The sequence below is a fragment of the Tachysurus vachellii genome, chromosome 14 (genome assembly GCF_030014155.1).
Source record: "Tachysurus vachellii isolate PV-2020 chromosome 14, HZAU_Pvac_v1, whole genome shotgun sequence".
NCBI lineage: Eukaryota > Metazoa > Chordata > Actinopteri > Siluriformes > Bagridae > Tachysurus > Tachysurus vachellii.
The window spans coordinates 6,282,660-6,426,838 of NC_083473.1; the positions used below are offsets into that span (position 1 = coordinate 6,282,660).

General features: G+C 37.9%; 7 protein-coding genes across 10 annotated transcripts in view; 6 read left to right on the forward strand and 1 right to left on the reverse strand.

The window, feature by feature from the left end:
• The window catches only part of sfxn1 (sideroflexin 1), a 13,114-nt gene extending 7,904 nt beyond the window's left edge, over positions 1-5,210 (forward strand). For both annotated transcript variants that reach the window (XM_060887081.1, XM_060887082.1), the window contains exons 6-11: positions 1,452-1,537; positions 1,630-1,757; positions 2,048-2,097; positions 2,283-2,332; positions 2,426-2,473; positions 3,715-5,210. In XM_060887081.1, coding sequence (XP_060743064.1) covers positions 1,452-1,537; positions 1,630-1,757; positions 2,048-2,097; positions 2,283-2,332; positions 2,426-2,473; positions 3,715-3,811 — 459 coding nt within the window. In that variant the 3' untranslated portion in view covers positions 3,812-5,210. The remainder of the gene's footprint in view (positions 1-1,451; positions 1,538-1,629; positions 1,758-2,047; positions 2,098-2,282; positions 2,333-2,425; positions 2,474-3,714) is intronic.
• Positions 5,211-9,776: 4,566 nt separating this feature from the next.
• Positions 9,777-16,062, forward strand: LOC132856843 (septin-8-A-like). The gene is made up of 10 exons (XM_060886681.1): positions 9,777-9,909; positions 12,092-12,206; positions 12,543-12,738; positions 13,278-13,464; positions 14,032-14,193; positions 14,283-14,379; positions 14,843-15,011; positions 15,167-15,299; positions 15,427-15,593; positions 15,834-16,062. The coding sequence occupies exons 1-10, from the start codon at positions 9,880-9,882 to the stop codon at positions 15,835-15,837; spliced, it is 1,260 nt and encodes a 419-aa protein (XP_060742664.1). The 5' UTR covers positions 9,777-9,879; the 3' UTR covers positions 15,838-16,062.
• Positions 16,063-18,605: 2,543 nt separating this feature from the next.
• Positions 18,606-23,476, forward strand: ccng1 (cyclin G1). The gene is made up of 6 exons (XM_060886451.1): positions 18,606-18,791; positions 20,146-20,409; positions 20,805-21,058; positions 21,168-21,243; positions 21,573-21,683; positions 22,504-23,476. The coding sequence occupies exons 2-6, from the start codon at positions 20,146-20,148 to the stop codon at positions 22,693-22,695; spliced, it is 897 nt and encodes a 298-aa protein (XP_060742434.1). The 5' UTR covers positions 18,606-18,791; the 3' UTR covers positions 22,696-23,476.
• nudcd2 (NudC domain containing 2) lies at positions 22,711-27,216 on the reverse strand. Its single transcript, XM_060886453.1, has 4 exons — positions 26,845-27,216; positions 25,296-25,344; positions 25,060-25,211; positions 22,711-23,954 (listed from the first exon to the last, which is right to left on the reverse strand). The coding sequence occupies exons 1-4, from the start codon at positions 27,031-27,033 to the stop codon at positions 23,871-23,873; spliced, it is 474 nt and encodes a 157-aa protein (XP_060742436.1). The 5' UTR covers positions 27,034-27,216; the 3' UTR covers positions 22,711-23,870.
• Positions 27,217-28,574: 1,358 nt separating this feature from the next.
• Positions 28,575-53,468, forward strand: gabra6a (gamma-aminobutyric acid type A receptor subunit alpha6a). The gene is made up of 10 exons (XM_060886628.1): positions 28,575-28,686; positions 29,551-29,663; positions 30,440-30,507; positions 33,795-34,015; positions 34,096-34,178; positions 34,270-34,413; positions 36,011-36,163; positions 39,474-39,721; positions 45,249-45,490; positions 52,683-53,468. The coding sequence occupies exons 1-10, from the start codon at positions 28,652-28,654 to the stop codon at positions 52,693-52,695; spliced, it is 1,320 nt and encodes a 439-aa protein (XP_060742611.1). The 5' UTR covers positions 28,575-28,651; the 3' UTR covers positions 52,696-53,468.
• Positions 53,469-55,644: 2,176 nt separating this feature from the next.
• On the forward strand, positions 55,645-112,723 carry gabrb2a (gamma-aminobutyric acid type A receptor subunit beta2a). Of its 3 annotated transcripts, XR_009649543.1 has the most exons (11): positions 55,766-55,854; positions 56,062-56,150; positions 56,768-56,835; positions 75,447-75,667; positions 92,484-92,566; positions 100,905-101,042; positions 101,299-101,451; positions 107,586-107,830; positions 108,382-108,522; positions 110,886-112,173; positions 112,333-112,723. XR_009649543.1 is itself a non-coding variant. In XM_060887408.1 (10 exons), the coding sequence occupies exons 1-10, from the start codon at positions 55,781-55,783 to the stop codon at positions 111,216-111,218; spliced, it is 1,545 nt and encodes a 514-aa protein (XP_060743391.1). In that variant the 5' UTR covers positions 55,645-55,780; the 3' UTR covers positions 111,219-112,723. The 3 variants fall into 3 exon arrangements, 2 of the variants coding, with proteins under 2 accessions (XP_060743391.1, XP_060743392.1); XM_060887408.1 differs by having other exon boundaries at positions 55,645-55,854; positions 110,886-112,723; XM_060887409.1 differs by lacking the exon at positions 108,382-108,522 and having other exon boundaries at positions 55,645-55,854; positions 110,886-112,723.
• A 12,115-nt stretch (positions 112,724-124,838) lies between these two features.
• atp10b (ATPase phospholipid transporting 10B) overlaps positions 124,839-144,179 on the forward strand; it is a 37,395-nt gene continuing 18,054 nt past the window's right edge. The window contains exons 1-3 of the mRNA XM_060887465.1: positions 124,839-125,383; positions 139,117-139,321; positions 140,749-140,834. Coding sequence (XP_060743448.1) covers positions 124,974-125,383; positions 139,117-139,321; positions 140,749-140,834 — 701 coding nt within the window. The 5' untranslated portion in view covers positions 124,839-124,973. The remainder of the gene's footprint in view (positions 125,384-139,116; positions 139,322-140,748; positions 140,835-144,179) is intronic.

Sequence of the window (144,179 nt, forward strand, 5' to 3'; positions counted from 1 at the left end):
AGCCATTTCACCTCAGGCAGAAATGCATATACAGACTTTAATTTAAAGCCTCAGGAAACAATTCCATTCTTTAATTATTTTTTCTACTGATTGATTACTTTATTGATGTTAATGTAGAAGGACAAATTTCTCTTTGTTTGATGTGAAGTAGGTGGAGCTTAGAGAAAGCCTGCATAAGCTTCATTGATTCCAGATTTCATACAAAACTGTTTATTAACACTTTTTTTGGGCTTAGCAATCAAATGAGGAAAAACTAAACTAGTAAATGAGCACTAACACAGTAAACACAAAGCTAAAGTAACAAATAAACAGTTACAGTCGAGAAAAGCTGAACTTCTTACTCATTTATGTGAATCATAATGTAAAGATTTGGATAGCAGTGAGCAAAAACTAAACTAAAAAACAGTAGGCTAATATAGTGAGCAAAAACTAAACTTATGAACAGAATGCTAACATGGCAAGCAAAAACTAAACTACTATACTAACATAAGGAATTCTAACATAGCAAGCAAAAGCTAAACATGCTAACATAGTGAGCAAAAGTTAAACTAATGAACAGAACAATAACATGGCAAGCAAAAGCTAAACTAATGAACATAATGCTAACACAGTGAGCAGAAGCTAAACCACTAAACTAACAAGCAGAATGCTAACCTAATGAGGAAAATGTACATTTATGAACAGAATGCTAACATACCAAGCAAAAGCTATACTGAGAACAGAATGCTAACATAGCAAGCAAACGCTAAACTAACAAAGAGTATGCTAACAAAGCAAGCAACAGCTAAACAGTAGAACAGCTTCTACTCATTATGTTTGCATACTTTTTGTTGTTTGCATACTAGTTTGCAAACATAATGAGTAGAAGCTAAAAAATGAACAGAATGCTAACATAGCAAGCAAAAATGCTAACCATAACGAGCAGAATGCTAACCTAAGGAGGAAAATGTAAATTTATAAACAGAATGCTAACATAGCAAGCAAAAGCTAAACTACTAAACTAACAAACAGGATGCTATCATAGCAAGCAAAAGCTAAACATGTGAACAGAACACTAACATAGCAAGCAAAAGCTAAACTAACGAACAGTATGCAAACATAGTGAGCAAAAGCTAAACTCCAAAATGAACACTAACTTTCAAGCTAAACTAAAAAACAGATGCTAACACTGTGTGTGAAATCTAAATATAAAGCCCAGCCTCATTACGCTAACCTGATAGCAATTGATGGCAAAGTTAGCATGCATAGAGTACTGTAATAATGTTTTTAGGGTCAGTGAGCACGATTCCTCTCTCTTGTGCTGTTGTGTTTAATTCTGCGATCGAATGAAAGCCATGGAAAGATCCAGATGTCAATCGAGGTCATTTTAGGTCTTTTTTTGTGCACAATGAACACAACACTCCAATGTTGATATCAAACGGATTTTTTTATTTGATTTATTTTTTCCTCAGCACGTCTCACCACTCCTAGGACGCTTCGTGCCGTTTGCCGCCGTAGCCGCTGCTAACTGTATCAACATTCCACTGATGAGGCAAAGGTAAACATGTCATCACTGATGTGTGACTTTCAAAGCAGCAAACTAAGCTGGATGAATGCGAGTCATGAGTTTGTGCTGTATTTCACTCTCAGAGAGCTGAAGCATGGCATTCCAGTGTTGGATGAGAATGGGAATCGGTTAGGGGAGTCTTCGAAAGCGGCGCAGCAAGCGATCTCACAAGTGGTGATCTCCAGAATCCTCATGGCTTCTCCTGGCATGGGTTCGTTCTTGGTTTATATCTTTACAGATTCCTTTTCAGTTCTAGTAGACCAAGATTAATAACAAATGCTAAATAACATATGAATAATTAAATAATTGTGGGTTGACACATCCTGGAGTGTGAGGTGCATTCATTTGTTACACATTATAATGGTTGGAGAAAGTGATTAAAAAAAAAAAAACAATAGTAGCACAATATAATTTTAGATGTCTTTCAGTTGAAAAAAAATTGTCCTTCATTTTTTTTTTGTCTTTATTTATTTTTATTCATTTATTTTCTTTTTTTAATAGCAATTCCGCCGTTTTTAATGAACTCCCTTGAAAAGAAAGCGTTCCTGAAGGTATGTCTTCGCCTGCTTTCTATTTATTAGCTCCCTGCTGTTCATGACTACAGCATAGTTTCACACGTTCGTTCTGAGCATGCTCAGTCTTCACGTCCCAGCTCATACATTACCCCATACAACAGACTCTATAGAAGCTCCGCCCCTCACGGCAGGGTTGATTTTGTGTTCCTGGTCTTTTTCAGAGGTTCCCGTGGATGAGTGCACCCATTCAGGTCGGCCTGGTGGGATTCTGGTGAGTTGCCCCGGATGAAACGCTGGTGTATTAAACAGCTATTTTACAGCCATCTGTGACCTTTGACCTCTGTAAATGTTTCTTTCTACTCAGCTTGGTCTTCGCTACTCCGCTGTGCTGTGCGCTGTTCCCACAGAAGAGGTGAGAAAATCAGGGCTGCTTTTATTTCTCAACTAAATGTCCAATTTAACAATTAAGTTTCACAATAAAACCCCGAGAAAGATTTGAATTTTTATCAGAAAATCTATAAAATCTTTTCACAGTCTGTCATCCAGCTCAATGAGGCCATAATCTTTGCTGGAATATTTTAATTTATTTATATATATATATATATATATATATATATATATATATATATATATATATATATATTAAAAAAAATAGTTTTCATGTATTTACAAATAAAAAAATATGTACCTTACTATTACTATTATTATAATATTATTATATCTATTAAATATGTGGATATAAAATAAATAAATAAATGAAGGAAAGTAAAATATCGAAGATAAAATCATGATGGTTTTCATTACACGGAAATATAAATGATTTCATCTGTTAGATAACTATAATATACTATACAGTATCTACTCAGGGTTTATATAGTTCAAAATTAAAATGATATTAAATTGCATACATTAAATTTATTGAGCACATTACTCATATAAACTAAATAAAAATGCCAAATAAAACAAGGACTCAGGTTAAATACATTAACTGGATCTGAATATAGTACATTGATGTGTGTGAATATGAACACAGAATGTTGTATATATCGTTAAAGTGCAAAAATGTGCATGTTGTGCAAGTTGGGCAATTATGGAAAAGTCCGGCTGAGATAGTGGGTGTTGTGCAAAGTCCAGAAGAAGTGCAGGCTCTAGGTGTACTGAAAAAGTACTGAAGGACTAAATACTGTAGTTTAATACTGAATTTCAACTTCCATATAAAACTAATCAGTGGGATTAACTAGCATTGTGTGTGTGCGTGTGTATGCATGCACGTGTGTGCATACCTCTGTGTTTGTGTTTGTGTCTGTGTCTTTCTCTCTGTGTGTATGTGTCTCTCCCTCTCTTTCTGTGTGTGTGTGTGTCACTGTGTCTGTGTGTGTCTCTCTGTGTCTATGTGTGTGTGTGTGTGCGCATGCCTCTGTGTGTTTGTGTCTCTCCCTCTCTTTCTCTGTCTGTGTGTGTGTCTCTGTGTCTGTGTGTTTGTGTGTGTCTCTGTATGTGTGTGTGCATGCATGTGTTTGTGTCTCTGTGTATCTTGGTGTGTGTGCGTGTGTGTTTGCTCTGGTCTATGCATCTGTGTATGTCTGTCTGTCTGTCTCTCCCTCTCTCTCTCTCGCTCTCTCTCTCTCTCCCTCTGTGTGTGTGTGTGTGTAGCTCCATGGCTGTGAGCCGCCTGGAGCCTGAGCTTCAGGAGAAGATCCGCTCCAGTCACCCAGGAGTGGAGAGAGTTTACTTCAACAAAGGATTATGAGAAGAAAAATACCTCATCTCCCTCTCATCAAACATGGCCATTAAAACCCCGCTCGTCTCATCGTGTTTTTACAACGTGCCAAAGTTCCGCTCCTCTGTCCCTCCTGTCTGTCCTCGAGGATGTCCCCGACTCAGCTGTTTTGTAAGATGTGGTTCATAGTGACTGGTTTTTAATCAGGGGAATATTTTGGATGGTGCAGTTATGTGCTAGTGTTAGAAAAGAAAGACTATATGTCTGAAATGGTGCTCTTTCTGATTGGCTATGTTCTTTATTTAATTTATTATTTCTGAATTACAGTGCAGTCTATCAGTACATACAATTCATTTCAGTTTTTTTTCACATTACATTTTTACATTACATCAGATTGGATTTGAAATTAAACAAAACATCAGAATTATGCTAGCTTTAAATCCAGCTGCTTGGCATCATAGCTTTTTTCTACACCATTTCTGGGACCAAAACTAATTTCGATCATTGACGTATCTGGAAATCAAACATCACGATACTTTCGATAGGGTCGATGACTGCGCTGTAATTCTGTTTACTGCCAAACCAAAACCAAACCATCTCCATGTGCCATCTGTAATAAGGAACAAATGTGCAGGTGTATTTTCTGTTAGTGTTTTTATTGAGTGATTAGTAATTTCGATGTTCATGTCTGAATGAAAGCTGCTTTTGACTTTTAATTGCCAAAAAAAGGGGGAAAAGAATTAAAAGTTAACTTTAAAGGTACACTGAGTACGAGTTTCACAGTATTAATAAAAAGAAGTACTAATAACATTAGTAATAATATGTACAACTTTGTAGTCAGTTAATTATAATATAATATTATTTAAATTCGGTCAGAAGGTGTAGAATAAAAGTAAAAGCTAAAATTATATTGATAAAAAAATTTAATTAATGGAATATGATGCAAACAAGTGAAATGTGAAAGATATGTTTATTTTCTCTCTCAACTTCACATTCGAAATCTTTTTCTCTCTTTTATTTTGTTTCTTTTTAGAACCCCAGGGTTTTATCGGAAAGGCTCATGTTTGCCTTGAATAATAATAATAATAATAATAATAATAATAATAATAATAACTCCATCCAGGGTGTATGCTGTCTTGATGCCCGATGATGCCTGAGAGGTAGTTCGGATAGTGAGTGAGAGAGTGAGAATAATAATAATAATAATAATAATAATAATAATAATAATAATAATAATAATAATAATAATAATTGATTTACAAGCCATATTATGAGACTCCTGCTTTGTGTACCTTTAATGAACAATCACGTGACCTCTTTTAACAGTGCAATTGATTTAAAACGCTGCCAAATGAGTACTTCAGAAGAACTGAGCTGTACATTCATGGACAAAAAAAAAAGAGATCAATAAAGTGTTACAGACTGTAAAGTTCTCTGTATTTGAATCAGCCATGATTTACTAACATTGCTCATGCAGGGACTCATGGTTCAGGTCATGGTTTAATGAGTCCCTGTGAAGTGTGTCAAAGTCCATCGAAACAGCAGAGCAGGTGATAATCACAGCGAGCTCACTGTTCACTACAACCTCGTGTGTGTGTTGTTTAGGTCAAAGGTACACGCTGTTTTAAGTCGTCCAGGTTACCGGTCTGTTGTTCATTAATAACTCATCATTAACAATAATAAAGTAATAATCTTCATGTAGCTGAGGAAGCACTCAAGTATAGCTGTAGTTATACTGACTTTAAAGGTGCAGTTTGTTTTTTTAAAGTGTTTCTAGAATTCCATAAAAACAGTAGCACTACTAACTGTGATTTGTAATAATCCAGTGCAATACATTTATTTGGTTTGTTTAGCTCAGAAATCCGTTTCTGTATTTTCTGGCCCTGAAATGAGTTCCGCCTCCAGCTGGAACATGGCTGCTCAGCCCTACCCCCTTTCCTTTTAGGTTTGTTAGTTGCAAACTGCTCCTTTAATGTGAGGGGTTTAGCAGGTTCATTTCAATGACAATGTCAGTATTTCATCTACGTTTTTTTTTTTTTTGTTTTTACTAATCAACCTAGAGTCAGTCTAATTTTCTAAAACCTCACCACTCACACACATTAGTCCCAATGATTAAAAACTTTCTTGATCACAACCTGAATTTCAGCATGGGTTTGAGCTAAAATTCTTCAAAGCATAAAAGAAAAGCTCAGGACAATTTCAAAAACACAACCTAAGATCCGTTTAAGCAGAAATTTGTCACACAAGACATAACACTACAAAGCTTTACACAGTACTGGTGTTTATTTCCTTCTGTAAACTCGCACACGTTTTTTTTCTGTAACTTGAATCGTGATTTAAGAGAAATAAATCACAGGATAAAACCAGCTCTAAGTGAAAAAGCACAATAAACCAACAGAAATTTGAATTATTACTATATTATTGATATTTAATGGGATGTTGTAAGCTGTAGATTATCTAAAGCAAATAAATCATGTTTCAAAATATGGCCTTGTCTTTTGTCAATTTTTTTTAAGTTTTTAAATTCTTATTTTAAAATGTGAAAAAATTATGTGACAAATATTTCTCCTTTTTTTATTTTAAGATTTTCAGGTCTATTTGCAGACATTCATTCATTCATCTTCTACCGCTTATCCGAACTACTTCGGGTCACGAGGAGCCTGTGCCTATCTCAGGCGTCATCGGGCATCAAGGCAGGATACACCCTGGACGGAGTGCCAACCCATCGCAGGGCACACACACACTCATTCTTTCACTCACGCAATCACACACTAGGGTCAATTTTCCAGAGATGCCAATCAACCTACCATGCATGTCTTTGGACCGGGGGAGGAAACCGGAGTACCCGGAGGAAACCCCCGAGGCACGGGGAGAACATGCAAACTCCACACACACAAGGTGGAGGTAGGAATCGAACCCCGACCATGGAGGTGTGAGGGGAACGTGCTAACCACTAAGCCACCGTGCCCCCTATTTGCAGAAATCAATTAAATAAATATTAATTCCAAAATTGAAATAGACATTTTCTGTCTAAACAAGTGCACTTAGTGTGTAGTAAAAGCTGGTTGCCAGATATACTCACTTTAAAGATGCGATTTTTTGTTAACATGTTTCTTGAACTAGTTCAAAATTGACTTGGTTCAAACTTCCAGCCAGGACACAGCTGCTCAACTCCTTCCCTATCCTTTAAAAAACAAGGATCTCTTTAGTAAATTCTCACCACTGGATGATCATTTTGGGTTGTTCCCATTCATATATTCATATATTTATATGTGTTATATGTTTTCATAGGCTCAAATAACATACAAAATTATTACCGCTGGCTCCGGCTATTATTAGAGTCACCTTTAATTTAGTTTGTCTGTGAGACAAATGTCTCTGACAAAATATTGAGATTGTACCACAATATGTCATGCTATAAATGATCAAATGTTTCAACCGATTTCCATGATCAAGATAGTTTGTAAATCATTGTGTGTTAGCTGTAAAGGTGTAAAAGCTACTAGCAAACTCAGGTATAAAAAAGTTTTGTTTTCCAAAATTGCTTCATAACTGTTTACTTAACGTGAACAATTTTGTTTCGTATATTAATCTGGTTTCATGTCATATGTATCTTGTTTTAAACACACCACTTTCTATCTGAAAGGTGAAGACAGAATATCTGCTACATTCTTAGAATCTAAATAATGCATGTCACTACAGTCCATATGCTGTATTCTAGGGGTACAACATGGCCACTTTTTAGGGAATAGGGAGTAGGACACTTTTCAGACACAGGTTGGATATTAGCCTACTTTAGACACTTAATGCTAAGTGAGTGCATTTCTTCTTCTTCTTCTTCTTCTTCTTCTTCTTCTTCTTCTTCTTATTATTATTATTATTATTATTAGTGGGTTAGTGGTTAGCTCATTTGCCTCACACCACCATGGACCACCACCACCATGAGTTTGCATCTTCACCCCATGATTTGGGGGTTTCCTCCAGGTGCTCCGGGTTCCTCCCTCAGTCCAAAGATGTATTGTAGGCTGATTGGCATGTCTATGTCTGTGTATGTGTGATTGTGCCATGTGATTGATTGGCACCCAGTCCAGGGTGTCCCCTACCTTGTAACCCTGGGACACTAAGCTCCCTGCATCCCTGTGTGCTACAGAAAATGGATGGATAGAACAGGGGCATTGCTAGGGTTCCGAAGGGATGAGGGTTTTAGCCCCCTGAGACTATGACTCACCCTCAGTTGCGTTATTATTACATCACCAACTCTTCCAATGAATAATGAATGAATGACGATTGTCTAATGGTCGCATACTAACAACAGTGCCACCTGCTGACCGGAATAGGTACTGTTCTGTTTAACAGCTCAACATTTATGTATGAAAGCTGACTGTAGCAGAATGAACGTGTAAAACAAGCACTAACGGACTGTTTGTACTGTTAAGTCTTGTACATTATTTGTGGTGTAAAATGTTTTCAGTCCTCACCTAGGACTTTTTACAGGACATGAGGGATTTAAGCCCATGAAGCCCCACCCTCACAATGCCACTTGGATGGAATATGATGATGATGATGATGATTAGTAGTGGTAGTAGTAGTAGTAGTAATGCTTAATATTGTTCTCAATGTATTAATTCTTAAAAAGACTTCATTCATTCATTCATTTTCTACCGCTTATCCGAACTACCTCTGGTCACGGGGAGCCTGTGCCTATCTCAGGCGTCATTGGGCATCAAGGCAGGATACACCCTGGACTGAGTGCCAACCCATCGCAGGGCACACACACACACTCTCATTCACTCACGCAATCACACACTAGGGACAATTTTCCAGAGATGCCAATCAACCTACCATGCATGTCTTTGGACCGGGGGAGGAAACCGGAGTACCCGGAGGAAACTCCCGAGGCATGGGGAGAACATGCAAACTCCACACACACAAGGTGGAGGCTGGAATCGAACCCCGACCCTGGAGGTGTGAGGCGAACGTGCTAACCACTAAGCCACCGTGCCCCCTAAAAAGACTTCATCTTAGTAAATAATTTTGTTCTTTAAACTGGTGTCTGGGAAAGAGAGTTATTATATTGTGAGGTGAGCCATCTACTGGTAATGAGGTACTAAACTCTTTAAACCAACTCACCAAACTTCATTCAGAGGTTTTACAAGTCTCTGGAATTGTACTGGAGTGAAAAACACCGTACCTCCAAAAATATATTCTTTCAGTTGCTGTTATGATGATGATGAAGGTACTTAATTCATTTCGGCCCTCATTAAACCGTTTACTGAGGCCTCCTGCCATGCAGATGGGGGGCGGGGTCATCATGGAATAGACCACGCCCACATTGAAATAACGTCGGAATTCATCACACAAACTTTGCCAAGAAGATAAATAAATGCCTCTGTATGTGAAGTGTGATCATTTTCCTACAGAATCATGCTCTAAATTCTATTCCGCTTATACCACAGCAGTTTGTCCCAAAATAACAATTTTCTATTTATTAACTATCAATTTGTACTTTAACTATTAAATAAAACTTTGACAGTTACTTAGACAACTTCGTATTATGTCATTCGCTCACCAGCTTCTCTGGTATCTCACTGGAGACGCCTTCCATAAATGTAACAAATAAACGTCTCCCTACAGAAAAATTTCTCAGTATCAATAAATGATCAGATCTTCGTTAAAGAAAATCACATGAGGAAAACCAATGCTGAGTCATCAAGAACCCTATTCATGCTAAAATGTAAGTTTTGTCTGAGTCCATGATTCTGACCAATCAGATTAGAGAATTCACCAGACAGCACTGTGTTTCAAAAAAAAAATTATCAGCATTTTCTAAGTCTGTTGAATAGTTAGTGAAGATAAAACACATGCAAGTAATCATCGATACGGAGTGTGTTCTCTGTGCACATCTCTACAGGCTAAAGCAGTAATTCCGTGCCAGGATGTTAGCATGCTCAGAGGATGGCATCTCAGCTCCACCAGCTGCATTTTAATGTGAAGGGGGAGTTTCTGTCAAGGGGCCCTGCTGAAAGTGTCAGAGAAAACTAAGTATCGGAGACCGAACAGATGAATCTGTAGACCTTCAGCTTCTCTTATAGATCAGAATGGCTGCTGTGGATGCAGAAACGTACCCTGTAAGTGTTGGTTTATTTACTCTGTATCGTCATGATCATTTGATCTGCAGATATATCCATGTGGCAAAACCTGAGAACATTTGTAAATACACAGAGACAAACAGTTTGGATGATTACTGTCTTTCTTCATATCACGTCGTTTGAATTTTCTTAGTTTAAAAATTTTTTTCCTTAGATGTTCAAAATAGTTTTTATCACTCGAGGATGTTTAGCTTTGTACAGTATTCACCAGACATTATAATACTCTCTTTGATCGTGTATGTATATAGAATACAGGGTTGCCAGATCCTGCAGTGTTTGTCAGCTACCATCACAACATTTTGAAAAAAGAGGAACTTGTGTATTTTCGAGAAAAGTGACAGTGTGTGTGTGTGTGTGTGTGTGGGGGGGGGGGGGGGGTGTCTATAAAGAGACCTTTATGTTGCTTGGGTGCGTATGTGTGTGTGCATTTGAGAGTTGTGTATCAGTGCCAGCGTGTGGAACGGACTGCTGTGTGAAACACTTTGCTTGTGTTTGGAGAGAAGCTGGCACTCTGAATGTGTCAGCGGGCTGCTTAGTGTTGGTTCTGGTCTTCTTTCTACAATGAGCCTCAGGTCTCCATTCAACCCTGTTTAAAACCTATCTTTATACTGTACATGATGCATAAAAAAACAATAATCAACTCTTCTTCATCTCTGGGTTTAAAAAAAAAAGAGGAAAGAATGTATCAAGATTTTATAGTTTATTTACAAAGATTGAATTTATTTAAGGGGGGCATGGTGGCTTACTGGTTAGCACGTTCGCCTCACACCTCCAGGGTTGGGGGTTCGATTCCTGCCTCCGCCTTGTATGTGGAGTTTGCATGTTCTCCCCGTGCCTCGGGGGTTTCCTCCGGGTACTCCGGTTTCCTCCCCCGGTCCAAAGACATGCATGGTAGGTTGATTGGCATCTCTGGAAAATTGTCCGTAGTGTGTGAATGAGAGTGTGTGTGTGCCCTGTGATGGGTTGGCACTCCGTCCAGGGTGTATCCTGCCTTGATGCCCGATGACGCCCGAGATAGGCACAGGCTCCCCGTGACCCGAGGTAGTTCAGATAAGCGGTAGAAAATGAGTGAATGTATTTATTTATTTATTTATTTATTATTTCATCTATCTATCTATCTATCTATCTATCTATCTATCTATCTATCTCTATTTCTGTTTGCTTTCTTGTTTATATTTACTTAATTGTTAGGTGCTTTACTCTTTGTTCATTGTCTTTTGTGTTGATGTTTGTTTATTATTGATTAGAATTTTTGTTTGTTTGTTTATATGTATGTAATCAGTTCCTTTGTGTTTTCATGCATAGATATTTGTTTTTGGTTAGTTTATTGTTTATTTGCTGGTTTATATGTACCTGTTTACTCTCCCACTCACTCATTTTCTACCGCTTATCCGAACTACCTCGGGTCACAGGGAGCCTGTGCCTATCTCAGGCGTCATCGGGCATCAAGGCAGGATACACCCTGGACGGAGTGCCAACCCATCACAGGGCACACACACACACTCTCATTCACTCACGCAATCACACACTACGGACAATTTTCCAGAGATGCCAATCAACCTACCATGCATGTCTTTGGACCGGGGGAGGAAACCGGAGTACCCGGAGGAAACCCCTGAGGCACGGGGAGAACATGCAAACTCCACACACACACAAGGCGGAGGCGGGAATCGAACCCCAAACCCTGGAGGTATGAGGCGAACGTGCTAACCGCTAAGCCACCGTGCCCCACTGTACCTGTTTATATGTTTGTTATTTGTTTGTTTGTTTGCTTGTTGTTTTGTATTCGGGTTTGTTTGTTAGTTGTTTGTTTGTACATACATAATGAAATATGCATAACATCAGACATGAAAACCTGAGCATCACTCTGTCACACACACACACACACACACACACTTTACTAGCACTAGCACTTTCTAGTGTTAGCAAAGTGTCACTGATGTTTTTTTTTCAGTTAGTGGTTTTATTAGATATACAATATAATATAATTATAAATGTATAATTTAGTGCATTTTTTATATTTGAAAGACTTTTTAACATTTGAAAGCATGTTGCTTTGATGCTACTATTCTTATGCCATTTTTTTGTGTTTAATCTGATCAGAACGAGCAGATGTTAGAATTTGGTGTAAAGTGTTTGAGTCATTTCTCTCACCACTCAGACTGAGGAAATGAGGACTCTGACACTTGGCGGCCATGTTGGATTTGACAGCCTCCCGGATCAGCTGGTTAGCAAATCAGTGTCTCAAGGCTTCTGCTTCAACATCCTCTGTGTCGGTGAGCAAGAACTCTCATATACTTTATATTTATCCAATATACAGATTCTGTGATCACTCAGAATTCCTTCTTAGAGTCATTTAACTTCGATTCACACATGACATGTTTCATTTTATTCATTATTCGCTATGCTACAGTAGCACACCTCCTTTTTTGTGTTCTTAATTCTCACATTCGACCTTATTACCTCTTTTGACCTCCTTACAACCAAACCCAATTACCAATCTCTCAAAAAATATATAAATAAAAAAACACACAACCAAAATGTGCTAAAATTACAAGATTAATGTCTGGTACAACTTTTGTGTAAAACCGTGAGGCATGCTTTCTTTTCAGGTGAAACCGGGATTGGAAAATCAACACTAATGAACACGTTGTTTAACACAATATTTGAAAATGAGGAGGCCAGTCACTATGAAAGCGGTGTGTATTTACACCCCAGGACATATGAGCTGCAGGAGAGCAACGTGGAGCTCAAGCTGACAATCGTCAACACCGTGGGGTTTGGTGACCAGGTCAATAAAGAAGAGAGGTTTGTGAAATGACGTATTTTAACACTCTGGACAATGAAGTGGGAATAAAGGCTAAGCATGTAGAAGGACATATTGTTTTAGGTTGCTAATCTTTTATACATTTCTACATGCTAATTTTTATTAAACAAAGGATTTAGCTTTCTAAGCAGTAGTCTTGTCTGTCAAGAAAGCAAATCTTTCCACATACATCAGATGTCACCAATCAACCAAGCCTTTTTTTTTTTTTTTTTTTTTTAAATCAGAGCTATGTAAGCTAACGTGGCTAACATAAAATCTTCATTCATATCAAGTTTCATGACACATTTACCTCAGGAAACAATGCTAAATATGGTTTCTTTTCACCCCAAGCTTGTATTTAAAGAAATATTCAGGCTAAACATATAGCATATGACGATCTGAGCATTCAATACCTGTTAGAAAGTAAAAGATAATGGTACATTGTGTTATAAATGTTTATAGCTTGTGAAGCTTTAAGTCTAAGCTCATAATTTTCAATGTTAAAATGATGTTATGTATTATAGATTTTTTTTTTCTGTAGCTATAAACCCATCACAGATTATATAGATTCCCAATTTGAGAATTTCCTCCAAGAGGAGCTGAAGATCAAACGTTCACTCTTTAACTACCACGACACGAGGATCCACGCCTGCCTGTACTTCATCACCCCGACAGGCCACTCGCTCAGATCCCTCGATCTGGTCACCATGAAGATGCTGGACAGTAAGGTAAGATTTATTCAGCTACAGCGCTTCTGCTGATTTGTGAACATAAGGACTGTATCGTATGCATGTATACATTTGTTTATTTGTTCATACTTATTTATTGTTTATATTTACTTTTTTTATGGTTCACTGTTTATTCGTCTGTTTACGTTTATTTCATGTTTGTTTATTATCGATTCATATTTTTGTTTGCTTATTATTTCCTTGGTGTTTTCAGGCATATTTTGTTTTTTTTTTTGCTTTTTTGTTTGCTGTTTTATATTTGTTTTTGTTGTGCTGTTGTTTTGTATTTGGGTTCATTGCTGGTTGTTTGTTTATACAAACATCATGAAATTTTCATAACGTCAGGCATGAAAACCTGGGCATCATTCTGTCCGCCCTACACACTTAACTAGCACTAGCACTTTCTAGTGTTAGCCAATTGACACTGAAAAAAGGTGTTTAATTAATTTATTTTTAATTACAGTTAGTGATATTAGTAGATATAGGGATGGTGAATTTGTATAGTATATCTGTCAGTATATCTGTCAGATCAGGGAATCAGTTTTTAATTACATTTCTGCTTGGTAGGTAAACATCATTCCCATTATCGCTAAAGCAGACACGATCTCCAAATCTGAGCTTCACAAATTCAAGATTAAGATCATGAGCGAGCTTGTGAGCAATGGCGTCCAGATTTATCAGTTCCCCACAGACGACGAAGCTGTAGCGGAAATCAACTCCTCCATGAACGTGAGTGAAACTCCACTTCAGAATGTTTTATAAACGGTTATTGTGTTTGTACCGCTGTTGTGTCGGAGTGTCCGATTTTTTTGTCACAGGCTCATTTGCCATTTGCTGTGGTGGGAAGTGGAGAGGAGGTTAAAGTGGGAAATAAGCAGGTTAGAGCCAGGCAGTACCCATGGGGAGTGGTACAGGGTGAGTACTGATACCATACACTGCTTTACAGTATTTAGCCATGGGATATGCTACGTCCCAGAATGCATTGCTTCACACTTTCAGAATCAATTCTAAATCTTTGGTGGTCATTTTAGTATAACTTTTCTTTCTTTCTTTCTTTCTTTCTTTCTTTCTTTCTTTCTTTCTTTCTTTCTTTCTTTCTTTCTTTCTTTCTTTTTCTATTTTCCATATTTAATTAGCTCTTAGAATTTTTTTTAAGAATTTCTTTATTTGTTGTCTTTTATTCCTAATTCATTTCTTATTCTTTCTTTTCTGTCTACTCTGATTATTCTTTCTTTCTTTCTTTCTTTCTTTCTTTCTTTCTTTCTTTCTTTCTTTCTTTCTTATTTCCTTCTTTCCTTCCTTCCATCTGCAGTACTATAGGTTGTAAAATAAAATGTAAGTAGAGTGTGTGTGTGTGTGTGTGTGTGTTCAAGCGCAGTGGAGAATGAGAGCCACTGTGATTTTGTAAAGCTGAGAGAGATGCTGATCCGGGTGAACATGGAGGACCTGCGGGAGCAGACACACGCACGTCATTATGAGCTCTACCGTCGCTGCAAACTAGAGGAAATGGGCTTCAAAGACCACGACGCTGACATGCAGCCCTTCAGGTACTGCTCACGGGTTGCCATGTCCTCTGCCTTTCATCCTTAGATCAGTGTTTCTCTTCACTTAATCCTCAAACCAAGGCATACTTGAGATGAGATATTAGAGAGAATTTTACTAGATTATTCACTAGACCTCTCAGATCTCTCATATCTCTCAGTCTGCAGGAAACATACGTGGCTAAGAGGAGAGAGTTTGTCGCAGAGCTGCAGCGCATGGAGGAGGACATGCGGCAGATGTTCGTCGTTAAAGTAAAGGAGACAGAGGCTGAGCTGAAGGAGAGAGAGAGAGAGGTCAGAGGTCATGGGTATTAATGAATCTAAACTTTAGCATACATCTTTATAATATTATCAGATTTAAATCTGCAGGATGGTGAATTTCTGTACGGTTCGTTTAGTGTTTTCTCGTGTGTTTGTGAAGCTGCATGAACGTTTCGAGCGTGTCAAGCGTATGCACCAGGAGGAGAAGAAGACTTTGGAGGAGAAGCGCAGAGAGCTAGAGGAGGAGATGAACTCCTTTAACAGGAGGAAGATGGCAGCTGAAACACTGCAGGCTCTCTCACTCCAGACCTCCAAAGACAAGAAAAGGTGAGTTCTTAAGTACACCACTTTGTCTCCCCTTGTGTGTGTGTGTGTGTGTGTGTGTGTTTGTGTGTGTGTGTGTGTGAAAGGCAAAAGGTAAAGAATTCTCAGAATAAAAAAATCACTCAGCCGTCTAACCCATCTAATCTTTAGCCTCTTCCTCTTCTTCCTTTAACTCAGAAGCTGCTGCAGCGTTTAACAGTCTGTATTTTTGCTGTCATTCAGTTTCTCTCTTTTCTTTTATAGCTGAAGGATTATCAGTTTTACATATTTATCAGGACAACATCATCTGATGGAGCTGCACCTTTCCTTCGTCTATAATAAAACACCTGCTCACAGCTCACCTGTAACTCCATCAGGAACTGATTTGATGGTATCACTTACACTGTGCACATAGTAGCTGTGACTACAGAGGGACTTTCTGTGTTGGGTCACTACACAGTCATCCAGTGTTACACACCATAACTCATCTCTCTCTCTCTCTCTCTCTCTCTCTCTCTCTCTCTCTCTCTCTCTCTCTATCTATCTCTCTCTCTCTCTATCTCTTTCTTTCTTTCTTTTTCTATTTTCCATATTTAATTAGCTCTTAGAATTTTACAAAAAAAATCTTTATTTGTTGTCTTTTATTCCTAATTCATTTCTTATTCTTTCTTTTCTGTCTACTCTGATTATTCTTTTTTGAAATCCTGCATTTTGCTCTTCTTTTTCTTTCTTTCTTTCTTTCTTTCTTTCTTTCTTTCTTTCTTTCTTTTATTCCTTCTTTCTTTCTTTCTTTCTTTCTTTCTTTCTTTCTTTCTTTCTTTCTTTCTTTCTTTCTTTCTTTCTTTTATTCCTTCTTTCTTTCTTTCTTTCTTTCTTTCTTTCTTTCTTTCTTTTATTCTTTCTTTCTTTTATTCTTTCTTTCTTTCTTTCTTTTATTCCTTCTTTCTTTCTTTCTTTCTTTCTTTCTTTCTTTCTTTCTTTTATTCCTTCTTTCTTTCTTTCTTTCTTTCTTTCTTTCTTTCTTTCTTTCTTTCTTTCTTTCTTTTATTCCTTCTTTATTTCTTTCTTTCTTTCTTTCTTTCTTTTATTCCTTCTTTCTTTCTTTCTTTCTTTCTTTCTTTCTTTCTTTCTTTCTTTCTTTCTTTTATTCCTTCTTTCTTTCTTTCTTTCTTTCTTTCTTTCTTTCTTTCTTTCTTTCTTTTATTCCTTCTTTCTTTCTTTCTTTCTTTCTTTCTTTCTTTCTTTCTTTCTTTCTTTCTTTCTTTCCTCATTCTTCACATTACTGATGATACTTCTTCTTCTTTATTTAACTGATAAAAATATCTTTATTACTTGTCATTCATTGCTTTATTCCTTGTTCTGTCTCTATTCTCTATATTGACTATTTTTTCTTAATTTTCTTTCTTTCTTTCTTTCTTTCTTTCTTTCTTTCTTTCTTTCTTTGAAACACTCATTTTAAGGTTGGTGACTATATAAAGCTGCATGGAATCAGAGCAGACTTTCTAATACACAGCCTTATTAAACGTGTTGCTTAAATAAATTCATCGGTTGTAATTGTAAATGGTCCGTTATTAATATTGAGTTTGATATTAACTGAGATACTAAATTATCTGTTACGCATCAGAATAAACTACTAGATGTTTCTTTCTGACATGTTAATGGTCTTGTATTGAGTAAAGCGTGTTTTATTATTTTATAAACCAGTGATATTGTACTGATAAATCATGTATTCAATTCTCAAATTAAATGCAGGTTTTATGTATAAATTTAACTGACTGTGCTTCAGAGCTACTATAGGATTTGTTTCTCAGAGCAAAGGGACAGTGTATTTGTAGTGCCATGTGGCCTTAAAGCAGCTGGAGAAGAGAGGCATTCTGGGACAATGAGTTTGGGTCAGATATTCATGGCTTGAGAAAATCATGAGGCTCTAAACGCATTCCGCTAAAATAGAAATATTAACTTTTTTAAAACTTTTACTTCAATTTGGTTGTTTATATATTAAAAAAATACACATCCAATTTCATTAACATTTCTAACGCACAAATATGGCAGATTATTTTAAATTGTTCATGAAAACCTGTTTCGATGCCTAAGATAAGGATTCTTCAGGTTGCATCGTAATTAACGTTTGTATAACATGCTATGGATTTATTATTTTTTTTTGCACTTAATATAAGCTAATAAAGATATAAGAGGAATACATTTTTAAAAGGTGGAATGTTCGCTTAGGGTAAAAAGAAAAAAAGAAAAAAGAAGACGACGAAGAAAACAGCAGAGGTTTCTTCCTAACACACATTTTAGCAAGATTTGAAATAAATGTTCGTGTTTAATGATCAGACTATCAAAGTTGTAACACGAGGTATTGTCAAATCATTTTGGGGTCAAAAATCTCAAGAACCATTTTGGTTTATAGAATCATTTTAGTTTGTAACTGATACCAAAAAATATTTGGTATTTAAAAAAAAAATAAATAAATTCTTTTTAATTTTTAATTTTTGTAATTTTTGTATTTCCCAGTAAACATTTATTCAGCACATAACAGTTTCAATTAATAAATAAAAAAAGACTTTATGGTGTTTACGGTGTTGATTCGACTTTGTGTTCATGTTCAAGTTTAAAGAAAGTTTGTATATTTGTAAGTATTGCTGCTTTTAGAATATTTAGACCTTAAGATTTACCAAAAAAAACACAAATGACCATCTGTTTCATCTTATTTTAGTACTAATCACTACACACATGATGTGTCTCCTCCATACAGTATGTTGTGATTAGTGTTATATTACTTTGGTAGTTTCTAGAACACACCATGGTAACGGCGATCATTTTACACTGATCTGCAATCAGTTCGACTGACACTCAAGCACTAAAAAGGCATCGGTTGTTGTAAGTAGGCGTGGCTTGTGAGTCTACAACGTGACACACCAATAAAAATGCAGTATGAAAGAACGCCCTTTTAACACCAACCAATGAAATGGTTCTAATGTTCACGACGCCCGTTGTCCGTGGACTATAAAAGGTCGACGCGGCTGCATGAGCAGCTGCCTGACACCAAGGGTCAGGGAGTGTGCTGGGCAGAAATTTAAATTACTAGCTTTAAACATACACTTTATAACATTTTCAATTTCCTTTCTTTAGCTCAAGCTTTTATTTAGCTTTTTTTTTTTTAATCTTATTAAATTATTTCTCGCGCTTCTGAAAGCCTGTACTATAAAAGAACCGAAGGTAAGTTCGCCATTTTGTATTTATGTTGACTTGCTAGCTCGAGTTTCTCGCTATCTTTTACGCTTAAAACGTTAACGGTGCATCGGTGCGGTGTTTCATGATTTGTGTCGTACAAAAGATTGTGTAGGTTTTTATTATCGTCTAAATTCTTATTAAACGTCATTTATTATTGACGTAAAGCAAAAAAAGACTTTTGTAAGAAGTGTAAAAGTTTCTAAACAATGTAAAGGTGTATAACTCATGTTTTAATGTGTATTGTGTACATGTGTATAACTCAGTTTAAATGCGCTTTTTATTAGTTTGTAAATACCCTTCCATATGTTAAAGGTCAAGCTGTATCGTATCCTGAGCATGTCCAGACATAACACCCGAAGCGGTGATTTCATTTCTTCCCACCCGTATTCCGACACGTCCCGCCTCCCTTTCTCGAATCGCCTAGACGCATTCAGCGCTTTCGTTATGATTGGCTAGCTCTTCACTCAATCTGCATAATTAGGAACGACCAGCCAATCCTCGTGTAGGATTTAGCCCTTGCCATAATACGGTTGGGAAAAAATCCTTGATTAACAGCAACCAATATGGATGACTGGCCTCCATATTCTGTGTTGTACACACTGTATAATTTAACAAGGATGAATGAATTACTGTAGTTTGATTAAACGTCTCACTGACTTTCAACCCATACGTGATTGATCGCATGTGTATATTAATTCACTTAACTTTTCAGTCTTAAAGGTGCAATAGTCTATAACTAGTAACTATACAAAATATATAGCTATAATAAACAAATGGATTCAGCCAAAGGCTTGGCAAACGTTTTAGTTTTTGTCAGTCATATTTGCCACTTGGTAAGCCAATTGTGATCCTTCACCATGATGGGTGTGAATGAGGGCTTGAGCTCAAGAATTTCTCATTTTTGTCACTCAGCCATCAAATCCTTGCTTGCCCCCATGATTATTACTCTAATTTTCACTAATGTGTCTTTTTTAATGTAATTATAAACTGAGACATTGACTTCTCCAACATTTCAGCTGATTTAAAGCTGCATGATGTGCTGTTCTATTTCATGGTGGTAACAAGCTGTGCTGGTGATTTTCCTGCAACAGCACGAGTGATTCACTCCTTTTACACATTAGCGAAGTTGTAAAATCTGTGGTGCTTTAAATAGACATGATCATAAAGGTACTGACATTTTCAAAGGAACAAATGTATGGTCTGTAACATGGGCTTAAACCTATTGTATGACCTTTAAATGTAGAATTACTTGTACTTTCAAGCTGACTAGTATTTAATAAAAAAAGGTTTATGCGTACATGACCCTGATGGATGATATGAAGGTTTTCTTTGTGTTTAGATGATTGAGACAGTGAGTGGTGCAGAAGGTCTGCCATTTGTACTCCAGCTGAAAGCTCTTCTAGAGCAGGAGGTCCGGTGTCAACCTAAACCGTGTGGCCTCCGTGTCCTGGAGTCGGCCCACGACAACGGTATGAGGATGACCTCGAAGATGAGGGACTTTGAGGTGAAAGATCTTCTTTCTCTGACTTGCTTTTTTGGGTTCAGCGCTGAGACGTTCGCCCTCGCTGTGAGCCTCCTGGATCGCTTTTTGTCTGCGATGAAGGTATGACTCAGGTTGGAGATACAAGATGTTTACACTGTGTAGGGATTTTTTTATTTATTTTTTTTCTTTTCTCTTTCTCTCTCTCGAAACCACCTTCCACAGTACATATTTGGAGGTTATACCTGTACGTGTATTAACGTTTTGTTTGTTCTGTAAAGTTGCTTTGAGACCATGCTAATTGGTAAAAGCGCTATACAAATACATTTGAATTGCCCTTTTATTCTAGGGCAAAGCAAACAGACAGCCAAATGTCTCTGCTTCTCAATTTCAAGTGGGATGAGGAACACGTTTGTTTTGGCTAAACCTTTGTAATGTTTTCAGTTTAGATCATGATCCATGAGTTACCTGACCTTTGTGCTTGTGTAAAACTGGAGTTTAATTTCTCTTGTTCACAGATCCAGCCCAAGCACCTGTCCTGTGTTGGCCTTTGCTGCTTCTACATTGCTGTGAAGACCTCTGAAGAGGAGAAGAACGTCCCTCTGGCTAGCGATCTGATCCGAATCAGCCAGAACCGCTTCACTGTTTCGGACATGATGAGGATGGAGAAGATAATTCTGGAAAAGCTCTACTGGAAGGTTAAAGGTCCAACAGCGCTGCATTTTGTCCGACTGTTTCACAGCTACATACAGGAGAAAGTGGATGCTGACAGGTGAACAAAACGGCCACTTTCTGTATTTACTGTATTAGGCACAGTGTAATTCTGTACTTTTAAATTCCAGATGATTCAGTGTTAATGACTCTGATCTCCCACAACACAGTAAAAAGATTCTTATCGAGAGACTTGAGGCTCAACTGAAGGCCTGCCACTGCTCCTTTGCCTTCACAAAGCTAAGGGTGAGTAAGGGTATACTCTGAAATTTGCAAGAAACCAAACAGTAATTAATGACTAAACGTCATTGCATGTATTGTGTAATGAGTCACTCCATAAAGCCATTTGTACATTTCATACATTTAACTATTTATAACTGGGAATTAATATTCAACACTTGCTTTCCTCCTAAATGGTTCCTTCCCATTACAAGTGGCACCTAAGGAGAATAGTGGCTCAGATTTATCTAGAAATGACACTTTACAAATCAAGTTGCATTGAAGTGACTTTTTTTTTTTTTTCTTTTTTCCCCTCTCTTCCCTGAATAAAAATTTTTTTCCCCCCCTAAAATCAGCCTTCATTGGTGGCGCTGGCTCTGCTAGCTCTTGAGGTTGAGGAGCAGCATGAGTTCGAGGCAGTACAAGCTCTGAGAGATGCAGTGAAGGATCTTCAGCGCCAGCTGTCAGTAAGTAGTGTTTGTGTGTACATGTTGTTATGTACAAGAAAAGCAAAATGCTTCGAAAGAGGAGAAGGAGGTATGGTCACAAAGTCTTGTGTACATGTTGTAGTAAAAAAAAAAGTAATGTCCAACACTGTTTAAACTCAGTGGCCATTGCCTGAAGACCCAGCAGGGTCGACACGTTGCTTTTTAAACAAATTAATAAATATGGGAGTTTAAACAGTGGTGTGGACTTTTTTTATTTTTTTTTTTTTTTAAAAACTTTAGCAGTTTCTCTTGTCCTGCACCTGCCAGAAAGTGGGATGTGCACACAATTACTTATTTAACAGATTGTGTACATGTTGTGCCATTACAACTTCAGCCTCCAGGTTTAGTCATTCAGCTGTATCTAACTCCTTTTGTTGCAGTCTGGATAGTAAATAAATGTAAACCATTAGAAGCTGTAAGTACATGCATTATTAAAATCTTTGCCCTCATGTGCAAAATCTTCATCCATGTTGTGTGTGTGATGTTCACAGCTGTGTTTGGCAGCACAGACAAGTGCATATGGTCAACTTGTGAATGCTTATGTAGACCATATAGGACTACTCGAAGGTGTGAATTACAGGCAAATCACCTTGCTTAATTTATTTTTACATTAGCATTACATTACACACCCCCTGTTTGTCCTATGTCAATACTGTGTGATTGCTTTTAATCTAAGCCCTCAATCATTACACCTCGTAGCTACTGCTCAGCTAAATATTGACCATGACTAAGAGTTTTGTTCACTTGAATACAAAGAGGTATGATCTAAAAGGTTCCCATTTGGTGTTTCTTCCTATAGATTAAAGATGGGGACCTGGTGTGTGTGAGGGAGCTCATCTCCAAGTGCCTGACTGATTATTCTTCCACCAAGTGCTGGAAGCCCAACAGCCAGAGACTGCGCTGGATCATCTCAGGACGAACAGCTCGACAGCTGAAGCACAGTTACTACAAGATCGCTCATTTACCCACAATCCCTGAATCTGCCTTTTAAAATCTGCAGTGTGGCTTTTTTTTTTTTTTTTTTTCCCTTCCCCCTTTTATTGTCCTCTTTAATTTCTGACTAATGTACTGTTTTGATATTGGCTTCTAGACAGAATGTCTGTATCAAGTGTGAAGATCTGTACGGAAACTTTTTTTTTTTAAACTTTATTTTTCTATGAGCTTGCAAATATTTGACTTTGGAAAACTCTAGTCAAGTTTTTTGATGGCCCTCAGCCAGAGAAGGTTGTAACTCCAGTGGTTTGACCGGCTCAAGGGTGTGTATGTGGCCTGCTCATTTAAATCGGTGCCTGATTGCGCTGGTTGTTTAAAGCAGTTGAAAGTATTGAACCGCCTAGGTCCTCAGTCCACTATGTGGAAGAGGAGGGAGAAGGGTTTTGTGATAAAACGAACATCAGAGGAACCAAGAAATCGGCCCAAAGCCCTTAACTCCCACCCTAGGTTGTTACTGTCCTCTAGCACACTCCTGCCCAAGGTGATTATATAGAAGTTCCTTTTCTTTTTAACTGCTGTTTTGTTCAGCAGCGGTTAGTTAACGTGATCCATCACTAAACGCTAATACGACTGACCTTTTGATTTTGTAGGTCAGGGTTTAAAATTAAACTACATGGATGAGGTCTAATGGCTTAAATTGTTAATCAGGACAAAAGTCGTTGTTTTCTCAAGGGTACTAACAGACAATTGAGTTGATTTAAATGTTATTTGATTTGACCAAATTAATGAGTGGTACCCTGAACATGGACCTTTCAATAAAACACTTATTGAAACGCTAACTTTGCTCACTTGTCCTTTTTTTTTTTTTTTTTTTTTCACTCATCTGATTTGCTCACCAATGACAAGTGTCCACACACTGTGGTCCTGTCAATAATAAATACACCATGTTGCCAAATTCTTCACTAGACTGTGAGGGCTTGAAATAATGAGGAGGAAAATGGTACCTTTTACTTGGATCTGTATTATGGGCCCAAAGACTTTGAGAGACTTTACATTTTGGCTTTAAAACAATCCGTGAACATTTTATATTTTAAGTATGCAGCAGAGTTGGGTAGAGAATCGCACATCTCTTAACACTGGCTTTCAGAGATCGTGCACCCCACCTTTAATATCCAATTGAGCACAAAAAAAAACCTGCAGACTTTACAAAGTCTTATTCTCCTGAATTATAAGTTACTTCTGTAAACTGCTGAAATCCGGTCCACCGCCATGGAAGTTTCCAGAGATTTCTGCCCCACTGAAGTCAAACCCTGGATTCTGTAAGAGACCAGAGAGAACACACGGGTCTTTAATCTGATTCCCACAATCCTCCTGAAGAACATCATTCACCTGTCAATGATGACAATGTCAAATTAATTGAAGTTCGACATTACTGTTACTCTCAGATGGGAAAGTCCAGTGTAACTGCAGCGAATATATAATACTCAGAATATTACAGATAAGTCATGCCATTAAACCCCTCTGTCAAATTGTGTAGGTTCTTGTGCCACCAAAACAGCTCTGACCCTTTGAGGCGTAGATTCTACAACAGCAAATCCTGTATGCTGTGAGGAGGAGCCTCCATGGATCGAACTTGTTTGACCTGCACGTCTTACTGATTCTCGGTCGAATTGAGATCTGAGGATGTCGACTAAACACCTTTGTCGTGTTCCTCAGGTCGTTCCTGGACACGTTATCCTGCCTCTTACAATATGAAATACTGTTACCATTAAGAGATTTACTTGGTAACAATGTTTAGGTAGGTGACACGTCAGAGGAACATCCACATGTGTTCCAGGACTCAATGTTTTTCAGCAGAAGGCATCCTTGTGCATATCGTCCCCAGGTAAGTGCACCGGGGCATCCACGTGATGTAAAACAAAACATGTTTCATTAGTTAGTCTGATGCTCACACACCAGTTGTAGGTGATTTCAGTGGTGGACACGGGTCAGCATGGACACACCGACTGTTCTGCAGCTACACAACTAACTGTCCTAACACCTTTCTATCAGATCCAGCATTAACTTTTTCAGCAATCTGTGCTTAAGTAGCTATTCTGTCAGAGCAGACCAGACTGCTAACCTTTGCTCTGCATGTGCGCCATCGATCACTCGCCTCCCATGTGAACCCTTCCAATGGTTCATTTGTGGTAGGTACCAAACCACTGCATACAAGAACACCAGACACCAAACCTGATGTCTTGGAGATGCTCTGACCCAATCCCACCCCTTTAGAGGCACCATAATGTTATGGCAGTTTATACTATCTGAATATATAAAACTCTAACATATAAGGATTACTTTTTACAGAATTCTGGATCTGCCCTCAGACACAGGGCTGTGAAACACTGGGGGTAAATAAGTGAAGGTTTGGGTGAGGTACCTCTCTCTGGAACCTCTCCAGGGTGAGTTTCCTCTGCATCTGGTCTTGCAGCCATGGGTCAGCGGCGTACTGCTCCTCTAACAGCGACGTCCAACAGTTCCCCGCATCGCGGTTTGTCTTCATCAGAATGATCCTGATCAGCTTTTTGTCCTCTTTGAACCATTAAAAAGTCTTGATTAAGTACTTTCTTGGATTAACATATGCACTTAAGACTTTAGCGAAAAAAAAAAATTCACCAAGTGTCCATGTGGCTTCATCACCCACCGTTGACCCGAACAACTTCCCCTGTGGTAGGAAAAAAAGGAGCCAAATTTGACAAATGCATCAACCTAATTTCCGACACACAGCATCTCCAATGATGTCAGCAGTACTTCTGTGTTTCTGTTAATATCAGTTCTTACATGACTAGATCAGTGTCTCCAGTTTGATCCTGTGTAGACAAGATGGTCAAGGTTTATTGATTTAGATGTGTTTTGGGAATTTGCAGGCTAATTCTAGCAGCATACACATTGGCTTTATATGGGTTTGGACATTGGCAGGTTGGTTTGAGCTAGTCAGGTTGGTCCTCGCAGGTATATTTTGATGGTTTTTATACGAGTTTAGACATGTTCAGGTTGGTTCTAGCTGATCAGGTTACTTCTAGCAGCTTATATGATGGTTTTAGAGGGTTTAGACATTTTACAGTTGGCTCTAGATAGTCAGGTAAGTCCTAGCAGGTCTTATTTGGCTGTTTTAGAAGGGCTTGAACATTTACTGTTGGTTCTAGCTGGTCATGTTGCTTCTAACAGCTTAACTGATGGTTTTAGAGGTTTGGACATTCACAGGTTGGTTCTAGCTGGTCATATTGCTTCTAGCAGCTTATCTGATGGTTTTATATGGGGTCTGGACATTTACAGGTTGGCTTTAGCTGGTTATGTTGCTTCTAGCAGCTAATCTGATGGTTTTATAGGGAGATTTGGACATTTACAGGTTGGCTTTAGCTGGTCATATTGGTGTTAGCAGCTCATATGATGGTTTTATATGTGGTCTGGACATTTACAGGTTGGCTTTAGCTGGTCATATTGGTGTTAGCAGCTCATATGATGGTTTTATATGTGGTCTGGACATTTACAGGTTGGCTTTAGCTGGTTATGTTGCTTCTAGCAGCAAATCTGATGGTTTTATATGGGGTTTGGACATTTACATGTTGGCTTTAGCTGGTTATGTTGCTTCTAGCAGCAAATCTGATGGTTTTATATGGGGTTTGGACATTTACATGTTGGCTTTAGCTAGTCATATTGGTGTTAGCAGCTCATATGATGGTTTTATATGTGGTCTGGACATTTACAGGTTGGCTTTAGCTGGTTATGTTGCTTCTAGCAGCAAATCTGATGGTTTTATATGGGGTTTGGACATTTACATGTTGGCTTTAGCTGGTTATGTTGCTTCTAGCAGCAAATCTGATGGTTTTATATGGGGTTTGGACATTTACATGTTGGCTTTAGCTGGTCATATTGGTGTTAGCAGCTCATATGATAGTTTTATATGTGGTCTGGACATTTACATGTTGGCTTTAGCTGGTCAGGAATGAAGGAAAACTGGCATACCAACTGGACCAGGCTTAAACATCATGGCATACCAACTGGACCAGGCTTAAACATCATGTTCAACATGCTAGTAAACCTCTAAGTAACCATCTTAGGCTGGTCTAAGCTGTTTTCTCTAAGCATGAGTTTTAAATCCTCCCTCTTTACAAACTACCCGGAGGTGAAATTTGACAGTTGTTTTTAACAATATTAAACTTACCTTGAAGATTTCCTTTCCTTTCACCACGAGCTCTATATGTTTGGTGCCCAGGCTGCACTTGATGTCTTTGCTAGATGTTCCAGGAGGAACATTAACCTCTATAAACACCTCTTCCATGGTCTGGTACCATGAACCCCAGGGAGTTTGGCACAGAGCCGCTCCGCTCCTCTCCTCAAAGTGCACAGACATGTTCTCTTCCTGAGGAGAGCTGTTTAATCACATACACTAACAGTCAGTGTCCGGTTCTCCTGGCAGTGTTTATAAACACACGTGTGCACAGAGGGAATTAATCCTCACTGGCGTTTTAGAAACACAACCATGGACAAGTGACGACAGTTCTATCATGTTCTCGCTTGTTGTGGCAGTTTCTCTTCTTCTACACAATAAAATCAGCAGCAGCTCCAAGACTCCACACCGCCACCTGGTGTCAGCCTGCGGGATAGGATTCTTTATCTATCTATCTATCTATCTATCTATCTATCTATCTATCTATCTATCTATCTATCTATCTATCTATCTATCTATATTACAAAACATGAAATTGGATAATTATATTTAAATACGTTAATTAATGAATGAATTTAAATTTATGATAAAATCTTCGAAATACACTAACTAACTAACTAACTAACTAACTAACTAACTAACTAACTAACTAACTCTCTTTGTTTCATAAATAGTGAGACCGTATTGTCAATTTATTATTATTATTATTATTATTATTATTATTATTATTATTATTATTATTATTATTATTATCAGGTTTCTTCTTCTTCTTCTTGCTTTTCTTCTTCTTCTTCTTCTTCTTCTTCTTCTTCTTCTTCTTCTTCTTCTTCTTCCACTTCTTCTTCTTCCTCTTCCACTTCTTCTTCTTCTTCTTCTTCTTCTTCTTCTTCTTCTTCTTCTTCTTCTTCCTCTTCCACTTCTTCTTCTTCCTCTTCTTCTTCTTCTTCTTCTTCTTCTTCTTCTTCTTCTTCTTCTTCTTCTTCTTCTTCTTATTATTATTATTATTATTATTATTATTATCAGGTTTCTTCTTCTTCTTCTTCTTCTTCTTATTCTTATTCTTCTTCTTCTTCTTCTTCTTCTTCTTCTTATTATTATTATTATTAGAATATTCTAATATCTCTGATTGAGATCAGATTATGATCAGATTATGTTCAATAATTTCATCTGTGTCAGAAAGTGAAGTCATTATTATTATTATTTAACAAGATAATGAGAAAAACAAACAAACAAACAAATATCCATACTCACTGGTATCAAAATCTTTTTTTTTTTTTATGAAATAGAATTATATTTAAATTAAAAGAAATATATGTATTTATTCGTTTGTGTGTTTCAGTGTTTGTATATTTATACGATGTAAAATGTTCACCTAGACTTAATTAATTATACAAACAAATAAACAAACAGTTAAATTAAGATATTTCAGTAGTGTTAAAAAGTTTATATTACAATAAATGCATACATTTCTGTTTGTAGGTATGCGTGTATGAGTTTGTGTATGTTTGTGGTTGTTTACATTTGCCCAAATTCTTGTATTTTGTCTGATATTCTGATATGTATGTGTTTTAAACGTTTGTTTCAGATTTACATTTAACCTCCTTCTTTTCCAAAACTATACCCAAAGTAGATTCTCCTAAATCCTTTAACTGGATTATCACACACACACACACACACACACACACACACACACACACACACACACACACACACACACACACACACTCCAACACAAGTCTGGATGGATTTTCTCTTGTTACTGAAAGATAAAGCAGTTAGCACATAAAGACTCCTGGATAAAATGGACATTATATTATGCTTATTATGTTTAATCAGGTGAGCAGATTGAACCTGAATTAAGTTTGAAATGTGCATGTTGTAATCTGTTAGCATTCTAACAAACTTCATTTCATTTTTTTCATCATTCTTTAACCGTATATCTAACACTATTTAGTACAGTTGTTAGTCCTTAAGGATGATGTTTTGATGCTATTTTAATGTTATAATATCGACTTATAAAATTAAGCCAAATTCTTTAAAAAATTTGATTGATTTGATTCTTACACTTATGACGTATATTCTACAGTATAGACTTGAGAATCAGAGAGCGGGGCATGTTGTAGAAGACATATTTAACATACATTTCCACCCACCCTGGCATGACAAAACTTAACGCATTTACTGGTTGCCATACCAACCGTGTGTTTTTTCCTTTAACTGTTTTAGCGTAAGTTAAATTTCACACACACATTAAATTTCAGCTCTGTTTTCAGTGTTCATTTAGAATCATCTATCTATCTATCTATCTATCTATCTATCTATCTATCTATCTATCTATCTATCTATCTATCTATCTATCTATCTATCTATCTATCTATCTATCTATCTATCTATCTATCTATCTATCTATCTATCTATCTATCTATCTATCTACTGTATATGGCAACATAATTTATAGATAGCCTACTTCTCTGCTTTCCTGGTAAATAATGAAAAAAGTATATGGTTTGTTCATAAAAGACATAATGTCAAAATAGTGTGAAAGAACAAAATAGTTTTGAACCCTAACTACTTTTCTACATACTAGAGAAAACATAGAAACAAACAGGATGTTAGGTTGTGCCCTGCTCTCCCCTATACAGTAGATATTACATCACGTGTATGGATCTAATGACTGTATAAAAATGTTTTGTTCCTCAGTGTTGGGAATGTAATAGGAAACCAACATGAGAAGATAAGTCCGGAAAACATCACCCGGATTCTGGACCAGCTTCTTGAGGGCTACGACAACCGACTGAGGCCTGGATCAGGAGGCACGTTTCTCCTTTTCTTGTTTTCTCAATCATAACTCATAACTCATAACTCTAACTCATTATTAGTTCCAGCATGTGTGCGCTTCCTTTATTCCTTTATTTCATATTTCTTCTAAATTCTTTATTTAAATAGATTTTTTTTCTAATGTACTTAGAGTTGTTATGTTTACATCCAATAATTGTTTTATTATTATTATTATTATTATTATTATTATTATTATCATCATCATTCTTCTTCTTCTTCTTCTTCTTCTTCTTCTTATTATTATTATTATTAATAATAATAATAAATATTTATGAATTCATTTATTCAGATTTTTCTGATATCAGATTAAATTACAAAAATCTAATCTGATTAATGTTCTGAAGAGAAACTTATTATTATAATTATTTAATGAGATGGAATTTGTTTTATAAAAAAGACAACAACCAACAAACAGAAATATTTGATAATATCTTATTATAACACTTATAATTTGTTTGCTGAATGTATCAGATATTTCTCAAAACTTTTCAAAGCATTTATTTAATCCTTCATCAGTACAAATTCAGAAATTAAATCAGTGCTGATTCAATCAAACATGGATTAGATGTATGTGATCTGTATCCAATTATTTTTTTTATAGATTTGTAAGTGAAATCTTTTCAAGAGACATCAGTAAATTCTGTCTAGTGTTTAAGTATTTACACTGCATTAATCAGGGTTTTTTTTTTATTATATAATGATATATTTTTATTGCTCGTCTTCAACCACTGCTTCTTCGTTGCCTCTGTAGGCTCTGTCACTGAAGTCAAAACAGATATATTCGTCACCAGTTTTGGACCCGTGTCAGATGTCGAAATGGTAAAAATGGCCATAAATGTTTCATGTATCAGTCATTGAATCAGCTTCAGTTGTTCTATGTAGCATCATGGTCCTGGAGCGACGTCGTCTCATTTCACTATGTACTGCGTCAGCTATATATTGTTAAAAATGATATTAAAAACTTCTTGACATGACTTGACTTGACAGTAATCATACACATGCCTCATATTTAAGAAGCAGTTCAGTAGAAAATGAAATTTTACTCACTTCAAGTTAGACGTAGTTAATCATCACATGGGTGTCTAATATTTATTTCATGAAGTTTTGCACCGGAGCTACCATATTAAAAGAAGCGATTAAGGTACCATGTTAGAATCAATCATTAAAGTATAACTGTTTCTTTTCTTTTTGAAAATGCTTGTGTCGCTAATGACTCATTTTAACTAATCATTTAGTATGATTTAAAGAATAGAGGAGCCTTTATTTTTATACCATATACATTACAGCACAGTGAAATTCTTTCTTCCATGTAACCACCACTTTGGAGGTTCAGATGGCATCATTGGTTCTGGGAATGAGAGTATGCAGTGTAGCAGCTCCTGTTCATCATGAACAGGATCCTCTTCGTTCACTGAATAATTTCCTGGGATGGAGGTTATAACTACAGCAGTGTCTGAGAGGTTTTTCCTCTATGTCTGACTCACTCCTCAGAACCATCTGAAAACTCCATATCAACCAAATGAGCAGTTCTTGTATTGAATTGAACTGAATTGAATTGATTTGAAGCGCTAGTTTAGTGGTTAAGCTGGTGGACTCCTGACCGGTAGGTTTAAATCCAGGACCAGTAAGCTACCACTGCTGGGCCCCTGGGCAAGGAACTTAACCCCCAACTGCTCTGTGGTATAAATGAGATAAATGTGAGTTGCTCTGGATAAGGCCTCTACAAAATGACATAAATGTAACTGTGTTGCTTATGTGACTCTAAACTAGATGAGTGAGACCAAATACAGGTGAACAACCTTTAGCAGAACCAAGTTCAGTGACAATTTTATTGCAATTTTATTTAGCTTTATTCATTCATTCACTCATTTTCTACCGCTTATCCGAACTACCTCGGGTCACGGGGAGCCTGTGCCTATCTCAGGCGTCATTGGGCATCAAGGCAGGATACACCCTGGACGGAGTGCCAACCCATCTCAGGGCACACACACACTCTCATTCACTCACGCACTCATACAATAGGGACAATTTTTCCAGAGATGCCAATCAACCTACCATGCATGTCTTTGGACCGGGGGAGGAAACCAGAGTACCCGGAGGAAACCCCCGAAGGCACGGGGAGAACATGCAAACTCCACACACACAAGGCGGAGGCGGGAATCGAACCCCGACCCTGGAGGTGTGAGGCGAATGTGCTAACCACTAAGCCACCGTGCCCCCTATTTAGCTTCAAATGACAAAAAATTGCTTTGTGGTCAACACATTTGCCTCACACCCCCAGGGTTGGCTTATGTGCCTCAGAGGTTTCCTTGAGGTACTTTGGGTTCCTCCCCAGTCCAAAGACATGTCAAGTCAAGGAACTTTCATTGTCATTCCAACCACACATTTCTGACACAGTACATAGTGAAATGACCAGTGTACAGTCTGTATGTGACCATGACTTTTGGTAAACATATGAACACATCGGATAGCAGCAATTGGTGGCAGCATTAAGTTGTGATGTGCAAAAACAGCATATGAGAGAAAACTGTTAATATGAGAGGTACTGTAAACATAGATGTATATTGAATGAATGTGTGGAAAGAAAATGTTACACAGTCTGGTTGTGATGGCCTGAATGCACTGGTACCTTTTCCCAGATGGCAAGAGCGTGATGGGTGTGTGTGAGGGGTGTGTGGATTCATCCACGATGCTGTTGGCTTTGTGAATGCAGAGTATGGTGAAGGCTCCAATGAGCTTCTCAGCTGACCTTACTAGGGTCTTACTGTAGGGTCTTGCGATACGAGACAATTCCCAAAGCAGGCAGAGTTGTAACTGCTCAGGATGCTCTCGATAGTCCGCCTGTAAAAGGTGGTCTGGTTGGGTGGAGCTAGATAGGCTTTCATCAACTTTCATAAGACGTCATGGGACTCTGCTGGGCTTTCTTGGTGATAGAGCTGGAATTGATTGACCAGGTGGGGTAAAGTCAGAGACAGGCTGTTGGCTCTTCACCAGGCTGTTAGCTGTTTTAACTACTCTCTATTCTCCTACTCATCATTCTTTCTGATAAGACCCACCATGGACGTTTCATCAGCGAACTTTAACTTCATAAGCGAATTATTGATGAAGTGGTTTAAGCCTGTGGATTGCTACACAGTTTTGAGTCAGCAGAGTAAACAGCAGTGGGCTGAGCACACAGCCCTGAGGAGTCCCATTGCTCAGTGTGGTGGTGCTGGAGATGCTGTTCCTGGTCTGGTCTGACTGAAGTCTCCTAGGAGGGATGTCCAGGATCCAGTTTCAGAGGAAGGCGTTCAGGAATGATTGTGTTGAAGGCTAAGTTGTAGGCTGATTGGCATCTCTAAATTGTCCGTAGTGTATGAATGGTTGTGTAAGTGTGTAAGTGATTGTGCACTGTGTGAATGGGTGTACCCTGACTCGTGCCCCGAGTCTCCTGGTGGTCTGTGACCCAATAGGATATGCGGTGTAGAGGATGGATGGATGAAAAAAAGATTTCTCAGCATTATACACAGTGTGCAACTGACGGCAGAATTGGCTTAATCTATTCTGAAAATTCTGCGACTAGTAGATTTAGCCTGCTTTCTTAACCATCTAAATTTGCACCAATTTCAAACAACTGAAGAGTCGTCTAGTTTAGCATTATTCTAATAATCTTTAGAATCTCACATTAGTCAATTTTCACCAATATTTTCGGTCAAGAACATCAACTTTCACTACAAAAGGACATTTAACCTACATTACAAATGACCAACAATGAACTCTTTCTTTTTGTCCCTCAGCAAATATAAGCAGATTTCTTGTTTACATGCCAGGAACAGCTTAGAAACTTCAAAACTAGAAGCCACAGACTTTTCCTAATCCAGTTACTATATCCTGCAGTGAAAAGCTCATCATGACAGAAGCTCATTTCACCAGTCAAATTATTGCATGTTTAAGCCATGGGTTTGTGGGTAGATTGTGAGACTGAAATTATTCTTGTGCCTTTGTTGCAAAACTGCAGATGCACACCAAACATGTCTCAGCAGATCTGTTAAATTTGGACTTTCAAATTCTGGTAGACGTTTTTTTTTTTTGCATCTCAGAGACAGAGCATGTGTCCTTTCATTCAGGAGTTCACCATGGACATGTTTTTCCGTCAAATGTGGGTGGATGATAGGCTGGCATTCAAAGGTCCCAGCGAGATCTTACGCCTAAACAACCGCATGTTGGAGAAGATTTGGGTTCCCGACACCTTTTTCCACAACTCGAAGAAATCCCTGGCACACAACATGACAACGCCGAACAAGATGTTTCGTATCATGCAGAACGGCACTGTCTTCTACACCATGAGGTACGTTTATATAGAAATAAAATTTCTTAAAACTCAGGGATGCTGTTTATTTTTCAATGTATACAAATTTTTATTTCCAGACTGACTGTGAGTGCAGAATGTCCCATGATGCTGATGGACTTTCCCATGGATGGCCATATATGCCCTCTCAGCTTCGGAAGCTGTCAGTGTTTTAAACATCATCACAATCATTATCCTCATACGACTTTTTCTTCTAACCCTTTGACATTGGTGTCATTTTGTGCTTCCTCTAGATGCATACACCAGCAATGAGATTGTTTACACATGGAGAAAAGGCCTGAAAAATTCTGTGGTCATCCCTCCAGAGTCCTCCAACTTACTGCAGTATGACCTCATTGGGCACACACTTTCCAGCAAAATTCTGCATACCAATACAGGTCAATATTTCTGATATGGCTTAGGCTTGCATAGGTATTAGAATTTTTTCCACAATTTATTGTAAACTGACTGGAACTGAAATGGACTAATATCAGTATATTTTGTTAAATTATTCACCAAACTGAAAAAAACGCCATAAATCTGTGATTGAAGTTTTTGCCCCTTCACCGTTTTCGTAGAACCATTTGTTATTAGGAGTCACATGATTAGTTGAATTGAGTAGAAATATAGACTGTGACTGGGTAATGAGGGCTTTTGAAAGAGTTTTAGAAAGCAATCAAGAATCCAGAGTTAACTCAGCATGATGCTACCACCATCATGCTTCACTGTGGGGTTGATTACAATGATACAGCAGGTACAGGTAGTGCTGCTCCCTCACAGCTCCAGGGTCTGGGTCTAATCCTGAGCATTTTTTTTTTTTTTTTTTTTTTTTTTTACGATCTCCTCATGTCTCTTACCTGGAGTTACCACATCATTGAATACTCTCACCTACTGTAGCGCCCAGTTTTCTAGGGACAGAATCCATTTCACAGACTTCATTGCTACCCTGCTAAGTATAAAGTGTTTAATGAAAACAAATGAGTGATTCTAGCTTCTGGACTTTTGACAGATTTGCAGTATTTTTGGACTCATTTCCAAATGCAAATGTATTTGCCATAATGATTGTTAGCTGCTTCTCCCCGAGTGTCAGTCTAAGGTGCTTAACTGGTCAAGGCTAATTCTTGCTGTCATCTGTCTTTAAAAAGAACACTGAAGGATAAAGCCTATTTCAGGCTCTGAGGCTATGGAGCTCCTAAGAGGAGAAGATTTATAGGTAGGCAAAAAGCAGCATCCCCCTGCTGAGAAGCCATCAACTTCACTGTGGCACAGAGATAGGGCATGGGCTTGAAAGGCAGTACTGTGGCCTAGTTAACAAATCAGAAAGGACATACAGAGCTCCACTGTCCTTCTTGTCCCCACAGTGCATTGGGTCTTAAATGTCCTCATGAGTTCTGAAAGTGATTTGAGGAGATAGTCTTGAAATCTGTTGCATGGTATAACACTTTTCAATATTGTTTGCTTTTTATTCATGTCCAAGCAATATAACTGGTAAATATGTTGTCTGATAATGTCTCTAAAAATGTTCTTAAATGCAATCTATAATATAATATAATATAATATAATATAATAGCCAAATGTAGATCATAAGCTCTTTAATATTTTATAATTATAATTACTTTACTAGATAATAATAAACAAATTAATTTTACCTTCTTACATCAAACTATTATCGTTTGCATTAGTTTGCTTTTGCACATCCTGCACTATTATACAGTTCATCTTTCAATTTGTATTTTTTTATATTCATTATATTTTTATAGTCATACTCATATGTTTAATAGCTTATAGTTGTTTATTTAATAATATATATTTATGCTTCTTTGCTTCATTACTGCGCACCAGTACACTAAGATACATTCCTTGTACATGTAAGTACTTGATAATAAAGGTGAATCTGACTAGAGAATCAGGTGAATATTCTACCAGGATAAACATTTCAGCCTTTGATTAGACGTTTTCTCCTCAAACACTGTTCACATTTCTTCTCTCTTTCAGGTCAGTATTCTGTCAAGATGGTTCACTTCTTCCTCCAGAGAAAGCTTGGCTATCATCTGATCCAAACATATATCCCCCTCATCATGGTGGTCGTCCTGTCCCAAGTGTCATTCTGGATCAACAAGGAGTCTGTGCCTGCTCGCACTGTGGCTGGTAAGAGAACAATTTAACTGCTTGAATATGATTTAATGAGCTATATATATATATATATATATATATATATATATATATATATATATATATATATATATATATATATACTCACTCTCTCTCACTCATTTTCTACCGCTTATCCGAACTACCTCGGGTCACGAGGAGCCTGTTCTCAGGCGTCATCGGGCATCAAGGCAGGATACACCCTGGACGGAGTGCCAACCCATCGCAGGGCACACACACACACTCTCATTCACTCACGCAATCACACACTACGGACAATTTTCCAGAGATGCCAATCAACCTACCATGCATGTCTTTGGACCGGGGGAGGAAACCGGAGTACCCGGAGGAAACCCCGGAGGCACGGGGAGAACATGCAAACTCCACACACACAAGGTGGAGGCAGGAATCGAACCCCCAACCCTGGAGGTGTGAGGCAAACGTGCTAACCACTAAGCCACTGTGCCCCCTATATATATATAATTTAATCGTAATTTTTTATTAATATTTTATTATAGTTTTTCAAACGTTTTACCAGTGACTCAGGTCTGACTACAGTATCCCAGGTTTGAGAGGAAAGCTAACATTAAGCTACTATTTAAGTTATTTGATGTTATGTAGTTTATGATTGTGTTTATATATAAAATGTACACCAGGTATTGTTTACTTTTTTCTTCACTTCCTCCTCCGGCCCTGCAGAGGGTGCTGTTCACGCATCAGAAGACTTTGAATATTTAGCACACAAACCAATGACAACTATTATTATTATTATTCATTCATTCATTCATCTTCTACCGCTTATCCGAACTACCTCGGGTCACGGGGAGCCTGTGCGTCAGGCGTCATCGGGCATCAAGGCATTATTATTATTATTATTATTATTATTATTGTTGTTGTTGTTGTTGTTGTTGTTGTTGTTGCTGTAATAAGGAGAAGGAGAAGAAGTAGTAAAAGATAATAATAATAATAATAATAATAATAATAATAATAATAATAATAATAATAATAATAATAATAAAATAATGTGAATCTTAATATGAATCAGATATGAATAAGAACAATAATAATCATGATAATAAATTATATTTTAGCCAGTTTTATGTCTTTAAAAAAAAATTCTCTTAAAAAAAAAAAAGAATAAGCAAATTATATATATATATAATTTGAACATATCTCCATGAAAACTAATGACTATCATTCATTCATTCATCTTCAGTCAGTATTTCTCCTGCCTCCTGGTCAGTGGATCCCTGTTACCGTGGATGTACACATCAGTACACATCCCCCCACCCCACACACACACACACACACACACACACACACACACACACACACACACACACACCTAGGGGTATTTTAGAGTCAGCAATACACCTACCAGCAACCCTGGAGCATATTAACTAAAAATACAGAAAGTAGGAGCAAAGACAGAGCTTTAAGTCTGTGATAATTATGTGATGCATCATATTTTAATTTAATGTGTAGCTTTAACTAGTTGGAAGATTACAGTAATAGATCTTTAAATATTTACAAATGTTCCTACATTCTTAGAATAAAATTCTTCCCTAGCGGTTCTTTGGCTCATTAATAATTTTAGCACTTGAAGCGTTCTATGGCCTTTAAAGCTTTTCTTACAATCGGAACAACCCTTTAGAATGAATCAAATCCTTTTATTTGAGTTTTAAATTTGGCTAAGTTTAAGTTTCTTTATGGACATTTTATAAAAATGCTTACAGAGATGTTACTCAGATGAATTTGGCCCTGAGAGTAGCAAGATGCAACAAAAGTGTGAAGGATGACAAAACTGAGCCAAAAAAAGTGATTTCAGTTTCATTTAATCCTAAATCTAATTTATAATCTTACCTGCTATCTGGAGGAGATCCAAAGAAGAGTAGTGCTAATGTGTGTCTCTTTCAGTAAATCATGTTTATATGGCTAAGAAAGCAAAAAAATGTAGTGAAGTACTGTACCTCAGTGACTTTGTTACTGTTCTCAAGCATTATTTCTAAGATTCTATATGATTTTATTAAATTATCATTTAAATTAAATACTTGCTCATTCATGCTCATGAATAATTAAATTAAAAACATTTTGTACTTCTTACATTTTAGTTTTGACCTTTAAAAAAGGTCTTTAAAAAATAAATAAATAAATAAATAAATAAATAAAAGCGAAGGGAAGTCGTGGCCTAATGGTTAGAGAGTCTGACTCGTAACCCGAAGGTTGTGGGTTCGAGTCTCGGGCCGGCCACGACTTAGGTGCCCTTGAACAAGGTACCGAACCCCCCCAACTGCTCCCCGGGTGCCGCAGCATAACTGGCTGCCCACTGCTCCGGGTGTGTGTTCACGGTGTGTGTGTTCACTGCTGTGTGTGTGCACTTTGGATGGGTTAAATGCAGAGAATGAATTCTGAGTATGGGTCACCGTACTTCACTTTAAAATATTCTGGAAATATTTTATCCCAACATTAAATCCAAAAAAATATGATTACAATTAAAACATTAATAAATAAATATATGTGAGCATTTTTAATTTTCTTTCTTTCTTTTCTTTTTTTTTTTTTTTCATTTTTGATGTATTATATCTGTAAGAGGTCTTAGGCTGATGGTATTCTTACTTTTGCTGCAAATGTAAATTTAAATTTGGTAAACAAGCTTGTTGCAAATTAACCTCATTCTTTTAGGTCATTTTTCTGTTTCTAATTAATCTGTTTTAACTATTTATTAATTCCAAATTTTTTTTGCTTTATAGAAGAAAGGAGCCATCAGTTAAAATGATCATTTCTTTTAACGCTTATGTGTTTAATTAGAGATTTCTTTGTGCACTTGTGATAAAAGTTACAGTTGCACTCAGAGGAGATGCTAAGAGTTAAATGATTAAATGTTTTAAATAAACATTACATACATACATATAAAAATATATTTAAAATTATATTCCCTAGTCAGACTTTTTCCATCATTACCATGATTTTATTTTGTAAGCAAATTCCATTTTCTTTCCTTATTATTTTATTTTATTTTAATTTCAATTCCATTTTTTTTTATCTGACTCTTTACATAACACAGACGTAATAAAATGCGATTCACTGCATACTGTGTACAACTGTGTCTGTGACAAATAAAATCTGAAATTATATTGGAAATGAATTCCAGAATTTCCAGTCCACATGACAGATTTAGGGATATTAATGCTAATGAACTTGTTATGGTCAGTACGCTAGCTCGATGTAATGCCTGGAAACCTATCTACATAACATGTTTCCATCCTATGTCTCACTTCCACCTTCTGTAATCTGCTCTGATCTACAGGAGTCACCACCGTCCTCACTATGACCACACTGAGCATCAGCGCACGCTCGTCTCTGCCAAAAGTGGCCTACGCCACAGCCATGGACTGGTTCATTGCCGTCTGCTTCGCCTTCGTGGCCTCGGCCCTGGTCGAGTTTGCTGCCGTCAACTACTTCACCACGCTGGAGGCCAACAGGATGAGACGTCGACTCTCCAGAGCTTCTGTGCTGGAGTACATCGCTGAGGGAAGTGATGATGAAGACGAGTCGGTAAACAATGCAGTAACGCCTTACATACAAATTAGACTTAAAGCTTTTATCTGTATGACAACTCATGAGCAGTAGAGAAAGAGTGAGAACATTGAGCATTAGTAGGAAGAAATTCTTTCTGAAGAAGAAAAAATGTACAGTTTATTTTATTATTGTATAATATAGTAAATAGCACACACACACACACACACACACACACACACACATATATATATATATACCTAACACAAACCAGTAAGAAAAGTTAATAACACTTTAATAACAAAGTCTATCAATCTTTTATGAATCACATCCTTAAACATTCTTATGAAGCACATCTTTTACAGCTATGGTTGCAATTAAACTAGCAAGTTTATGCATTTTTTATTTCCAACATACAACACTGCTTATGCAGTTAAATGGAATAGTTAATGTTACAAACCCCTTTTTTGTTTTTTTAGTTGTCTAGGGAACAAGGGTGCAACATTAAAACATTGAACGTGTACTGGAAAGATAACTGGAAACCATAAAGTCAACCTTGATGTCTTTTATTTTGGTGAACCATTACCAATTACCTCAAAACATATTGTGTACATGAATTTGCAAACTATATACAGCCAATAACAAAACCCAAAAATAACTCACAAAGGAACGACGACAAGAGAAAAGAACAAGACCGTGCCAAATCAAAGAAAGAAACAAAACATAACCAAACTTACTAAACAGGAAACAAAACTTCTAATCTAACTCAACCATCACGATAACCCATCCATTAAACAAAAAGAAAAATCCTCTGTGTCCAAGATGCCCTAAATACACTACACTTACTAGAAACAAAAATACAAAGAGTGGCAAGTGTCACTATCCTAGTGTTCTAGACAGCAATCAATGGCTCAGTGGTGCACATGTATGTCACGTGACTTCCTACCTGGTCTTTGTCTCTTCCCCCGTTTAGTACTGTCATTTGATCAACCAGATAACAAACCACAGGAAACACCAGAGAGACAAGACCAAAACTGAGCCACGAACCACTGACTCATCAAAGAACACCAACTTAACAACAAATTAATGCAAGGATGGTACAGGGCAGAACAAGCACGCGAGTCAACGACCAAACAACCACTAAAACAATTGTGGCATGCCAGAGAGCTCCCGCCTCCTGAACAGGTGCGCCTTTAAATCAACAGTAGGGCGCCCTCATTGGTGGATCCGCGCGTTGTCGTCACGGTGATTGGCAGACACATATTGACCATGCAGGTAGTCGCATCGCCCTGCTAAAACAAAAGTTAAAGACACAGAACAAACAAAGGGAAGAAAACAAAAATGCAAAACTTCGAAAAACTGCAAAGCGAGCAACAACGCCAATGTTTCCTTTTCAATGACAGAATAATTACGACGATGTTTAAACGTTTTTGAAAAGTAACAAACTGTATGATCGACTCCTGCATCATCTTCTTGCAGAAGCACTGCCCCAGCTCCCACCGCGCTTGCGTCCACTTCCAGTTTAAAAGACCGTTCAAAATTTGGGGCAGTCAAGATTGGAGCACTAGATAACATAGCTTTCACTGCATCAAATGCATTCTGGCAATCCTCAGTCCAGACAAACGAATTAACTGGACTAAGCAAACTGGTCAGAGAGGTAACTGCTGTAGAAAAGTTTTTAGAAAAACTACGGTAGTAGCCTGCCATACCCAGAAAACATCTTAACTCCCGCCTAGAAGTAGGCACAGGAAAATCTGCAATAGCAGTCACTTTAGCCTCTACTGCTTTACCTGAGCCTCTCCAACTTCTTTTCCCAGGTAAGTTACACTTGCCTTACCAAAGACACATTTAGACAGATTGAGAGTTAGTGAAGCTTTCTCCAAACGTTCAAACACTGTACGAATGAGTTTCAGATGTTCTGTCCACTCAGTTGAATAGAGTACAAGGTCGTCTAAGTAAGCATTGCAATTTGGAACTCCAGCCAACACTGTTTGTATTAATCTTTGAAATGTGGCAGGTGCATTCCATAATCCAAACGCCATGACGTGATATTGCATAAAACAGTCCGGCGTTACGAAAGCAGAGATGTCAGAAGCGCGAGACGTTAGCGGGACCTGCCAATACCCTTTCAATAAATCCAGGTGCTGGCAAATTTGGCGGAGCCCAAATTATCAATGCAGTCTTCCATTCTGGGTAATGGATAACAGTCAGGTACTGTAACTGCATTAACACGACGGTAGTCAGTGCAGAAACTAAACGAACCGTCTGGCTTGTGCACTAAAAGGCAAGGAGAACTCCAAGGGCTACTACTGTGTTTAGCTAACCCATTCTGCAACAAATATTCAGTCTCTTGCTTCATAATAGATCTTTTAACAGCATTAACCCGATATGAATGTTGCTTAATAGGGGATGCGCCATTAACATTAATATCTTGTTGCAACACGGTAGTTTGCGACGGAACATCTCCGAATAAAGATGGAAAATCAGTAATAACACCCACTATGTCTTGTCTCTGATCTTCAGGTAAATGAGAGAGATGTGCTGACAAACTTTTTAAAATCTCAGAATTGTCCAACTTGGCACACTGCTGAGAAGTATTACGTAGGATTATGTCATCTGCATCAACCTCATCCTCCAGATTTGATTGGACTTCACAAGTCAGAGCCACAGAAGATTCCATGGGCCCTATGGTCACCTCAGTAGATCTGTTCTGTGAATTATCTCTGGTGTGATAAGCCTTGAGCATATTGATATGACAGATGAGCTTTCTGTCAGGAGTTCGGATCACATAATCAGTCTCGCTGTTTTTCTCAACACAACGTATGGTCCTGAGAACCGTACTGATAAGGCAGAACCTTGAATAGGCAGCAACACTAATACTTCATCCCCAGGTTGAAAAGAACGATACACAGATTTGACATCATAGCGTTTCTTCATTTTAGACTGAGCAGTGGCTAACGACTTCTGTGCCAAACTGCATGCATAATGCAATCGTTCACGAAAACGACTAACATAATCCAGCACATGAATCAACTTCCAGCATTTTCTCTTTGAGAACTTTTAACGGTCCTCTCACAGTGTGTCCAAACAACAACTGAGCTGGACTGAATCCCAAGGATTCTTGCACAGTTTCTCGGATTGCGAATAACACGAGAGGAACACCCTCATCCCAATCCTTTCCAGTTTCCAAGCAATATTTTCTCAACATAGATTTTAATGTCTGATGAAATCTTTCAATAGCCCCTTGGCTTTCAGGATGGTAAGCACTGGACACTCGGTGTTCTATCGATAGTGACTTTAAAACTTGTGCAAAAAGTCGTGATAGAAAATTTGTTCCCTGGTCAGTCTGTATGACCTTAGGGAGACCAAATGTGGAAAAGAATTTAAGCAACGTTTTTACGATCACTGGAGCAGTTATTTTTCTTAAAGGCACCGCCTCAGGAAATCTAGTAGCTCTACACATAATAGTGCACAAGAATTGATTACCACACTTTGTTTTAGGTAACGGACCAACACAGTCAACAAGCACCTCTTCAAACGCCTCACCCATTACAGGGATAGGTGAATGAGGAGCGGGTGGAATCAGCTGATTTGGTTTTTCCCATTAGCTGGCAAACATGGCAAGTTTGACAAAATTTAGCAACATCTCTCTTTATCCCTGGCCAAAAAAAATGTCTGAGAATGCGATGATAGGTCTTGGTCACTCCCAGATGACCAGACAATAAATGTTCATGTGCTAAAGATAAAACATTTTGCCGATACTCACTAGGAACGACAATTTGATAGACTGCATTACAGTCTATGTCTGCATCAACCACTGAGCTCCACTTACGCATCAACATGCCACCTTCTAAAAAATAAGCAATGTTTCTCTTTTCAATAGCATCAGGGCTAACAACGTTAGAGCAGCATTTGCTTAAGGTCTGATCTTGTTTCTGTGCAGCAATAATCTTTTCTCGAGTTATAGGCAGCTTTAAGTTACTACTACCAAGCGCCTTTTCCGAGTGTTCTAAATTGGACTTCTGAACCAACTCCGAGTTAGACTTTGTTATATCTCCAACCACATTGTGCACCATGAACGTATCCGTCAAATCAACATCATCCACCATTTTCCGTGACTGTGCGCGTGTGACTACGCACGCGGAAAACACATCTGGGTAAGCTCTCGATAACTCATCAGTGGCTAGACTCATTTTCGGCGTGTCAGTAACTTCCAACATGGGCATGACTTCACCCCCAGCTAGGTCATTCCCCAAGATAAAAGTTATCCCCTTTACCGGCAGTGAAGGACGTATACCAACCTTCACGTAACCTGTAACAAGCGCACACTTCAAGTACACAGAACAAACAAAGGGAAGAAAACAAAAACAAAATACCATTCCCGGAAACAATTAATAATACGGGACGTAACAGTTAACTAGCTACGTTAACTCAGCTTCACTTAAGCTAATTATTATTAGTTTTTAAGTGTATCTATACATAGGAACCCTGTAAGTAATTTAAACCTATCATTGCTTCTGAACTTTATTACAAATGTATAAACTGTGTAGTTATAAAAAGAATAGGAAAAGATTAATGGTGTTATCCTGTAGACTGTAGATCTCAGAACTGAGTGGCAACATGAACACAAATCCTGTAACTCTGACTTGCTCCTGCTCCCTGGATGATTTTAAAAGCTTTACACACACACACACAGACACACACACATGCTAGACTAACACATACCGACAGAGGCAGATGTGAAAGCAATATTTCAATAATTCAATTTATTTATAAAGCTCACAGCTCATATTGCCACAGAACAGCTTCCTAGACATCTGGGCTTGAACCCCTAGTGAGTGATCCAAAGGTTATTGTGGCAGGGCAACAGCATTTTGGCGCTCGCGTGAGAAAGTAGCATAAAGACGAGCCAACACTCGCAAGGAGGTGGCCGCCTTCTGGCCCACACCATTTGCTTGTTTGTGAACTGTGCCACATGGTAGGCCCGGAGCCATGTCATGTCATATGTGCTGCCTAGGAAAACGAACCGGAGAAATTAATTTAGTGGATTATTTATAAGACACTCCACTGTGCATTGTAACAGGCTGAGCACATGTGCGATCCGTATCTGCAGTCCTGAGCTGGATATGCTAATATCACAAGCATGCGCTGTCTCAAGAGAATGTCTCCCGTGTGACCGGCTCACGCCTGCCGTTTTAAAAATAGCCACCGTATTAAAACCACGCTGCATGACTATTCTATAATCTCTCCTACCTGAGATGCTACGACTCCCCGGTTCCATCTCTCTGACGCATACTGGAGGAGGAAACGGGGTGTGTAATATCTGTAATACAGCCTCAAACGTTTCTTTCGATTGTGCCGGTTCCAGATTTCCCATTGCACAGGTCATTGTTTTAAATTTGGTTAAAACATATACAGTATAAGATATAATGGTAGCACTAATTTGGACTAATTTGCTTAAAAAATGCAAACCAGGAAACAAACATGAAAATAAAAATGACCACCAGACATAAGAAACTTATTCACATGCATGTGCTTCTCAACGTTTTTATTCCTCTGCTCCTAGACGATATCTGACACAAGCAACGGAGAGCGACAAAGGAGGAGACTGAACTCGGTTGCAGAAGCCCCAAAAATGCGCTTGCCCATCTTCCTGCAGCAGGGTTCAGCTATTCCACCCAACATCACGTTGGCTGGCCCCAGTGTCATTGATCAGTACGCTCGCGTGCTCTTCCCACTCGCGTTCGCCCTCTTTAACATCATCTACTGGTACATCTACCTCAGCAAGGATACCATGGAGAAATCAAGGTGTGTGTTCAGTAGGATGTATCGTAATGATATACATACTGTATATATGTAGATGACAAATGATAGATGAAACCAATATTTTATCAGATTCACTTTTGTGATCCTGGTTACATTCCTGAAAGCTAAGATACAATCCTGAACTGCATTCATCTACTGTATAAAATGAATGTAAAAGTTCATATAATTTCACTACATCACTGTAGCAGGAATCATCAGCACAGGTTCAAACAAACTGGATTGTTAAAGATTAGAAAAAAAAATAAAAATCACCTTTTTACCTTTCTTTCATCTTTTATAAATCATTTTTAATTGATGTTTGTGCCCACGATAGACTCTGATTCATGTTCTTGGCTGCCAGGAACAAAACCTGATGTAGTCTTCTGTTGTTGTAGATCATCCACTTGAAGGTTTAATGTGTGTGTGAGATCTGAGATGCTTTTCTGCTCACCCTGGTTGTAAAGAGTGATTATTTGAGTTACTATAGACTTCCTCTCAGCTACATGTTTCAGCCTGCAGACCCTCCACTGACAAAAAGGTGTTTTTGTTGTTGTTGTTTTTGTTTTTAGCATCTTTTTGTTTTTGGTGCCATCAACCAAGTCACTGAGATCACACTCTTTCCACATTCTAATGTTTGATATGAACATGAACATGAACCGAAGCTCATGATCTGTGCCTGAATGATATTTTGCACTGTTCTGCTGCCGCAAGAATGATTAGATAACTGCATAGTGTTGCTAATTAATGACATCCTAATTAGTCAAATTAATCACATTAATTAATTAATGAAATATCTTTAGGAGACGATCATACTAGTGTGGCGAACGATAACAGTCCAACAACAGTGTGTTTTTGTATCTTTGTAGAACATATTATCTGTTCATTCTAGGCAGTGCCTGTTTTTGGCTTGTTCTGGTCTTTCTTTTTCTTCATCAATGCTGCATTCTAATTTCCTCAAACTGTAATATAGAGCACAGATATTGAGCTTGACTACAAGTGGGCCAGATGAGAACATTAGTCCTGTGCCATAAAGGTTAGGCAGAATAGCACATATTACTGTATATGATGTGGAAAAACAGGGCTGTGATTAAATTAATAAAATGTCAATATTCTTTTATATTTTTTATAATATTCTTTCAATATTTTCTTCTTCTTCTTCTTCTTCTTCTTCTTCTTCTTCTTATTATTATTATTATTATCATTATTATTATTATTTTGCACACTAAACACACTGTTTTAACAGTCCAGTCGAGGAGAACATATGACGTTGGAGATGGAGAGAAATCAGACCCAAACACAGGGATAGTGACACAAAACCAGGGAATTTATTAAATTCCACAGACTACAGACACACTGGAAACAAAATCCAGGAGACATAAGTGAGGCAACAACAACAACGAGGAGTCAGTAAACATATACATGAGAGAACAAGTATAAATATGGAGAGCAATTAAAAAAATGGCACAAGATACACACACACACTGCCAGAACGCCACCTAATGTTTCAGCAGGGAATTGTCCAAGCAAAAGTTGACTGATTTATTTCACTTATTAACCAAGCTAGGATCATTTCATTTTATTGTATACAGAAATGAATAATTTATAATCAGGATTTTTTTTTTCATCATTAGAGTTTCTTCTTTAATTACAGTGTTGCTCATTAAAGTGTATAAGAACAGGCTTTAATTAATCATAATAATTCACTTCAGCCACCTCAGTAAGCCAGGTTATGAAGATTAGCACAGGCCAAAATAAGCATCAAGATTCCCTGTAAAGATTCTCCTTCATAACAAATGTGTGTCCTTGTTTTTCCCCCAAGTGAATATGGGCCATTTCAGTATGAAACACATGATATAGACAATCTCTGGCCACTTTACTGGGAACTGCATGCACATCAAGGTGAAGCGCTTCGGTTAATGTTTATATCAAACATCAGAATGAGAGATTAAATGTGATTTCAATGAATTGGACTGAGGTATGTTAGTAGGTCCTATTTTCCCAAATGGTCCAGTGTGGCAAGAAAACATTCCCCTCACTATTAATTCAATTCAGATTACATTTACATTTACATTTACAGCATTTAGCAGACGCCCTTATCCAGAGCGACGTACATAAGTGCTTAAATCTCTAACATTGAATACATTAATGCTGACTCACTAAGTTACATACTTAAGATACCATGAGTTTAAAACATTTGTTCAAAGTTACTATGAAAAAGTGTCAAAGGTTTTTTTTTTTTTAAATGCAAAAGATAAGGAAAGAAGTGCTAGTTGAAGTGTTTCCTGAATAAGTAGGTCTTCAACCGCCGCTTGAAAATAGCCAGTGACTCAGCTGTCCGGACCTCTAGGGGAAGTTCGTTCCACCACCTTGGTGCCAGTACAGAGAAGAGTCTTGTAGTATACTTGCCTCTTACCCTGAGAGATGGTGGAACCAGTCGAGCAGTGCTGGTAGATCGGAGGGTGCGGGGTGCAGTGCGAGGAGTGATGAGGGCTTTGAGGTAAGAGGGAGCTGGTCCATTTTTGGCTTTGTAGGCCAGCATCAGTGTTTTGAATCTGATGCGTGCAGCTACCGGAAGCCAGTGGAGGGATCACAGCAGCGGGGTAGTATGCGAGAACTTTGGCAGGTTGAAAACAAGCAGTGCAGCTGCATTTTGGATCATATGCGGAGGACGGATTGCGTTCATAGGTAGACCTGCCAGCAGTGCGTTGCAGTAATCCAGTCTAGAAATGACAAGAGACTGAACAAGCTGAGCAGCCTGTGTGGACAGAAATGGCCGAATCCTTCTAATGTTGTAGAGAAGAAACCGACATGTTCAATGGGATTATACAGTATTTGTGTTGTGCTTTTAAAAGTGGACATTGTTTCAAAGCAGATTTACAGATTAAAATTCAGGATAAAAATAACAAAGCATAAAATGAAATTAATACATATTTGTCCCTATGATGAGCAAGCCTGAGGAAACGGTGACAAGGAAAAACTCCATTAGACGATAGGAGTAAGAACCCTTGAGAAAAAAAAACATTCTCATCTGGGTGACACCGGAGAGTAGGATTATAAATAATGGCCTTTATGCAGCTGTACATAGTCAAGTGGAGTTGTGTAACCAGGAGCTTTTGAGCAACTTATATATAAAGCCTCGAAATATGGAGATCTGAACACAAAACCAACCTGCAACAGTGCTTCAAAGCCAGAGCCAGAGTCTCCAAGAGCTTCGATCTATAGCAGTCCTATATATCTGCAAGTAGTCCACATGGTGCATTAGCAGCATGAATTACATTTACGGCATTTAGTGAGACTTACATTTTATACGACTGAGCAATTAAGGGTTAAGGGTATTGCTCAGGGGCCCAGCAGTGGTAGCTTGGTGGACCTGGGTTACCACATCCCCCAACAAGAGGATGCAAGTCAGGTTGGATTCATGGATTCATGCTTTTAACATCAAATCCTCACCTTGTTTCAGCTGACATGAATATATAGTAAACCAGGAGATGTTTTTCCACAGTCACTTTTCCCAGTTCCAGCCTGGGAAAATATTATAGCCTTGGATTCCTGGCAGGAGTTGATATAGTTTTCTGCTGTTGGAACTTATTTTGGTCAAGGTTTAACGTGTTCTGAGCTGCTTTTTTGCTCACAATGTTTGTACAAATAGTTTGAACCCTTTTTGTGCCCTTTCTACGGTATATAAATAACATATACAGAGATACTGGATGTTTAAAAATTTTGCCAGGTTTACAGAAGGTATCTCTATTGTCTGCACTTTGTAACGGTCAAAGGTAAAGCTGTAACTTCAATCTTTTCACCATGAGAGCATTTCCCAGATGAAGGGATTCCTCATTGCTTGGTAACACGACAATCTGAAATAAAAGCCAAAACAAGAGAGGCTGATGAATTAACTGCTTTTTAAAGCTGCTATAAGTAATAACAGGAACTAACTTATCATGAAAAAGTTGCACAATGTAAAATGTAAAAGAACATTAAAAGTATTCAGGCTGTAACCTTATTGAAAAATAATAAAGCGTGGAGGATTTAAGGTCCACTTCATTACCCCATCTTTGATTCATCTCCGGGGGGCACGGTGGCTTAATGGTTAGCACGTTCGCCTCACACCTCCAGGGTTGGGGGTTCGATTCCTGCCTCCGCCTTGTGTGTGTAGAGTTTGCATGTTCTCCCCGTGCCTCGGGGGTTTCCTCCGGGTACTCCGGTTTCCTCCCCCGGTCCAAAGACATGCATGGTAGGTTGATTGGCATCTCTGGAAAATTGTCCGTAGTGTGTGAGTGAATGAGAGTGTGTGTGTGCCCTGCGATGGGTTGGCACTCCGTCCAGGGTGTATCCTGCCTTGATGCCCAATGACGCCTGAGATAGGCACAGGCTCCCCGTGACCCGAGGTAGTTCGGATAAGCGGTAGAAAATGAGTGAGAGAGAGAGAGTGATTCATCTCCAGTAAGTGCATGGAATGTTTTTTTTTTCTTCAAGTTTTGCAATTGGAGGTAAAAACTAAAACAGGCCACTGTAGAGTCAGTACTCTGACAAGCTTCACCAGTAACTAAGTCAGTGAAACATTGCCTCAGATCAAAGCCTCGGTACGGGAGCTGACGTGACTCCAGCTTCCTTTGATGCCTTCGCCTCCAGTGCTGCTTTATTTCATCTGTGAAACTAATCCATGAGCTCACGTTTTTTTAAAACAATAGAAGCATGTCCCATCATCTAGAACTAGTGTCTGTGTAATTACATGAATAATTAATGACTGCCTCGGGACTGACTCGGCAAATCCAGGAGCGCTTAAGGGACTGACTCTGCGCTTTCAGTGGATGAGGTTAGAACCCTGCTCTTGTTCCGGCAAGGACGTCTAACCGAGAGACTAATCATATCAATGGGTTTCAGCACCTTCCGCAAATAATGCATTTACATTTATTCATTTTGTTAGATGCTTTTATCTGAAATGACTTGAGGTGAACAATATTAAAAAAAAAGTAATAGACAGATCAGATACCGCACAAGAAAAAAGAGAAGTAAAGGAGGTTTTAAGCACAATTTCTGTAATATTTGCTGAAAATCTCCTCACATTCGGATAGCTTTAATGAAATATCAGCTCAGAGGAGACAGTCTGCCTCTGTGGAGCTGCTGAGACTGTGAACTGGATTAAAAACAAAAAAATGTAGACCAACAATATCTAACCAATCAGTGCTAAGCGAAGTTTGGTCTCTCTTGCCAATTATTTTCCATGTCACTTCAGAAAGCTCTGCCGCTTGTAATAGCATGCAGGTATTTTCATCTAGGTGGCTTATTTGAATTCTGAATTCTAAAATAATCACTTCAGATAACCTCTGCCAAAATTGCAGATTAAACCTTGAGAAAAAACCTGCAAAGCAGACGTATTCAGATATCTAAACCATGCTAGACACTACAGTAACCTTTAAACTCAATGCTTATAATACTAGTGAGAACTACAAAGGGTTAATCATCAAAATAATCAAATCAATTTAATTTATTTGTATAGAGCTTTTAACAATTCGCATGGTCACAAAGCAGCATTACATAAGTATAACAACAGAATAGTGTCAGAAAAACGGGGGTGTCTTCAGAGATAAAATCTAGACCCAAGTGCAGGGATAACATTAAAGGTTTATTAGGAAAAATAACAAAGGCTACAAACACAAAACAGGACCTAAACAAATCACCACAGACAGCACCACAACAACACACAAGACACAAGGACTCAGCAAACAACAAGAGCAAGACAACAGGTATATATAGGGAGGACAATCATTGAAACACAAGGGACAGGTGTACAGAGGCGGGACAGGATTAAGGATAGGGCAGGGCTAACACGCATGAACAAAAACAAAACCAAAAGCACATGGCACAAGACAAAACAAAACCTGCCAGAATGTCCCCTAGTGTCCATGCTGGGAACAGTCAAAGCCATTTCAGACAAATGGAAATTTTGACATTTAAAATTGTCACTATTTATCTCTAACTAACTCTAACTATTTATTCTTTTTAACGTATTTTAAACTGTTTTTATCAAAATCACATTTATTTTTTTTAATTGTTCTTTGTTTTTATTATGATTTTATCGTGTGTCTCTTATTTTTACATATATATATTTTTTTCTCTCTTATAAACTGTTTTCTAATTTCTATGTAAAGCACTTTGAATGACCTCTGTGTATGAAATGTGCTATACAAATAAACTTGCCTTGCCTTGCCTTGCCTTGCCTAAGATCTATTCCTATTCAGCAAGCTGGAGGTCACGGTGGTGAGGAAAAACTCCCTGAAATGTTTTGAGGAAGAAACCTTGAGAGGAACTGGACTCGATGTACATTCGATTTTATTGTGTTGAGCATGTAGATTGGATTGTGTAAGCTTAAAAAACAACAAAATATCAATACAATTCAATGCATTGAAATTCCTAGTCACATCAATTCCTGATGCAGTGGTGGCGAGGAAAAACTCCCTGAGACGATATGAGGAAGAAACCTTGAGAGGAAACAGACTCCAAATGGAGTCCGTTCTCATCTGGGTGACACCGGAGTGTAGGATTACTAATAATGTCCTATATACAGCTGTATATTGCTGTATATAAGTGTGGTTTTGTACATTTGTAGCTTTTGTACATGGTAATTTAAATGTAGTAGGTTTCAAACATTTTAAGGTAAATAACTGGACCTCAAGGACTACCATCATAGCTTGAATTAGTGTTAATGGTAGACTTTTCTAGGTAAAAGATACACAATAAAACATAAAAATGAACACTTGAGAGTCAAGTCAAGTAAAGAAGCTTTTTTTTTTAATTATTATTTTAACCCTAGACAGCTGGTACAGTACTTCAAACTGAAACAATCTTCCTTCATTCTTTCTGAGAATGTAAAAGAGCAGCACATATAAACATGGCTGATGTGCTTATAAAAGACCTGCGTTTTTAATCTACGTCTTTGTGTGCAGTTTGGTTTAGGGTTTGTTGAAGCTTAGATAAAATGGCACAGCAGCATTGACTGACATTATTCTGAAAGGCACTGCACAAGCCTTTTCTCTCTCCCAGTACACCATCGGGCATGATTTCACACCGAGAACAAATGATTTTCATCAAACATTAATCACTGACGTCACGATGCGGCCGATGAGTCGCGCTTGCTCTGAGAGACGTAATCTTTGCTCATCTCATGTTTGTGTCTTTGTGTGTTTTATCTCTACAGGGAGATGGACTGAGTTTCTCCACTGTGCAGTGTGCAGAAGTATATCTGCTGCTCTCCTTTTGCTCACTCTCCCTTTGTTCTCGGACTGTTTCAGTCTCTCTTTTCCACTCTTCTCGGCTGTCTCTGACTCCTGAGGTCTGATGAGGTCTGATGGAGCACAGGCCGATGTGACAGCTTGACATCAGTGCGTATTCTGTCACCCATATGGATCTGTGATCACACCCATGCTCCCTGTTCCTCTCTGCTGTATCTTAACCTTGTGCATGGAAAATGTGCCCTGCTTCTGTGGCTGAGTGAGTAAGAAAAACATTGATGATCTAATCCTCAGCCCTAATTGGTGATGCAACATTGAACTAGTGCTTTCAGATCTCTCTCTAGAGAGCCAGACCTCAGAGCACTGGATGAAGAAAAAAAAATGACAGGCATCCATATTCTTCAGCAGCTTCAAAGCTTTTTTGTCCTGTACGGAAAACCCAAAATCTCCAAGACAGAGAGACAGAGAGAGTGAGAGAGAGACAGAGAGATTTGTGATTCTTGCATTATATTACTAATTACACAACACATTTCTCAAAGATTCTCAAAGTTTGATGCTTTACATTAATGTTCAGATGGATTCTTGTAGATTTATTAAAGGTGTAAGTTTGGTAAGTTTTTACACATGCTTCTAGACCCATGTTAATCATGTAATGTTCATAAAATGTTATTAAATAGATTGTAAAAAAAAATGTTGAGTGTAAATATCAACATTGAATGCACATAGCTTGTCTTTTCAGTTCAGACTTCAGCCCAAACAGACCAGTCCACATCTACTTTGCCTACATCTTCCTAAATGGTAACTCACAAGGTCTATGTAGTTTCATTAGAGCGTGTAAGATACAGTAGGTTAGGGTTAAGAAGAAAGGCTTCCTAATCATGTTTGCCTTACAGTAGCAGAGTTACTAAAATGACTAAAATTACACACTGCTACTTTAAAAAAATTCCATACTGCTACTTTAAAAAATTGATCTCACTAATTATTTTCCTGGGAAGTAGCTTTACAATTTATTTTATAGAACATTTTAGACCACTTCCACTGTTTGAACCTTAGGGAGCATTAAATACTGTTCAATTCCAGTGTATGAAGAGTGTATGGAAAGTGAGGTTAAAATTGGACCAAACTGACCCACTGTTTAATGCAATGAAAAAAATACATTATTTATAGTATGTGTGTAAATGTCTGTGAACTGTAGTATTTATGGACATACAATCAATTTGTTTGGGTGGATTGTTTTTGCCTGTCATATTTTAAAAACGAATCTAGTGACACATATACTGTATGTATTGTTGCAAATGAGTCAGTTACAAAATTGATTATAATAAACCAACGGTTGAAATCTTCCTTATTGTGTCTTATTAATAACACCTTTAGCTCATTAGTAATTCAACGGTGTTGGTGCTTATTACAGTCACTTTATGTGTCACTGTCATCATTTCTATTATCGTGAGCTAATTTATTATCATGTTTTACTTTTCCATTTAAGTATCAACCAGTGACCTTTGTCCTGTTTTTTTTCCCATCAGTTATTAAGAACTTATTTAGCCTCTGCTGTTGCTGACGGATTTTTTTTCTATTGTGCATGATTTTAATTGCTGTGCAGCGATCCGTTTGAGCTCTTATAGAGCCTTTACATAAATTCCTCTTTAATTTTATAATCTCTGCAAAAGTAGTGGTCCAGTTCATGTTCATTTTAATGTGCTAACATTTAAAAAAAAAAAATGCCCCTTATTAATCAGACATATTGTGACTTGTCATCTTCTATCACTAATAGCATTGGTTAACCTGTCTTGTTAGCGAAAGCAATACATCAGAGGTTGGTTGTGCTGCATCATTGTCACTAGATTTTATGACAGTCAAAGTGCCCAGTAGGTACCCTTACAGTTGCCCAAAAGGGTGTCCTTATAGTGGAGAAAATGTGCTAATGTGACCTACTGGTTGTCCTTCAAATGGAATAAAATGTAATGAAATGCCCTCTAGCTGGTCTTCCAATGGAGAGTACATGAAGCAGTGCCATATATGATTTCTCTCTCTATGTGTGAATAAACATGATATCATAATACATAAAACTGACCTGTCCAGTGGAGAAAACAATAGTGAGGACCTGCATTTGAGTAAAGATGAAGTGTTACAATGCATGCCCTTCCGGGGAAGAAAATGAGATTCAGTGCCCTATAGGGAATACCTACTGTACCTATTAGGAAATATAAAGTGTGTAATTGGTAGCCTTCCCTAAATACAAAGAAAGATCATGAAGTGTAATGATGTGTGCACTTTCAGTGGAGATAACAAGATGCAATGCGCTCTAGGGATGTACCTACAAGTGTTGTAATCCCTTCCAGTGGACAATATGTGATGGACGGTCCTGCATGGTGTACCTACCTGTGAGGAAACATTATGGTGTGTCCTAATGGGTGCCCTTAACATAGATAATGCATACAGTGCCATATAGGTTGTATGTACATATGAGGAAAGATGAAGTGATGAAATGGCTCTTCTTCCAGTAAAAAGAATATGTCATGCATTGCCCTTTAGGATGTACCTACGTATGTGTAAGGAAACATGAAGTGTCATAACCGGTGCATTCTGGTAGAGCAAATGAGATGCAGTACCCTGTAGGCTCCCCTACACACAAGAAATGCCCTTTAGGTGTATTTTAGGTTGCTCCTGCCCCTCAGCCTGTATTCAGCCCTGACCATAATATACAATATGAATGCATGGCAATGACTACAACTGGTTTAATTTACAGAGCATAATGTAAAGTTACAATTCAGATCTTAAAGCCAGAGGATCATATCGTTCTAGAGTGCATAACTCCGACCAATCAGAGCAGAGAAGATGCAACGCGGGCGTGGTTTTTGTACGACAGCAAAACGTAACGTGTCCACTCTTCTCAGTAGCGAGGCTACTCTTTAATCTTGAGGCTCGGAGTGCGCATGCGCGTGAGTCGCGCTCGGCTTTACTGCACTGGCTGGGACTGAAGTTGGATGCGCGGCGCGCGCTGTCTTCCTTCAGCTTGGTCCACAAGATAATAATAATAATCATAATAATCTGAACTATTGCAATGGAGAGGATGAGGAAATCGCAGTGTATCTTCTTGTTATGCCCCTTCATCATGACTGCTGTGTGCGCGCAAAGGTAAAAAAAAAAAAAAAAAAAAAAATTGAAAATAGAAGAAAGGATAATAAATAGGTTTTTTTTTGTTGTTGTTGTAGCATTTGGAATTTTCTTACTTTGCATATGTTAGTCTGTGTTTGCTAGTGGATTTGCTGCATGTTAAATAAATAAACGTTGCGTTTAAAAAATAAAATAAATAAAAAAATAAAATCATATATATTCCTGCAGCAGAGACCCTAGCAATATGCCTGTAGTGAAAGACACAGTGGACAGATTGATGAAGGGATACGATATCCGACTGAGGCCGGATTTTGGAGGTGAGGAATCCAAAACGTGCATTTGAATCATTTAATATGCATGTGATGATGTGCATGATGTGCAGGATGTGCACTGACTTGTAGCAGGCAACCTTGTCAATTCATCCTCAAGCAAGCATGAAGGCTATACGCAGTCTTTGGCATGAATGAATGAATACATTCAGGTTCGTTTCACCCCTTTTTTATTTTCAGTCATCAAATCAAAGCGGATTCGGTCTGAATACACTCGTGTAGACATCAGATCACTGCGCGTTTTAACTTTACACATTACGACATGTCTATATTGACATGTTGGACCATAATACACCTCCATCCACCTGTTCTAGGCACAGTAGGGTTAACAGTTTCCGTTGATGATGCTGAGGATCTCCATTTCACCCTGTGCATGTACTGTGAAGCACATTTTTGTCTTTAAAAAAAAAAAGAAATTCTGAAATGCCCGTGAATTATGGATTGCTGGGGTTTTTGTAACCTAATTTAGGAAAGAGCTGCATTTTGTCTTATAGGTTTACATGTTGCTTCAGCTAAACGCAGCCCCATATTATTATTATTATTATTATTATTATTATTATTATTATTATTATTACATGCCATTCATATGGTTTCTCTCGTTTTAGGGGCTCCGGTGGCTGTTGGCATGAATATAGACATCGCCAGCATAGACATGGTGTCCGAAGTAAACATGGTATGTAACAGATTTTTCTTGTTTGATAAACCAAAGCATATATTATAGGCAGCTTACTTAAAAATGGGATGTGACGCGCTATAACCTATAGCAGGCACCATCATGATGATTTTGCACAAGTGTAGAAGTTCATTGGCATGCTGGAGTCTCTGCTCTGCGCTCAATTTGGATTCCAAACACACGCGCACACACACACACATGCACGCACGCACGCACGCACGCATACACACACACTTACACACTTACACACACACACACACACACACACACACACACACACACACACACACACACATAGCGCGCGCATCACGCACACACAAACCCATGCTGCGTGTCCGATTGTCGCCCCCCACCATCAGTAATATGGAGCTGCACTAGTAAAACCTCCTGAACGCATTGATTAAAAGACTGGATGATATATATATACATATATATCTATATATCTATATTGCTTCAGCTAAACGCAGCCCCATATAGATATATATATATATGTGTGTTTTTTTCGTGCAAATGTAGTTCAAGGTGATCCTGCTCCGTTCTCAAGGAGAACCATCTCACATGGCGACCAAAAAAACCCAAAAATCGTTCACACACTTCTTCGTGACATGATCACAGCCTCACGGGTGTGTTTGTTGCATGCAGTCCATGCAGATTTTGATGTTGTCATATTGATATGATCTCCTGAATATCTAAAATGCTCGAGCATCTAATTAATACAGGACAGTCAGAGAAAGTTGACACGCGAAACAGCGCCCCCTGTTGACCACACCTCAACCCGGTGCTGTAATTAAAGGGAAAAATGCATGCAGTGAAATGAAAGATTGATGCGCCTCTGTTTTGAGCTCAATCATCATTTCCGAGGGTTTGAAGGAGCAGCGATGAATCCCTAAGGCCAATCATGACCGACAGTTCTGCCTTTTATTTACTAATAAATGAGCCGAAGTCAGTGATTTATTTTTCATGACAGCAGTGATGGGTAAACACAGCAGGGAAGTGCCTAATTAAATATATTTTATTAATGCTTCAGTAAGGCATATTCGTTTGTGTGAATTGCTGGTCACTCTGAAGTATAGCTGGAGAAGAGGTATGGAAACGCAGAGGGCCAGTGTGGCCAACCCATTTCAGGAGAAAGTAGCTTATCCGTCCTCAGAAAGTCACTAGAAGTCACCAGATGACATTGTAATCTACATTGTATATTCAGTGATGAGCATTTGAATATCAAAACCTGTTCAATGAGCACGAAAAGGGCAAAATGGGGAGGCGGGTATGTTGATGCCTCATAGCTCAGATGGGTTCGCATGGTTTTTCTCCAGTTTCCTCTCATCTCCCAAAAAAAACATACTCGTAGGTGAATTGGTTATTTTGTGCCAATAAGTGTTTGGCTGAAGTGATGGATGGTGTCCCAGCCTATGAGAATAAAATACAAAATACTCCCAGGGTAGGCTTCACCTGAACCTAACCAGGATAAAGTGATTACAGAAGATGGATGAATGAATCAATGAATCAATGAATTAATGAATATTTAACATTTTTGTCAACGTTGTAGCTACTACCATAAAGCAGTGGTAGTAGTCAGGAACTAAACATGAAGGAAGCAGTAATGGATATAAAACGCTTTGAATAACATGTAAATATTACCAAAAAAAAGAGCAGATGGTTGAACAGTGGTGGTCAGTTACTGGTCGATGAGAACAAAGGTGATCAGTGATTATTCATTGGAAACTATGGTGATCAGTAGCTGGAAAAAAATGGATCAATGTTTAGTCTTTGGGAGCACTGGGGATCAGTGATTAGTCTTTGGGAACACTGATCATCATTGATTGGTTGATGTGTACTCTGGTGATCAGTAATCAGTCTTTGGGAACACTGGTGATCAGTGATCAGTCATTGGGAACACTGGTGGTCAGTGATTAGTTTTTGGAAACACCGGTGATCAGTAATCAATCTTTGGGAACATGGTGATCAGTCTTTTTGGGAACACTGGTGAGCCATAGTCAGTCTTTGGGAACACTCTTGATCAGTGATCAGTCTTTGGGAACACTCTTGATCAGTGATCAGTCTTTGGGAACACTGGTGATCAGTAATCAGCCATTGAAAACACTGGTGACCAGTGAACAGTATTTGGCACAATAATGATCAGTGATCAGTTTTTGGGAACACTGGTGATTAGTAATCAGTCTTTGGGAACACTGGTGATCAGCAATCAGTCTTTGGGAACACTGGTGATCAGTGATAAGTCTTTGGGAAAACTGGTGATCAGTGATCAGTATTTGGCACACTGGTGATCAGTGATAAGTCTTTGGAAACACTGGTGATCAGTAATCAGTCTTTGGGAACACTGGTGATCAGTGATCAGTATTTGGCACACTGGTGATCAGTAATCAGTCTTTGGGAACACTGGTGATCAGTAATCAGTCTTTGGGAACACTGGTGATCAGTGATCAGATTTTGGCACACTGGTGATTAGTAATCAGTCTTTGGGAACACTGGTGATCAGCAATCAGTCTTTGGGAACACTGGTGATCAGTGATAAGTATTTGGCACACTGGTGATCAGTGATTAGTCTTTGGGAACACTGGTGATCAGTAATCAGTCTTTGGGAACACTGGTGATCAGTGATCAGTATTTGGCACACTGGTGATCAGTAATCAGTCTTTGGGAACACTGGTGATCAGTGATCAGTATTTGGCACACTGGTGATCAGTAATCAGTCTTTGGGAACACTGGTGATCAGTGATCAGTATTTGGCACACTGGTGTTCAGTGATCAGTATTTGGCACACTGGTGATCAGTGATCAGTATTTGGCACACTGTTGATCAGTGATCAGTATTTGGCACACTGTTGATCAGTGATCAGTATTTGGCACACTGGTGATCAGTGATAAGTCTTTGGGAACACTGGTGATCAGTGATAAGTCTTTGGGAACACTGGTGATCAGTGATCAGTATTTGGAACACTGGTGATCAGTGATCAGTATTTGGAACACTGGTGATCAGTGATTGTTGTGACACGAGTTAGCTAGTTAACAAGCTAGCATTCACCACAGCAGATAAGATGATGTAAAATTGAGGTATTTTGTACCCACCTGAAAGCTTAATGAATAATTATACATTTATTAATTATTAATGCATAACAACCTGTCACAACATGAAAACATAGCAATATTATTAGAATTTGTTATAGTATTTGTTATAACTCTATAACTTTCTTCTTGTATCTACTTCCAAGCTCTTTTTTTTTATAAAGGATTTTGTAAAGCATGAACAGCAAACTGAATATAAAAAGTTTATACATATCGATTTAGGCGACATTTTATATGGCTGTCTGCTACCAATAAAAACAAATAGGTGTTTTCTGAAGTGTAAATGCACAATTTCACTTAAAAATATTTGTGTTGTGTAACTTTAATGATAATGCTGTGCAGGGGAAAAAGAAAGGACAGGAGCCAGTGCTTCCTGCTGTAGCCATCTTCGGTATTTTTTTCGTCAAGTAAGCCAAGAGGAGCTGTAAAGTCGAAACATAGGCTTTTTATAGCATGCTCGGATATAAGACGGCAAATAACAATACAGTAAAAGAACATTAACACACAAAATGTAACAAGCTTTAATTAGTACTGCTAATAAAAAAATACATAATAATGCTTTATCAGACAATTTTAAGTGCTTATTTAAAAATGTTTAAATTCCTTGAAACGTGACTCTTATATTACTAACTTTCTACACAGGGAATATAATATTATGAAATTACTAAGCTTATTTCATAGATGTGGTAATTATGACCAGAAGTGTTAAATGGCTTTCAGGCCTGCAGTCAGTGTCTAGCAATTCTGAAAGCTATTCTACAGTGAAATCCCATTTATCATTATTATTCTGGTAATGTTTATGGTAATTGGTGATATTGCTTCATACTTTCTGAGCTTGTATAGCTGTTTAACATCTATTTGATTAAGTAGGCTACCTTATTTAAGCCAAACTCTGAGATAGAATTCTTTCCATGGGTCCATCCCTTTTCTTTTCTTATCTACCTGGAACTTTTTTTGGTAGTGGTTTGCTTGATTTGATTGAGTCAGTAACTGTATATACAAGTGGACATTGTAACAAGGAGGCAAAAGTGAAGGCAAAATCTCTTACGCCCTCTAGTGGCTGGCAGCAGTACAGTTTTTAACCCCGCCCATTCCCAAGTTAATAAAAGACATGTAGGAGAATAGAAGCCTTTATTTTGTCACAAACCAATCACCAACCCAGAGCTTTAACCACTTAAGCCACTACTGCATTCAGTACAGATTTCTGAACTACTAAATTCAGGACAGATTTTCAGGAACACTGTTGTGTTGTTTTTACAGATTTAGTTGACCTTAATTTCTCCCCCATTATTTCTTTTTAGGATAAATGTAGTTTGTAGGAGCATCTTGGAAGTGCATACATTAACCTGAATCTTTGAACAGTTCTCTATCAGAGCAATGTTTTGTTTCGCTGTAAACTGTTCTAACACATCAGTAGGGGTCTTTGCAGTTTCTTTTAGTATGTTCTTCGTTTTTGACTTCCAAGGCTAGCTCAGTGACTGAAATTATAATTAGCAAAACAAGTGAGTCTTTGTGCCATCAAGACAGCGAGTGAATTTGTGGCACGAAGGCAAAAAATGTGGCCGTATCTACTGAGCATGCTCCATGTGTCTGCTGTATAGACTCCAATTTAGTCTCTGAAGAGGCTTCAGAAACACACAATAGATGTGAATGGTGCCATGTTGTCCATTCATGTAATCCCTTCCAGTTCTTTTGTTTTTGCTTTACACTGGAAAAAATTGTGTATGAGCTCAGAAATGAATATGAAACAATAGACCAGCAAAACAACTGCATCTGATAAAAAAAAATAAAAAATAAAATCATAGCTATGAAGAAAAAATCCAGAAGAATCCAGAGTCAGGGAAAAATCCAGAGTCAGGGACATCACCACCAACCTCCACAGGGCAGGGGTGAAGTTATCACACAATCTACCATTCGGAGAAGACAGAAATATAGAGGCCATCGAACAAGACACAAACCACTCATCAGCATTAAGCCTTGATTACATTTCACAAAGAAAAACAGAGATAAGTGATAGATGGTCTGGAGAAAGAGTACCCTCAACCAAAGTGAAGGAAATGCATGGTGATGGAAGTGTAGAGGAAGAAAGGATCTGCATGATCTGAAACATATGAGTCAGGCATGATGGAAGTAGTGTCATGGCTTGGGCTTGCATGACTGCTTCTAGAACATTCTCACTAATCTTTATTGATGATGGAACTCTTGGTAGCAGAAACATTTTCATTGCCAATTTACAGAGACATTTATCCGATCCAATTGGGAGGAACTTCATCATACATTATAAGACAATGACCCAGACCACTCTGCCTTCACAACAAATGACTTCATTAGAGGAAAAAGTGCAAGGTTTTAGACTGGCTAAGTCAATCACCAGGCCTTAACGTATTGAGATAACGTATCTCCTGAAGAGGAGACAGAATGGAGAAACCTTCTAAAACAAACAACTGTCATACACGCATGGCAATGCATCACTAAAGAAGAGAGCAACAGTGTGGTAATGTTAGTGGGTCACCAGATTGAGACTTTTATGCAAGAGAGTGATATGAATCTAAATATTCTGTTATTTATTAGAATTTATTTCAAGACTATCTGTTCATATACTTTGCTCACCTGCAAATTGGTTAGTGTGCCACCAAAGGTGTTCTAAGTTGTTTAACACGTCTAGATGTAACTATCAAAAAAGTAAAACTGAAACTATGATCTATGATCTCATATTCCTCTTGATATGTGAATCCCAAATTTCTTCAGTGTATAGCAAAACAACAAATGATCCAGCTTTGCCGTTCCAATATTTTCAAAGGGGACTGTAAATACAGACAGTGGTTTAAACCAATCAGGAACCTCCTTTGAGATCCTAACCAGGTTAGACCCAATAAATATTTAACTGTAAGTGGTTATGTACTGTAAGACATAAAAAAGCAATCAGGATACATAGCTGTGGAAACTCTATTTGAAACCCAGTCACTGTTTCATAACCAACTTTGTATTTCAATTAAGAATCCTTAATAGAGTGTGTGAAGGATGCGGTCTACCAGCAGTGCTTGGATTCATTCCAGCTAGCCTATGCATTTTAGAATTTATTATAGTGTTTTTCCAGCTCTTGAAAGGTTGATAATTAGCTGATAAGTTAAATTAAATCCAGCGTATTGGGGAAGAAAAAATGTTTAAACGTGCCATGCATTGGAAAGTTGAGAATCATTGGATTAGTGGAAACCTTCTGGTATAAAATAAAGTTCCTCAAATCCCTTAATGATTGCAGCACAGCTTTATTTTATGAGCATAATCCAACCATTGGAATAATAGGCACATTAAGCAAATACATATTGTGGCATCATATATATATAGATAGAGCTTTTTATAGCTCAGCATCACAAAACCCAAAACACGAACACTCTAGGGCTTTTCACACTGTGCTTTTAACCCGTTATGAAACCTTGCTCAGAATCAGGGTTAGCAATGCTTTTGCATTACAGTGCTAGTCAAGTAAAATGTGAAACGATGTGGTGGTAGAATGCTACCACGTCTTGCTTAGCAACAGGCTTGGTCGCATCAGGTAGCGAAACATGTAGTAGGAGTTGGATATCAGCTAATAACTGGTTGTTAAAAATAAATAAAAAAATTTATCACTGATGCAAAATTGTGAGACAAGACTTTGTTTAAAGAGGATTTGGTAGCTTAATGGTTAAGGCAACCCAAGGGTAATCCACTACCAATTGGAAGCTTGTGAGTTTGAATTCCAGGTCCATTAAAGTGCCACTGCTGGGCCCCTGAGCAATTAACCCTCAGTTGTATAAAATGAGATAAAAATGTAAGTCAATCTGTATAAGGGCATCTTCCAAATGCCATAAATGTAAGTGGATGCATTCTGGATTTGTCCAATCATGGTTGCTGACATGCAAATAAGACTAAGGTTAAGGCAGGGTTTAGTTATATGAAGTGTGAAACGTCAAAGAAGTTAACCTGAGATTTTGTTTAGCCGTAGTTTTCAATAAGTCCCAGGAACTATTTAAAGTGTGAAAAACCCTTTTGAAATAATCATATAAAGTATATTATATAAATATAAAGTAGGAGTAGTAACATTAAGTAATTAAGTAGTAAATTAGATTTATATCTGTAACATACATAATAAATAACCAAACATTACCACTTTGATAGTCTGCAGTTTCGAAATAATGGTTTTTTTAGGCTTAACATTTCCGGCTGGCAAAACAGGAATCTTTTCTGTCAGGGGCTGCTTGAATACTTGGATTATAGTAACTTCATTTTATTAACAAAATAACCGAGTTCTTAGGAACCCTCTGTTCTTAGGAACATTCTTCCATACTGCTAAGACCCCTAATCTAATTCATTAGTTAATTATTATGCCCTTAATGAGGAAGGTTATTTCATGTTAAGAATAGAGCTTCTAACAGTACAGGACAGAGAGTGCACAGAACTGGAGCTAAGACCCCATGTTAATAAAATCCCAGTAATTAAAGTTTAAGTGACTCACATTTACTGAACTTAAGCCTGAGTCATCAGTGCCGACGCTGAGAGAAACAACCTCAGTGAAAATATCTTCATCTATATTTATGTTGTCTCTTATTAATAATTACGATAAAACAAATCCAAAACATTTTTTATTCATTTCATTTTTTTTCACATTTATGTCTGGAAATAAGCATTATTCTAAAAAAACCTTAAACTTCTTAAACATTCCCGAAAAATCTAAAATCAGCCTGATTGAATCTATATTTGATTTAACAATCCCATAATAAGAAATATAACACATTTGAAAATATTCAAAATATTTTCACTTGCTAAGAAGAGATGCCATGTGGTCTCCTAATCAAGCTCCTAATCAATACACAATTGTCAGACTGTATCTGACTGTAGACAGAATATTATTCATAATAACACTCTCTTGTGTTTATAACAGTTTATAATCACACCCTCCAGTGTCACCCGAATGAGGATGAGGTTCACTTTTGAGTCTGGTTCCTCTCAGAGTTTCTTCTTCTTCCATCTAAGGGAGTTTTTTTGCTCACCACAATCACCTCAGTCACCTCAGGCTTGTTCATTAGGGATAAATACAAACACATTTAAATATAAATCTAATGTTAATCTTGAACTCTTGTATAATAATAATCTTGGACTTTTTGTATAATGTTTCTTATGTTCTGTAAAGCTGCTTTTAGACCATTGTTAAAAGTGCTATACAAATAAAATCGAATTGAATGGAATTGAATCGAATATCGTTCGGGTGACATTCACGCAAAATCAGAAAGCTCAGAATGACACAAATGTGGTGACTAAAGCAGAATAGTGTAATAGGACCTGATATTTAGCACTCAGTGGGGTCTGACATCATGCACCCTCTCTGTAGATGCTTCAATAGCAGCCGTAAAAAGTTCTGGAAGAGACCCTTTCATTCTGGATTCATACATTGCTTCCATTTTATGAGATTTTTTTTATTATTTTATTTATTTATTTATTAATTTTTTTTTGCTGAACAGAACGAACATCAGACGAAGCATTAAGTGATGACGAGGTTAAAACCTTTTTTACGTTTGCTCTTTTTTACTTATTGTTCTCTTTTCCGAGTGCTATACGTTTCGCCTCTACCTCCTTAACACACTGTTTCTCTCTCTCGCTCTCGCTCTCTTTCCCAGTGGATCATGTGAGGAACTCATTAGTCTTGTGTGATGCTTTAGCTCCAGACAGCTGGATGGCCTCCCAATTAAGAGCAGAACAAATGCTGTAAGTGTTGGGAGAGCAATCCAGTACTCCAGTGCGATGTTTCAGACCACTGCAGTGCTCTCTCTGTTCCTCTCTGTCTCTCTGGCTTATGAAAAATTGTTTCATTTTTGGCAAAGGTAGTCCTCCATGACCAAAGGTCAGCCGTGTCGTCGGGCAGTGTTAATCCTTGGGCCATCCTCTGTTATGTGTGTGGCTATTTTTGGACAATGTTTTTTCTCCATGCGTTTGCTTTCCCCCCTGTGACCTTCTGCTGAGTCACATGAGTTTTGGGAACACAAATGGAAAGTTGTAATATCATAATTGATCTTCTGGTGCTACTCGACATGGTTCTGGCATTCTGATGATCTCAGACTGATGAACTCGGGGAGTTCCGGTACGTTCTCCTCTCATGATGGATGCTCTTATTTAGGAGGAATCCCCACTGTTTGGTGCCACGATAAATGCACAGGCTGAAAACAGGATCCTCTGAAATTCTAATTAATCCTTTTTTAAAGGAAGAAAGGTCCAAATAGACTTGTCCCAGCTTGTAGGGTAAATAATTACCAGGGCGGAAATGTTGCCTTTATAATGATCATTATCTTGACGAGCATTAATTCCTTATGTGAATAAGAGGAGTGGCTGTATGTTAAGCCACCAGATCCCTGACTGTGAGTTTAGAGAGACACATTGCTGGGATTTGTGCATATTCTGGGCAAAATGTCAGTAATTGTTGATCAGTATATCTCAGTGTGTGCTTTATTTATTTCTTTTTTATCCGATCCCGTTCAACTCCAGATGGAAAAAAAAGTGTCATGTTATTTTTACTTACGGTTGCTATGACAACGCCTCTCTACTGAGAAAGTGTGTGCTTTAAGTTTGCTCATCTCTGGTAGATAGCCTGTCTTTCTGAGTGTTTGATTATTGATTCTCGCCTCAGATGGTTTGGGGGGATTTTCTCTTTTGTTCATCCTATAGCAAGAAGTTTTTTTTCGCTTTGTATTTACATCTAACATTACTTAACGTTACACATTATGTCACGATTATACGAGCGTGTTACAATTTAATGGCTGCGCTTACTGATCAAACAGTTTTCAGTTTATTGGCAAAGAAGATTTTCATTACAATAAATTTGATTTGTAGATCACACATTATCATATTAACACATATTAATAGACAACGTGACAAGAATGAATGAATATCAGACTTAAAGACTTACAGAATACACAGACTGAACACAGTTGTGGCCCGTTATAGAAGAGGTTTTCCTCATATATACAATCCGAACTTTAAGGCAATACAAGAGTTCTAGATTTCATGTTATTGCTTCGGGTTTAAATCAAATTAAGTTCTCCACAATTACAAAGAGTAGCTATAACAGTTTAATTAGGATTTTTTTTTTGTCATGGTCATTGCAAAACATTGATTTTGTGTTACCATGGCAATCAGATTTAGGGCTGCAATTTTTCAAGTATTCAATAAAATTTATGATGCCATCAGTCTTTTACAAGTGCCACTGAACACCAGCCGCAAAATAGCCCCAAAGCATGAATGAGTCATTTCCTTATTTGATACGTAGTTTTAGGGCTTTTCCTTCTAACAGCTTTCCCCTTTTCTACCATAAGAGCCAATTACAGGTGTAATAAATCACTCTGTTTAACATTCTCAGAACAAAATGTATGAAATTTGATCGTCAACATTGCAAAATAAAATAAATTTCTGTCAATGAAATTAACTAAATAAAAATTGCTTTGAATATTTTCGAAACAAAACTTTCTACAGTATCAATTGCTCAGATTTTGATCGAATAAACAAAGTATATGATCGACTGAAAAATAATGAGCCCTGTAGCAGGAATAGTGCTCCAAAGTCAGCTGAAATGCCCCATCTCTGAGGTATTTGGTGTTATTTGAAAGCTAATAAAGGGCTGTAATAAAGTGTTATAACATGGTTGTATAACCATTTAAAGTATGTGGCATGTGGGATGTTGCAACCCAAAACACTGTGACTATGAATTAAGTGCAATGAGATCATGTGACCAGAAGACTGTCTTGGTTTATAACTATATTTTTAATCCCACTGTAAAGTTTGATTGTTGCTTTAATCTAATCAACACCTGACTACTATTATAGGTGTAATAAATCTAATTAATGTCTTTCAAATAATCCTTCAGACTATGGTGATGTTGGATGGAATCTCTGTATTGTCCCAAGATGTATATTTGCATACAATCGATTGTACCGATGCTTGGACAATGTGCTTTTTCCACCAATTGGTGCATTATTATATTTGTTTTTAACTAGAATAAAATATATAGGTATAAAGGAATACTGTGGTGTCTCTGTACTCTGTATGAGGGTACATAGCTAGTGCACTGCTAATCTGGTACTAGACTAAAATGAACCCTGGCATGTAAATAATTTGTATGATGTAGTAAATTGTGTGCTGTAAGGTACACGTTTTGGCCACGACCCATTCTTTTTGGGACTGAAAACACTGGATGGAGATTACACACTACCAAGTAGTGCTCGTTACACTCCCACTAGAGACAAACTACAAGCGACAAGAGCGGCTTGTCGCTCGCTAGTGTGAACAGCGAGTTATTTCCATCCTTCACCATCCTCCTCAATGTGTGGAGGGCAGACAATATCCTCATGTGCCCAATTCCTGGCAAATGTCCAGCTGTTCCCAACCTTTGAAATTTCTTTTACGAAGGTCCTGTTTGTGCTTAATAGTGCTACTTAGTATTTTTATACTAATTTGATTTGTGAAGGTCATCACTAAATGTCTGTCAGTTTGGTTTTCCCAATGCTGATGGACTTTATTTGTGTACAACTTACTTTATTTGTGTACAAATTAATGATAGAAATTTGTTTGTATTACATTTTATTTTAAGTTGTTTAGACTGGCACTGAGGTACCGTGTGTAGCGATGTTGCAGGAACCCTGGTTTGATCCTGAGCACTGGTTACTGTCTTTTGCCTGTCTTTCTGCCAGCTGTATGAGTGTCCACCTATCTCCTACTACAGGCTAAAAGAATAAGGCAGTTGGCAACTGATCAGAAGGTTGTGAGTTCAAATCCAAGCATTGCAAAGCTACCATGAACCTTAAACTTAAAGTGCTCCGTTGTATAAATGAGATCAATTTAAGTCACTCTGGATAAGGGCATCTGCCACATGCCATAAATTGACTGTGTATGTGTACAGTGATCTGCAATGGACCCCATCTAGGTTGTGTTCCTGTCTCTTGCCCAGACTCTGGACACCTCCAAATTTTTTGGATAATTCTATTAAAGGGTTCTAATAGTTATGCAGTTGAGTATTTAATAAAATGACACTGGCATATTACAGATTTCACAAAAAAAAAACCTCATTTTTCAAAATGGGTTCATGTCTCTAAAAACCTGTTTTGTTCTAGCAAAGCTAACTAAGATATCCAATCACCAAATCAATAATTTCTCTTCAGACACTTTAGCAGAGTTTGTTATCGTTTAACCTTAAAGCTACCCGAGAGAACGAAATGGCAGTCTGTTTTCAAATCTGTTAATGTGTCGTCTCTATTTAGTAAATCAGGCCATTTTATTAAAATGTGTTAAAACAGCTGTAAAGCACAATCTCCCAAAAGGCATTGAGAGGGGGAAGAGGGTGGGGTGAGCTCGGGTCCTCCAGGGATGGGGGGTTGTAGGGGCAGAAGAAAACCATTAATGCTTACAGGTTTTTTTAGTCTTCTCGTTTTCCAACCTGTAATATTTCCACTCGTGTTTGACCAGAGACTTGGACGAGTTCTGTGTTGTGACAAATTAATGAGATCTGCTAGTCCCACTGCAGGAGAAAGAAAATACAGATGTGGACTGCTTACAGCAAATATAACCCTGTGGTGAACGACAGCTGGGAGACAAACCGGTCTAAACATGCATTTTGGTTTAAAAAAGATGCCTTTTTTGGCATAAGTAAATGTACAGCATATGTACGTTATTCTTCCATTGTTCAGTTATGATGTGGATGCCAAAAAAACCCTCATACTGGCTTTTTTTTATATCAATATTAATAATTTTTTTTTCATAATGACTCCTTCGTCTTATTACGACTTTTTTTTTTAATATAATGCAATGCATTGTGTGTTTGAAGTAAAACTGATTCTAATTATCTCTTTTATTAAAACGATTATGCAGTTATATAAGCAGTGCACTTCAATTTTTACTTGCAGGATGTTTAGTTTCTGTAGCTTGGATTGAAGATCAACTAGGACACACACACCAAAAGAAAGAGAGAGAGAGAGAGAGAGAGAGAGAGAGAGAGAGAGAGATTAGGTCTACACACTATGATGTCAGTATCTAGTCCTGATTTTTATTTATTTAATTTAGTTTATTAGGAAGAACCATGGGGAGATGATAATAAAGAATAACATATTACGTCATGTAAAAGATGTAAACGTCATGAACAGGTGGTGACACGGAAAAAGTGCCGACTGTGCAGCGAGTCTGAGATTAAAAACCTCTTAGATTTGGGTTCTGCCACATTAAATGGAGATGTCCGCTGTATTTGCAGAGTGTCTGCCTTCAATAGGACTGCCCTGACAAATTACCCTGTCACTCTGTCACCGTCCCAGCATGAGCTATTTATCCGCAGAGCAGTTGGCACAGGGAGCAGTGCACTGCCGTTTCGGACAGATTTAATGCCACCTCATGTTCTGGCATTTCCAAAATAAATGCAGGCAATGCAGCAGAGATGTATCAGAGGTGTGTATAAATAAATCTGGCACTTATTTTTGTGTTTTGTGTGTTTTTATGTTACACTTTAACATGCAGGAGGGTAATAGCGTAGATCTATTGCATTAATGCATTTCATTGTATCTAGTTGGAGTATTATAATTCTACGTGCTACACTTTCTTTTGAAAGTGAATCTGTTGCAGGTTTAATTGCTTTTCACTTAATTTACCTGCAGTCCTCTGACAGAATTTTTATACAGTGATACTGCCTGATAATGGAGCCAATTGTGTTTTAAATGTTGTGCATTCACATTAATCCCATTTCAGTTTTACATTATGACGCTAGAAAATGTGGGTAAATTCAGGGGGGTGAATACTTATGCAAGTGAATGTAAAATTGGTTTCAAAATGAAAAAATGTAAGATTCAGTGCTCTTTAGCCTTGAAGGTGTATTTCTAAACAATTATAAATGTTGAATATTTAAGATTTCAGTTTGGTTTTAACTCCCCAAGAACATACCACAGTTGGCCTCTGGACATCTCTACATCATTACCGTTATTAAAGAACGATAGAATTTATAAATATGAATAAGAATATGCAAATCAGTTTGTCTGAGTGTCACAAAGGCATTACGAGAATCACTCATTAGTCCTAAATGAATGACTGACGGTCGTAGACGGATCACGTTCGACTCTTTACGTCACTGGATGAGGAAGAGATGGAGTGGAGAAGAAAACACAGGATGCTTCCACTAATTTGTCGATGTGAGCCAGTGAATGCTGAGCATGTGCACATTTGGGATTCACAGATATCGTAGGAGAGTAAACAGAGCCCAAAGAGGCATCTGCTACCATCTGTGACCAGAGCAATTATTCACTCATTCTGCATCGAAGCCACGAGGCGAAAGCCAGACCCAGGTGTTCCTGAACTCGCATCTGCCCTTAGGAAACCAAACGCACAAAACAACAGCCTTTATTTTACCAAACGCTCAACTGCCTCTCTTGAACGTGCAGTGGTTTCATTTAGTAGTTCAGATTTATTGCATACATACCATTACTATGAAATTTAACCTGCTTGGTTGTAAAAACACTCTAAATGTAAATTTCTCAGGTGGAGATTTTATTTATATATTTTTTTTCTAATTTGTATTGTCTGCTATACTTTTTCTGCACAAATACAATTAGGTCTCATATTTATTTAAAATGCATTGAGGTTTCAGTAGATCAAATGAAGAAAATGGAGGAATGTCTGCATGTATTATGCTAATTAGTTGTAGTAGAAGTAATAGAAGTAGCTTTAATGGTATTAACAGTAGTTGCAGTTGTTTTACTATTAATAGTAGCAGCTGTATTAATAGTTATGGTAGTAATAGTGGTATTTAGTTTATTCGATTCAATTCAAGTCAATTCAGTTTTATTTGTATAGCACTTTTAAGAATGGACGTTGTCTCAAGGCAGCTTTATAGCTCATAAAAATATAGTACAAAAAGTTATTTATACAAAGATTCATTCATCTTCTACCGCTTATCCGAACTACCTCGGGTCACGGGGAGCCTGTGCCTATCTCAGGCGTCATCGGGCATCAAGGCAGGATACACCCTGGACGGAGTGCCAACCCATCGCAAGGCACACACACACTCTCGTTCACTCACGCACTATGGACAATTTTCCAGAGATGCCAATCAACCTACCATGTATGTCTTTGGACCGGGGGAGGAAACCGGAGTACCCGGAGGAAACCCCCAAGGCACGGGGAGAACATGCAAACTCCACACACACAAGGCGGAGGCGGGAATCGAACCTCGACCCTGGAGGTGTGAGGGGAACATGCTAACCACTAAGCCACCGTGTCCCACTCAAAGATTCATATTAGAGTTATATTTTAATGTGTTTGTATTTATCCCTAATGAACAAGTCTGAGGTGACTGTGGTGAGGAAAAACTCCTTTAGATGGAAGAGGAAGAAACCTTGAGAGGAACCAGACTCAAAAGTGAACCTCATCCTCATTTGGGTGACACTGGAGGCTGTGATTATAAACTGTTATAAACACCAGAGAGTGTTATTATGAATAATGTCCTTTCTACAATCAGATACGTTCTGATAATTGTGTATTGATTAGGTGGTTGTTGACCACCTAATCAATACACAATTGTTGGACTGTCATAGTAAGAGTAGTAGTAGTAGTTGAGGTGGTATTATTAGTGGTATTAGGGCAAGGTGGCTTAGTGGGTAGCACCGACAGGATTGTGGGTTCGATTCCCACCTCCACCAAGCGTTTCCATGTTCCCCTTATGTTTCTCTGGGTTCTTCTGGGTACTCAGGTTTCCTCCATAGTTCAAAACCAGAGTAGTCTGATTGGCATCTCTAAATTGTCTATTGCATGTGTGAGGTAGAGATTTTGTAGTCTGTACTGTAATGTTTTTTATACATGTAGTGTGGTTTGTGACGTATTCTGTGTAGTAGTGTGCAGTGGTGTGTTGTGTGAGTTTATGGGAGTTTTACTGTGCTGTGGATCTCATAAAACACTCATAAAGTTGGGACAGACCCCAGCCAAGGATGTAGCCTCATGTGACCGCTACATGCAGAGGAGGATCTTGTCTTATCACTCAAGGTGAATACGCTCTCTGGAAGAGAGAGAAAGCTTAGAGAAGGGAAGCCAGAATGTCCCGGAGTGTGTGTGGGCGGTTCGTTATGGATTGACATGTTGTTTTCACAAAAAGCAGTGGTTTAAATTCACGAATTAATGTTGTAGTAGGAGTGTTGTGGTAGAGCGGTGATTCCATTGCGAGGATGTTTATCAGCACACACTGTGTTTTTGTGTGTGGGCATGTTTTCCTGTCCTCGTGGGGACGTTATGACCAAATGTCCCCTTCATGGGTAGGAATATCGGACAGTTTTGACCATATATATATATAAATATATATATATATATATATATATATATATATATATATATATATATATATATATATATATATATATACTTTTTTTATAGATTAAGTGGCACTTTCATTAGGGTGGGCTGGGCACATACTGTACGCTTCATCCAGGATATTGTGTGTATGTGTGTGTGTTGCCCAGCTGGGTTCCTTCAAAAGCTTGTAAAGTGCAGCACAGCTTTGTCCTCTCCTACAGGACGTTCATCAGTGTGATATTTTGGGCAGACTATAGCTGGGTTTAAAGGCTCCCTTTCGGGTTGTTGCCAGAAAAGTAAAGAGGAATTGAGGGTTTGAAACGCCCCCAACACACACACTCACACACACACTCTCACACACATGTATGCACACAGACACAAACACACACACACAGACACACGCGCACGCACGCACACACACACAGACAGATGCGCACACACTTAGACACACACACGTGCATACACATGCATGCATGCACAAGCACGCGCACACAGACACACACACACACACGCAGACACACACATGCACACATAGTCACACAGACACAAATATAAAGCCTCATTCACTCCTAGCATCAGACAGAGAGAGCCAAAAATGTGTCTATCTATCTATCTATCTATCTATCTATCTATCTATCTATCTATCTATCTATCTATCTATCTATCTATTCTGGGAGACAGAGGTTAATTAGCAAAGTTTCATCATCAATATGGAAACTCTGGGAACTCTAACATGGACCCTGTCTCTTATAAACTCTGTCAGAATATAAGACCCTCCTGTTTTCCATAATGTCACTAAACTTTACTAACGTGCTCTTGTTAAACCAAACTGAGGAATACATTAATGTGATTAAGCCCAGTGTGAGTTTGGAGACAATAAGCACCCGTTTTATGGGAACAGAAATAGCCGTTATAGCTCAAAATGTTAAAACATAGCTCCTTTTAATGTTCTTTACATGAGAAGAAATAACTGCTGTTTATGTCCAAATATTCTCTGTGCTTCAAGGCAGAAAATGAATTTCCATAGATATTGTGTATAGTTCTAATGACTGAGTTAAAGTATATTTTGAAAGACATTATACCTTTTTTACCAGCATATTGGTGTTTTGGGACATTTTCAATCAGTAGAAATAAATGAATTATTTTATCGCTGCATGTCTGATAACAAATTAGTCAGGACACTATTAGCTTTCAGTGTTTAAAGAATCGTGACTTTGTTTTTAATTGCTAGTGAGCACGGAGATGAGAAATGGGTGGGGTTTGTGCTCCTTTCTGGGAAATACAGTAATTTACGCAATATCTCCACAATTATCTCCACAATAACACTGAGATAACACAGAGATAATATTGGCAAAACAACTCACATTGTTTTGATAGCAAAACACTGCATACAACATCTACAATAAACGTATAATAATATCCAAACCCAATAATCAGACTTTTAGAAATGCAAACTTTCTTCTTTACCTACAAATACAAAATTCTATTTTATCTATCTATCTATCTATCTATCTATCTATCTATCTATCTATCTATCTATCTATCTATCTATCTATCTATCTATAGATAAATCAAGCATTTCCAACATAATCTAATCATCAGCGTTCCACATTTGGTCACAGAGCTTCGAAATGCATTAATCATCTAGTAAAAAGAGCTAAAGAAAACCAGTAGCCTGGAACCCCTGACATGTATTTCTGCTGTGTTTAGTTATTCAGCTGCTAATTTGCTGGGTGTTGATGTTGATTATGTTCTTCTGTGAGAATGTAGCGTTCTCGAAGTTAGACATAATGTTACAATGACGTATAATGGGAAAATAATTTCAGCCATCTCAAACATAAGAGATAATGATCAGGTTCCATTTCTCTGGAATACAAAAGATAAGAGCTTTGTTTCTAACTTTCATTTACCATGCATTGTTAAATTATTATATTAATGAGAAACACACTATTGATGTATCAGGACAAACATTAAACTAAGTGCCCCAGAATGCAGTATGCTATATGATGCATTTATGGTAATGGTTTAGCTTGGGTAGTTGGTTGGAGTTTATGGTGGTATTAGCATGAATTGGTTTGGAAATAGATGAGAGGAGAGAAGATTCTACAGACCGAGTTAATAAAGCGCCGTTGCATGTTCCTTTTTGGCTGATGGATTTTTTTTGACTCGATTGTCTTTCTCTTTAATTTACAGGACTATACCCTGACCATGTATTTCCAGCAGGCATGGCGAGACAAACGTCTCTCGTACTCAGAGATCCCTCTGAACCTGACACTGGACAACCGCGTAGCTGATCAGCTGTGGGTGCCTGACACTTACTTCCTCAATGACAAGAAGTCCTTCGTGCACGGCGTCACGGTCAAGAACCGCATGATTCGCTTACATCCTGATGGCACTGTGCTGTATGGACTGAGGTAGAGTTTTTCCGTCTCTTGCCTTTTCCTTTCCTCCTTATCGAACAAGCATACATTTCAGATCAATACTCATGTAATTCAGCTCATAATTCAGCGATGCATTCTGTTTACAAACAGTTAGGAAGCACCTCTGAGACCCTATGTTCTCATACATGGGTTTATATTCCTCTTTTTCTCATGTATTTTAATGAACCCATGCTAGCGGCTATATTTATTTGGGACAGATGATCAGCTATACTGTTCTATTTGTTCAGTGGTGTGTCTGCAGTTTTTGTTCCTTTAAACATTAAAATATCTGCACTGCAGCATATACAGTAGATAAATTCTTCTGTAGTGTATGGATCAATAAAGGTAAATTATTTTGCTCTACTATGTAAAGGTTTATGTAAGCTAACGTGTAGTATATAACGTCAGCGCAGGGATAGGATGTTACGGTAGCAGCGCACTACAGGCGACAGGGAAGCGGCTCATGAGAAGACACTGGAGAGAAAACTGAACAATATTTAACAGCCTGGAGAGTGTGTGAGCTTCACTGTTAGCACCACATGCTTCTGGAGCTTGTCTGACAATGAAAAAATACTCAAAACTGGCTTGTGCTCTAAAGTGGTACGCAATCAGAGGTAGTAATGACGTTTTCTCCTTTCTGATGTTGGGGGTTTAGTGAAAAAACTTGTCATGCTGCTTGAAATGGGGTGCAGCATGTGTGTGTGTGTGTATGTGTGTGTGTGTGTGTGTGTTTGCATGTTTTAAAGGGGAATGATTGCCTGTTACTCCACAGACACACTGCTTCCTAAGCATTTAATTACCAGGAGATGCTCAGTTTGCCTATCAGACACCAGAAGGTAGATGTGATTATCCTGCTCCTATACCATCTCTGTTAATATCCTATTCAGGTAAAAACTAACAGGCCCTGACATGCAGCTAGTCAAAACGCAGACAGTCTGCTCTCACTAGGGGTGTGTATCTCTCCTTATGAGATTAGGAACCACATCTCAGTCAGATGTAAGAAATAAATATTTAAAGCAGACAGTGATTCAATATGGCTTAGAGATGTTTTCAACAAGACACAGTGGAATTCATTATTGTACAGACAACTAGAGTTTAATTTTCAAAAACTGGTGGCTTTAAAAGGTGGAAGGCCATTTTCTTCCTTCAGGTGAACTGACATTCACAAAAAACCCCACCTCCTTCAGGGGGATTGACCGTCACATAAGCCCCACCTCTTTCAGGTGAACTGACAGTCACATAAACCCCACCTCTTTCAGGTGAACTGACAGTCACATAAACCCCACCTCTTTCAGGTGAACTGACAGTCACATAAACCCCACCTCTTTCAAGTGAACTGACAGTCACATAAACCCCACCTCTTTCAGGGGGGCTTGATAGTCACATAAACCCCACCTCTTTCAGGGGGATTGACAGTCACATAAACCCCACCTCTTTCAGGTGAACTGACCATCACATAAATCCCACCTCTTTCAAGTGAATTGACAGTCACATAAACCCCACCTCTTTCAGGGGAACTGACAGTCACATAAACCCCACCTCTTTCAGGTGAACTGACAGTCACATAAACCCCACCTCTTTCAGGTGAACTGACCATCACATAAACCCCACCTCTTTCAGGTGAACTGACCATCACATAAACCCCACCTCCTTTAGGTGAACTGACAGTCACATAAACCCCACCTCTTTCAGGGGGATTGACAGTCACATAAACCACAACCGGTACACCCTAGACAAGATTCCCAGTCTATCACACAATCTCACACACACTCACACACTACAGACAATTTAGAGATGATATCCTACAATGCATGTCAATTTGATCCCCCAAGAACAAGCCAGTTGGGATGGTGGGGAAAAATCTCCCTGAGACAATATGAGGAAAAAACCTTGAGAGAAACCAGAATCAAAAGGTAACCCGTCATCATCTGGGTGACACATGATGGCTTGACTGGCAGTCTCACAAGCCACACCTCCTACAGGGGTCTGAATATGGATCAGTTTTTTTTCACAAAAATGAAACTTTCTATTTTAAACATCACGAAACAAGCAAAAGAACAGAGGAATTTTTACTCTTTATTGACACTGCAGTAAAAATGGTAAAGAAAATATGCCATAAATCTTTGAGAGGATAGTTTTATTATATATTGAGTATAAATTAAATTTTATGATGTAAAATTAAGGTATCTAAACCTCACAGTGTAGTGATTATATAACTGCAATACAGCAACAAAAACACAGTTTTTCTGCAGTGGCCATTACATACTGTATTCAGACCAATTGATAAATTTTTACATCCCTAACTGTAAATTACTGCAGAACACAAGCACTCCACTCTCGCTGATAAAACTCACGTCTTTCTCTTTTATCTGATTTTCCTTTTTGCATACATTTTTAATGCACTACATTCATCACCCCGTGTGCTTCATTGTTCTTTTTTCGAAAAGACTCAGGAATAATGCGACGTACCAAAATGACACATTATTTATTCGGGAAAGTGTGAAGATGACACATGGAGGTGTGAGTGGGCTGGATAGTGTGTTTGAGTTGCTTTTTGGGGTTTGCGAAGATTAGACAGAGCTTGCACAAACACACCGCTATTTATAGTGGCCAAAAGTCCCTTTGTGTAATCTACCATTTAGGCGCTATTAAACAAGCCGCCTTGTTTTGTTGTGGCCAGACGCAAGGAAGAAGAGAAAGATGACAGTCAGTGCCGAGAGGGACCGCTGGGTAGAGACCAGCGAGATTAGTACCTCTGTCTGTTTTTTTTTTTTTTTTCAGAGCATCAGTTCAGTCAATAGTGGTTTTAGCACGACAGGAACTGACTGTGAGATTAGGCTTCAGACCAATATTGAGTTTTTCAGTGTTGTTGAAACAGACATGTTTAACTTTGTAATATTTTGACAGAAATAATATTTGGATATTTGAGGGTTGTTTCTGCTGTTGCATGGATGAATATAATCAGTGGTCAAAGTGTCAAGGCCAGTCTAGGTCTCTAATATATACAGATAACTCAAGAATTATTGGCTCCCTTTTTAGAGAATAGGCAAAAATACTAGGCTCATACTAGGATCCGTTTATCAGGCTGTTAGTAAAGCTGTGAAGATTTTTTCATGGGCTAAGCAAAACAAAAATGAAAAAAGTGACACCAAACTGATTTTCTTCATTCTTGTATATATATATTATAATGTCAATAAATGCCAATTAAGCACAGGTTTATGATGCAGCCGATTTACATTTAGTGACTGCAACAATACTCCATAACAAGCAAAAATCTCAGAGAGGTGAAAATGTCAAAATGATGATTAAACAGTGGGTTTGGTTTCCTCGTAAGCATGACATGCATTGTGTCTTTCAGAAATGCAGCCACTCAGACAGTGCAGCATTTCAGCTATCACAGACACACAGTAACTCCTCCATCCTTTTATAGGGTGCCATTACTTTCGTCCTCATTGGATGGCTAGTCTTTTTGTCTTAATTTATGGATGTATTTACTTTTGCTTTCTTTCATGTCATTACATAAATCTAGTAAAATCAAAAAGAAAAAAAAATGAACACTTCCCATCCTTCTGACAACATAAGAACTTTTCGAATGCATATTTGGCAAAAATATTGGCGTCCCCTATTCACAAATCAGACCAAACTTGAGTTTCACGTTGCTGAACAGGCATGTTTTGCTTTGCGATATTTTGACAGAACTCCTATTTGCGTGTTTGTGGGTTATTTTTGCCGACGACAAATGTAATCATTGGCTAAGACTGCTCCTCTCAGATAGAAGCTGGCAGCGCTTGACGAAAACACAGTGAGCCATCCAAGATGGCAAATCATCCATGTCATGCATCATGTGCCAGCGTCCACATTGCCATGTCAAAATAAACGATGCTAAAGTGGTGTCACTTGACTGAAGACTTACAGAAGCCTGGAGCTGCTCTATTTCTGCATTCTCCTAGCTGGCTTTTATCATAGTGTGCTAATTGTTACATGATAATTCACAATGCTTATCGACTTGGTTGATTCAGCTGTGTATGTGGCATGCTTTGTCATGGGTGACCAGTAGATGTGTCTACATCTCAAGCACACCGTCATAATAAAATGCTAGTCCAGAGCCCTTTTGTGTGCAAGCCTCAGTAAACAAGGTCATTTGGAATAAAGGTGCACAGCATGCCTAGGGCTATACACCAAACCTTGTGTGAACTCTGAAAAACGCAGCACTGCAGAAGAACATGCAGAAGGGAAACACAGCCGCTTGAACGAGCTAGAGTCTGCACAGATAATTATTAAAGAGCAGAAGTGGGGTCACTTAGGCACAGTACTGGTGTTTCCTCTTTGTGCTGTAAAACGGACTTTTTAAAGATATTGTTACAACCCGTTCGATCGGTTAACGTGAGGCGAATAGTGGCGACGTGAATTGAGGTTTTTAAAATAACTCAAGAAAAAACAGCTACTAGATTTAGCATTTGAATTCAAATTAAAATTTAATTCCCAATTGAAAATGTACACCTTAAATGTCCAGGTAGCTATAAGGGCATAACATACAAGGTGCAACTGATAGCTGTATATAGAGGCTGGTAAAGTGTTTAAAATATTTTATATTTTATAATAATATAGTTACGTGAGCATATCTACACAATTTATATTAGCTAGCTTAACGCTTTAATATACAAATAGGGTTTAAGGTCTGACATTGCTGAAAATAAGTTACAAACACAAGTTATTCTCTTAATATTGATGACAGTTGTTATGAAATATGCTACTTTGCTAGCATTGGGTTAACATTGGCTTGTTTTCCATGAAAAGAGCTCCTTTGACAACATTTTCTTAGTAGTTTATACACACTGACACAACACTGGAAGGCAGTTAACATGACATGGACACAATGCTGACACAAAGTCGACAAACAGTGACATAATGTTGATACAACATTGGTACAACATTGACATAACATGACATCGATATTGAAACGGCATTGAGACGAGAGTGACATCACTGACAATATTAAAATTATGTTTACACAATATTGACAACACTGGAACATTGGCATGATGTTAATGCAGCATTTTTTACAACAGTGAACCAAGACTGACACAAAATAGACATGACATTGAAATTAATTAAAATAACGTGACATTGTTGGCACAATATTGACATGATGTTGGAACGACTCTAACATGATTTTTGCAACAACATTGACGTAACATTGAGACAATGTTGATATGACATTGACAACAGACAGTGCAGTATGAGATTAACACAACACTGACACAATATTGGTTTGACATTAACACAACACTGACAACATTGGAATGAAGTTAACTAAACACTGGAAAAACATTGAGACAACATTGGTATGATATTAAAACAACAGTGACACAACATTGGTACAACATTGAAACACAAGTATGACACTGACGCAACACTGGCATGACATTAACACAACACTGAAACAACAATGGCATGGTGTTGACACAACATTGGTGCAACATTGATACAACATTGGTATGACATTAACACAACACTGACACAACATTGGTATGACATTAACACAACACTGACAGGACATTGGTATGACATTAACACAACACTGACAGGACATTGGCATGATGTTGACACAACATTGGTACACCATTGACACAACATTGGTATGACATTAACACAACACTGACGCAACATTGTTATGACATTAACACTACACTGACGCAACATCGGTATGACATTAACACAACACTGACACAACATTGGTATGACATTAACACAACACTGACACAACATTGGTATGACATTAACACAACACTGACACAACATTGGTATGACATTAACACAACACTGACAGGACATTGGCATGATGTTGACACAACATTGGTACACCATTGACACAACATTGGTATAACATTAACACAACACTGATGCAACATTGGTATGACATTAACACAACACTGACGCAACATTGGTATGACATTAACACAACACTGACGCAACATTGGTATGACATTAAAACAACACTGACGCAACATCGGTATGACATTAACACAACACTGACACAACATTGGTATGACATTAACACAACACTGACACAACATTGGTATGACATTAAAACAACACTGACGCAACATCGGTATGACATTAACACAACACTGACACAACATTGGTATGACATTAACACAACACTGACACAACATTGGTATGACATTAAAACAACACTGACGCAACATCGGTATGACATTAACACAACACTGACACAACATTGGTATGACATTAACACAACACTGACGCAACATCGGTATGACATTAACACAACACTGACACAACATTGGTATGACATTAACACAACACTGACGCAACATCGGTATGACATTAACACAACACTGACACAACATTGGTATGACATTAACACAACACTGACGCAACATCGGTATGACATTAACACAACACTGACACAACATTGGTATGACATTAACACAACACTGACACAACATTGGTTTGACATTAACGTAACACTGACACAACATCGGTATGACATTAACACAACACTGACGCAACATCGGTATGACATTAACACATCCCTGACACAACATTGGTATGACATTAACACAACACTGACGCAACATCGGTATGACATTAACACAACACTGACACAACATTGGTATGACATTAACACAACACTGACGCAACATCGGTATGACATTAACACAACACTGACACAACATTGGTATGACATTAACACAACACTGACGCAACATCGGTATGACATTAACACAACACTGACACAACATTGGTATGACATTAACACAACACTGACACAACATTGGTATGACATTAACATAACACTGACACAACATTGGTATGACATTAACGTAACACTGACACAACATTGGTATGACATTAACGTAACACTGACACAACATTGGTATGACATTAACGTAACACTGACACAATGATGACACTGAGATGAGAATGATATGGAAACAATACTGACATGATGCTGACACAACATTTAGACAATGTTGATATGACATTAACACACTATTGCTACGATGTTGGTACAATCCTGACACGACATTGACACAAAGTTGAGTCAACATTGACAAGATGTTGACAACATTGTCTCCATGGTAACATACTATAGTAAGGTTTCAGAGGATGATCAGGGCATATTGTACAGAGCATATTGTACTGAACTCAGTAAAGGAGGAGAAAACTGTCAAGAATAAAATATAACCTGACCTTCACTTCCATATGTGGATGGAAATGAGCTGGAAAAGGAAGAGGAATTAAAGCAAACAGGAGAGATTAAGAATTACAGATAAGCACCACGAACAGAAAGATACCAATAGAGGTTAGAAATAAGGGAGAAATGGGACAGAAATGAAAGAAATAACCAAGAAAAAAAGAGAAGAAGATGGAGAATTAGAGATAACAACCAGGAGCCAGAGAGTGAAGATTAAGATTCAGAAGAGCAAGTGTGGAATGTAATGAGAGAGGAAAGAGGAGACAGACTGAGAGCAAGAGAAACTAAGGGATTGAGAGAGAGAGAGAGAGAGAGAGAGAGAGAGAGAGAGAGAGAGAGAGAGATTGCATTGATATGGACAGGGAAGAGACATGGAGAAAATGGAGACGTGAGAAGTGAGAATTAAAGGTAGTCAAAGAGAGAAGAAAATGTGGAAAGTGATGCAGAGAGGTGAAGCGCAGAAGCCAAATGACTATTAAAACAATATGAGAGAGATGCAGAAAGAGAGACAAGAGATAAAGAAGAGGAGGGAAGCAAATATCAGATTAATAAATGGAAAGGAGTGGTACATTGTACCACAGATAGTTTAAATCTGGCCATGGGATATTCTGGGAGTATTTACATCAGTTGCAGATTATACAGTATTTCCATGTAGTTCCATATATTTCCACTATAGTCAACTTTGACTTGCTTATTTTTCCCCACATTTCAACAATTTAATAATTTGTGCTGCTTTAAAAAGCCTAGATTCAGAAACACAAACATTTAAACTGCAGTTAAAGCTCTGCAGCATTACTGTTAGTCTAGCTAGACAGCCAGTGTTTGTTAGCTAGCCTGTATTTCAAACAGATACCCTATAAACAGTGAGAGGATATACTGTAAGTATTCAGGCACTGTGAGAATCCAGCAATGAGAATCATCACAATAATCACATTATATATCTTTTGACCTTGTTCTTGTAAATATGATCTAAAATGTGTATCCCTAAGTGTTAAAGAATTCAGACACTATAGACACAATCTTTAACTTTCTAGATTTAAATGCTGTAAAAGAATTCTCAGTGAAGGTAACATTATGAAAGAAATTGTTATTAGCTGAGAATATTTCAGTCAACAAGTAGCAATCATAGTGAAGGTGCTTTCTAAAGTTCTCAGGGACAACACTACTAATCCTTGCTTGAAAAACATTGGATTTATGTTGACACAACATTGGTACAACATTGACACAACACCGACACACCATTGGCATGATATTGACAACATTGTTACAACATTCACCCAACATTGGTACAACATTAACACAACACCGACACACCACTGGCATGATACTGACAACATTGACCCATCATTGGTACAACATTAGCACAACATCGACACAACATTGGCATGCTATTGACAACATTGTTACAACACTGACTCAACATTGGTACAACATTATTATGGCATTTACACAATGCTGACAACATTGATACAACATTGACAACATTGACACAACACTGATATGACATTACCACAACAATGACACAACATTGGCATGATGTTGACAACATCGGTACAACATTGACACAGCATTGACAAAACATTATGACATTAACACAACACTGACAACATTGACATTACACTGACACAACATTTTTATGACATTAACACAACACTGACAACATTGACACAACACTAACACAACATTTTTATGACATTAACACAACACTGACAATATTGGTACAACATTGACAACATTTTTATGACATTAACACAACACTTTTTTGTTAAAAGCGCAAAACAAATTGAACTGAATTGAATTCTCTGGTCAGATGAACCCAAAATAGAGCTGTTGTTGCATGCCATTTAGAAAAAAGAAGGTTTTTGAGTATGACCATTCTCACAGTGAAGCATGGGGGTGGGAGCATCAGGATATACAGTAGGGCTGCTTCTCTGCAAACGATGTTGGTGAATTTATGTCACCGAAGGGGAAAATAAATAGAGCAATATACTGGGGCATTAAGTGAATCTGTGGAGAAGACAGACATTACAACAAGACAACAACCCCGACTATACAGACAAAATGACTCAAGAAGTCTTTGTATGGCCTGGATAACCTCCTGAGATTACAGTATGTTGTACGGTTGTAAATATTAACGGTAATTATCTGCCAACTCAGCTGACAGCACGAACACATTTAAATGTTTTTAACCGTAGACTCAAGAACAGAATAGCAACGAGAAAAGAGATGGTAAATAAAGGCAGAGAAAACAGATATAAAGGTTAGTAAGGGAAGTAGTTAGAGGGTAATTAAGAGAAAAAAAGAAACTAAATAATAGAAAGAAGAGGTGGTCTTAAAACAGATGAGAAACGAAAGATTGGGATAGAAAAGACAGAAGATTGAGATGGAGAGAAGTCCTGAGATGAGTGGGATGCAAGACGAAGAAATAGTCAGAAATATCGTTGAAGGGGGAAAGAAGAGAGGATGTAGCAGTGACAGAAACAGCGAGTGAGGGTGAGAGAAATGGAGAACGAGGAAGAGAGAGATGAGGGCTGAGACACTGTTACGCCATCCAGGTGAGTGTCAGAAAACACTTTTAAAAAGAGCAGCTTGTCATTCAACACCGCTTTCCTTGCCATGGCAACCGCTTTCTCCTCAACCTCACACACAAGCATGGAGATGTTAACGGATGATGACAATGATGACGATGTAGCTACTGCTATAAATAGGTCGTTATTTTTACCTCTGCCATCTTGGCCTAATTTCCTTATTTCCCCAGTGCTTCCTGTGGACTTGTGATTATTGGGAGGTGGATTAGAAGGCACAGGAGGGCTGCAGGGTTTCAGCCTGATGCTTTCAGGTCACACGCGGCTACAGGGGGACGCAAATCATACTCATTTTTGCATTCAACCTATTCGCATACTGGGCTTCTGAATCTCCATTGAAATGAAAGCATGCTCTTTTGACTGTGGCTGTTTAAAGGGAAAAAGCAAACCCTTGCATGCTTCATGTCTTATTATAATGTCAATAAATAACTTTTGGTTCAAGTTGTTGTCATGGAAACATAAGGATGAGGCCTGCAAGCCTTTGGCATCACTGGGTCTTGCTTTTAGACACAGAGCATTTTGGCTCAGAGCCACAGTTCTTTTGTGATGGGGAAAAAAATCATAATGGTTTCAGCATCGACACCAAAATGTGCCCATTCTTGAGTGTTGATGATAACAACCTGATTCTGTCAAACAAATATTGTACATCATTAGTAAAAAATGCAAATTAGTCTAGAAATGTCCAAGGATTTTTAAACAATATAAACTATCACTAAATGTGTAAAAGATACCAAAGGGAAAGTGGAGTTAAAATCTTTCTTTACAATCAGAGATCTACAGGCAGATTAAGAAAACAGGGGAAACCAGACCAAAACCACAGGAAATCCAGAAAGCCAAGAAGACCATCGGGAAGTAATGCTTAGAATTTAAAAAGGAGAAGGATCGCAAAACATACTAAAGAACAAGAAGAAATGGTTCTTTATATTCACTGAGGTTTTCAGATAAAAGCAGGAAACAGATGCTTAGAAGCTACACTTGATTCCAGCTGTTAATCAGTTGATCTTAGCTTTCAGTGGTTACAGTGGTGGCTCAAGTGGTTGTTGATTGGAAGATCAGAGTACAAGCCCCAGCACTGCCAAGCTGCCACTATTGGGCCCTTGTGCAAGGCCCTTAACCCTCATTGCTCCAGGGGTGCTATATCATGGCTGACCCTGTGCTCTGATCCCAACCTCCAAATTTGGGATATGCAAAGAAAGAATTTCGCTGTGCTGTAATGTATATGTGACAAAATAAAGGATTCTGTTCTAGTAGTCTCAGTTGTGGCTTTTGCTTGGTAGGGATTAAAACCTGCACCCACATCGGCCCTTGCCAGATAAGATTGGACAAACCTGCCATAGCTCAGGTGTTAACAATCAGATTTCTTGAAATGCTGACTGACTAAAAACTTAAAAGAACTACATTGAAGTCACTGGCATTAATATATTTTTTTTTTTATCAGTAAACTCATTAGAACTAGAAATGACTCGAATTTTTTATTCATATTTTATGTTTACATTTACAGCATTCAGCAGACACACTTATCAGGGGCGACTTACAGAAGTGCTTTGATGCTGGTCTTCTTTGTTCCTGGATGGATGGAGGATCCAGTCAAGCTGTGCTAGAGGTTCAAAGGGAATGTGCATGTGCATTAGAGTAGGGTTTGATGAGAGCCTTCAGGTAAATGGGGGCTGGACTGCTTTTGGCTTTGTAAATGAGCTTCAGTGCTTTATAGCTGATGTGGGCAGTTACCAGAAGCCAGAAAAGGAAAAGTAATGGGGTGTGGTGTCTGAGAACTTAGAAAGCTTTGTGCAGCTACATTATGATTCAGTTTCACAGGTCCAGCCTTGAGATAACAAAAGTCTGAAAAAGTACCCAAGAGGCCTCAGAACAAATACTTACATAAATCCAGTAAGAGCTGCTCCATATCTGTAGCCTGAGGCAGGATGCAAGGGTGTAGCAGCATGTGTATTTTTTGGGGAGTGAATCCATTATATATATATCATGGGTCAATAGACTGGTAAACAATGTTAAGTCCAACTGGTAATATCACAAGCAGAAACAAAGAACACAGAAATTATATTTAGAAACATTAGAAAGGGAAATAATTGTGTTAAAGCCTGTTAAGGCCTTTCATGGAACGCAGACACATCAGGGTATAAACAGGCTAAATAATATAATAATAATAATAATATATTATTATATTAATATAATAATAATTTGGGGCTAAAACAAAACAGGTTGGACATAATATGTAACAGACCAATAGAACGAGAGGGGCGGAGACAAAACCAAAGCAGGCAGATGGGAAAACATTTACGTTTGAACATGTACAGCATTTGGCAGACCACCTTATCCAGAGTGACTTACATTTTATCTAATTTTATACAGCGGAGCAATTGAGGGTTAAGGACCTTGCTCAGGGGCCCAACAGTGACAGTGGACCTACAGTAGGATTCTGACTTACTGTATAACCTTCTAATTGGTAGTCCAACACCTTAACCACTGAGCTACTACATCCATCCAAACAAAACAAACAAAAGTGCAAGGTAAAAAGCAAACCTGTGACAAAATATCCAAACTCTGACTATCTTCAAATGAATAAATTTATTTATTTACCTTATCTACTGTACAGTAGCTGTTCAAGCTAATAATATAACAAAATAATACCTATATCTATATCTAATTTGCTCATGTATTATTATTTCATTTCGGTTTTTAAATCAAATCAAATGAAATCAAATCAAATTTTTATTTGTCACATACACATACATACAGGGTACGATATGCAGTGAAATGCTTTATGCAACTGTATAAGAATAAAAAAAATATAAAAAGTATAAAAAAGCAAGAAATTAAATAAGAATAAAATAATAAAAAGTATAAACTATATAAGAAAACTATATAAAAATATGAAAATATAGATGAAGAAATAATGTATATACATATGCATAAATATACCTATACATAAATGTGTATTTAAATGTGGTATTTAAAGATTGTCCTTAAAGTGTCCAGGTGCAGTATGGTGTGTAAATAGTGTATAAAGTGGCACTGTGCTGTGCAAGTCCAGAGTTAAAGTGTCCTTAGAATGTTCAGGTGAAGTATGGTGTGTAAATAGTATGTGGAGTGTATAAGGTGTATAAAGTGGCACTGTGCTGTGCAAGTCCAGAGTTAAAGTGACAGTGACAGTCCAGAATTAAAGTGCCATTGCAAAAAAAAAAAAGGGGGGGGGGGGGCATAGAACAGTGGGGATGGAGAGAGAGGTCCAGTGTTAGATCCTGGGTGTCTCCTGGTTTAAGATCCGAATAGCCTGCTGGAAGAAGCTTCTCCTCATCCTCTCTGTGTTTGCTTTCAGGGAGCAGAAGCATTTTGGTTTGGTTGATAAAATGTTTTGCTTTAAATTTATTATACAGCAAAACGTCTTACGACATGCCGCGTCCTCCTACATTCATAATGCTTATTCTTAATAAAACAGTGACGACGCTATAAATCTATACGACAAATATATAATATCCGAATCTCTCCACACTGATTTCTGCACTTAGGTTAACTATCCAATAATGTAACCGCCCTTTGTTTATAGCTATATCAATTCCTTCAGGTCTTATTATCAGATGTTATTACTTTTTCTGCATTGTTGTAATATTCATTCATTCATTCATTCATCTTCTACCGCTTATCCGAGCTACCTCGGGTCACGGGGAGCCTGTGCCTATCTCAGGCGTCATCGGGCATCAAGGCAGGATACACCCTGGACGGAGTGCCAACCCATCACAGTGTTGTAATATTAAGCTTCAAATCAAATCCTGTGATAAGCTGAAATACGAGTGTGATTTGGGTATTAGATTTGAGTATTTTACCCACAGATGCATTCATATTAACCAGCGTTCTCAATTATTAAAGATAAGCGGCTCTAGATTAATTTAATTCCGAGGCACAGGAGTTTATGAAACCCTTTTTACTGTAAAATGGTATCTTTTTTTTTTTTTTACAACACAATAAAACGGCATTAATGAGTTAATGCGTCACTCTGCAGTTCACTTAACCCTTAGCGTGAGATAAGCACTGAATAGTTAGTTGTCGTGTTCTGCTCTGTTCTGTGCTATTAACCATTTTTATTACAAAACAATAGAAAGGAGAGCGCTTATTTTTGAATATTCTTCATTTCAAGTGATATAGAGCCAGAAATCGCAGTCACATGCTTCCAGATCCTCCTAAAGGCAAGTGTGCATGAAGATCAGAGTGGAAATAAGAAATGGATGAATCTTAATAAAGTAATGACTCCTTTTGTAAATACATCATGTATTTATGTAATAGTCTAAATAATGTCTAAACATTCTGAACATCATATCCAATTTAGCCAAATTTGAAAAATAGTTTATAAAGAAGAGCTGCGTATTAGAGTAGAAGATTATTGTATTATAGCCTCACTGCTCCAGGGTCCCTGGTTCAATCTTGTGCTTGAGAAACTGTTTGTTTGGAGTATCTGTGTGATAGGATTCTCTAGAAGTCATTACAAAAAAAAACCCCAACTGGGAAATATTTTGAGGCCAGTATAATGATTTTTTCTGAGTCATGAAGGAAAAAAATAATAGAAAAAAATCTTTGATGCTAATTATCAACGTTTTACATTGCCCTGAATTACTAATGACCTCTGTTGAGTGAACAAATGTTACTCTTTGACATATATAAGCCAATATTCCATTGATTTGTTTGTCTTTCTTGATGTTGTGTAATCATGGGTCAGTGTGCTGACTTTTCCATTTAGCTCCACAGAGTTATTAGCACACCTACTGGTTGTCGTTATTTTGGCTGTTCGCTGTTCAGGGTCACCACAGCAGATCATCTGGTCCACATATTTGATTTGATACAGGTTTTACATCAGATGTCCTTCCTAAAGTGACGTGACATATGGCTAAGTATGGTGACCTATACTCAGAATTCATTCTCTGCATTTAACCCATCCAAAGTGCACACACACAGCAGTGAACACACACACACACCATAAACACACACCTGGAGCAGTGGGCAGCCATTTATGCTGCGGCGCCCGGGGAGCAGTTGGGGGGTTCGGTGCCTTGCTCAAGGGTACCTCAGTTGTGGTATTGCTGGCCCGAGAGGTTAACCATTGGGCCACGGTCAGAGTGCAGGGTCAGCCATTGTGCGGCACCCCTGAAACAGGTGAGGTTAAGGGCCTTGCTCAAGGACCCAACGTAGATGTCTCAGCAGCTTGTGGGCTTGAACCCCAACCTTCTGATTAGGAACCCAGCACCTAGACCGCTGGACCATCACGTCCTCACAATGCAACCCTCCCATTTTATCTTTGCTTGGGATTGGCACTAAAGGTTAACTCTCCCTGCCTGGGGCTCGAACGCAGGCCACAGAACTAAGAGTGCGGGATCCTGCTGACCACCAGGAGGCTATTAGTGCACCTACAGGTTAAATATGTGAAATGTAACAGGCATTATTAAAGGCCCATTGGGGCAGGACATACACTTCCCTATTATCGGGGGAGGGACAGTGGACAGAACAGATAATAGGGTTGCCAAATTGAAGTAGTTTAAACATATTCAGATGCCACCAAGGTTTGTTTTTCCCCAATATCATTGGAATTAAATCTAAAGTGCAGATAATACACGTTTGTTGCAAATATTGTAAAGAATGGAAGAAGGAATGGGAAATTATGGAGTGGATATTGTTCGTACATCAGGAATGAGTCACCAGGGTGACCTTGTTTCCTACACAAAGAAAAGAAGTGAAAAAAGAGTTCATGTCGCTTTTCCAGTGTTTTATGTGGTGTTTGAGAAGGAAATGGTAAATGATAAACACCACGAATGTAGTTCTGCTTATGTGCACACTCAAGCCATGTTGAACAAAGGTACTATATCTAAATCGGCTCAAAAGGTGCTGCTAGACTGAACGCTGGAGGACATAACATACAGTAAGTCAGCTGTAAAAGCCTTTCAGCTTCATTTCTTTTAAGGAAAAATAAAACTAGCTATGAAAAAATCTATGATCACGAGCGGCTGCTGGATGCTGCTCGAGATACAGTGTTTTGCTGTTGTTGCTACGGTGATGTGAGAGACTTGTTGAATGTCTGATGGCAGACTGCAGTCCTGCAGAACAAGGCGTGCCGAGGCTTGTTCCAACCGGTCGTTTGAATTTATTAGCTGAACAGATTCGTGTATGAAGCTTCATGTTGAGTTCCTTATTTTTTTTTTTCTTATGACATGAAAGTAGATTTAGAGCAGTGCTAGACTATATTCTGACAGCCATATTTTCAGGGCTACATCGTTTCTGTAGACGTTAAATAAAAGTGTCACGGAACGCACTGTTTATGGTTAGTTTATTTTCAAACTTATATATCCTGATACCTAGCGTGTGCCGTAGAAATGTTGTGATGTGATTTTTCTTTTCATTTCACTCACTTCTGAGTGAGAGAACGCATTCTGACCTGGAAAGAAGAGCTCTGTTAAAAAACAATCTGCTTCAGCTCCTGTTAAAAAGAAGGTCTTATTTCATTCTCTGTTTTCTAAAATCCCGACGTGCTCCGCATGGTGGGCGCTCCGGATGAGCGGGCCTCCCACAGCACGAGGATATTGAGCAATAAAATTGCAACACACTTCATCGCTTTTCTTTAACGTCACCACGTTTCACTTTTAAGGACAAATTCCCAGCCTGTAGTTATTTAGCCGTCGCCAGCAGCGATCAGTTCAACGCATTAGAGAAGGTCTATGTGTCCGACCCCATCTACTCTCCCTGTGCTTAAGTGAATTCAGCAGTGACTCCAGGTCATAGAGGAGTATGGGGATGAGTGTGTGTGTGTGTGTGTGTGTGTGTGTGTGTGTGTGTGTGTGTGTGTGTGTGTGTGTGTTGAAAAGAGAGAGAGAGGAGAAAACCAGGGGAGGTGAGAAGAGGGGTACTTCAGAATTGCTCTTGTCCTTGGTGTCCTTGAATGGTGTCAGTAATAGGGTGTGTGTTTGTGTGTGTGTGTGTGTGTGTGTGTGTGTTCTGCATTCAGGATCACCACCACAGCAGCATGTATGATGGACCTGAGACGCTACCCACTGGATGAGCAGAACTGCACATTGGAGATTGAGAGCTGTGAGTAAACCAGTCTCCTTGCCTCCATCCTTCTGTCTCCACACACACACACACACACACACACACACACACGCACACACACACACAAGCCTGAGCTCAGACCTCTGACGCCTTTAGATTCCCTTTCACAATCATCCAGTCATTGATGAGGAGCTGTTTCCGGTGGCCTGGCCTACAGCCGCAGTAAATTAGAGCATTACAGCACTAATAAAAGCCCAACATCTTTGTGCTTATTAAGACGAAGGTCTTTTGAGTTTGGCTATTACTGTCTGTAATTGTGCTAATAAAAATTGAAAGGCATGGGTGATAGGATGATAGAGAAGTGGTCTCCTGTGTGTTTTATCAGCCCCTCTGGAGTAATGGATGTCCATTCGTGACGTGCTCGATGATGTGGCCCGTTTAATCAGCCACGCTTCAGAAGCATTAATCAGCACAAACCCCAGTGTCCTCAGACCCATGTCCCATTGTGTTACACTCTTTCCTCTCCCTTTTTCTTTTTTTACCTTTTTTTTTCCTTTTCTCTCTTTTTTCAGTCAAATATTTGAACCAATCACTCATGATATCAGACTTTTCACAAATCTCTGGTTCTGCTTGAATCAAATTAAATAAAGAAAATAAAGAATTAAGGTGGTGTGTGACATAATAGGAAAATAATTAATGGAGGCAATCAGATAAGAATATTTTGCCTAACCTATGCCCAAACTTGCCAATTAATAATAAAGTAATAAAGTCATTATTAATAATAACAACAATTTTATTAATGAAGGACACATTGTACTTTTTATTCAGTGTAAAATGCCATTTACAGTAATGTTGTGTTTTTTTAGATATTCTTCCCCGTTAGCTCATCTGCCACCCAATTCTCACCCACCAGACAGCTCTCCCTTATCATACACAGCTATAAGCTAACATACACCTGCTCATAGACAGACTCGAGGTAAATCTCTGCCCTCTTTCACAAACATGAGCTCATAAATGCTCACGAGTGGCTACGTGTGGCTGTGATTGACAAGGGAGAGAAAGTTTAACTCCCCCTACCAAGAAAGCATGGGCAAGTTTGCTCCCAAATCCTTAGACCATTGTTCAAAGCAGTGCCAGTGACACTCAGTACGCAAAAAAAGGGTTTTATATTTAATCATGTCAATCTATATACTCTTACATCCATACTGTAGTTAAGTTCATAGCAAATGGCATGAAATGAAAATCGACCATTTAAGATTTGATGCATATGAAGTTATTAAAGAACATTGATGTGCCTAAACAATGCAATATTTTTTTTCATATTTCTATAAAGTTTATTTTTGGAAAACTGCACTTTTTATATCTGATGCTGTGATTAAAACTATCCAAGTTAAATGATAGAAATGCTTTTCCATGCTACTGGTGTGGCACCCTGGTCTTTTAATCTCCTGGAGATGTAGATAGTGTACCATTCAAAAATAAATATGTGTTACATAAATAGACTGTAATTAGTTTTTTGAATAATCCTTTGAAAGTACACTGCATGCAATGTTCTGGGTGCAAAGCTACAGGTTTGCGGGTACACACAAATAAAAACAAGTATGAGATGTATACACTATGATATTGCCATTCTATTCCTCGCTTACAGTTTTTAATATGAAAGTGTGTGATGGATCAAATCAAACTATTTACACAGAGTGCAGTAGTGAGTGGGAAACATGACGCTATTCTATCCGAACCCCCTGCATTGAGCATGTAGTGACATCCTCCAGACACGCTAGTCACTTTCCAGACAGAAAGATCTCCATTACTGTTTATAACATTATGCAAATGTTAGTTTAGAATATTTAGAATATTTCGAATTCAAAATATTCAAAGTTCGAAACTGCAGAAGTGCAAGTGATCCAAAAAATCAACAATATCCAAAGCAATCAGCCAAAATGTTTAGCCAATCATACAGAGTTTCTGCATTTGTACCCACAGGCATTTATGGCCATTTGTAGCTTTTTATGTGGGTGTGATGATATCCTATCTAATGCATCCAGTCATGAGCGTCTGTGAGTTCATGTATGTTGAAGATGGTGAATAAAGCTTGTGTGATATGTTGCCCTGTGATGCTGCATGAGCAACAGCACAAAAAGATGCTTGTTGGCTTCAGGTGTCTTAAAGGAAGCACAGGTTTGCTTTCAAACCCTCCCCGGATTTTATTATGGGGGATTTGGCAGTAAATGAAAATGGGGAATAAAATCGGCCAAATATAAAAGAAAGAAAGAAAGAAAGAAAGAAAGAAAGAAAGAAAGAAAGAAAGAAAGAAAGAAAGAAAGAAAGAAAGAAAGGAAAAAATGACGAAAGTTAGTAAGAAAGAAAGAAAGAAAGAAAGAAAGAAAGAAAGAAAGAAAGAATGAAAGAAAGAAAGAAAGAAAGAAAGAAAGAAAGAAAAAAAGACACGAGGAAAGAAAGAAAAAAGAAAGAAAGAAAGAGAAAGAAAGAAAGAAAGAAAGACATGAGGAAAGAAAGAAAGAAAGAAAGAAAGAAAGAAAGAAAGAAAGACATGAGGAAAGAAAGAAAGAAAGGAAGACATGAGGAAAGAAAGAAAAAAGAAAGAAAGAAAGAAAGAAAGAAAGAAAGAAAGAAAGAAAGAAAGAAAGAAAGACATTAGGAAAGAAAGAAAAAAAGAAAGAAAGAAAGAAAGAGAAAGAAAGAAAGAAAGAAAGAAAGAAAGAAAGAAAGAAAGAAAGACATGAGGAAAGAAAGAAAGAAAGAAAGAAAGAAAGAAAGAGAAAGAAAGAAAGAAAGAAAGAAAGAAAGAAAGAAAGAAAGAAAGACATGAGGAAAGAAAGAAAAAAGAAAGAAAGAAAGAGAAAGAAAGAAAGAAAGAAAGAAAGAAAGAAAGAAGGAAAGAAAGAAAGAAAAACCACAAACAGACGATGACAAAACGCTTAAAAATCCCAAAAGCAGAAAACAGAACAGAACAAATGGGGAAAAGGTTTAAAAATGTAGACTTTAACAAGAGGAAACAATAATGAACAAAGAGTGATATAAACTGAGCGGTTTAGCCGGTGTAAATAATAATAATACACAGTGAGCTGGAAAGGGCTAAAGGTGGAGTTGTGGGAGTTCTGCATTGTTTATGGCGGGTTTGTACTATTTGTTTAGCTAACTAATGCTAGCTGAGTTCTTTCATTTGTAAAGAAATGTAAAGCTGCATTTTCATTTCTATTAACATAAGAAACCCCTAAATCTATTCAGTATTCATGCTCCTTCTCTCTGATCATCATTTATTTAAATTTAGATCTGTGTTCACTGCTATCTAGTTTCCAGAGAGAGTATCTCTAAGCTAACATTAGCTTGCTAGCCATACAATGTCAGGACTGGCCTTTTAATGTTGTACTCACAGTAATTCTATTTGTATCTACCCACAGTATTTAGTACTGAAGTCAGTAATTCCCGAATAAAAAGCAATAAGTAACTTAAGCACTTAAGCTAAGAGGGTTTGTATATTTAATGAACTGGATTTTATGTCTGGTAGAGGTTAACATCAGTTTGTGCTAATCTGGTTTATCTAGGTGGTTGGTAGATAAAGTTCACTGCTTTACTGCTTCAGGGCATGTGGAGTTTCACATGTTCTTTCTGTGTTTGCGTGGGTTTCCTCTGGATTCTCTGGTTTCCTCCCACATTGCCAAAAACATGGGTGGATTGGATTCACTAAAGTGCTCATGTAAGTGTGTGTGTGTATGTGTGTGTGTGTGTGTAATACCCAGAACCAGCGCAAGCCTGGTCAGGATGCAGAATTTACTGATCACGCTGTGTTCGGCTAGTTGAGCTTTAACATCATAAAATGCAACCATGAGCCAAAGAAACAAGTCTGGGTATTATAACGGTTTTATGTCATCTCTCATTGTTGCCTTATATCTGAATGCATGCTACATATATGAAAGCAAAAAATCTCATACACTTGCACTTTTTGTTGTGTTAAAGAGTGTTGACACAATTTTTTAATCAAGAAATCTATAGTTTAGATAGTTTTACCATCAACCTAAAACTGGACCAACCTTTTTTTAATATGCACATCAAACAGGGAAAAAAGTTCTAGTTTTATTTGTATAGCAATTTATCAAAGTACATCGCCTTAAAACAACTTTACAGAAATAGAAAAATTCTGAGGAAAAATTTTTGTAATTATTAAAAATGAAATATGTTTCAAATTTTATTTATATTTATCTCTAATGAGCAAACCTGAGCCAATGGTGGCAATGAAAACCTCCCTATGAGGAAGAAACCATGATCGTAGAGATTAAGGTTGGATATTGGCCTATAGTTAGACAGCTGACGAGGTCAAGGCTGTGTTTTTTAATTAGAGTTTCTAGTTTGAAAGATTTATGAACATAGCCAGTATGATGGGAAGAATAATTATTAGCATTGGTTTGTTTAATGAAACAGGACAAAGAGGTGTCATTTTAAAACCCAAAATTATTAGTTATTTTGCTTATACATAATGTCAATTGAAATATAATAACAACGTTAATAAAATGGCTTCTATAGCTGAAACGTCCTGGTGGAAAATGAATAAAATATTATTGTATGCAGCGAATAATGTGTCTTTATAGGAATTAATTAATTTCTTAGCATATTCCAGCTTTAGACATTGGGGTCAGAGAACAGGGTCAATATGATGCAGTGACCCTTATGCATAGAGAGTTAAGGGCCTTGCTCGGGGGCCCAGCAGTGGCAGCTTGGCAGTTCTGAGGCTTGAACCCCAACCTTCTGATTGTGGATGGCCTTCCACAGTGTTTCCATATTTCATTTGGCTCTAAGTGGGATGATTATAGAATAAAACTTTTATAAACATGAAAGAAAAGCAGCATCACTTTCTAAGAATATTACAGAAATGTTATTTTTTTCATCTTAAAGCCCAACTCTCTTATAAAACTCTCAAAGACTGAATTACTGAACATTCTGGTTTTGTTGTGACTCCTTAAACAATAGTTGTTTGTTAATAATGTATTGTAAAAATATATTAATACTAAAAATATTTCTTAATGAACTTAATTATTACTTAATTATTTCATTCCATTATTTTGACATTATTATTATTATTATTATTATTATTATTTTATTTAGTGTTTAAGATAACTTTATTGAATATAAATATATATATAGTTATATATATGTATAGTTAATATATAGTTAATATATAAAGTTATATATAAATTGAAGCTTATAATGCTTCAATTACAGGAAGTAATTGTTGTTTTAGTGGATTTCAGCTGACATCTAACTACTTCTAATGCTTCAGAGATCATTTAGAAATGTTAATGTATTAAAGGATCAGGTACTCAAAATCTACCGGACGTTCCATAATGGTCTTATCAGAAAATATTGAATTTAAATAACTGTATGTTATGGGATATTCTGTAAGTCAGAATAACACTTCAGCATTTTTTTCACATCTCGAGATATACTCTCTCTCCACTCAGAACTTACCCAAAGTTTCTCTCTCTCTCTCTCTCTCTCTCTCTCTCTCTCTCTCATTACTGTCTCTAGGAAACCTCCTTCAGTGTTTTCTTTCCAATTCTCTCACACATTTATATGCTGTATAGCAAACACATCTTTTTTCAAAAATTATTTTTTCCTTTCTGTCCTCATTTGTGGTCTGTCTATATGCGCAGTGCAGGATTGTACAATCCCGAGTCTGAACTGCATTGTGTAACGCTATCACATGCAGCCTAATGAGGCATGAATCTGGGCCTGGATGTTTTCCTGGGTAAACTTGACGCTTGATACATTTTTAATTGGAACAATTCGGAGCCCACTGAGGAGATGGATAGCTCCTCTTCACCTCCTATTCAGGCTTGCTCGTCTCTAAGGAGGAGCGAGAGGAGTGACGTGGTCTGCTGACAGAAATCAGTCAGTCGATTGACAGAGCCAGACTCGCTGGCACAGAGATAATGGATTTAATAGGATCTGAATGACCAGCCTTGAGCTTTCCTCTAGTTTACTCTCTCTCTTGCTCTCTCTCTCTCTCTCTCTCTCTCGCTCTCTCTCTCACGGACAGAACGATAATACGGATACACAATGTGTACACTCTGCAAATTGTCGTGCAGCCAAAGTGCTTTTGCTCTTATCATTTTTACACCCTCCCCACCTCCATTAAGGAGAATGAATAAGCTCTTCTTAGCCTTAAGAAAAGCTCATCTTTGTAAAGTTTGTTAAAAGCCACTACCTGCCTGCTAAGTGCGACCCACATGATGCCCTTAAATATGAAGACTCTGAAGCACAGCTTTAATTATTTATAACACTAAATAGGGCAGCGGTTCTCATTACGAGTCGCAGCAGCTACACACTGGCGCAGATGAAGCTGGAGCCTTTGCGTAGCTGGGAGAGAAACACTCTGCAAGATCACTTCCTCAACCATGTGTATGTGTGGTTTTGTAAACAAAATCTGTCCCCACATTATTTAATTACAGCCTGTCTTGAAATGTTGGCGTTATTGTTAATATTAATCACATTGGGACATTCAGATTGTCACATAAGACTGAACTGCTGGATTTTATGCAACAGCTATTCACATTGCTTCTCTCGTTATTGATGTGTATAGCCAGTGTTATTCTTTATTCTAACTACATCAATTTAACATACTGTGTGCTCACAAAAGAACTCTGTTCTCATACTCTTATACATTTCCTAGCATAATTATTCGCCCTTTGAACTTTTCCATATTTTGTAGAGCTACAACCTGCAACCGAAATGGGCTTAATTTTGAATATATGGCATGATTCTGCAATGGGTACAGATGAATGGGTACATCAAGTACATCAGAGGGACAGCCCATGTTGGATGTTTGGGGGACAAAGTTAGGGAGGCAAGATTAAGATGGTTTGGTCATGTTCAGAGGAGGGAAAGTGAGTATATTGGTAGGAGAATGTTGGACATGGAGCTGCCAGGCAGGAGGCAAAGAGGAAGGCCAAAGAGGAGGTATATGGATGTAATTAATGAGGATTTGAAGCTAGTGGGTGCAAGTGTTGAGGATGCAGGAGATAGGGATAGGTGGAGAGAGATGATTCGTGTCGACCCCTGAAGGGAAAAGCCGAAAGAAGAAGAAGAAGATTCTGCAAAATATTCCATTATATTGATGTTGGAGGGAAATGTATATATTTTTCAACATTATATGCATATCCAAACTGGAAACATATTGAGTGCACAATTATTCACCACTAAATTAGTTCAGGTACATAGAGTTTGCAGACATAATTAGTTGAATTGAATCCAATAATTGTGTCACATGAGCACAATATAAATACATCTGTTCCTCATAGGCTTCAGATCATCCATTCATGTTTCCATCATTAGGCATACTTCCTTATCGGAGTCTTCTCCTTCCTCTTTCGGCTTTTCCTGTTAGAGGTTGCCACAGCGAATCATCTGTTTCCACCTAACTCTATCCTCGGCATCCTCTACTTTCACACCAATTACCTTCATGTCCTCTTTTAACACATCCATATATCTCCTCTTTAGCCTTCCTCTTGACCTCTTACATGGCAGCTTCATCTCTAACATCCTTCTACCAATATAACCCCTTTCACTCCTGAGTACAAGTCCAAATCATCTCAATCTTGCCTCACTGACCCCAAAACAGACAACCTGAGCTGTACCTCTGATGTGCTCGTTCCTAATCCTGTCCATCCTCGTCACTTCTAAAGAGAGCCTCAACATCCTCAACTCTGCTACCTCCATCTCTTCCTCATGTCTTTTCCTCACTGCTACAGTCTACTGTACACCTTTCCTTTGAACTCCCTTATCCAGAGTGATGTATGTTTTTATACAACTGAGTGTTAAGGGCCTTACTAAGGGGCCCAGCAGTTGCAGCTTCGTGGACTTGGGAATAAATAAGATTAAAAAAAGTTCTGAAAACTTAGTTAGGCTTTAATTACAAAAATAATCCAAATCTTTTAACATCCTGTGGAGCACCATTAAATGCATTATTAAAAATGGAAAGAATATGGCACAACTGAGACCTCTGAGATTGCCTAGAGGAGGCCAACCACCAAAGGTCTGGCTAAAGTGGATTAGTCAGAGAAGCAAAGTTAACTCTGTACACCATGCTGCCACCATGTTAACTCTGTACACGATGCTTGACATGATGCTACCACCACCGTGCTTCACGTTATTTATGTTAAAATACTTAAATGCTAATTTTCTCATCTATATCCAAAATTTTTTGTAGGTTTTTGGTTACCTATAAATCCGCATTAGCTGTGCCAAAACTATGTGATAATGTTTCTCAGATAGGTGGTAAAGTCACAACCATCATTCCAGTAATCTTGATTTGTTCTAACTAGATTTTCCGATTAAATGTTCTCAACATCTGCTCTTCCAGATGGATACACCACAGATGATATTGAGTTTTACTGGAGAGGAGGAGATGGAGCCGTATCAGGAGTGGAGCGCATTGAGCTGCCCCAGTTCTCCATCGTGGACTACAAGCTCATCTCGAAGAACGTAGTGTTTTCCACAGGTACGTGTCTTCCCCAGGTACGTGATTGACTAATGAGTAGATAAGTGTGAGTTGTGACTAATAAGTGTCTTGACCATTGAGAATGTAAAAAAAAATTCTTATAATGCTAAGGTAACAAATTCATAGTAATGTTATGCATGTTTAGCTGTAGCTTTTTAAGTAACATCTTCAGAATAGTGGTTCAATGAAAGACATTTAATTGCACGTTATTTTCACGTTTGGCAACTTTAACTCAAAATATCTTTTTCATGATCAGGTTCATACCCACGTCTTTCGCTGAGCTTCAAGCTAAAGAGGAACATTGGCTACTTCATCCTGCAGACCTACATGCCATCCATCCTGATCACCATTCTGTCTTGGGTCTCCTTCTGGATCAATTACGATGCCTCTGCCGCCCGTGTAGCCCTAGGTAGGCTTTTGTTCTGCGGGCTTCAGGGAACGGTTATCGCAAAATACAATTTTCATGATGCTAACCTGGTGGCTTGTAGCTCCAATCCTAAGATAAGTTGAACATTGTGTAAATTTACTTTTAGGCCAAATTGTTCTTGAATATTGGATTTGTTGGCTGCTCAACTCATCCTCACGGCCCTGAGAGAATCCTGCTCTAATTAAGTGTTTTCGGTGCTTTTGGCTGATGGTGCACATACTGTAGAGAGTAGGATAAGATATTGTATCTTCAAGCGCATGGTGCAACATATACACAACCACATGAAATGTGTGCAGTGCAACAAGAAAAAAATGACTGTTTTAGACGAAAAGTTGTGTGACACACTTAAAAGATAGCACGGTATCCTCTAAACTACAGAGAAATTGAGCAGCATTATGATGATCCAGGTGATCTCTTTGTGACTGAATGGTGTGTTGATCCAATAAATTTAAGGGATTTCACTTTAGTTTTTAGACTCAAACCTCACCTTGTAAACGTCAGCCCTATTGTAGCCTAGTAGAAGAAGCCTTTATTTTGTCATATATACATTACACCACAGTGGAATTCTTTCTTTGTATATCCCAAATTTGGAGAATAGGGTCAGAGTGCAGGGCCAGCCATGATACAGCACCAGTGGAGAAGAGAGAGTTAAGGGCCTTGCTCAAGGGCCCAACAGTGGCAGATATGCAGTACAAGTTTACAAAGTTTTTTTTTACTATATAACTTTATCTAACTACTCTACTACCATTTAGTGCTGACGTTTCACTCCGACACACAGTCTAAACATTTAGCTGGAACAATTTGCACTAATTTTCTGATTGACTGACTGAATTGATTAGCGTGTTAGCTGGAAAACATGCATGCGTTGCAGGTTATGTTCTGTTCTTGTTCAAACAAAACAGTCCACTTAGAGCATCAAGTCGCGGACAAAACACAGGGACCGATTAACATCTCTGTTGTTAGCAAGTAGGAGGGAAAAAATCTGTCGTTTTTCATAAACCTAAATCTGCCAGATTAGGTTACGAATGAAAACCATGTTAGTAGATCATAATAAAGTAGCATGTTATAAAGTAAAGCTGAAGGCCTGTAAAGTCAGGTTTGTACTTGTTGGCTAACTGGGTTAGTGTGGACCTGGACTGAACTTTCCATTTACAGGAATATGATTCGATTTGATTTTGATACAGTGTGCCAAGATGTGATTATAAAACGATCCTTAATGTGCTCTAATGGATGTTGATTTTTAATTTTCATAACTTAATGGGGTTTTTTTTCCTGGAATGACCACTTGGTGCTTTAAAAACATTTTCATCTTTTGTGAAAAAAACACCGTTAGTTGTTTTTTATTGCATTTGACTATGAAGTCTTGTGCGTCTGTACAGAATCGTTTGAGACGAAATGCATCTAGTGAATGATTAGCTCTCACAGCATTATTTCTGGGATATTTTGACTTTATCGATGGTTCCAATGCACATTTGCTGAAGTGCACAGCATGCTTCCAGGCTTGTGGGTCAATTATATCATACTGTATCATCTGCCCCAAGCAAGAGGAAAGCTTTCTAATCATAAGGCCTGAGGGATTCCAGTAGACCACCAAAAGTCCAGTACAATATGTCTAATGTGCACTGGATGCACAAAGTATCCTCCAGTAGAAACCTTAGATGCTTTGTGATCAAGCCTTCTGGCCGCAAGCTTTCCCAAACTAAATTAGATGACGCCTGGGTTTGTGTGGGTGTAAAAAAAATTACCTGACTTCAATAAAGAAGCTTTCCAGCTTTAGCACATCCATCGTTGATTTGATCTTCTGCCTCTGATTATGCTGACAGAATGATCGCTGTATAGCTGTTTTGTGGATAGGAAGCGATTCACCATTTCTCCAGTCTGCACAAAGGGACATGTGAAGTGTTGATGTGTTCAACCTCTGTGTTTAGACTGTTCATAGTGAAACACAATCGCTGTAATAAACGTGTACGTCTTTTCTATTTCTTTCTCTGTTTCCCTGACTGTTGTTTTTCCGCTCTGTTTTTTTCCTACCCCATCTTTTGTTCTCTTTGTCTTATACATCTTTCATTCTTTGTCTACATTTCTCTAAAATGTACAGCATTTATAAGGTTTATCCACAATCGCATGTGTGCGTCGACAGTTTCATTTTACATAGAGATACTTAATATCTTGATCGCAACGGAGGAAATGTAACAAACATTTTTCACAATAAAATGACAGTACTTTAGTGTCTGTGCTTTAGTGAAGATTTGACTTCAATCTATACTCTCTATCTCTCTAAAAATCTATATTTGCTTTCTCTACATTTTTAAACGTCACTCCATTTTTCTAAAATCAATCCTAATGTGACTTTTTAGAGGGTATGTTTACATTTTTTGGTCATTTTTTTCATACTTACTGCTACTTAGAAAGAAATGTGTATTAATACTTGGTATTAATCAATCACAATATTGTATCGTTTATTTAGGTCTGTTTACATTTCCCCAGTATAGACAGTAGCCATGAAACTTGTCCTCATATGTATTTGTGTACTTGGTTCTTTAGAGCATTAGCTGTAGCTGAAGTGCTTCTGTGAAAAAGTCAAGTATGTTTCATTGTCCCACGTTGAGTCAGAATCCATCACTATCCAGGACAGATAAAGGGGCTATTATTTTAACTCACCTAGCATTGTGTATAGACATTTTTTTCTCTCGTAGCTAGTATTTGCTGGAGGGTTCTTTGCTGTTTTCTGCATTGTGACATTTGGCTAGCTTGGATTGGAAGAGTTATTATAATTCTAGCCAACGTTCAACAAGCTGTTGCTAATTTGCTTAGCTGATATTTTCCTACATTCCTTGGTTCCTTTTCTACTTCATAATGGCTGAAGAATTCAAACTATCTTTGACTTATGTGCTTTTATGTAAATAGAGTCTTTCAATAAATTTCCCAGCCCTGGTTTGAGGGATCTATATAAAAACAGGCAGTCGACGTGTCGTGACTAAAAGAGCCACTTGGCCGTGCACACTGTACTGTATGTCTGGAATACAGCCTGAGCTGCGTCTTGGAAAGAAAGAAGGATGCTCTGCAGACAGAGCTGCACATGGGAGCGTTTCCATGCCTTCCCTTAGACAGCCATGTTGTCACATAGTTGATTTATGGATTCATCTTATAGTGCTTTTGAGGATGATAAATGGTGACGTTATATAAGTATTAAGTTTGCCTGAAGTGAGGTTATTTAATATCTTGTAATAAGAAGCTCCTCTGTTCTCTAGGCTGCAGTATCGCTTAAGGTTTCTCATAACTGTAGAGTGGGATTGAATCCAGTACCACAGAGATGTTTGCCTACAGAGAGATTACACCATTTGGGCTTTGGCATAACTTTGTCTTGAATAAAAAAATGTTCCTGCATGAAGACAGCAAAAATAAATAACAACAAATAGGACACATTAGCGTTTAGAGTCATGGTTAAGAAATTCTATTGCTTTTTCTTGGATTAAGAATGTGGCACTGTTTTCACTATGCATCTCTATTTTTTGACGAAAATAAGCCAGAATTAAGATTGCTTTCATTGGTGCAGCTTGTATGCATTCACGGTGACTTTAGATGCAGAAAATAAAGCAAAATTGTGCTACAACTCGGTGGCTTAGTGGTTAGCACGTTTGCCTCACACCTCCAGGGTTGGGGGTTCGATTCCTGCCTCCGCCTTGTGTGTGTGGAGTTTGCATGTTCTCCCCGTGCCTCGGCAGTAATCAGCTGTATCAGCAGTAAAATATATAAAAGTCCCATTTTTGTAAAGCACCATAGATGTTCTCAATAAGACCCCTTTTTTTTTTTTTTACCACTGATTCTCCATTTTGTCTTGCTTGCTTCTCAACTTGATTAGCTGGAAGGTAAAAAAAAAAGCAATTTTCTGAAAAGATTTACTGAAACATTTTTCAACTTTATTCAAGCTTCACCGTGACCCGAATAATTGCCAGCGGCAGTGTTTATTAACAGCGGCTGTAATTCAACCACCTTGTAGCCACGTCCCTTTGGATTACATGCTAAACATGTGCTGGTGGTTGAAAAACAAAATGGCCTGTATAAAAGCATGATAAGCTTTCTTTGGCTGTCCTCTGTGGGAAAACCCTTACAGGTTCCATGTAGAACACGACAGTTGAGTGTTTTTCTATCAGCAATGGTCCTAAGTAGATCCATTTTAGGAGGCTAAGATCCAATGAACCCTTAAAGACCCTTAAAGTAAGAGTTTTCGTGACACTTTAAGTACATTGTAAATGCCTGACAGGGTCTAGATATTAAGAACAATGTTACCGATTATTTTCAGTTTGTGCTTCACACAAAGAGGTTCTTTAAGGGTTGTTAGTTTAGAAAAAACATTAATCTTGGAAGTGTTTCTAATAGGAAAACTCTTTGCCGTAGGGAAAACCCGAAAACTAACTGTGCTTTCCATGTCACTGTTCTACATTATATTGCCATTTGGGCTAGGTTTGATCTTCTGTCATATTTAATTGTTTTCTATACTTTCGGTTTACTGTGGGATGTGTAAGTTGTAAGTAAGCTGACGTTACCATTTCAGATGTTTATGCCACATCAATTTGTCAGCAAAAGCATTTATTTTGTTTTTTTATGCATTTTTTGTCCATTTACAGTTCCACTACTATTGAGAAATGTCCTGTTATCACTTACATTCTAAGAGCTACTGTATAAACAGATGTTCCCTCAGCAGCCTTCCTTTTTTCTTTCTATTGAAGTTCATAAAAATGCAGCTTGTCATGTTACAGAGAAAGTACAAAGCTTTCTATCATGAAAACGTACAGTACCTGAAAACGTAAAGGAACAGCTTAATTCTGATAGTTAGAGATACTTCAAAATATGGTAAACAAACATCTCATCATAGAAAACGTCACCGTATCAGCAGATACAAACATTCTTCTTAGCTGTTTGTGTGAAGAGTTCCCCACATAAGTCCACATAAGTTTGCATATAGAACTGTTATAGTGCTAAACGTCGTCTGACCGATCAGAATGGAGCGGTAGACAAAATAAAGCCATGTACTCTAATATACTCTACAGTGCCAGCAATCAGTTATACGATGTGTCGTTCACTATCACTGTGCTCAAGAGTTGTAGGAGGGAGTTTGTTTTTAAACTCCAAGCTGAAAAGCTTGCCAGCAAGCGCCAATAAACAAGTGTTATTGCACAGCAGGCAAGAAGTTATAATATTTGATAACACTGAAGAGAGTCCTAAATTTCCTGCGTACAGAGGTTCATTTTTAGGTTAACAAGCTTTCCAACAAGACACAAAGAGACTGTAGTAATTTGTTATACTGTGATTATAGTGATATGAATTTTTTATATTGGCACACTGCTGTATTACGCTGATTTTATGAACCGCCGTATTATATTGTGTTGCCATACTAGTGTCCTTGGTGTGTATTCTGCTGTTATCTTACTGTATGTGCAACAATATACTATTCAATAACATGCTGGCAGCTGATAGTGAAACAACCTCACAAACTCACAAATCCAGGGTCTTATGGTTGGTTCCTGGGAATTCCTCTAGGCATTACTGCTACTACTTAACGCTGTTCTTCTAATTCTTGTCACGCACCGATCCAAATTTAAAACATACCTTTAGATATGATGGGTTTCTTGATTGAGGTTTATTGTTTCGTTTTTCTTCTGGCTCAGGAATGAGCTCCGCCCCAAACAGTACAAGTGGAGTGAAGTGGAATAATGATGAAGGCTTGTCAATATGTTTATTGCGATTCTCCTCAGTGACCTCTAAACATTACAAGCCGTTCCTTTAATATCAGCACATGTCTAGTGCTGTACAATTAATCTTACTGAAGTGCCATACTGCTTTCCTTGAGTTACTTGCCCTAAATGTATTTAATCAGCCGAGACTTGTTTAGTTTAGTGTCTTTATTTTTTTCACTGGAATGACGAGGCTAATGATGCTAACAGTTAAACAAAGCCTATAGCCCCGAGTTTATCGTTGATGAAATTAAAATAAAGACACCCAGTTTTTCTTGGATCTTCTAGTATATCTGGCATAAGGGGAATTGTGTATCCTTTATCGCTTTACACTAGGAGTATTCAACAGATCGATGTTTCTGTGTACTGTTACAACTGCAGGTATCACCACGGTGCTGACCATGACCACCATTAACACCCACCTGAGAGAGACTCTTCCCAAGATCCCCTATGTGAAAGCTATAGACATGTACCTGATGGGCTGCTTCGTCTTTGTGTTCCTGGCACTGCTCGAGTACGCCTTCGTCAACTACATCTTCTTCGGTCAAGGCCCCCAGAGGCAGAAGAAGGCAGCTGAGAAAGCAGCCACCGCCAACAACGAGAAACTCCGACCTGATCCGAATAAGGTAGCGTGCGTTCAGATGCCTGCAGAGGAAAACGCGGATTGTTAGGGTTTGGCCATCCGCAGATGTTCCTCTGCAGTGGCTGGTTTGTTATTTTGAGGGTTATGTGTTGTGACTCGTAGCTGTGCCCTTTTCAGGATCAATGGTCTTTAGATTTTGCTACAACTCTGGAAATTCATCTTTTTCCCCCCAGCGGCATAGGCTTACTGATCAACCACATCTAATGGATACTCAGTCACCAAGGGTCGTTTTTGTTTTTTTGTTTTTTACACTCTGGCCGAGCAGAGCTCAGCTTTTGATAGTAATAAGCGTTGACCTTGCCGTTTCACAGGGTAAGAGTCATCTCTCAGCTGAGGGCTGGCAGGGCGTCAAGCTGCTCGCTTCATAATCTTATTGAGCTGAATGAGCTAGATCTGCCAAAATCCTTCTCTCTTTGTCCCCCTTTTCTCTCTCTCTCTCTCTCTCTCTCTCTCTCTCTCTCTCTCTCACTCTCTCTTTGAGTGTCACGAGCTTCTATTTCCCGAAGTAACAGTGCTGATTTTGTGTACTTGCAGTGGATGGTGGGAAATGTAGTTCAGAGAGACGATGCTCTGTATGCCAGAATGAAACAGAGGGAAATTGACGTGTATGACTCGATGTGGGATCCGATCTTTGCCGACGATGCTGCATTAGGACTAGGCGAGCAGAGACTTAAGGTACTGCCCTCTCGAATCAGAAATAAAAAAAAAACCTGGATCTGCATCGATTATATACGCAATTAGAATTAACAATGACACGGATATTCCAACCACCTGAGTTTTTTTTTGTAATTCATCGATTTTAGTTGGCTTAGAATAGTGATGATCATCATTTCCACCACTTCCACTCCCCTTTTTTTCATTTGATTTGCTGTTTGCACCTGAAGCTCTTTCCCAGTACGCATGAGTTTTACCATTCGTCCACTACAAACTTTTTTGTTTTGAACGGATGCTTAAGTGTTGAGAAGCAATAAATAGTTACCTAATTAGATTTCTGAACTGTTATCATCTCCCGGTGCAGGGAAACTGATCTTGGTGGGGAAAATGGAGAATGTATACGGAATATCATAACTATGGAATGATATTTGTGCCATTAGGATCTGGATTTCGGTCATGCTATATTAAGTTTCATTTCAGTTATTCAAATGCCTCCGATTTCTTGTGGTGCTTTTTCAAATTATTTTTAAAACAACTGAAACATTCTCTAAAACTCTAGATTTGTTTGGCCTAACAGCATAACACCATAGTTCAGAAGGTTAATATATACAAAAATAGATAGCAAGAGAGAGAGAGAGAGAGAGAGAGAGAGAATCCAGATTTTGATGGTACAACTCATTTCAAATTATGATTTAAAAAAAGATTTTTTAAAATTGAATTTCAGGTTCCAGTTTCAAAATGTGACGGACATTTATAAAACCAACCAAAACAAACAAAAAAAAACAAATAAACAAACATAATAATAATCAGATTGACAAAATTCAAATCCCAATATTACAAATATTAAATTATTGCCCAAATATTGTAACCTTAACGCACTTTGCCCTTTATCTGGAATATGGACTGACCTGCATCGACGTACAGACGGTTTGTTGACGTTTTTCCAGTTTTCGGATTCAGGCTTTTTGGCCGTCCTCAAAAACTCTCTGAATTTTTCAACAATTACGTGAATTGTGCATTTGTTACAAAAATTTGTCAGTTTTAGCAGTTTGATCCGTTTTAAATCAGCATGACAAAGACACCTTGACAAAATGAGTTAAAAAATAAAAGGACAATGTGTTTTTTTTGGGGTTAGTCAGTTTGGTGGTTAAATCAGTCGTCATTTTACAACAAAGACTAACACCCACGTTAGGAAAAGAGAGGAGCAGCGCGGTTGCTTTTCTCCTCAGTAAACAGAAGGAGTGAAACACAAGAATAGCAGGAGCATCTAGAGGAGCACAATCTCATCTTCTACTCGTTTTTTCCAGCCTCTTCCTCTCTTCATTTCAGCAGCCTTTTCCCTCACCGCTCTTCTGGACCTTTGTCTTCATGAGTTCTCCTTTTCCTTTGCATTTGTTTGCCTGATTATTTCAATTTGCAGACAGAATTTTAACCATTATGTGGTTGAAATTCGGAAATGGCTATACATATTTGACATTTTGCTATTGATTAAACAAGTAGTAATTGTATGTTTTGAATTGTGAAAGAGAATTTTAATCTAAGCACTGTGATCAGGATGTTACTTATATTAAAAGGCAAAATGCAGAAACTACAGTTTGGGTCAATAGTGAGGCATGAGTGAGGCAAATGTTTTGGGCATTTCACTTTGGCTTTTAATAATGTGACATGTTTAAACCTTCTCTGTCTGAACATGGTCCAAATGTGGTTTACAGCTTCTGGAAGGATATTTATGCTCCTAACATTTAAATTTCGATATCGAAATCCGAATTTTAATGCTTTATGTAGAAATTTTCTAGCATGGAAATATTTAATATTTGTATTTCATGATGTAACCCATCTTCAAATTTTAAATAAAACTCTAGAATTCTAGAAACCAACTTTAGAAATTTAAATTAAACAAAAATTTTGAAATTTGTTTCAAAAACAGCATTTTTGAAACAGCGTTTGATGTAATGCTACCTCAGTGCATTCAAAGAGAAGCTGTATTCTGTTTTTGCCATTTCAGCCAGTCGAGAAATTACCACCTTCCAACGTCTGATTTTACAATTGGGTCTGATGTAATTGATTTAATTCAACTAAATAATTGATATACAATGTCAAAATAAAACATAGATGTTTTGATTCCAAACCTGATGTCATAAATATCAATCCATTTTTTTGTTTCAGTGGTAACATAGTTACTGCAGTTTGCCTGTGTAGAGCAGAATAATACAAGAGCTTTGCTTCCATGCTAATCACGACATTTCCATAACACTTAGTGTAGCTTCATGTAGTTTTCAAATGTTTTTTAATTTTGTTTTAGCTCTGAAAAATGATCTCTTCATAAAGGTCAGGAAAATGTTCCATAAGACAGGTGTAATCAGGAAGTCAATACTTTTCTACAGATGAATCCGGATGATATCCGGCTGACCACAGTGGAGATGAAGAACGAGATAGGTCCAGGTGATCTCTCCCGTGGTCTTGGAGACCCACGAGGTGCCATGCTGGCGTATGACAGCTCCACGCTGCAGTATCGACGGGCAGCTCTGGCACGCCACAACTACGGCACCGGTGCGCTGGAGAAGAAGAAGAGCCGTCTACGCCGACGTGCTTCGCAGCTCAAGGTCAACATCCCTGATCTGTCTGATGTCAACTCCATCGACAAGTGGTCCAGGATGGTCTTTCCAACTGTCTTTTCATTCTTTAATGTGGTCTACTGGCTCTACTATGTTCATTAAAAAGGGCCCAGGAGAGGATAAAGTACAAAAACATTCAAAAGATAAAATATATAAAACACTGAGTTCCTTTTGTTTTTGGAAAAAAAATAGATTTTATGGAGGTAAAGGAGTCAGGATTGGCTCCTTTTTGTTCTGAGAACACCATAATGACTGACAAAGACAAATACACTAACATAAACGAGACTGAAAGTTGCAGAGTTTTAATAGATCATGTTTATTGTCATTCGTAACTTACTCTGTGGACAAATATTTATGCTTGTGTTTGCATATATTTTAAAGTTGTTTTTTTTCCTGCTGAATACATCTATTTACTTTGTAGCCAATGCTATGTGTATCCAGAAAAGTTTTAGAATTTTCATTTTTTTTTTCCAAGGGCTCATCCATCAAAGCCCATTTTTTCCCCGTATAGTTAAACTCTTAGACATCTTTTAAAAGCATGCTTGGGTTTATTTTTTCGTCTACATCTCTGACTGTGAGATGAAGCACAATGCATTTTCATTTCAAATAGTTAAAGATCCTTCTGTTGTTAAAAAAAAACATGTTTGATTTGGTGCAACACAGGGCACCGAGTCTCTAAAAGGAAAACAGGGTAAACACACACCAGGTAACTTCATCATTATGTTGCCGTTGTTATTGGGGCAGATGTGGATGGGTCTATGGGGGGCACTCTTTCCTATCAACATAACAGACTTTCTTCGCCCCTCCTATGGTGGGGACTCTGAACTTTCAAGGGCGATCGACTGGGATTTGAGCAAACATCAGTAGTGTGGATTGTTTTGTTCCCCATGGCTGGACATATTGAAGATTCTCATCATCCTCTTAATTCGACAAACTTTTGTCTGGCTTTGTTCCAGACCCAAGTCATCAAAAACATCACACACTCCTTATCTCTATTCACATGGGAGTGGGACATTAAGGCTGACTGACATCTCTCTGACATGATATAATGAACAAGGTGAGTTCCATAAAAGATATAATTATAATCCATTAACATTACCAATAGATTTAAGTTAAAAAAGAACTTATAGATGCTATTAAATCATGTTAAAAGGAGTTTTATATAATTCATAGTTATAATATTAGGTGTTAATGTTACAAATCATTATTTACGCAGGTATATTTTGGTGTATTAGCTTTCTTATTATAAAAGATCTCTACTGGGATGCGGAGAAACATAATCTAAAGGAAGAAAACAGATTGAATCTTTCTCAAGGCCTTCACATGTGGAACTGATGGTACGGACAGAACAGAGAGTATGAACGAAATATTGTTTTGAAGTCAACTTTTCAGAACAGGGAAGTATCTGGAAAGTGCAATCAAGGCATCTTGTAAGGTGATTTTGTATCAAATCCTGTACATTATAATGATATTTCATAATGATCTGTAAATATATATTGTGTAATGACTGTCAAGAATAACGATATGTATCTAAATTAAATTATTAAAGCTGAATTAAGCTTTTCTTTTCGAGACATGTGTGGAAGAAAGCAGGATGTAATTGCTAGAGTGGAAAAAGAAACAGAAAAAAATAAATATGCTGAACTGAAGTACGGCTGTTGAGTGAAAATGTGCGGCAATTAAAAGTGGAACGCTGTGGTCCCAAAATATAGTTAAGTGAAAACTCAAAAATATCCATACATAAATCTATTCAAGGATTAAATATAGTAGCAAATAACTTTAGTGTGTGGTGAGCAAGTGAAAGAGTCGGTGGAAGAAGAAAGAGAAAAATAGGGGTCTTAGAATGCTGAGATGTTAATGAAAAAATAGGGCTTTGAATAACATTTTCACATTACATTTTTGTGATTGTTACCATATTTATATTTACAATGAAATTACTCCTACAGTACCTCAGTAGTACTGCATACAAGCTAATTATCCTCTTATAGCAATGCAGGCTACATTGCCTTAGCTAGTGCTACCTCAGGAGATTCCTTCTCTTGCTAACAAATACTGAGGAAAAAACTCACCTAGATCTTATATATGTGTATATCTTACCTAAAACATGCTATTAGCTCTCTTCTAATGATATTAGCTAGCTATTAGTAGTGTGTTATGAGCAAGAATGAGTTATCAAGCTCACCAGATTATAGCTGTGGTACTGTATGAACTTATCCATGTTAGCCATTTATTAGTTAGCAAACAGCCAAATAGTTTACATGCTTCAAAATGCTTCCTTAGATTTAATGAAGATATTATGTTTTTTCCCCCAGAGGTAAATGACAATTCGCTTTGTAAGATTGATTCCTAGCTCAAGTTCAAGCACTGGATGCTTCTGTTATAGTAAACAGAATTGGTGTTTGGGCCAGGGTTGCCAGGTATGTGTGGGTAAACTAGCTAAAAGGCAGTAAAAACTAGCGAGAAAAAGAGTTAGCTTTCAAAAATGGTCTTGTATTAGAACATATAGACTTTTTATTAGGAATCTCAAACAATTATTCATTCAAGTAGGAGTAACACAGTAACTCATACTATCATGCAGATACGGGTCAAGAGCATGCGTTAATCTTCACATCAATATCAGAATGGGGTAAAAAGGTGATTTCTCTGACTTTGACTCCATCCATCCATCCATCCATCCATCTTCTACCGCTTATCCGGGGCCGGGTCGCAGGGGCAGCAGTCTAAGCAGGGACGCCCAGACTTCGATCTCCCCTGACACTTCCACCAGCACTTCCGGGGGAATACCGAGGCGTTCCCAGGCCAGCCGAGAGACATAGTCCCTCCAGCGTGTCCTACTGTAGGTCTTACTTTGTTAATCGTGGCACATGGGTTGGTTTAAGTATTTCAAAAACTGCTGATCTCCTGAGGTTCATTAAAACCAGACACTTAAGGTAAATATTTTTTGCCCATATAGCCACTTTAGCCTAACAACCCTATTCTTGGCTCTCAGGTGTGGAACCTGATGTCGTCTTCTGCTGTTGTATCCCATCTACCTCAAGATTTGTTGTGAGATGCTTTTCTGCACAGCACGGTTGTAAAGAGCGATTATTTTAGTTACTGTAGACTTCCTGTCTGTCCATCAGCAAGGCATTTCCGCTACCAGAACTATAAACTGTTGAACATGAAAAAGTGTGAAGATCATATTTTCAAAAATGCTCAAAACCATCTGGCACCAACAATCGTGCCACAGTTAAAGCCACTGTGATCACTTTTTTCCGTCATTCTGATGTTAGATGTGAACATTAAATCAAATTCTTGACAAGATTTTATGCAGTGATCTTCTAACGCATGATTGGCTGACTGGATAATTGTACAACAAATGTGCAGGGGTACTGGTGTTCTTATTAAAGAGACAAGCTAAATATTCATGTTACAGAGAATTACACACACACACACACACACACACACACACACACACACACACACACAGACATATCCAAACCTGGGGGCAATTTAAAGTCAATATATGACCTTTGAAAACCCACATAGAAATGCAGAAAACACTGAAAATTCTAAATAGACTCTAACCCAAGCTCCTGACTGAACTGAAGTGATGCTGGAGCTGTGAGGCAGTAAAGCTGTAACACTGCACCACCCATACTAGTTTAAACAGATTCAAATTACAATGTACACTCAGTTCATTTTAATTCTAACTGCATCCCGCATATGTACAGTACACAGAACTTCAATAAGAAACAGACTATACATTGATATTAAAAATATCTTAATATGAATTGAAGTAGACTGATGACTGGGTGAGGCATCTGTATAAATTGGTATGGATGTGATGATTTAAATATATCTAATAAATAAAGCAAACAATGCGTAGACATGGATCTGACTGAATTTTTGGCAAATGTACTTCAAGATTTGTAACAACCTACTTATTTAAATGTAATGTAAGAAATCCTAAGAGGCCATACATTATTAATTTTTTTTCTTTCTTGATTTCTGTTGATCACGGCTTAATTTTCATGTGTTTCGGCACAAAAAAATGTTTTTATCCTGATCGCGATTTAATTTTAACGTGATCTCGGCATAAAAATGTTGTTTTCAGTTAGCACGACTAAATTTTCTTGTGATCCCAGCATACCAAATGTGGTTTATCCTGATCACAACTTCATTTTCTCCTGATCTCAGCATCATGCATGATCGCATTCCCTTTTATTTTGGTCAGGGATTCAATCAAAATTAAGTCGTGATAACGAGAAAATGGGAAAGAAAAATATATAATAATGCATGGCCTCCGTAGAAAGTACAGCTTACATGCTAAAAAGCATGTAACTATTTAACAAGCAAACTTATTTTTTTATGCTATGATAAGAAATATGCAACATAAAATGAAACATAATTATAGTATTCAGCTACAGTGAATTCAGTATTTTTCATCTCTGTGTATCAACAGTGTGATAAAAAAAACAACTGCAATTTGGCCTGTGGGTGTTTCATCTTTTCCTGTGAGAATATTGAGTTGGTTATTTTATACATAGTCCTATTTAGGTGTTTATTCAAATCGATGAAAAGCGATATTACAGATAGAAAATGAAAAGGTCATGACGAGGTCCTTCTCAGAGATGATTACTGTTACACTATCTGTTTCAGATCCTAAGTGTCTGCCAAATAACAACATGCACATGCATTGCCTATGGTTCATTATCTCACATGCACATAATATCTGCCTTGGTGTGATCCAAGTGATCCAAGCACTTTTTACTGACATGGTATTAACCTTTTGGAAATATTTAAAGCAGTGTACTGCCTCTTGTGCTGCATATTTGTCATCCATTTCTGGTTCGAAGTAGGAATTATGATATTATGTAGCAGAGGTGAATATGAGTCAGAGCGAGTGTGCTCTGCTGCCTATGAAGGATTTTTTATATCTTGGTTTTATGGCTGGCTGAGTTTTGGAGAATACTGATAAAACCAGTGGAATATATAATAGATGAAAAGGCAACACATCCGCTCCCGGTGTGGGAAAGGAGTAAGGTCTCTGACAGTCAGCCATAAGGGGACATAAAGGCAGAAAGGCATGAAAGTTCCTCTATAGTGAAAGAATGGCCCTGTAGGCCAGAAGGGTCAAAAAATTGAAAGATGAGGAAAAATGATATTCCTCTCTTCCGTAAAAAAACAAAAACAAAACTAAAAAAAAAAAAGCTCTCTCACTGTTTTCTCTTTTGTTGCTATACTGTATAGATTTCCTAGTGCATACCCACAAAGCTTGTTTCTGAAATTTTTCAACCACTGATGCTATGTGGTTGAATGGTTGAAGAAAAAAAAAAAAAAAGAAATGCAAAATCTGCATGTGAAGTCCTGACATCTGAGAAAGACCATAGGTGTTAAAATGTTAAATGAATTTTTTTTATTGAAGGACTTTGGAGAGCTACATTTTAATTGGACCAAAAAAAAAACATTTGAATAATACACAATGAAAATTGCATTCAGCATTTCTTTCCCCCTTCTCATGCTCTGCAGAACCAAATTTGCTATGAACTAACTCGGTTCTACAGCTATAAGAGCTGAAAGGTTGACAAATCACCACAATATCAAGTGTATTTGCAAAGAAAATATGTCTCTTATGTCTCTGTCAGAAAAAAGAGGATGATGGACATCCTTGTGAGCTCAGTGTGATGGACACTGAGTGGAGAAGAGGATTAAAAGCGTGAATCGTTTCCACTAGAAGGTGAAAGACTCATATCCGAAGCTGAGAAACGGGTCTGTTACACAGCAACCAGAGGAGACTCTATCGATTGGTGTTGTGGTACTCGAGCCTGGTCTTGCTATCACAAAACAGTGGTTTTGGTCTTGTCACAAACTCAAAAATGTCTCGACTAGACCTATTTTTTTTCAACACCACTGAAAACCATGAGCAAGTAGTTTGCAATGTTGTTGTTAAAATAAAAAGTTTAAATGTCTATCTGTTTTTGGACGTACTGTACAACACCTTTAACCATCAAGTGACTATCAATTTCAATTGACTTCATCCTCAATATCCTCTAGCGTTTAATGTCTTTATTGCAAATGGACGCTCTCACCTCAGTGGCTGGGGTTCGATTCCCGGGCAGGAACTGACCCAATCACTGAGGGGTTAATTCTCAGTGTTGGTCCCAAGCCTGGATACAAAATGTGAAGGTGACATCAGGAAGAGCATCAGGTATTAAATTTGTCAGATGCAGATCATAACAACACGTATTTTAAGTAGCAATGATGTAAAATAAAATTACACTGCAGTGCTTGGTAGAAAAATGGGCTATATTGAGCATCTATTATTTCCTGTGTACTTATATGAAAAAAAATTATAATACCAAGTACATGGGTTGTTTAAAAAGGGTTTTAGTCACGACATGGACTTGTGATGTGTGATGTGTGGTGTTGGTCACTTCTTGGTCTTTTCTTCCTGCTATACTAAGACTTTGTGTTCTTGTTCTTGACTCGTTCTCGAATAAAGCTGGTCTTAAACCCAACACTGCTGTCGAGTATGAAACATTGCACAGTCTAAAGATATTTTGCCAAATTGATCTCTAAATCGCAAATGCCAAGTTATACTAATGTTTATTAACATTTATACTCAACAAGAATTCATTTTAATGCATGTACAAAAAACACAAAAGTGTGTTCTTTCTATTCTCGGCACACACACATCACACACAAATTGAATCCTTGCTCATGATCGTGTTTTTCTGTTTTTGAACAGCTAATAATATTACAGCTCTGATTATGTAAGGAATAAACACGCCTGAGCACATTGTAATAGGAAAATGATCAATGAACATGGTGGCATGATCCATTTATAGTTACAATTAATGCTGTGGAACATCCGCAAAAACAAATTAGTTTATATTATCCTGTTATCACATATGATACAGCTATGAACAGTCCTTCCCTCACTAGCCTCACTAGCTCTTCAAGCTAATAACACTCACTCACTCTCACTCATTTTCTACCACTTATCCGAACTATCTCGGGTCACGGGGAGCCTGTGCCTATCTCAGGCGTCATCGGGCATCAAGGCAGGATACACCCTGGACGGAGTGCCAACCCATCGCAGGGCACACACACACACTCTCATTCACTCATGCAATCACACACTACGGACAATTTTCCAGAGATGCCAATCAACCTACCATGCATGTCTTTGGACCAGGGGAGGAAACCGGAGTACCCGGAGGAAACCCCCGAGGCACGGGGAGAACATGCAAACCCCACACACACAATGCGGAGGCGGGAATCGAACCCCCAACCCTGGAGGTGTGAGTCGAACGTGCTAACCACTAAGCCACCGTGCCCCCCAGCTAATAACACAAGCATCAAAATTTTAAAGGACTCTGCTGTGTTTAAACAAACCTCACCACGTACGTCTTTGTTCAATTACTACAATTTTTTAATCAGTTTTTTATTACATCATACTAAGCATTGGCCATTCAAATCCCTTTGAATTGCGTTAATATAAATGTGTCCATTTCAAATAGGGTTAGTGATTAATGAAAGTGCAAAACAAATGTGTGTTCAGTAAGTAAGGGATATCCAGGGCCATGTAACATTCAGAGGGTTATGGGTATCGTAGTTCAGTGCTGAGTCCACGTAACCTGGACAAACTGTGGTATTAAACAGGTAACAGTATCAGTATCTCCTGAACTTTGGGCATTACATTTACAGCATTCGGCAGACGCTTTTATCCAAAGGGACTTACATTTGAATCACTGTTTTTTTTTTAATACAACTGAGCAAGCGAGGGTTAGGAGCATTGCTCAGGGGCCTAAAGTGGCAGCTTGGTGGAACTGGGATTTAAATTCACAGCCTTCTGCTTGGTAACCCAACACCTTAACCACTAGGCTACCACATCCCATCATAATGTGCATGATGTGGGAATAAACCCTGCATGGAACACCAGTCCATCACAAGATTCCTACAAATCAGAGTAACAAAAAGCCTCCATCAAGCACTTGAAAGGTTCTTCACTTTCTTACATTCTTTCTCTGGGGAAACTTTTATAGATTTTATGAAGAACCATTCAACAGGGTTTCCATTTCAAAAGAAATTTTGAAACCCCTTTTAGAAGGAAGTAGTCTAGCTCCTGAAACTGACCTACATACTTCAAAGCATTTCCCTTATCCCTATCTGTGATAATTCTCACACAGACTCAAATGTAAGAGGAGAAGAGCAAGTCATACTCCATCACGCAACACTTCACAGATGTGCAGGGTTTGAAGCAGATCCTAGTTTCTGTACTGCATCCTTCATTAGTGACAGAACACAAGACAGGCATGATGAAGAGAAATCTGCTTTCTGCACGTTCACGTCACTGCAGAACTAAAAGGCTTACTGTATTTTCTATTTTGTGTCTGTTCATTTGGGGATCATATGGTGATAATTAGCACCAAAACGCCCAACTGTGCATGTCCATATATAAATGGCTGGGCAGTGGTGGTTCAAGACATTAAGGCTCTGGTGTATTGATTGGACGATTGGGTTGACGCCCCAGCACTGCCAAGCTGCCCCTGTTGGGCCCTTGAGCAAGGCCCTTATCCCTCACTGCTCTGGAGGCACTTCACAAAGAGAATTTCTCTGTGCTGTAATGTATAACGCATAAAGGCTTCTATTAACACAATGTGCTCTAGCTTACCTCAGTCTTGCTTGAGTGATATTGAAATATTATTTATGTATTAATCATCACTTGTGGAAACTGGGTGACAGCTACTGTTTTTTGCATATGTTTGTTTGTTTGTGTGTGCGTGCGTGCGTGTATGGAGGGTTGGATTGAGCTCTGCTTTAACATCTGCTCCATCCTCCTGTTGTGAGGAGAAGTCCAGCCATCTTGTGATGATTTGGCTGCACACTCCACTGCTGTGACTCTGCTGTCAGCTCGGCACTCCTAACACATGGTGCACTGCAGGCACAGGTGAGCAAGTCCCGCTCCTGAAATGGGCTTCAGTCAGGTGTGTTGCTGTGTGTGTGTGTGTGTGTGTGTGTGTGTGTGTGTGTGTGTGTGTGTGTGTGTGTGTGTGAGTGTGTGTGTGTGTATGCACCATAAAGATGAAAAGAATTACATAATCTGCTAAGACCTAAAGATGCTGTTTGTAAATATTTCTAAACATATAAAAAAGATAAAATTCCTTATAAATGTTTGAATTTTCATTAACTGCCAAAGCTACCATGCAAAAAAAAAAAAAAATCACACACATTTATTCATTTTTCCAGTCCATAAATTAGCTCCACCTCAGGTGAACTACAATTGGTTAATTCTATTTTCACAAAAGAAGCAAGGAGATAAAACTTTGTGTTAATATCTTTCTCCAAAAAGCTCATGCTGTCTAGTCTTGGGTTTTTTTCTCTCTCACTGGAAACAGGAGTATAGCCTTTCTGAGAGCCAGACAGATCATAACTGATTTTGAAGGTTTTGGCCAGAAAAGTATGCAAAAGATATCAGAAGCTCTGAAAGGCCAAGAATGGAACTCCTTCCTGAAGTCCATAACCATCAACAGTGGTTCTGCTAAGATATGATTGAATGCCTTTTGCCTCAGATACTTTTAACTAATAACAGGTTCCTACAAGACAAAGATAACTTAATATGGTTTTATGACTCAGAGGCAGGTAGCCAATGATAGCTAGCTAAAAAGCAGATACGCAATATTAAATGCATTCAGGTAGATTTAAAAGATATGTTAACATCGTTAACTGTCTTGCAGACATATGCATTTGGTTAGAAGATAACTTGTTTTATGAGAACCTGAAGCCTATTGATCGAACTCTGCAGGCAGCACTATCACAATCACCAACTAGACTACAACTACATCTCGTCTTTCATCGTCGAGAACCTGCTCAAACAACTGTGCCAAAGTGTACTTCATATTTTTTTTACATTATGTAAGAATGTTTCCAAGCTACCACTCATTATTTTAGTCAATCAATTAGCCCCGTCCTGAATGGAACACAATGGTATAACCCCGCCCTCTTCAAAATAAATAAATAAATAAATAAATAAATAAATAAATAAATAAATAAGCAATTACGTTCCTTGTTTCTCAGCTCAACAAGGAAAGAAAGAAACGAAAAGAAGTACAGCAAGAATAAGCTTTTTTTTGTCGAAACTTAGTTTAGTTTACACATGATCCTGCTTACAACCTGAATTTTAATATGTGCTTTTTATTAAAAAAAAAAAAACAACAACAATATATTTAATATTCTATTTTATTTTTATTTAATATATTAATCCAATGATTTTATTATGGTGCCATTCTTTTTTCTTTTCTTTTTTTTGAGAGATGTGAAGGCATTTATACATCACATGCTACAATAAAAAAGGGGATTGTGGTATATGGTTAATATGTTGGACAACTGACTCGAAGGTCAGTTCATATCCCAGCACTGCCAAGCTGCCACCGTTGGGCCCTTGAGCGAGGTCCTTAACCCTCAACTGCTCAGCTGTATAAATGAGATAAATGTAAATCGCTCTGGATAAGGGTTTCTCCCAAATACCATAAATATTAATGTTCTTCCTGTATAGGAAACACCTGTGTGTTTTCACTCTAGGAAGCGGCCAATCTCCTCCCTCTCTGAATCCTCTGACTGCATTTTAAGAAGCAGTACTTCAGTAAAGATTTTAATGATGGTGGACTTTGATTTCACAGGCATTAAGAAGGTAGGGTTTACAAATCAAAGATGCATTAATTAGAGTTTTGGGAATCATCCTACAGGTATGTGTTTTAACAGAGACACTGAGTTGAAACAGACAGGAGAGAGCTCAATTCTTGCAAAATGCCCCTATAAAAATTGCTTAGCTAAAGTGCTTAATAAACTGTACTGTAAATTGCACACATACACCATACTACTGGTTTGGAAGGCTTTTCTTGCTTTTTTTTTACCCTCCATCTATCTTTACACTTCCAATTTCTTTGCTTCATTTCCCAGTTTGATCATGAAATCATTTCACTCGTTATTTAAGCACACAGACAGGAAGGGGTTTACCAGTTATTACTTTATTCTGACCTCCAAGTCTACTTACGTACATTAGTTTATTGGTACTTTGGACACTGGATGTAAATCTGCTATAATGTATGCAGTATGGAGATTGAACGAGTTCCAGCCTGGCGCTGTTTTCACTCACTCCCCAGGAGAGCTCTGATTTCAGGTCAGCTGCATTAACACCCACTGTAATGAAGTCTCTGGGGACAGTTATGAATTAAACGTGCAACAGCACTGAACAGCAGTCTGGGGATTGTAATTAATTCAGTCTGACTAAAACAAAGACGTGGACAATATGTCTAATTCTTTAGGTTTACTGTAAAATCCATAGGAAGCTCAGTTAGAAATGTTGAACTGATATAGATTGATTGTTTTTGGCAAAAAAAAAAAATAAATCTGTGCAGGTTAGGATTTTTTGCAGGGATAGAAATACACATGTCTGCCAAGAAAAGCCTGCAGTGTTGTTTTGGTACTGTATAAAGAGTTGTGATTTTTCTAAAACTAGCTTTGATTTCAATTGTTTAGCTAAATGTCGAATTTAATACATTTGTTTGTTTGCTGGGGGGCACGGTGGCTTAGTGGTTAGCATGTTCGCCTCACAACTCCAGGGTTGGGGGTTCGATTCCCGCCTCCACCATGGAGTTTGCCTGTTCTCCCCGTGCCTCGGGGGTTTCCTCCGGGTACTCCGGTTTCCTCCCCCGGTCCAAAGACATGCATGGTAGGTTGATTGGCATCTCTGGAAAATTGTCCGTAGTGTGTGATTGCGTGAGTGAATGAGAGTGTGTGTGTGCCCTGCGATGGGTTGGCACTCCGTCCAGGGTGTATCCTGCCTTGATGCCCAAAGACGCTTGAGGCACAGGCTCCCCGTGACCCGAGGTAGTTCGGATAAGCGGTAGAAAATGAGTGAGTGAGTGAGTGAGAGTGTTTGTTTGCTCATTAATCAATTTTAATTGATTTGTTTTAAAATCATTTTCATTTCTAGCTATATTTTAGAGATATATTTCCCAAACAGTGTAGAACAAATCTGACCAAAAACAGACATCTACAAGAAAAGGTAGTCTGAATGACTAGTGTTCAACACTTTGCCTCTTTGCACTGAGGTGCAAGAGGTGATCAGACTGATGAAAGATATACGAAAATATACGAAAGATATCAGAAGCTCAGAATGCCATGTCTAGCGTGTCTAAGGCAGAAACCACTTCATCACAGACAGCAAAACCCCTGCTGACATCCACATCAACCTTCAGCTGCTCTATTAATGATATGATTGAATGGAATTTTCTCCAGATTCCCTTAACCAATTATAAATTCCAATAAAACAGTGATAAGATAATTTTCTCTTTTTCCTCAGCAGCACGTACTGTAGCCAAAAATAGCTGCATAAAAATGCAGACAATTAGTAGTAAATGCATTCAGGTGGATTAACAGTGTTACCTGTTTTGTAGGCATGTGTAATTTGTTTAGAGCCAACCAGTTTTACAAGAACCTAAAACCGGATGATCGTCCAAACACGAACTCTGCAGCAGACTACAGTATCTCTGAATGCTTCAATAAAAAATGTTTTTTATGTATTTACTTACATACGTAATTAATTAAATAATTCTTCTTTCTAATAATCTTTACATTTGATATGTATTTTGATTTCTTTTTTAGCTTTGTTAATTACAGCTCTGTACTAAGTTGTGGAGATTTCTTCTGGAGTGTCTTTAAAGAAGAATGTGTGCACACAGACCATATGGTCCAGCATCAACACAATAGGCATAACTTATTAAAGGCCTTGTTAATGCTCATCGAAACTGAAAGTAGACACTTTAGCATGGTCATTAAAAAATGTGTGTATGTAAAGTTTAATTGGGATAAAATATCCTTGCGCACGACACTGACACTGAGTGGCCGTCATCCCCATCTGATGAATATAGCAATAACAGTGTCTTAGGCTGGTTGTGATGTCATCAGTAATCATTGAGAGATTTCTGCTTTTTGTAAGTTGACTTATTCATTAAATTGGAGTGTATTATTATTATATTGCATTTCACAATTGCAGTTTTATTGATATGTTGGAATATTATTTAGAATTTGGATTTAAAACAGTCTAACAATACAAAAATAAATTCTCTAGCAATTATTTTCCTCTAATGTCCTGTAGTGTTTTATTTCTCTAGTACCACAGTGAGTTGAGAGATATGTCTATAGAGATTGAATCTCAATATTTATACAAATGATCAATTGAGGGTTAAGGGCCTTGCTCAGGGGCCCAGCAGTGGCAGCTTGGTGGACCTGGGATTCAAACTCATAAGCTTTTGATCAGTAGCCCAACACCTTAAGCACTAAGCTGCTCTAAGGCCGCAATCCTTTCCATCGTACCAGTGGCAATTAATTGGTATCAAACCTAATTGTTGTTGCGTATGCCTCAGCCATCGTTGGTGAGTAGAATGTATTTGACTAAAAGCTTTTTGAACTGAAAGCATGTTTGACTGCATGCTTGCCATAATGCTCTACAATTTGACTTCCTCTTGCGTCACCAAGCATGCTGCAGCAATTCGTTCCCATGTCTCATGCTGTTAAAGTACACAGAATAGTTCAAAGGCTCTACCTTGACATTTCAGGTCTGATCTTTAGAAGAGTATGTGAACATTTCTTCTGTAAACACGTTGGTGGTATGCTGTTCCAACAACATGCCTTTTACTCTGACAGATACTTAAAACATCCTGAGTGGTCAGAGGAGTTTGACAGGTGTGTTCAGAGATATTCATAACATGAGGTGCTTTTCTTACTCAGACGTCTCTCAGTGATATGGGAGACGTCTGTCTACGAGGGCGAACATTTCAGTAGGTTGTGCACAGAGACAGTCGAGACAGCATGACCTGGACAAGTTGTCTGACCTCAGCTTGGTCCTTCTGGACTGGACGAGGACATGGAGACAGTAACGTGAGGACGCTTGAATCCAACCTGCTTCATGACAACCAGAAATCCAAAGATCATCCCAACAAGAAGTATGCAGGGAATGGCATCAAGACTACAAAATACACCATCTGGTCCTTCATCCCTATGAACCTAAAAGAACAATTCTGCCGGTTCGCCAATATTTACTTTGTGGGTTTGGCGGTGCTAAACTTTGTCCCAGCCGTGAACGCTTTCCAGCCGCAGGTGGCCATCATTCCCATTTGTGTCATTCTGGCTTTGACCGCCGTCAAGGATGCTTGGGAGGATTTCAGACGCTACCAAAGTGATCGCCAGCTCAACGGCATGCCCTGCCTTGTCTATAGCAGGTACAAAGCTCTTCTCTGCTACCTCTAATCTCTCATTGACATCTGATTTTATAAAAGAGAGGTTCATCAATTCAGTGTTGCACTTTGCTTTGCTTTTTGCATGGATTTCAATTATTGTGGGTTCTCTTATAAACATGCACAGGCTTTTAATAACCTAGATGTTTGCCATATTTCTCTGTCTCTGTCTCTATTTCAGTTTTCTTGCAAACTGTGTGTGTGTGTGTGTGTGTGTGTGTGTGAGTGTGTGAGAGAGAGAGTGAGTGCTTCACTTCATTCGTGTGTTTCAAAACCCCATAGGAATTTTTGACCTAGAAATAAATTTTGTGTGGGAGATTTTTTCCCCCTCTTTTGACGAGGACAATGTCTTTACATCCACCGTCTTCATGGTGAGAGTTCCAGTGAAATCCTCATCACAGTGTTGCGTCAGAGTGAAGACAGGGAATGCTGTTTTTGAAGCTATTTTTAAAAACCTGAATAGCTGGTGAAAATTAGGGAGAAATTCTGCATATGGCAACAAAAAAAAGATGAGATGAAACAGAAAGTAGATGAAAAGGAGAAAAAGACAGAAGGGAAATGATGGGGACAGATAACACATAAAAAAGAGGTGGACATTTGGTGCACCACTTTTGGTTTGTCCCAGGATATTTATCTTTCCATTATAAATAATAATAAAAAAGGTGCTCTGAATACATTTCTATGTCAGTTTTGGAGTATTTTCTGACTGTGTTTCATTCGGAGGCTCTCAGAGTTTCCATATGGTTGATCCCAGGTGGGCAACACAAACACGGTCACACAAACTGGTCTAAGCCAGCATGGAGCTGCATACTGACGTCCTGCTCTGACATGGCAGGCCTGTCCTGGGGGAGTTTAAAAAAGGTGTTATTTGGTGGAAGAAATGCTGTTTTTAGTGTTCTCTGGATCCTTGCAACATATTCTCTAGTTTCGAGCTGTGATTAGACCATCAGTGTTCTGGGCTTTAAATCACTAATCACTGTGTTTTGTGAGGCCATTTCTGGACAGTTCAGCACCTTTAAAACGCATTTTCTTAGTACAGGGATGGCGTTTGAGTCCACAGTCCTCTATTGCACTCTTATGTAATCTCATAATTGCAATACAATGAAATTTGAGGTTTAATTCAGAACACAGGGTCACCACACATCTGATTGGGGTTTTGCTGCTTAAGAGTGGCAGCTGAGTGACACCAAGTCCTCTCAATCAATAGCCCATAACCTTAACAACCAACTATTATTGCCCCAAGGGGCAATGCATGTATTAAAGATTTGTCAAACACCCTTTAGTATTTGTATTATCTGGCAGTCAGCAAATAACTGCACAGATCATCATCCAGTTAAGTGCATGTGACAAGTAAGAGAAAAAATGGGTTTATTCAACCTTCCAGAAAATCTTTTATAATGATGTAAATCCTGTACAACTATAGGCACAGCAAGAAATCATTTCCAGCTGGGGGTAATTGTTTCCAGTCTAGCAATTCTTAACTGCCATGTACAGTGTCTTGTGATGCAGCTTTTCCAGTTTTGCTGTGTGAATCTTAATACACCTGAAACTTTAAGCACACCACCCCACAATGAAACATTTACATTTACGGCATTTAGCAGACACCCTTATCCAGAGTGACTTACAACTGAGCAACTGAGGGTTAAGGGCCTTGCTCAGGGGCCCAGCAGTGGCAGTGTGGTGGACCTGGGGTTCGAACCCATGACCTTCCGATCAGTAGCCCAACACCTTAACCACTGAGCTACCACATCCCTACATGGTGGTGGTAGCATCGCTTGCCATATTCTTTATCCTGGAGTTGTTGTCATAGCTCCTCGGACTTCATAATTCTGTTTAGTAAGGTACAGTTTCTAACAAACTCTGTGACCTTTCTGGATCGATGTGTATTTATATTGACATCATGGGACAGTAATTCTATTTCATTTCCACTAATTATCTGATTTCTTTTGTAAACTGGTTGCACCAGAACTAATTAAGTTCATCAAAATACTGAAATAATTTTCGTGGCTTAATACTTATGCAGTGCGATTTGTATCTTTTTTTTGTTATAACTAAAGCATGTATGTATTTATTTTGCTTTATTTTGTGTCTTTGCCAGAAAAGAAGCTGAAGATTGAAAAGAAGTAAAAGTACTGAAAATCAATGTTTTCTCTAAAATCATTTCTACTGGAAGCTTGCTTTAATCCCTTTTTCATAACATAGATTTTAAGGAGTAATATTATATAAATTGAACAATATTGTTTATACATTATTTGGGCAAAGCTGCGAACAGGTATTTCACAATCATTCAGAATAATGTACAGTGTCTTGATTTATATTATAATTAAATTACAATATATACAAAGCAAACATAATTGTTTTCTATTGTCCTGTATACTAATACATTATATAATAAATTATAGTAAATAACCCATATCTACTGCTGTTAAACATATACTACTTAAAATACTACTGTATATGACATTAAGGAATCAAATGATAAAATAAATCATTAGTCCAAACCTTTGAGTAGAAGTGTTAGGTCTAGAAATCCTAAGTGGATCTGAAAAGTAAATGTACCGTTATAATTGTACAGTACGAGGTTATAAGTTCTGTGTCTTCATGCATCAGCTTCAGCATATTTTCCCCACACAGTAGCTTCTGTCATATCCTGGTTTATTTTTACATACTATACCACTGAATCATGGACACATGCGCTAACATTTAACAGCAGCAGCCGTAGTACTGACTCCACTATGCTTCTGGTGTGAAACCCTTGTCTGTATTTTTGTATTTTCTATATTTGGCATTGGCATTTTGCCACTATTTGTAAAATTCATCATGTTGTTCACCATCTGGCTCTAAATTGAACTGTCTTATATCTGCATCTGGGTTGGAGTAGTGAATAATTTATCCGAAGAACTGACTAAATTTAAATGCCATGGATGGATGGATAGGTGGATGGATGGATGAATGGATAGGTGGATGGATGGATGGATGGATGGATGGATAGGTTGATGGATGGATGGATGGATGGATAGGTTGATGGATGGATGGATGGATGGATAGGTTGATGGATGGATGGATGGATGGATGGATGGATGGATAGGCGGATGGATGGATGGATGGATGGATAGGTGGATCGATGGATAGGTGGATCGATGGATAGGTGGATGTAGGGCTTTCATTAAGATGGGTTCCTCTCCACATGAAAATGCTATTTTGCATCACACCAAGCTATTTTAAAAATGCCATGCAAGATAGAGACAATCACCCCAATTATTCTACTGTTTTTGTGTGGATGGCTAAAAGTTATGTTTTTAGAAATCCTAATTCGAAATCGAAATGATAACCTGTGCATGAACTTTGCTATTTTGTTATGAATGTTCTAACACTACTTTGATCACAGGTGCTAACCAGGTAGTTATTTTGTAGACAGTAATTTCTTATAATACATTTAATTTTATAATACATTTAATTTCCAATAAGCCTTGGATCTCGTTGACCTTGAATTCAAGTGTAACCTTAAGCAGGAGTTACATATATTAATCCTTCTTTTTCAAATATCTTTTGGCCATTTTGCTGTTTTTCCACAGTTCTCCCTCTTAACTGCTTAATACTCACACTCTCTGATATACTAGCTCTAGGCTGACATGTTCATGTGAGAATTTCAATTTTTATTTTTTTTTTGCATTATTACGTGGACAAAATTGCATTTTTATGTGAAATTTTGTTTGGACAGAATTTGTTTTGAGAAACAAAGAGTGAAAACAACATTTTAAAAAATATGTCTATACATGTGAATGGAACCGAATCCTTATAACATGCAAGGTTTAATAATTAGTACTGACCAAGAAACTTGTGCCTGCCTAGTTCAAGCAGTGACAATGACATAAATCTATTTATATTGACTATTTCATTTCTGTTTTAGACAGTTTAATAGGAACACCTGTTCCCCTCTACTCCAATCTGACATTATCCAATCCAATCAAATATTATGCAATCAGAGGTGATCCAATCTGATCCCAGTAGCTTGGTTGATGTTCAAGTTAATTTCATAAACTAAAACAATTTAGACATATGAATTTCTGTCCGGGGGGCACGGTGTCTTAGTGGTTAGCACGTTCGCCTCACACCTCCAGGGTCGGGGTTCGATTCCCGCCTCCACCTTGTGTGTGTGGAGTTTGCATGTTCTCCCTGTGCCTCGGGGGTTTCCTCCGGGTACTCCGGTTTCCTCCCCCAGTCCAAAGACATGCATGGTAGGTTGATTGGCATCTCTGGAAAATTGTCCCTAGTGTGTGATTGCATGAGTGAATGAGTGTGTGTGTGTGCCCTGCGATGGGTTGGCACTCCGTCCAGGGTGTATCCTGCCTTGATGCCCGATGACGCCTGAGATAGGCACAGGCTCCCCGTGACCCGAGGTAGTTCGGACAAGCGGTAGAAGATGAATGAATGAATGAATGAATGAATTTCTGTCCATAAATATTCAGCTACTGGGAAACTACTTTCAGCCTCACTGATGCCCTGTGCTACATTCTTTTTTGTTCTGAATTGGCTTTTGTCTGCGATTGTTGACTCTCTAAGCACTGTCATGCTGATGTACAACATTACTTACAACGACTTACTTGTACTTCTTCCTTATGTTTTCCCAGTGTGTCATGTACATTTATCACCCTTTAAACTTGCTGAATGCAGTAAATAATAATAAAAAAAAAATTATAATAAAGGAAGCTGTTTTTTGTCCTGTATGAACTTCTCTGTGACTTTAGTTAGTTTACCGCAGGTTAAATGTTAATACTATAATATACTCTATGTTTTGACCAAAATACCGAATGATTCCTCTAAATACAGACCAGAATACAAACATTGGATATCATTTTGTAATATTTTAATAAATTTGTAAAACTTATATCCAACAAAAAATTCCTTCCAGGTTTATTTTTATGCTAATGGCTCATAATTGATCAAATATCTTCCAAGCAGAGCTCCTTGTCTTTTTATGCTTTATGCAAATGTAATGGCTGCTCTTATTTGTATTCATTAATGGATTTGTTTTGTATGTTCTCATTAGTGTGTCTTCTTATGTGTAAAACTCTAGATTTCATAGGGTATTAAAGCTTTTCAGAACTAACTGGATTTTCACCACATTTCTTGTGAAAATTTACAAATCTATGAATATAAATATGAATAAATTCGTTTGTATGCTACTTGATAAATGAGGCTCAATATTTGACGGTGTGTAAGCTGTGAGATAATGATCTTTAGGTCTCTGTGTGTAGCTGTGCAGTGAAAAACAACGTGAGAGGTGCTGCTTCATGACTAGAGCCGGCACCGGAAAATATTATTAGTTTTCACACGTCTTCTTATCTACTTATAGCTGAGTGCCAGAAATGGACAGCTGAGTCATCACAAACTGCAATTGCTTGTCATGGTCTTTTGAAGGAATTCTTATCACAGGCATAATCTCTCTCTCTCTCTCTCTTTCTCTCTCACACACACACACACACACACACACACACACACACACACACTCCTACACACACTAAGAAGGAAAAAAGTATTTCTAAATATCTACACTACCTCAGCTTTTTTTTTTCAATTTAAGATGTCTGTTTTTAAAGCTGTGTTCAGGTTGTAAGAGAATTGTCAACACGGCGATTTGTACACCTTTAGAGATTTCTTTCACAGTGTCATAAGTATGATAAACACTGTGATTAGATTAATTATTCATCATGGCCTAAGTGATGACATCAAAATATTCTAATAGGGAAAGAGACTTCCAGACCCTGCCCTCGTTTACATGCTATCCTTAGTGCTAACACGCCTAAATCAGGTCATGTTGCAGAGAGCACAGAAATGTTTAGAACCTCTCGAATGGAGACTCAACGTGACAAGATACATATAAATGCTTCATTAAGGTTAGAATTTATTTCATCACTGATTATCTCTAAGCTGACTGTTTATATGTATATTAAATATCTTTCATTGGTTGCTGTTCCACTAGAAATAAAAAATGTCATCAATGAGGATGACTGAGGGGTAAATTAATAGAAATTACAACCACATTAAAGCAAAAATCATATCAACATATCTTTAAGTCCTTTTGTTTAAACGTATTTCTTAAACATGTTAGTTTCCTTTTCCAGAGCGACTTACATTTTTATACAACTGAGGGTTAGGGGCCTTGGGTTTCAAACTCATAACCTTCCAATCAGTAGTCCAACACCTTGCCCACTAGGCTACCACATCCCCACCTTCTACTGTACATTCTGCTCAAACAGATCAACTTCCAAAGTTTCATGCTAATATCACCACCAACATTATATTACAGTATATATAATATACTGTTGCTTTATCCTCTAAATCTATGCTGGATTTCTCATCAATACAAAAAAAAATCACAGAAATTAGTGAATAACTAAAGAAGTTTCTTTCATTTTTTGATGCTTAATTGTTACCACTGATGTTTACGATTGCCGATTTGTTTTCTCGATTGCATTAACAATGTTCCCCCTCTGATACTGGCAAAGAAGACAACCACGAATTTCTAATGGCAATAGAACACAATACAGCACCATCCAAAATATTAGTGCCAGAATACCAAAGCTTTTCAGCAATCTGAGTTCAGCAATCAATTTCTTTAAATGTTTGATTATATGATTTGATTATATCTGACTATAAACAAAAAAAACTATTTAGGTATTTTTCTCATGAACAATAAATAATACACTCTTGATTCTCAGGTTGTGCGATATTATGTTTGAGTGTGTGAAGATACCTAGGATATAAGTGTCATGCTTCTCAGTCAATTTTTTACCACACTATTGTCATTAACTTCCCCACCCTGTCTGTTTTTAGAACTTGCCAGTCAGCTACTCAGCATGTTTTCACGTTTAATCCACATGGAATGCAGTAGTGTCAGTGAACACAAAAGACTAATAAAAAATAATGGAGGAAAATAACCTAGGACTATTAACATGTGGCTCTGTGCGATGCGTTTAGACTGTTCACTTATTCACTCTTAGTGACTGCTTGGTCTGGGATGCTTGGTCCAGGGTTGGGGGCTAAATTCCCACCTCCACTGTGTGTGTGTGTGTGTGTGTGTGTGTGTGTGTGTGTGTGTGTGTGTGTGTGTGTGGAGTTTCTCCATGTACCTAGTGGATTTCCTCTGGGTGCTGAGGTTTTCTCCCCCAGTCGAAATATAGTTGTAGGTTGATTGGCATCTCTAAATTGTCTGTTGTGTGCAACTTTGTGTGTGATTGTGACTTGTTTCCTGAGTCTTTTGGGATAGGCTTCATGCTACACAAGATCCAGTAGAATAAGCAGGACAGATTGACAGATGGATGAATGGATAGATGGATGATTGGCTGGATGGACGGACGGATGGATGAATGGATGGATGGAAGGACAACACTACTTGACCTGGAGTGATGAAGTTGTGGTTGAGGAATAGCTAGAATTTAGACTAATGTCATTTCTTCCTCTTGTTTTTTTTTTTCCAGTGGTTTCCAGTTTTTCTAGTTGCCTAGCGCTTCCATTAAAAAAAAAATAAAAATAATGTCAGAAACACCCTCTTCTGCTTCAGGCTGCATCCACATTAGCTTAAAAATCCTAATAGAGAAATAACGATAGTGCCGTCGCTTCCCCTATATACTGTACAAGTCTAATAATATTTTCACACTACTGATGTAACAGACAGCTGAATCATCACAAACTGCAATCACTTGTCCTCCTCTGGTGCAGTTCTTATCAGAAAACTCATCGCACACACCTAATCATGCTTTTGTGTTCAATCAGTAAGAGAGGTGTTGAAGCAGCAGGTTTTAGGCTTTAGAGATCTGTTTGATGGTGTCATGACACTGTGATAACAATAATTATTCCTCTTGACCTAAGTGCTGCTTCTGACACCATTGATGCCATAATAAAGTGCATGGAAAATTACAGTAGGCATTCCGGTAAAGATCTAAATTGGTTTTGTATAGATAACATCCTGCTGATGTGCACAAATTATAGCCAGAGAAATGGCACAAACAACACATCACAGTTGCTATGTGATTGTACATCCTGTCTGTGGGTGTTGTGAGTACGGCTGTTTGAACTGCTACTCTGATGGTAAGGGGATGAAATTTCACAGCAAGCCCGTCTGGATGGCATTTTGGGCTGCAGGCGAAAAAATGATTTCAGACAGCACAACAGAAAATGCCAACTATAAAAAGGTGATAAGCGTTTTATTGTGATTGTCGATCCATGTTGGATGCGAGTGGCAGAATGTTTTTGCAAGTCATTCATCTACCACTTGTTTGTTAGCGAAAAAATGACTGGAGGAAATGCAGTGCAATTCACGTTCACACATTTTCCATTAATCCTATTAAAGATATTTTCTCCTGTCTATGAAGAAATGTGTAAAAATGTGATGGTTTACACGGATATCTTAAGAACGTCTTAAGAATTTATTTACCTGCTAGAAAATAACAACAGAAAAGAGAAAATAAAAAATAGAAATAAAAACATATAGTCAAGGCTTGGTTTGAATATCCTCATTAAAATTCATGACATCAGATTCTGATTATATAGATTCTGATCATCTGTATAATCCGAATTATACAGATGATGAAGATCAGATAATCAGCCGTTAACCTGAAAAACATCTAGCTAGTATTTTTGTCTGGTTCGGTTCGATTTTATTAACATGTTCATTTTAAATTTCATAACATGAAACTCTTGATTTATATTTTCAAAATATTTTTGTCCCACTTCTTTCTTGTTCAGGTTTGTCCTTTATATAAAGGAAATATTATACTTCTATATTGCTTATTGACTGTCTGTTGAATTTAATACGTTTTTTACTTATAGGTTTATAAATTTTCTTTTGGTTAGCATGTTTTTTTAATAACAATATTCTTTTTTTTCTTCGTCCTATATTATTGTTTGTTGTCGTATATATTTTTCAGATTTTGCTTTTGATTTTTAAATATTGTATTGATTACTATTAATACACTTTATTCTGACACTTATGGGGCACTTTAATAGGAACACCTGCACACTTGAATATCGATGGATGTAAATTATTAACCATTGTGCCGATTGTGTGGCAGCAGAGCAGTGCATGAAATCATGTAGATTCAGGTCAAGATACAAGAGGTTTTTTTACAGTACAGTAAACACTGAGTCTAGTCAGTAAGATGCTTTAATTATTTCAACAGCTTTAATTAATGTTCACATCAAACATCAGAAGAGGGAGATATGATGTCAGTGATTTTGACTGTGACATGGTTGTTAGTGACAGACAGGCTGGTTCGAGTATTTCAGAAACTGATTATTTCTTAATACCTTCGACAGTCTCTAGAGTTTAAACAGACTTGTGCAAAAAAAAAAAACCAAGACAGACCTGTGGGTGGAAACATCTTCTTGGTGAGTGATCATTTGAGATGATGGCCAGACTGGATTGTCTTGACAGGAAGCCTACCTTGAAAAGCAGAAGGGTTTGACTCCTGTGAGCCGAGAAAAGAAATCTGTAGATACATTTGGAATATGCTCCTAAAAACTGTACAGTTGACGAGTGGAGAAAGATCAGGTCAACGTTAACTGTCTAGTTTACTGAACCTGTTCACATTATAGTGTCATTATTATGCTTTATTTACATTAATATGCACAAAGTTTCTGCCACACTGATTAGGTAATCTTTGACTCAATCGTTCTTAGATATTTGCATAATTGAGCAAATTGGTAAGGGTGTTCCTATTAAACTGTCTTAAACAAGACATAATAGGAATTTAAGAACGGAGTCAATTTGTGATCATTATCACGGTTTGAACTGGTCACAAGTTTCTTGGTCAGTACTCATTTTTAATTCTTTTTAGGTATGTTAATTTCAAGCTTTATATGTAAGTGTGAAACTCAAAAAAGATGATTTTACCTAGTTTACTGAACTACTTCAAAATAAAAAAGTGGAGAGAAGACAGAAGACAGAAAATAGAAACCAATTAAGATAAGGATTATGTTTAAATTCAATTTAGAAAGCCAGCAGTTATGCAGACGTGGCAGAAAAATGTAGGTTTTTGTTAGATTTTGCAGATTCCTTCGTCTGATTCTTTGTCTTCACTGCCTGAAGTTTATTGCTTAAATTTTATATAATAACAAAATGAAACTCTCATGTTCCATAAATTATCAGCTGCTTAGAGCTTGGTGAGTTAAAATGGTTCATCATAGAAACGTATTTAACTAAAACTACGTCACAACCATCCCAACAACATGTATCTGTTTATCAATCTTCCGTCAATCGTGTAAATACAGAGTTTACAAAGCACTACTTAATGTACAAGCGGGGATCTCTTTTTAACACTGCCGGTATGCTAAATATGATACCGGCTGTTGTCTGGCAGGCTTTTTGTTTTAGGAGTGGTTGCTGTGGCATGCCGTAGGTGTCTAGCTCTAAAACACAACCCTTCTCGTCCTACGTGTTGGGCTGCATTCCTGATGAAACCCATCATCATCTGAGTTTTGTGTCTTTCTTATCAGTGTCATCGGCTAGCTGAAAATATGATGTGAAAATGACATTAAGTTAATGCACTGTTTCTTTGTAACCTTGGATATCTCCACCCAGTTCCAGTCTAAATATAGGGCCTATTTTGCTAATGGGATGTTCACTCGCAGAACTTGACCCTGCTTGGAAAAAAAAAACAAATTAGGAAATGAAAGGTTTTTCTCATAAGATCAGGGGCATAAATCTGTCAGATAGAGCATTATATTATAGTCTTGTTTCTTTCTTTCTTTCTTTCTTTCTTTTATTTTTTATTTCTTTAAAGGGACAATCGGGGGCGTGACAAGGATCAAAATTTTAGGGAGGGCCGCATTGCAGAAATTTGTCGTAGTTAACATTTAAATGCTGAATGTCTGCTAGAACCATTTGTGATTGCGGTAAATATTTAGATTTACAAGAAGCAACATGATACTCTTACTGTTAATAATAAATTTTACACTGCTTGTAGATAGATAGATAGATAGATAGATAGATAGATAGATAGATAGATAGATAGATAGATAGATAGTTTTACTATATCAGAAGACAATTAAAAAACGGTATGCATGATATTACAGACACCAAGTATTAACAAGACAATTATCTGTAAGTCAATATGTTATATGTGAGAAGTATGTCAGGAATAGGATTACTCAATACAATTGAAATCTTAATTTGCTTATTGCAGACAAGTCACTTGTAACCTGATCAAATAATGCTACTAGAACAAGCAGGCTGATTTGGTTGTCAGTGTTACACACAGTCTGAAAAAATGTGATTTGCATTTTACAAATCATTAAATACATTTAAACTAATTAAATTATTTCATAGCTATGTCAGATGTCAACAAGCAGTAAACATCTGGTAGCATAGCTTCTTGTGAGATAAGACAAGCTAAGAGAGCTAAATGCCTGTGGTGGCTCAAGTGGTTAAGGCTATTGATCAGAGGATCAGGGTTCAAGCTCCAGCACTGCTAAACTGCCACTGTTGGGCCCTTGAGCAATGTCCTTTACCCAGGGCACTGTAGCATAGCTGCCCCTGCGCTCCAACCCCAACCTCATCAGTTGGGATATGCGAAGAAAAGAATTTAATTGTGTTCTATTGTATATATAATAAAGCCTTCTATGCCACCCCGTCCTCCCTATTTTTGAATAAACATATAATTTGTTGATTAAATCTATGGGTAAACCCTCATATCCCTCATGCTCTGAGATTACTAAGATAAACCACTCATGACTACTGAAGCATTCCACATATATAGACAACATTCTGTCATTCATAGTTTTAATTTTTGCATCTAACAAGTGGAGAATTAATCAATAGGCATTAATCAACATCAGTATTTATAATATAAAATGTGAAGATCTACATCGTCCCGAAACGCATAAACTAGCGCTTATTTTTTCCTTATTGTCTTTACACTAGTGAAACATTGTTTATGTATTCATCAATAGAGACTTCAAAGCACATTTGTATGTCACTCTGGTTAAAGGCGCCTTCCAAATGCCATAAATATAACTGTAAATGTGACAGGTTTAGCCCTATTTTTATCTGCTTTCCCTTGGCAAGTTTTTTTTTGGAAGAAAAGGGAACAAATAGGACAGAAATTCACAAAGCAGCAGAACATGGTTAAAAACATACTGTAGTTACATAACACACATCTAAAAATAGTTACATGATATATACACTAAATATCATCTTGGCACTCCTGATTTTTTTCACCAAAGTGTTTCAAAACATTTAAATCATCACTTTGCTTCATTCCAGAACATGTACGTTGATCAAAAGATCAAAATCTTTTTTTTATTGCCTGTTAAAATTAAACATTAAAATTTAATGTTCTTGCTTAATCATTCCTTGTAAGTCTATTTGCGGTTTTATTGCACCGGAGGAACAAGACCATTCCAAAAAGAATCAATATTTCTTTCGAAAGTTACTTTAAATGACATTTTCTCGTCTTAAAAGCTATGCTTAACTAAAATGTAACAGTGATGGCATTGATGTTTCCGTAATGACTTGTTTGAATATGGTCTCAGTATGTATTTCGGATACAAATCCGAAAACACATTAACAAATCCGAAAACAAATGAACAAATTCGAAAACACATTAACAAATCTGAAAACAAATGAACAAATCCGAAAACACATTAACAAATTCGAAAACACATTAACAAATCCGAAAAAAAATGAACAAATCTGAAAAAACATTAACAAATCTGAAAACAAATGAAAAAATCCGAAAACACATGAACAAATCGGAAAACACATTAACAAATCCGAAAACAAATTAACACATCGGAAAACACATTAACAAATCCGAAAACAAATTAACAAATCGGAAAACACATTAACAAATCTGAAAACAAATTAACAAATCCGAAAACACATTTGTTAATTTGTTTTGCACTTCTCGGCCACTTCTCGGTAGTATACAACTGGATAATTCAAGAAGACATAATAGTGAATTGTCTGGCATGTCTGTGTTAGGTTTTAGGAAAGACTGAAATAGTAAATCTCAATGTGCATTTCTGGTGTTTTTTATTCCATCTGATATGATGACCATTAAAGAGGTTTCAAGGGGTTCAATTATGGAGACTCTGTTATTCTCTCTACATAGCGGTGATGTTGCAAATTATGTCTTAAATGTTGATTTGAATGTATATTCTGATGACACTCATCTATTTTACTGCTATTTTTTTTCCATCTCCAGCCAAATATATGTGCATTTCTTGGCCTGTTAAACAAGAATGATTCATGAACATGTTCTGAGATTTTACAGCTGGAAGGGTGTACAAACTTTTGCACATGCAACAATTATTAATTACATGCAACTTATATATACTTAAAAATCAATATGTTATAAAGTACATACTGTATGGAAATGTTATTTTAAAATATTTTACTGTAAATTTTGTTTTTAGTTTTTTCAATGAACAAAAGGATTCAACTTTTTGAATGTTGTTTGTATCAAAGTTTGAAAAAATGGTGTGCGTAAACTTATTTGATGCTAGTATTCTGTAGTATCTCTAACAATGTTGTTTGAATAAAAAGACATTTTCAACAATAAGATGTAAACAAGATTTAAAACAACTTCATGGCTTAATAAAAGCAAATCTGTTCAAAACATAATTAGTGCCTCTATCCAGGCATTTGGTTTAATCTAGAGCAGCTTTATGCACGACGGGGCTCCAGGTCACTAGCTGTGTCTGCCTTTTTCCAGGACCCAGCGGAGCTTTGTGGAGAAAAGATGGAAGGATGTACGTGTGGGAGATTTTGTCCGAGTGCTTTCCAATGAGATTGTCCCAGCAGACATCTTGCTCCTGCACACGTCCAACCCTAATGGAGTGTGCCACCTGGAGACGGCCAATCTGGATGGCGAGACCAACCTCAAGCAGAGGAAAGTGGTGCCTGGTTTCTCCACACTGGTGAGGTTCCTGTAGTAAATATAAAAGCTTAAACAAACAAACAAACAAAAATGTTTCTGCAGCGCAACAATACATTGTTTAAGTGCGTGCAAAATGGCTTCATTTATCAAACACTTATATGTTATTCAAAACTTAAAAGTATTTTTAATGGAGATTTCTCATAGTGCAAAATATATGCTATAAACACCACTGCTAGCTGATAATCAGAGATTTAGTGGTAATCAGAGGTCATTTGTAACTAGCTAGAAGTAACATTTATAGTTATATAGCAGCCCAAATTTTGGAAACATTCTGCTAAGTTTAAATATCATTTTGTTATCTTTACATTTTTCTTTCAACACTAATTTCTATTATTTATTGCAAGAAACCAACTTCAGCCATATTTTCTCCTCAAATACCATTTGATAGATTTTATACTTTGTATCGGCAGGTAAATATTGATTATCAAGCCAAACAAAGGGGGGCACGGTGGCTTCGTGGTTAGCACGTTCGCCTCACACCTCCAGGGTTGGGGGTTCGATTCCCGCCTCCACCTTGTGTGTGTGGAGTTTGCATGTTCTCCCCGTGCCTCGGGGATTTCCTCCGGGTACTCCGGTTTCCTCCCCCGGTCCAAAGACATGCATGGTAGGTTGATTGGCATCTCTGGAAAATTGTCCGTAGTGTGTGATTGTGTGAGTGAATGAGAGTGTGTGTGTGCCCTGTGATGGGTTGGCACTCCGTCCAGGGTGTATCCTGCCTTGATGCCCGATGACGCCTGAGATAGGCACAGGCTCCCCGTGAGGTAGTTCGGATAAGCGGTAGAAGATGAATGAATGAATGAAGCCAAACAAAGGTCATTGCCTATATAATGCCTGGTTAATACAGAAATAGAATGTCGGTTTCAGCTAACTTGTACATTAAGTTGAATGTAACCGAAAATTCTTGTAGATGATTTGCTTAACTTCAGCCATTTTATGGTGTCTCAGCAGGTACTCTAGTTATAAATTTTTTTTAGAATTAACTCATTTACTATCAATTAACTCTTTAGTTACTTTGTAAGTCATCTGTTGGTATGTACCATTTTCCATCCCACATCCCATCCATCAGCTGAAGCCATTATGCTTACCCAGCTATTCATTCTCTGTACATCAGTGATTTTACCTGGTAGTGGAACCTTAGCGGTTCTGATTCTGGTATTGCATGAGATGTTGAGGTACTGGTAGGGTTTTTATTATCACCCCAATATTGTGTTCATAAGCCACAAAAATACAGTACAGTTTTATTGCTTAAACTGATTCTGATAAAGAGCTACAGTATAGTCTGATGTAAACGTTCTAAAATGATGTCTAACTGTACCCCCACTAGTGCACCAACAAAGCATACCTGTCTAGTAAAGCGACAACTGTGTATATAACAAAATAAATTTTATTGTTGGTTCTGTGTTTCAGAATACTCCATTTGAACCGCTTAAATTCAGCAGCACTGTGGTTTGCGAGAAACCCAACAACAACCCGAACAATTTCGATGGCTTTCTGTGAGTATCCCAGAGAACCTTCTACAGTCAATTTCATGCATGATCAACCACATCAGGCTTCCACTTCCCCCCTCAATTTGCCTGATCCATACCAAATGAATGCTGTAAGAAATATTCAGTCTGTGTGTTTTTTCTCGCCACACCGCTTTCCCTAAAAAAAACAGGAGATGGTTATATCAGTCATTGCATTTAATGTCACACGATCCACTAAAGAACATCTAGGCATGTCCAAAGATGTCAAGGAAGTGAATTTTGGTCTAACTAGATTGACAAGTTCCTGATTGACACCCCGATGCTGCTCTAAGTTGTTTTATACAAGTATTTTTCTACTTTATACTAGAACAACACTGTATTCTACATTGAATAGTATAATCACTTATTAAGGTAAATCCAATCCAAAGGTATTCCAGTCAGAAACAACAGATACACACTGTTATGGGTACTGAACAAATAGGTCTGGAGAAAATACTAAGACCTTAAACATAGATCTAGCATCAGTATCTCACCTAAAGGATGAGTTCATAATCATTATTTACTGTATTTTATAACTGTATTTTATAAAAGAAGACATGCCTTGTGGAATTATGTCTATTTCATGTTTTTTGCTTGTACAGTTGATACATTAACCATATCACTGACTAACAAATGTTTCAATCGGCATTACATTTACGGCATTTAGCAGACACCCTTATCTAGAGTTACTTGCATTTTTATTTCAAACTCATGACCTTCCGGTCAGTAGTCCAACACCTTAACCACTAGGCTACCACATCCCTTAAACACAGCAACAAAAGAGTCAACTGGTGACTCTGACAATTATATGTGTTATGAGGACTTTTGGGGTCCACTTGTCAATGTAAAACAATACAAAGTTATCCTGACAGACCACCTTTTATATCCTGCTGGGTGTGGTCTATTCAGCACTAACTCCACCCCATCCACAGGTTATGAAGGCTTACTCAGAATGTTAGACCGATGCTAGCCTTATACCACATTTAGCTGAGGAATAATAAGATTAATTCCTCCAGTACGGAATTTATGTCAAGGAGCTATGAAACTAAGGGGGAAGTCGTGGCCTAATGGTTAGAGAGTTTGACTCATAACCCTATCGTTGTGGGTTTGAGTCTCGGTCCGGCAATATCATGACTGAGGTGCCCTTGAGCAAGGCACCAAACCCCTAAGCATAAATGGCTGCCCACTGCTCCGGGTGTGTGGTCACAGTGTGTGTGTGTGTGTGTGTGTGTTCACTGCTGTGTGTGTGCACTTTGGATGGGTTAAATGCAGAGAACGAATTCTGAGTATAGGTCACCATACTTAGCTGTATGACACGTCACTAACAGTTCTGGTACATGTATGGATATTTAGAGCACTAATCAAATACAGGTAATGGCATTGAATTACATATAGGTAAAAAAAAAAAAGATTTACAGCATTTACCAGACGACTGGTAAATAGTGACATTGTTTTGCGGAAGCATCACGAAAACCAAGGCTGGTGCTACTCCTGTCCTTGTAGACTGTAATGTCTAAATACCCTGGGTTCACTTTTGAGTCTGGTTTCTCATGTGGTTTCTTCTCAAGTCATCTCAGACAGTTTTTCCCTTGTACCTCTGTTTAGCATTATAGATATATTTATAAATTTGACATTCATATCTATAATTTGTATATGTCTGTACAGTCGCTTTGTGAGAGTGTCCACTGTTTTAAGCTCTATAAATTTGAATAGTTGAAGACAAGAGCTAGATGTTCCTTTGTTCATTTAGTACTTTAATACATCAGCCCTTTTTGCAAGGCAAAATATCTAGAGTGTAGAATTAACTGTTTCAGAGTTCATTTGTGTCAAATTGAACGTATGTATGGTATATATAACATTTAAAGTTTTAAGGAGTTTGTTGGTGGGATAGAGAGCAGATTTGACAGTTGTACTGCAGGTAGTATATTGTGCTTTCTACTGTGCACAGACATTATTGTTTACTCACAAAGCCTGGATTTCTTCATTATCTGATGGCTTTGGTTATCAGTACATCATCAAAACATTTGCTTATGTAAGCACTCAGAAATGAATTGTAATGATGTTCATTGATGATTTGGCCCTGTGTGGCAGTTTTCCTGTCAGTTTGAATCACAGTCAGCTCTTTGTATACTATTTCACAAACTGAGGGCTAGAATCTGATTGAATTTATTGTTGTTGTTGTGGTCCTTAAAACTGGACATGACTGTATAATAGTTAGTCTTAATCATTTTACACAGCAGCAGGTGTTTCTTAGCATTAATGTTTCAAGAGCTGTAGACAGCGACAACTATATTAACATTAAACATCCTTGGTTGCTAAATAGCCAACAGGCGCTGTATATGACCACCATGTTGTATATTTTCTGTATGACCAAAAGAATTTGGACACATAATAGCCATATGTGCTTCTAGAGCATCCACTTTCAGATTTATACCCTCTTTGCTGTTATAATAACCTCCTTCACCTCTTCAGGGAAGCCTTTCCAGCAGACCTTTGATTCTTATTAATGTTCCAATTCATTATTCATTATAAATGTATTCTAATCGGGCTGAGGTCAGGGCTCCATTAAGAAAGTTCTTCCTCTTGTATGTACGTTTGTGTCATTGGAAAAGAATGAAAGAAGCTATAAAGCTTCAATAAATAGGGAGATATTATGTAAACAATAATTAAATAATAAGCCTAATATAATAGTTGGATTATGCTTATAAAAGAAGTTCTCAGGTTGAACTCCTCCTCGTAGTTTGCATTATCTACATACAACATGTATCTCTGGTGTACAAAGCAGCATGCTTTACATATTATTGAACCTACATCTATTATAGGTTAGCTGATGTAGCATTTTGCATGAGAAACAGCTAGAAGCTACCAAATCTAATTAACTCTCTAGAGCTACTTAATTCTCTCACTTCAAGCTTCTAATTTTCTTAAAATCCCTTTTTTATAGTTAAAAGGGTCCATGTCTCCAAAAAGTTTGAGAAACCACAGTATAAATCCTCTTTGCATATATAAAGCAGCAATGTCAGGGTCGGTCTGTATCAGTTAATCTGTTACTGTTGCTGTGAATTACAATGTTATCCAATGTCCAAATTGTGCATTTACTCTGACAGAAGATGATCTCAGGTTGAACTACTCCTAGTATTTTGCATTCTCTGCATGCAGCCTGTATCACTGCCATGCAAAGCAGCATGCTTTACATATTATTGAACCTACATCTATTACAGGTTGGCTGATGTAGCATTTTGCATGGAAAACAGCTTTCAGCTACTAGATGGTGATCTTTTCACTCTCTCACTTCTAGCTTCTGATTTTTTTTAAATAAAATGGTCTCTATAA

What these genes read in the sequence shown, in the direction of transcription:
- LOC132856843 (XM_060886681.1), top strand. Translation starts at nt 9,880, where the DNA reads ATGGCTGCTGTGGATGCAGAAACGTACCCT. An exon ending in TGAAGATGCTGGACAGTAAG is followed by an intron (nt 13,465 to 14,031) that starts GTAAGATTTATT and finishes TCTGCTTGGTAG; the next exon opens with GTAAACATCATTCCCATTAT. An exon ending in GCTGACATGCAGCCCTTCAG is followed by an intron (nt 15,012 to 15,166) that starts GTACTGCTCACG and finishes CATATCTCTCAG; the next exon opens with TCTGCAGGAAACATACGTGG.
- ccng1 (XM_060886451.1), top strand. Translation starts at nt 20,146, where the DNA reads ATGATTGAGACAGTGAGTGGTGCAGAAGGTCTGCCATTTGTACTCCAG. An exon ending in GAGAAAGTGGATGCTGACAG is followed by an intron (nt 21,059 to 21,167) that starts GTGAACAAAACG and finishes CCCACAACACAG; the next exon opens with TAAAAAGATTCTTATCGAGA. An exon ending in ATCTTCAGCGCCAGCTGTCA is followed by an intron (nt 21,684 to 22,503) that starts GTAAGTAGTGTT and finishes TTCTTCCTATAG; the next exon opens with ATTAAAGATGGGGACCTGGT.
- nudcd2 (XM_060886453.1), bottom strand. Translation starts at nt 27,033, where the DNA reads ATGTCTGTGCACTTTGAGGAGAGGAGCGGAGCGGCTCTGTGCCAAACT. An exon ending in TGAAGCCACATGGACACTTG is followed by an intron (nt 25,212 to 25,295) that starts GTGAATTTTTTT and finishes AATGGTTCAAAG; the next exon opens with AGGACAAAAAGCTGATCAGG. An exon ending in TGGAGAGGTTCCAGAGAGAG is followed by an intron (nt 23,955 to 25,059) that starts GTACCTCACCCA and finishes GGTCTCTTACAG; the next exon opens with AATCCAGGGTTTGACTTCAG.
- gabra6a (XM_060886628.1), top strand. Translation starts at nt 28,652, where the DNA reads ATGGACATTATATTATGCTTATTATGTTTAATCAG. An exon ending in CCGTGTCAGATGTCGAAATG is followed by an intron (nt 30,508 to 33,794) that starts GTAAAAATGGCC and finishes CCTTTCATTCAG; the next exon opens with GAGTTCACCATGGACATGTT. An exon ending in ACTGTCTTCTACACCATGAG is followed by an intron (nt 34,016 to 34,095) that starts GTACGTTTATAT and finishes TTTTATTTCCAG; the next exon opens with ACTGACTGTGAGTGCAGAAT.
- gabrb2a (XM_060887408.1), top strand. Translation starts at nt 55,781, where the DNA reads ATGGAGAGGATGAGGAAATCGCAGTGTATCTTCTTGTTATGCCCCTTC. An exon ending in TGGTGTCCGAAGTAAACATG is followed by an intron (nt 56,836 to 75,446) that starts GTATGTAACAGA and finishes TTTAATTTACAG; the next exon opens with GACTATACCCTGACCATGTA. An exon ending in TAGGCGAGCAGAGACTTAAG is followed by an intron (nt 108,523 to 110,885) that starts GTACTGCCCTCT and finishes ACTTTTCTACAG; the next exon opens with ATGAATCCGGATGATATCCG.